Source organism: Mercenaria mercenaria, chromosome 11 (assembly GCF_021730395.1).
Source record: "Mercenaria mercenaria strain notata chromosome 11, MADL_Memer_1, whole genome shotgun sequence".
In the NCBI taxonomy this organism is placed as follows: Eukaryota; Metazoa; Mollusca; class Bivalvia; order Venerida; family Veneridae; genus Mercenaria; species Mercenaria mercenaria.
The window spans coordinates 29,243,137-29,387,315 of NC_069371.1; the positions used below are offsets into that span (position 1 = coordinate 29,243,137).

The 144,179-nt window shown below is 33.8% G+C and overlaps 2 protein-coding genes and 1 long non-coding RNA gene across 3 annotated transcripts; 2 read left to right on the plus strand and 1 right to left on the minus strand.

Annotated features, from left to right (window-relative positions):
* Positions 1–11,245: 11,245 nt before the first annotated feature.
* Positions 11,246–108,331, minus strand: LOC123532298 (calcitonin gene-related peptide type 1 receptor-like). Its single transcript, XM_045313703.2, has 14 exons — positions 108,160–108,331; positions 107,292–107,475; positions 33,888–34,001; positions 33,415–33,515; positions 20,692–20,789; positions 20,244–20,370; positions 17,969–18,122; positions 17,607–17,673; positions 16,079–16,142; positions 15,650–15,729; positions 15,211–15,346; positions 14,442–14,483; positions 12,486–12,629; positions 11,246–12,189 (listed from the first exon to the last, which is right to left on the minus strand). Exons 2-14 carry the CDS (start codon positions 107,446–107,448, stop codon positions 12,148–12,150), a joined length of 1,326 nt encoding a protein of 441 aa, XP_045169638.2. The 5' UTR covers positions 107,449–107,475; positions 108,160–108,331; the 3' UTR covers positions 11,246–12,147.
* Positions 26,300–28,032, plus strand: LOC123526581 (uncharacterized). The gene is made up of 3 exons (XR_008365973.1): positions 26,300–26,420; positions 27,022–27,134; positions 27,684–28,032. It is a non-coding gene; the product is annotated as an uncharacterized LOC123526581 (long non-coding RNA).
* A 6,140-nt stretch (positions 108,332–114,471) lies between the features above and the next one.
* LOC123532244 (zinc finger protein 429-like) lies at positions 114,472–137,025 on the plus strand. The gene is made up of 6 exons (XM_045313634.2): positions 114,472–114,567; positions 125,055–126,082; positions 126,944–127,081; positions 129,765–129,883; positions 131,803–131,900; positions 133,397–137,025. The coding sequence occupies exons 2-6, from the start codon at positions 125,075–125,077 to the stop codon at positions 133,660–133,662; spliced, it is 1,629 nt and encodes a 542-aa protein (XP_045169569.2). The 5' UTR covers positions 114,472–114,567; positions 125,055–125,074; the 3' UTR covers positions 133,663–137,025.
* The last annotated feature ends 7,154 nt before the right edge of the window (positions 137,026–144,179 follow it).

Below are 144,179 nucleotides of genomic sequence, written 5' to 3' on the forward strand. Positions count from 1 at the left end.
GGTATTAAATATCTGCACACTTTTAGTTACCGCACCCTGTACTCAAGAGTATACGAATTATCTGCACCAAATTTGTCAAGAAAAAACACCGAGCTATGATACAATCAGGTGTTGTAGTACATAAAAGGTAGAATTTGTAAACGTATAATTATATTGAGCTGTAGTACCGATGCCTACACTATCTACATGAGATAATTCTCAATTCTGAAAGGACTTTCGGTCTTCCGAGCCACCGAGTTTCTATTGTTGGAATACTTTATGTAGAAGTTAGATAAAACTTCTTTTGAACGTAAAGTTTTTTTCTCTTCTTATTTAAACGCAAATCGTAAACATTTGCTAGTTTTGCTGAGTAAATCTTATATTTACTTTCAAGCTGATGCGGGAGAAAACATATCTACAAGGTATTTCCGAAATATTGGTAAAATCTAAAAGAAGTCCCCGTTTGTAGCAAAACTATGTACACAGCAAATGCATAGTAGTTTCGATTTGACTGATTATTTTATGAGGTGAAAAATGTTTAGCACCCGTAAATTCTCCTCCGCCCAAGGACCAGAGAAAGTAACAAAAACAAATAGAGGGGATTTCTTACAGTCACCACAATCTTAGATATGTAGAGAATGCTGGTGGTCTGCAAGTGTGAATTAGATATTGAAATATAATGCAGAATTTATGTAAACAATAATTTTTCAAAGCATCACGGTACGGGAAGAAATTTGGCCTAGATGATTATAGGATCGTTTGCCTGATTTTTTTTTGTTAAACTGACCTGAAAATGTTTGTTCACTGGTAACGTTTTACAATGGGCTTCTCTTTTGATGACATTATCGCGGATAGAAAAAGTTCAGAAATATAGATTTCATACATATAATTGTAGACGTACCTTTTTTTCTTTTCTTTTCTTTTCTTTTTTTATTTGGTTTAATGTCGCACCAAGAGGCATTTATAGGTCATACGGCAACTTTCCAGCTTTGGTAGAGAAGGGAGACCCCAGGTGCCCCTACATGCATTATTTTACCATTGGCAAACATCTGGGTAAAACCTTCGTAAGCCAGCTTGATGGCTTTCTCACGTGAAAAATTCAACACCCTGAGTGAGGCTCGAACCCACGTCGGTAAGGGGCAAGTCATTTAAAGTCAGCAACCTTAACCACCCGGCCATGGAGACCCCCTTACCTATTTTCAGTCACATGACTATATAATATTATATATAGACCCTTGTGCTTATTAGATATCTGGTGTCCTTACACTGTTGCTTGTTTTATATTATATTATTATTTTGATTTCTTTTACATAAAAGTTATCTACTCTCAAAATTAAGCTTGAAATAAAAGGCTATATTGCTGTGTTACACTTATTACACTTGATATAACAGGTTCCCGGCTACTTTAAATATACGCGTATTACGGATAATTCTTTTCCGGATTATTGATATTTTTTTCCGGATTAATGACGTTGTGCCGTCACTCTCAATTAATCAATCAAGCAGAACTGCCTTAAAATGCTTATGCAACAAGACATGATTCTTATACTTTCTTCATTGTGTGAAGTAAAATATGGACATATATATCAATAGATTTAAATTTCTAATTGATTTCAATCCTTACTTACGGCGGTAATCCGAGGTAACAAGTAGATACATAAATCTAAGTGGTGCAAACATTTTATTATCAGATATAAAATGCGACTCGTTTGGTTTTTATGCAGACTAGAATTTTCACATAGATTTTCACAAACATTTTGACTGCAGTCATTAGTTCAATGAATCCTGAAATATCCAGGAAATCTTCAAACAAGATCTGTTTTACGGAAAATGAACTTATACCGAGATCAATACAACATGTCGTATCGGCGCAATTTGTAAATGGCTGTCTTGGTCAGTATCCAAGTATATGACAATGTTAAATTATTCCAAAGTAAATATCCTGAAATAATACAGGCAAAGCGGCGCCGTACTCTTATTGCGCGTTAAGTGCAATTTTTGAAAATATTATTAATAATAATAAGACATATATGTATACTGCTGAATTCGTCTCCGAGTTTTCTACTGGCGTCTTTGAAATTAAAATTTCACGTCGCGTTATAAACTATTTCAGTCATAATTTGGGCTGCCTTTACATTTTGCAGACATGTTTGAATACAACACTGTGGTTTGTCTTGAAGTTAACACACACAGTAAAGTGATAAATTAATATTTTTGCTAGTATTTTTTAACCTTTTGTTTCATCATATCAGTAAAGAATTAGGAACCACTTCAATCTGTCTTTTTTTAATTCTTCAAAAGGACTATGACCGAAGTAATTGATGTCGAGAATTTGAGGCAGTTTTTCTCGGAATGGAGAAAAGGAAAATAGCTCGCTGTTTTATATATTTTAACTAAATATTTGTTTCTATCTCTATTTATTGCGACGGTGGGTGAACCCCGTGCAGCATGTAGCATCCGAGAGACTACCGTTAGATTGTGCCTGTAACATCTATTTAGTTCTTTTAGGTCACATGAAAGTGCTGTTCAGAAATGGAATGAGCTTTCAGCAATTTCATCAACGAAAGAAGGTTGTCGGAAATGTAACGCTTAAGCAAGTGAACTCATTCGTTTGTAGTCGTGAATATATTTTTTTAAAAGGAGAAAAGAAATTGCTTTAATAAAGAAAAGAACAGCTATAATGTCTATTATATTATCAAAGCTGTTAGTAAGAAACAGAAATGTGCTGCATAATTCACCTTATCATGTCCTGTACTAGCTTTTTATTTTCACACGAATTTAAGGTAGTTATGCACCCTCACACACAGTTAACATGTACTTAACATGGTTTGCTAGTGTAATAATATAATGGTCACGAAACTGTGAAAAGATAAAAAAAATTCTTTAGTATACCCTGATGTCTCATATCAATAACTGCGTTTCTCTTACTTCTCCTAGTTACATCTGCAACAAAACTTTCAGGAAAACAAGTTATTGAACCGACTTTTCTAATGATTTTTCCGGAAGAGAATGCAATTAAAGGACTTTTACATGAATCTTTCATTTGTAGTTTATCGGATATTTAAAGTCAGCTTCTATTCATATTGCCTCAGATCACGCAACAGTAAAATCGCCGAATGGTTGCAATGTTCTAGACTGACAAATTCAAGACCGGTTAATATTTGTTCTTTTATCTATATGATAATATGTAGTCTCACTCGATTACATGCTATTTTATATATCTGCAGAAGTTTTATGCTTAAACATATTTTTGTCTTGGTGTTTTGCTTATCTTTCTTAACTGAATTAGTTTAATACGTTCATAAACTTTTGTAAATTATTCAATAAACGTTTAACTTAAGCTTGTGTTGCACTATTTATCAGCGTGGAATTTTTGACCGCTGCATTGTTGCTGATCTAATATATATATATATATTAGAATACCATTCTAGCATGTAACTGCTGTTCTCGTCACTTTTCGGGGGGTGATTTAACAGGGAAGAAACATGTGTTAACAGAGAGATTCTCGCGCTCACGTGCTGTTGAAACACTCTTTTATATATGCGTGTTCTGTTGCGTAGACGTATTACAGCCTCAAAACGGATAATTCAAAAGGAAAAAACGTCAACGCACTAAATCAACGCAGACATTCCCGAGCATTTCATTGAAATTTAGTGACGTTGAGTGACAAATATATCCATTCATAAGTTTTTACGCGTTTTATGCTAGAAAAGCGTTAGTGCATGTTCAATTCGTGTAATAACATCTTTATACTTACATTAACAATAATATGCTGTTTTATTAGAACTTCCTGTAGCAAGCTACATGACAGATGGTTTCGAAAAACTGGAAGCTCCACAAGTTGCATTATACGACAGATAAGAAAATATTCAACCTCGGTTTGACTGAGCCTGTTCATGAACAGTCTGTGGTGGAAACGCATGCTACCGTCCACGCCCTCCGGCTTCGGGTTGAGCAGAACGCAACACTTGCACATGCTACAAGTATCAAAATACTTTTAAGTGACATCTGTATGTTAAACCCAAAAGTTATCTTAGATCCTCTCTGTGATAATAAATGAAAACTACGGATTGTAATAAAAACGCATGTTCTCTGTTAATTTCGTTTTAAATCAGCACCAAACAATTAAATGCTAAGTTTAAAATATCCTAAAGTGTCTCGAAACATGCAAGATTAAACAAGGGAATTTATGCAAGGGCCACAAAATCTTTATGTCTAACATTAGTTATACCAGGAATCACATGGTCAGATAGCATATAACCATTTTGTTCAGTCTGACAAATAATAAATGGTAAATAATGATTTGTATACCTGTTTGAACAAATTCTTACGTAGTAAGTATTTTATAACCCAAGTTCTATTTAAATGATTTACTTATTATACGCATTTTCCTTTGATCGAAAAATGATAATTATTATAAATACACCAAAAAAATCGTCTTGCATTCATATTCTAAAGAAACAAGGCGATAGGTAACACAGATGGATGCTCTTCGAAAGGGAGATAATAAAAAATGGAACCCCTTGAGTTTTGATACCTAGTAACTGCACTCCCTGTTACTGAACCCTATCAATATGTAAAGTATCAAGTCAATACCTTCAAGTTATGCCCCAGACAAGGTTTTCAAATAAAGGGAGGTAATTCGAAAATGGGATCATTTAGAGTTATGATTCCTTGTCACTATACTTTCTTTCATTGAGCTCAATCGTAGTATAAAGTTATAACATGGTATCTTTTATACTTTTGGAGTTATCCTACGGACAAGAAGTGTTACGGACAGACGGTCGGACGGACAGGCAAGGTGGCGACTATATGCTCCCCACTGCTGAGACCTTAAAAACTATCATAACATTTACACAGTACATTATCTACATGTTTGCAGCGTTGCCTCTTACTAACGGACAACATTTTAAAGACGCCTAAAGTATACAGATGTTGCTTCATACTGACAGAAAAGTAGTGGAAGTATCGTATACTTGTTCTTTTAATATTATATTTTCAAAGAAAACTCCATGCGTTAACAATAAGAGTTAAATGTCTCTGCTCTCATACTATAAAAGGCTTATAATCCCACTTAATTGATATTGAATCAACATTATCCGGACCAATTTTGTTGTACTTTCGAACGAATAAGTCGTGTTAGATTAAAGAAAAACACAAGTAAGTATCTGAAGCTGTATGTTTGCATTTTTAATCCCAAAATAAAATTTAGAATCATGACCATTAACAGTGGAAGTCTGTGCTGCGTTAAGTTTTAACTTTAATTTTTGTTTTTTACTGATATATAAATGCGGCTTTATGGACATTAACAGTCCAAAAACAACTTGCAAGAGTTGTTCTAAAACATAAATAGTAGATATAGATGGACATGATTAAGATAATCGTTTATGTTAATTGAGAAAATGCTCTGTAATTGTTCTTAAGATAACAGTAATTAAACAGTTTTAAAAATGATGTTAAATCTGGGTAAAAATGCATCCAATAAATGAGGTACTTTCTTTTGCCTCAATTTGATTTGTCGAATTTAATTGTTTCATTATTCAGCTTTAAATTTTGTAAAGTTTGAAATAATTTTGGTGAATGACCTTCTGATCACGCCAGGCCTTGGCATATCTAGACTTGTATTTCTTACTGCTGCAGAAACTAAATGTGCCCTAATTCATTAAGTATGTACTTTCTAATTACAAGTCTCTAGTTCTACAGCGTATGGATTATCAATAAATAGATATGTATGAATGGAATAATGAACGAAAATAATGGCATAGAAATTCCTATATGAGGATATTGTGTTTACTTGGCGAATTAATGGCAATAGTAAACTTTTGATCTTGAGAGGCGCGTAATATCCTTTGCCAGACGATATTTATGGTCTGTAAATTCCAATCGTTGTTAGAGATTGTAATTGAACTTGATTATGGTGCATAGCTTCTAATAATTGTCTGTTTTTATTTTAAGACTGCAGACATTTGCAAAGTTGTGTTTTCTCAATAAGACAGCTCTGAATATTTGGATTTATTGCTTTCTCATACGACAGAACTTGATTAAAATCCTTTAACTTTTAATTAAGTTTCAGGGTATGCTAGGAATAATCGGCGAATAAAAATACATATGGCCAGGCGCTAGATTTTTTTCTTGACTGTTTTGAAATATCTGAACTTCCAGCAAGTTTGATGTTTATAAGAAAATCACTATTTCGAGGACATTTTGGAGAATAGAAAACGTTCTACAATGTGCATTTTATTTTATTTTTCACAGTTGTAAACATAGATATGATAGAGATAGATTGAATGCATAGATCCACGTGGATACTTTTAATACATTTGCTTATAAATAAAGGGATCCGAAAATATCATACTGATTTCAAGATTTGTATGTTTGCAAATGCTTAAGGTGACTGTAATATATATGAAAATATACATAAAACTGCATGACATAGCAGGATCAATGGGCCATTCTGTATATGTCAAAAGAAAACAATCTGTGCTAGGTAGGGTCTGGTGTCCCTAAACACAAAACAACAAACGGGTTAGAATTCAAGTCATTATTTTGAATTTGAAATAGGAAATTTCAGTTGATTAGTCAACTGCATCATTATGTCAGAAAGAAGTTTTTTTTTGCTCCTGTCAAACACATATACAGTGCTTTTTCAGATTGTTAAGGTTCGTCCTTCACGCGGAAACACAATTCTTCTCAACTATGATAATAAAGAACAAGCCTAGCCTACCATTTCTGATAAAAACGGTTGCTTCTCTGATGTTTAAATAGGCAATGGCGTCATAAAGAAGTTTATGATCATAAAACCTTCCGTTTATATACTTTATAGGTTCATTTGGAAACCATTAGAGAATTAATCACCTCACTCGTTCCCAACCGGTACTGGAGCGGCAGTAAATATACAATAATGGCAAGAGTTTTTTATGTTACAGCTAAACCTCTTTTTGGCAAACTTTTTTTCTGTTATCCTTTCTTATTACTTTAACACGTTATTTTCTCCTCCCAATATTCATCTCAGTAACAAACTGGGAAGTAGAAGACTAAGTCGTTTAGTCCATTTTAATTTGATGCATAATGGCAAATGGTGTACAGTTTTGTATAGATAATATATGAATGATTTTTTATCTTGTCACGTAATAATTTCCAAATGTTTGCAAATTCGTTTTGACAGAAAAATAATCTTTTTGAATATCATTATATTAACTGTTTAGTATAATCTGTTGTATAATAGTGGTCCATAGCTGAGAATAAAATGGAAAATAATAATACAAAAAAACAACATTTTGCTGTACTGACCATTATATTCTGGTATAACCAGTTTTGTAATGGGATAGAACATCACAATATCGTATATATTACCATAAATCACATGTCAGACATAAACTTGCATTGCTTGCATTGACAAATTTTTATCTGATCAAACATTATGTCTTATTGTAATGTATATTTTTGTCCTGCATTTAAAAGACACAGAACGAATATTTAAATTTAAGACCACAATGTCGTTTTCATTCCTAAACTGACAAAAACAACTTGAATCTGCATTGCTTTTATAATACAATTTATTCACGTGTCGCTCTCGAAAATTTAATTCACATAATGCTCTCTAAAACTCAGACGTCATAATGTAATAATAACATTCATCAGGCAGAACAGAAATAAATAATTAAGTTAATACTTTAAAGTTGTACTTCAAATTGTCTTGATTCAATTCTCAAAACTTTGTTATATTGGTTGTTTGTACGAACCTTTTAAACTTCTTTTCTCCAAGATATCTTCTTTCACAAAAACCAAGTCTACTGGACAGCCTAATATATTTTTTAAATTTTTCAATTATTAAACTGCAATTTGATCATCAAAGTTTTTAAGCTATACCAATATGATGCTACTTGTATGAAGAAATATCAGATAGATACATTTCATATTTTAACATGAAAAAAAGGTATGTTTTTCATTCATCCTTCACCTATGTGTTTACAACCATTTTTCAGCTGCTATACCTATTTGGAAGCATTTTCGTTGACTTTTTGGGGGTATTTTATTGTAAATAAAGTAACACAAAGGACCACCCTCATCAAACGATTTTGAATTTTCGTGAATTTAAGATGCGTGTATTTTTCTAAACAATGTAATAACATTGATAAGAAGATCCTTTAGAAGCATGATAAACACCAAAATGAAATAATAGCAGACTTTGTTAGATCGAGTCTGCTAACTGCGCAACACCTCCATCTGGCACCGACCTAAGCGGAATTTTGTTGTGTTAAAACTACATAATCCCATAGGGCCAGAAATAAACACACAAGTTAAGTGCGAAGAAAAATTTTACACTCGACCACTGGTGTGATAGATACAGTTCCGTTAGAATCACAAATAGGAAATAGTAGTAGACTGGGCCTGATAGGGACTTTTCTTTAGAGGTAATTAAATGTTCAAAACTTTAGAAGTTAACATCATTTTACAATTTACATAATGGTTCACAGATCTTTAAAATTGATTTTCTGTCAAGGACTTTCAATTAAGACTATGTCCGGACAAACGTCACATTTATGACAGGCTTTGAATGCATTCGTGAGTGGAAAGTTATTGATAATAGAATGCTTTACGGGTTTGTTCACAATATAAATATCTTTATTACTTCTTTTCAGTTAATTTTTGGTATGGTTTAGAAGGCTTAATATACAATGCAACGTTTCATACCATCGCAAGTGATAAACTGCTGACATAAGTATATGTCAGTATATAAACAGGCAAAAGTACCAATTCGTCTTCGTGTTGCATATATTTTTGATGCCGAATTACACAACTTTAAAGCAGGTATAGTTCAATTCTACTGCATGTACGATTAATACTTTCTGTTAGTAAACTAGACTCAGTTGTTACTCAAACATTTACCTAAACGTCCACATTTATATCTAACCCATTCTGTTTAGACAGTAGGAATCAAGACATGTTATTAGAGGTCGCAGCTGAAACAACTGGTACCGAATCCGTTATCCGTATTGATTAGTAGCAATCTTACACCTAAACTATTGTACGTATGTACTCGTAAGAAGGTCAACTGTAAGTATTATCAAAAGAAATGTCTGATTCTGGCGGAGTTTTGTTACATATTTCTTTCAGTTTCGTTGGATGAAACGTTTTTTTTTTCGTCATCACAGTCACATATATTTAAAACTACACTTATATTCGCAGTAGTATTATACGTTTAGCTTAGTTATTATCTTCAGCTACATATCAATACTTGTCTTTGTTTCTGTTTCAGTGTTTGGATTCCTGAAACTGTAAACACTTTAGATTAATAATGCATTTGTTTTTCTCTGCATTTCCAAGAAGAGAGTGCAATTGAATATCTTAATCATTGTTCTTGTATATACGTGTCTAGGTTAATTAGGGCAAGTTCCTTTCAATACTTTCCTGATAACGCATAATGTAAAATCGTCAGGCTGTTTCTGTACGTTCTTTGTCGACAAGTTTTTGAGATGTATAAGAGTCGACTTAATATTACTTAATCTCTGCAAGGTCTATATTTTAAACATATTTATTATCCTAATGTTTTGAAAATTGTTGTTTCTCGCATTTTGTTTTAGACATGGTTTTAAGATTACTTGACTGTTTGTTATATGGTCAGTAAGGCCTAGAGGGCGTGGGCAGTGTTGCATTTTACATTACTGCTCATGAACAGACTCAATCAAACCGAGTCTGCAATTTTCACTGTTTGCCTTGTTCTCGGTGCTTCCGAGGGATCTACTTTCCAGATTTTATTTACTTCACAACAGTGGGTGTCAAGTGCTGTGTGGCGGCCGTAAAAAGTCGCCCCGACTTCATCTCAGTGTTGTTATATTTTCTGGCCCTTCCTGATAACGCATAATGTAAAATCGTCAGGCTGTTTCTGTACGTTCTTTGTCGACAGTTTTGAGATGTATAAGGTCGACTTAATATTACTTAATCTCTGCAAGGTCTATATTTTAAACATATTTATTATCTATGTTTTGAAATTGTTGTTTCTCGCATTGTTTTAGACATGTTTTAAGATTACTTGATGTTGTTATATGGTCAGTAAGGCTAGAGGGCGTGGGCAGTGTTGCATTTTACATTACTGCTCATGAACAGACTCAATCAAACCGAGTCTGCAATTTTCACTGTTTGCCTTGTTCTCGGTGCTTCCGAGGGATCTACTTTCCAGATTTTATTTACTTCACAACAGTGGGTGTCAAGTGCTGTGTGGCGGCCGTAAAAGTCGCCCCGACTTCATCTCAGTGTTGTTATATTTTCTGGTCCTTCGGGATCATTGATTTCAACTCATTTAGATTTGAAGATTGAATACTGCTGAAGCCGGTGCTAGAGGGCGTGGGCAGTGTTGCATTTTACATTACTGCTCATGAACAGACTCAATCAAACCGAGTCAGCAATTTTCACTGTTTGCCTTGTTCTCGGTGCTTCCGAAGGATCTACTTTCCAGATTTTATTTACTTCACAACAGCGGGTGTCAAGTGCTGTGTGGCGGCCGTAAAATGTCGCCCCGACTTCATCTGTGTTGTTATATTTTCTGGTCCTTCGGGATCATTGATTTCAACTCATTTAGATTTGAAGATTGAATACTGCTTAAGCCGGTGCTAGAGGGCGTGGGCAGTGTTGCATTTTACATTACTGCTCATGAACAGACTCAATCAAACCGAGTCTGCAAATTTCACTGTTTGCCTTGTTCTAGGTGCTTCTGAGGGATCTACTTTCCAGATTTTAATTAGATCGTGGCAGTATTGGTGTTTGTTGTTCTCAAAAGGTACGTCACTTACAAGTACATATATTGTAGCATACAGTCACAGGTAAATCGTTATTAAGATTGAGCCAATCATTTGCTCTCTAACCTGTTTTAACCGCCTATGAAGTTCAGTGGTAGAACGCCAGCTTTGAGTGTGGGAGGTTGTGGGTTCGTTACATTGCTCAAAAACGTGAAAACTATTACAAGTGGCCTCCTGCCTTGGTAGATAGTTATCTGACTGCTCCTCCCAGTTGCAGTATAAAAGGGCTTGGTGAAGTGTCATGTCACGTGTCTACGGCGTCATATTCCAGTAAGGTCGTACTATAAAGATGGACATCGTGTTCACTGCTACAAGTAGATACCGAACTGCACACACACACACAAGCACGCACGCGCGCATACACAAATATACAACAGCAGGCACGCACGCATGTAAACACACACGTACAAAAACACGCTCCAACGCACGCAAATCTATTCTTTAAGACCGTACGAATAAACAAAACTTTGTATATTGTAAGTCCGCTTTATCGACGATTAGATATTGCTTCCATAAATCAGCTCCTAATAAGACGTTCTATGTATATTATCTTAAATTAGTGTCTTAAAAACGATAGACACAGTGTAAAGTTGGACACCTTGTTTGCCATCTCAGAATTAATTAGGAAGAGAACAGACATGTCACTTAGACCCGAGAAAGGCCAGGAAATGAGAGGCGTTGTAGTTTGCTTCTCATGAGCATTCTCATGTTCGTAATTGAACCTTGTCTGTTTTTAGTTTGCTTGACCTACTTTTAGGCACATTGTTGGAATTTCGAGCTGCTAGTATCCGAAAAGTAAATGACATAATGATATGAACTGTAGAGGAATATTTGTCGGCATGTACCTGAGCCTGTGACTTTGATCTTATAGAGTCAACACAGGTTTAAATAAAAAAATATTTCGCTAGACTTTAACAGAGCTTGCGGGTAAAAATATTTGTACAAGATAACGCACACTAAGTGAATATAATCATTCATAATGTACTTTTGCCACACAAATAATGAACATGTCTGTATGTCTTTTCTTTAATATATCTACTACCGCGCGACTCAGTAAGACACTATTGAGTCCCGACTTAAGCTGTTTGGTTAATGCTTTCGTTTAAGAACTTTCTGATTTTTCTCTGTTGCGCTGTTGTTTGACACAATTATTGATTGCCTTCTTCTTTTATAAACGCTTTCATCTTACATTTGATCATAACAAACATTATACGCTTCTTGGTCATTACTAGACGACTTGCTAAACAATTTAACTTCAGACTGACCATTTTCACATTCTATATGTCACATTTTTCATCATATTTGATATCGCCTCTTCAGTTTACTGACAATTATCTAGGAGGTAGATGGCAGGATAATTTTCTTTAAAATCTCAAACTCTACCGTCAATTTTGGACAGTTCTACTGCAGGTTCCTGCAAATGAAAGAAATAAAACTAAAATTTTGATGCATGTTGTGCCATAAACCGCAAAATTCTTAAGTACCTTACTCTATGCAACACTGAACATGTAAATGCAATTATTCCAAACCTAGATACTGATTGTCTAAAAATGGAACTAACATATAATCATGAAACTTAACGAACGTTTTGAAATAGCTTATGTGGTTTATATTCTGTAATATAATTCCACTATATACATCAAATCATTTCATATACTCGTTATACATGCTATGATATGTGTAAAATCCATGAAGACATCTTGAACTTACATTGAGTTTACCTGTGCTACAGTATGTGGCAGTGGCGTGTGTCGTCGGGTCCATAGTGGTATAAGTTGTTACATGAGTAGACGTCAATTTTCCAGAGTGCATTAATCTATGCTGGTTCCATCTACGTTTTAATAGTTGTAGGACCTAGAAGAAAAAGACAATAACTATTCAGTGAAAGAAAGATATTGTCCAGATTTGAGTTTAAGTATTCGTTGAAATTTCCCGTATCGATATATAGTTTTGAAAGCAGAATACAGTATAATCAAACAATTTCAATATACATCACTGTTAATTAGAGAGTATTTCATTCCGACCCTTTGTTGTAACTTGTAAGCATTATGTGTTTTAACCGTCTCTAGCTACAGTTACCGTCATTTTCATAAACTTGGTAGACACATATACTTATTTTTCATAAAATGTCTTCCAGCTTATTATATACATCTAATACATGTATTTTATACTTTCATCAACAAATTGGACGTGAAATATATTACCAACTTTTATTCGCTCTCGTAGAAAGTACATATTCCATGAGGAAAAGATCTTATGTCAAAAGCTTCGGAGTAGCTTTTACTCGTCAATAAGGACATATATAATGAAATATTTGTGTTTCCTGATTGAATCTATGTCTAAACCTTAAGAAGTAACTAGTAATTGCCACGGAATCTTCAGTAACTGTTTTTCACATTTCATAATTCGTTATCATCTATTATAAACTTTCAACTGAGCACAGACTTCGACAAATATGCTTACTTTCGATAGAAGCGTTCAAGATATTGATAATATGATTATCAATATAAATATTTGTCAGTTATTGGTAGTAATTCGAAGAAATTACAATCTAGAAGTGACATAAAATGCGATTTACTTTAAACGTTTAAGCGTGCTAGAAAAAAACTTAAAGCATTATCAAATGCCAAGAAATGCAACAATAAAGGTAAACTGTAGAGTCTATGTCGCTCAATTGAACACTTGTACACTTTCAAAGCTTACGATTTGAAGTATACACAACGTTACAAGCTGAAAGTTATAGCTCGGGTACTTTTATCGAACATTTTTGTGATTGCGCTGCTATTATATTGATACATTCTGTGTTAACTTCATACGATCACTAATACGTTGAGGGACATGTGAATTGTTCATACAATGTTGCTATAATGTCTATACAATATGAAACGGGCCATTTCGGATATGAAAAGGACCATACCGCGTGGTTACTGAAGAAATCGTACCCATTTCCTAACGCTTATGGGAATTTAAGGTAAAGTATATTCTTTGTATGATACATAAAGATTTCGAAAGAAATGTGACATCTATTCTGTTAATAATGTAAAGTATGTCGATGTTAAGAGCTGTATCGTACGACTTAAGAGCGTAACAGAAACAGAAGAGGAAAGAATTCATGATGAAAAATCCCAAGTGCCTGAGGCGGGATTCGAGCCCAGGTCGCAGGGAATAACGTCCAATGCTCTAACCACTGAGCCAAAGAGTTGACTCCCTGACACAGTTGTCAGAGATTTGTTTTAAACTTACAAGCTATGCGTAAGAGACTCATTAGCTCACCATTGAGTACTTTGATCCAAAACAGATCATTTACGTATACATTGTTCGGGAAAAGCTTGCCTCCTGACCGTTTATGGGTTCAACAGCCACCATGACCTTTTATAAATATTTTATTTGAAAAGTATGCAACATGTAATCAAAGTACATGTAATGGTAAGACATATGCAATGGCATGCTGTTAGCGAGTCATTCTGTCTTTGCCTACAACACCCTGTAAGCATTTGTCTTGCGTTCCAACGGACAACTAAAATCTTCTGATCAATGTAAGTACAATAAAATATTTACAAGGAGCAGTTTCCTTGTTGAACATGATAAGAGTATTTCTGAAAAACTAGCAAAATCGTACTTTTTGCAACAACAAACCCATTAAGTATCAGACGTTATGAAACTTACCTCACTATTACAAAAGCAATACATCATAGACACAAACGCACCCTGTAAAAATATAACACGAATATCACTTTTAAGGTTTAATGCGTTTCTTCAATTCGCAATTACGCGCAAAATTGTGTGTTTTGTTTTGTTCCTTTTAGGTTTAATGCAGTTTTTCAGTATTTCAGTTAATATGTAATGGCGGGCAGTTAACTTAACCAGTGTTCCTGGAATCTGTACCAATACAAACCGGATTTTCGCAAGTTATTCCCAATTTTGCCATGCAAGTTAGAGGTGGAGGACCAATGAGTTCAGACACAATGTCTTTTATCAAATCATCATGGCCCGAGATCATACACCATGCTCGGGAATCGAAATCACGATACCGCGATCCGTAGATCTGCGCTCTCCCTGTTGAGCTAAGCTGGCGGGTTGACGTTATGTTAAAGAGTATAAGAAAAAGAATTGCAATCATAGCATGGTTAACGTCAGCAGGCAGTTTAAAGTTAAAGATTTTTTTCTTTCTACTTTGGTAAATTAATAAATGTTATAGTTAAAAGAAGTAAAAAACTAACCATTTGTGGGAAAACAAATCAAAAACCCTGCATACACTTTCATTATTTGTTGCATTAATTTAGATTAAGTTGAAAAATATTTGGACTATTTCCTCCTTTGAAACTAACAGGATGTTCCTTACTTAAGATATACAAGTGCAGACGACGGGCATTAGATAGGTTGAACGCAAGGAAGTATGTAGTTGTCATTAGTAACATGTAGGTTTTAGAAATACCTGTAGAGAAATTAACAGCGCAGTTGCTATATGGTACACATTTTCAAAAGACGAACCAGCTTCCGGTCGAACGGGAAACAGAAGGTATTGCAAACCTAATAAGGGAATCAGTATAAGTGTTGCGCGTGTAGCTTTTCTAAAAAAGAAACAAAATACTTTTTGTCTTGAAATCATTTAGCAGAAAATGTTGTCATTTTATATATGACAGAAACGTCACGGACGGTGAAGTAATTCAGGTTCAAACTGCACATCTGGTGCATAAGACATCTAGATATTGAACATTGTAGATTGAAGTATATTGAAATAAATGATTATCTGAAACTGAAAATATCTTCATTGTAGAAAATTACTTTAGCAAATAAAACTCATTTTCATATCTGATAATCATCATATCTTCATACTATTTGCGGTAGATTCAGAGCATATTTCATCCGTTTACCTTGTCTGATCGGCATCCGGCATTTGGCGTAATTTGGTTACCAACAGTCGAACTATGTTGGCTAAGAAAATCACGTTGATCTGTGTAAGAAAAAAGTGTGCATGTTATTTGTAAACTACAACCGTTACGCCATTCGTAGAAAAAATACCATTTACTTTGTTGTCATCCATTTGTATGTTGACATAAGTATAAAAGATTTTTTGTATAGCATTATATTATCTTTAAGTTAGTACAATATCGGTTAAGATTTTTGATAAATAACTTCAAGCAATTTCAATTTTTGCCGATATAAATGCATCTGTTTCTAGAGTAGAATTAAATAAAGTCCTATACCCACCAAAAGTTTGACAATATTGTCAATGATTGTACTAATACTTTCCAATTTGCATATTACGTAACTGCTTAAGTGTTTTGTTTAAATAAACTCACAGAAAGTGAAAGAACTATTGGCCCGTACATAATCCATTGTAGATTGCTTTCATTTATCCAACACCTGTAAATGGAAAATATGTATGTATTACTGAGGCTTTATTTGTTTCAAAGGTAATAGGCAAAATTACACATATAAATCGAACATTAAATAATGCATAGAAATTTATATTTCCAAGGCAAAACTTATTAATTTAGAAATAAAACTAGTATTCTCCAATGTTATCTGCACATTGCTTGGCCAATTTCAACATGCTCACTCAAACTCTCAACAGAAAGATATCAATTAAAGTGCATATTCAAAGGATCTTTAATAAATGTTACACATCTGTTGAGGAAATTCAGGAATATCCAACCTACATATACAGTAGCAGTAGTGAGCAGTGCTTCCATTATGATCATGCGTGAATTCCTCGCGCAGATCTTAAATAGCTATGCCTCTAACCTGTTTCGGAGACATCATTTAATTCCATCTACCCAATGCGACAAGAAAGAATTTACATGTTACATAGCATGTCATATGTTTCTACCTCAAAATAATCAAAAACTATCGTTTATCTCCTCTCCTTATAGATACATTTGACAATTTGACAACCCTCTCAAGATATTTAAACTTAGTTGAGGTTTAAACTGGCTAAAATAACAAAGTATAATAGTGCATACCAGCGCATAAAAAAGCTTTATGCATGATAAAAAGCAAGCCCAGCAGTATTTGCTAGAAACAGATTTAAGTCATCTCTTGACACCACATTAAAATTAAAACGTTTATTGCCGTCTTTTATGATTAAATTCTATTATAATTAGTAACTTCCTAAAAGATGTTATTAAGATCAACATCAAATCCGTAAATGCATTACATTTTCATTAGTATTCAATTGTTTTTCAAGTCGTTTTTACATTTGGTTTTAGACGAGTTTAATTGCTTCTGCGGTTGTTGTGTTTGGAGTTTCCTGATAATCATCCGACTTTAAATTAGAAAAAAAACAATAGTGATATAAAATCGTGGGCTTCAAGGCAATTATCAAAATTGAGAAACGATAAAATGTGCATTCTTCATTAAATTACTGTTTTCTCTTTCAATAAAAAAATGCATACTCACTCGCAACATAATTTATTTGATTTTTAAGAGTCGACATACATTGTAGTTATGTCGTTTAACTGGAAAGCAGCAGCAAAACAATGTGTTTGAAACACCGCTAGTATAACCGATGTAACCACTTTTAATCCTTTAGTGTTAAAATAGAATAAATCGGTGACATGCATTTATCAATAGGTAAAATGACAGCAAAATAGCTCAAAACTATATTCAGTCCCTTATGACTGCATCACCAGATTTACTTATATATGACAACTACTGTTTTTCATGTATTACAAAATGTACGAGAGCAATTTAAAGAAAGAGACACACAATAAGTTTTAATGTAAAACCACAAACAAATAGTATGTAACTATGATTAAATAGACTCATTTCGTTGAAACTTTGCTCCCCGATTTTTAATGTAGTGAAATCATTTTAAAAGTGTCTTACTCTACAGCCGATGAATCATCACTACCTCTAATTAGCGCATATACAGTTGCTAACACTGCTGGTACTCCTAAATGTAAAATCAAATTAAGATTAGGTGTCATTTGAAATGTATCATCTTACTCAGAGACAAGGTAACATAATTCCGAAAGCAATTTTCATTTAAGGGAACTGTAAAGCACAGGTAAGAAGTAAAATGATGTCATAAATAACGTGAAAACAAATAATAAAACCTCTTAGATATATTAAGTTGAACAAATATGGCTATACTTTCGCTAAACATACATAAATGTTCATTCATTTTTTTTCTGTTTAGAGGACTGAGCATTGTTTGCTTAATTGTAAGAATGTCGACTTATACTTACCCCATCCTATGAAATAACATGCAATAATTAGCATTTTTCCAGAATTAAAGGCATACACCATAATTGTGTTGAGGTACAAGCCTTCACAAAACATCCAAAGGAAATTACACACTACGAAATACTGACATACGACGTGTAGCACCTGGCACCAAACCTGATAATGAAATTACAGGCAGCAGTATGATTCTGGTTTCTTAAACTATATAAAAAACAAACAAACAAACAAGAGCACACACACATATTAATCAACTGAATATGTGTAGCTAAATCGCAGTGTCTTGTTTAATTACAATAAAACCATATCTGTACAGAAAATCATTCCAAAGTACGAGGGCTGTTCAAAACTAACGTAGACGTTTGCTGTCAAAAGCTGTATAGTGTTAAAGCCATCCACGTATGTCCTTGTTTGATCGTGTCATATAACTCTTTTAGCGTTTAGCGGAAAATGTATTGGCTTAAACCAATCCCGGTTATAATAACGAGTGTGCATGCTAACCAAATAACCAAAAGGAATTAATTAGAGACTCGTCTTGAAATTTTGGCGAATTTCGGACGGATGGGAATGGAAAACGTTTTTTTGCTATGTTTTGAAAAGACTTATGCAAACACTGTCTGAAGTTTATAAATCAATGAAGCGGGTGCTCTTGAAATTTCTGTTGTCTATGCCATAGACTTAAAGTCGTACGAACTGTGTTCGAGAAAATCGAGTGTTACTTACACAGCAGAGGGCGAAAATAAACAATCAATGGCTAGACGTTCAGTTAAACGTAAATGCATGGCCCACTGATAAATCAAACACTGCCTCCTCTGCTTTACATAATTGTTGTGATAGTTTGCAGTATTTTAGACGAACAAAAATGTTTGGTATTGCATACAAAAGTAATAACTTTGAAGATGAATTCATGTAAAGCTAATGAAAGAAATTCGCGACTTCGTTAAAGTCGTTGAAATATATATCACATTTCGCCGGATCCATTTAGTGACTGTGTTCGAGCAAGCATAACTTCTAATACCAGGATGATTACATTCACGTAAAGCATGGAAGCATATCGAAGCTAGGGAAAAAGTCTACTTCATTTTTTAACAACCCAAGTAAGAAGCATTTTCTTCTATATCACTTGGAAGTTTACAGTAGGTCAATAAACCTCTGTGATTTTCTGTACAGTCTGGGTATTGTCAAAATGAATTTTCTGCTGACTCTCTATTAATGAGAGGAGTGTACTTGACAAGGCTTCAAAATCACCTTCGAAAATTAAATTTGGTCACTACATTAATTTTGCCACTAACACAAGCTATAGATTACGCTAATGATGCGTTAGCGTCAATAAAAGCACAGGGGAATATTTTTCTCGCCACACTGCAGATGGCGTTTGCCTGATTTAACTCATTTCGAGATACATTTTTGATCGTGTTCATATTTCTTCAGTAGAGACCTAATGCGCAGATTTTGAGTGATGAAATCATCAAATGACAATTTAATAGCTGAAAAATAACTGTAATTCATAAAAACAATCCTTAAAAACTCTTTATGGATTTTGAATGAAATAAAACAGAAAACAGCAACAGAACAATTAGAAAAAAGCAGCTATTTGAAGAAAAGCAATTTCAGAGACACATAGCAATATACGCTCCAAATATTTTGAATTTGAATGTACCGGTACATTCTTAAAAGCTTTATTTACAATTATATTAACTCTTATTTTATTTACAGAAAAGTAATTTGTTCGCTGAGGTAATTATAAACACAAATTGTTAGCGTCAAAGATTTAACGACACGCGACTCTTTCTCAAAATTACCCAACAAATGAGATATTCAAGTTAAGATGAGAGCATACAAAATATTGCTTTTATAGCACCCGTCAGATCTCATAGTTATTGCCTCTGTTTTCCTTTTGTATCAGAATTATCATTCATATTTTGTAAGGGTAACTTTCTATAGCAATTCGTGAGCTGAAAAAAGACTTGTTTGTAATAAACTAAAAACTTGATTTATCCCTTCTAATTTAACCCTTACCATGATGGACACGATTGGTTCTGCCTTTGCGACCAGTGTAGTTCATGATCAGCCTGCACATCCGTGCAGTTTGATCATGATCTGCACTGTTCGCTATTCAGACATTATCTTTTTGGTAAGCACCCCTTTCAATAGTTATTGGTACTGTCCAAATTGGAAGATGGACAAGTTCATTATAGATATTTAGCAGGGTAAAGGTTAAAGAATTTAATAACTCTGTTGAACCTGAAAGTAGAGATTACTGCTTTTAAATGCTCTTACCGGATTTGACAGCATAACGTTTCCATTTAATGCAGCGAGAACATAATACATGATCCACGAAGTGCCCGTGAATGTATAGGAAAGAAATAGGTTCTTGTGAATTGTAATTCTGTCGCATCGCAATTGTCTACAAATAGAACGAAAAAGTAAAGCTGATTACAATAGGTGATTTAAACAGGTGTCATTAAAATTTGTGAAAATTTACATTGAGAACAAGCAACTGCATCTTCTTTCTAAAATGTAATGACTCGTAAACGACAGCATTTAAAAATGTATCATGGATTCTTGAAGGAACATTATAAATCTATACTTGATAAATCTTCTTTCATGATAAAGCAAATGCCATAATGCTGAATAGCTTCCACCAATCATAATTCTCATAAGAATAAGATATATCAAATGAAATAAATGATAACACGAACTGTTGACTGAAAATGTAAAGACTTACTTGAACCGTAAGAAGATACCGAGGGAGATAATAAGCATGAGTAAAGACAAAGAGAATCCTCCGATGAATATATAGATGTAATTAATGTCATTTGTAATCTACAAGAGAGAACAGATAAATCAAATATAAAAATGATATGAATAAGGGATCGCTTTTTAGTAGAAAGAAAAACTGGTTGTGTATTGATCTTAATCTTAAACAGCGCTGATTCCGTAATGTTGTTTTGTAGTTTATTGTATGTTTTAAGACACTAAACGCAGACTAGAGCATATGGCGACTTTCGAGCATTGAGTAATGAATGAGAAATACACAAAGTGTTCAATATTTTAGGCTAGAACTACACATGAGTAAAGCTGGCTTTCTTCGCAAAGCCATCGTGAATATTTATAAAATCCTATGTATCACTAGCATTGTAATTTATACAACTGCATAGCATTACGTATAAAATTTTGTCTCAACGGTTCACTCATTACTTAAACATAAAAACAGAATTTCATAAAATCGAACTTTGATCTTTAAATGTTGTTAACCACTTGCTTTTCACTACTGTCAATTCGAAACCTCATCTGAGGCGTAGAATTCTTTCATATAACGAGGTCATCAAGGTGACTTACGGAAGGTTGGCGGTTTCACCCATCCATTCTTGCAATGTTACATTAAACTCGAGAAACAAATCTAGTGAGTGAGTTGGGTTTTACGGTGAATCAAAGAAACAAATCTAAGAAAGTTGTGCAGATATTTTCAATATTTCTAATAAGACTCATGGCGTGTTGACAAGCACCTTTGTCAAAGTCATGTAATTTGATGCTACACAAAACTTATTGCGATAAACAACAAATAAATATATACAAGTAGATTGTGTATAAGTAGTGGACTAAATATTGTGTTTCATCATTTTAAATGGTATAAAATATTCTGTTTAGTTTGAATTATAAGAATATTTTTAAACGTGACCATCATCACATCATCTGAATGCCGACTGCCTCAAATAGCACGCCACCTACGGAGACCAACGCTCATCTGTAATTGCTTGAAATAAACAAATGTATACACGCATACACATTTATAATCGGCCACCTATGATTTGCATGTGTTATGTAACAACAGCAGTTTGAATATCAACCCCCACACTTTTCAAATTCACACTTTCTCTTTGTCAAATTAATATCATTTAGGAGTTGCTCAAAAGAAGAATTCAACGTTTGCCACAGCAATTGAATCTACATGACCTTGAAAATGACGCCATTAACAAATGGCAGAATATCGCACAAGGTGTCATTCAGAGATACATCATTTTGATGCGTAGCCGATGTCGGGGAGTTGTGAATATTGATGGTATACTTTATTGTTTTATTTTCAGCGTATTCTTAAGAAATATATGAAAATCATAGGTGACCGATTATAAATGTCTATGAGTGTAGTTCTTGCCTTTCTTCCTCTTCTATTGGCCATGAACAAAAAATAAGTAAAGTGCCATAGCTATTGTGCTTAAGAAAGTGGATATATACAAAAAAAAATAAGAATTACAAATTTCCTATGTATATTAAGGGCCATAATTCTGATAATTTAAAAATACATGTCGGAACGCAAAATAATGATAAACCAGTGTAATAAATTTCCAAACTTTATCTTTATTGTATAAATTAGAAAAAGATGAAACTCCACAAGTCATTCAACACGACAAAAATAAAAATGTTGCAGGCTTGGTTTGATTCAGCCTGTCTATGGGCGTACGCGCTCAAAGTACAATGGACCTAAACCAAAATGTTAATCATGAAATGCCAAGTATTTGTGTACAAAAAGGGTAATAATTATGACTCAAAACAAGCGAGAGTTAAGGTTCTTGACCATCATAACCCCCTCATAATAATAGTTTTCAAGGTTATACTTATAAAAAAATATTGCTTTTATAGTACTCATGATATGTGCAATTAGTATTCGCCTGATGTTATATTTCTCCGTGGTCCACTCAAATGTAGTCTATATTAGCAAATAGCACCATTTTCTAATCTAGTGTTTGCCATTTTCATGCCAGATAAATAGGTGCTTAATTGTAAAGAGGAATATATTTGGATGATTTTTACCAATTTCATACACTTCAAAGTTTGTGCCAAAACTGCTTGGTAAAAAAGGAAGTGAACGTTTTAATATTTTGATATCTTCCTTCGTCATGTTAGCCCTGAGTCACGTGACCAGTGTTTCCGTGCTCAATGTTATTTCAGCTCATATTTTTGTTGTTTTGATTGCCTACAGACAGCCCTTAAGACAAAGGTTGTCTCGCTGGGAGCGAAAGGCTGGAAATGCTGATAAAAATTAAATATTTGTGTTCTAATATAGAAATTTATAGCCGATATATTTATTACCGCCTAACGTATAGCTCTTATAGTTTGCGGGAAAGTTGACCCAAACGAAAAAAACTTACACAACTCCAACGAACAAATTATCGTGTTGTATTTTGGAAGTGTTTCCTATAATTCCGTTGTAAATTATGCGGTTAGCAACTATCACATACAGTGTTTGAAATTTGCTAAAAAACGGTCTGAAATGTACCAGTGTGGTTGGTACTTTAATCAAAATAACTCTGCGTTTATTGCACTATCCATCATTAAACATAATTTTATACTCTTGTTTTAGTATGTCTGCGAAGCCAGAGTTAAAAGCTTTTGATGACATTATATTTTACACTTTCAGAAATTTTCCGATTGTGTATTTAGTCAGTTCAAGGACCTTCAGAAAAATGTTTCAAATTGCATAAACTACACTAAGCACAATTTCCATATATCGTTTTCTATTGTGATAATTTTCCATCTGTCTTTGTCGACATTTACAAATTTTGAAATACGGTCTAAAATTTTGCAGCAAACACAATTTCTTTAAATTATTTGTAAAACGCATTTTCTTAAGATATTTCCAAAATGTATACGACTCTTCTTAGATAAGTCTTCCGCGATATTTTGTATGTCGGCCAATTGCCATTTACACCTGAAAGAATATGTATCGGTCAATCGCTATTTATTCCTGTAAAGATATTTATCAGCCAATCACCAGTCGTATCTTAGGGACCCCATTGGAAATAAGCGACTTGTATCTCGTTAATGGGTCATTCCAGGTCATTAGATAGTGTGCAATATATAACCTTAATATTTAAATAATTTATTTCCTATGTCATAGTTTTTTTAGCTAAAATGTACTTATTTTTACTGCCTATGTTATGTTTTAAAATATGATCTTATGCCATAATAAATTTGACACCTGAAAGAATTATAAGATAACACTCGAGAAGGTTCTCCTATACCGACCTAAATAAATGCATAGCTCTGCTACTTCCAATCAACCATTGATATAAAACACTGTCCGCAGTTTAGCTAAAACATATTAGATCGAATTTTCTCTACAGAACCTAAATGAAAAGAAATTAAAAGGAAATGTATCGAAAAGGTACTAACATCAAGAAAACCCTCCGTTTCATTTCTCTGTTAATCGTAAAGCATCAATAAATATCATTCTTATTTTGTGGAATAAGGTTAATTTACTAGCTATTAACGTTTGCTTACAATTTAGAAAGCTCTTTACGCGTATGTTGTCTAGAGGGACATCGTAAAGTTGTGTAAATTATATGCTAGCTAATTGCGGCATCCCATTACTGCATTGTTTTCATGGTCGTAAAATGAAATTGATACTAGCACTAACGTTCCGTTTTCCTTAGCTCCGCTCATTATCAAAATGATATTGTTTATATTTCTATTAGTTCGAATCATTTCTTAGTCTAGTAAAATATACTTGAACCAGATTAATATTCAACTAAGATAAATGTGTAGCTGGACTGAAATGGTGAACCTCGAAATACCGTTCCAATGCAAGACGACAGAGCTACAAGGCAGTTTGAGAATCAACTTCGAATTTTCAGAGTAAATCTTGATTCGTACTAAAATGTCTTATGGCAGAGAGAATTAAAGTAGTTCATCACAATATTTTGTGCGCAACTATATCGCGCAGCAAGAGATAACCACAGTAAGCAATATTAACGATTCGTCGCCGAAAGTGCATAGTTCTCAGATATGCAACATCCTTGCGCAAAATATATATATTGACAATTTGGGTCGTACAAATGTTGCCTTTTGAAGTTATTGGTATGATAGTGTTTTAAGGGAGTATTTGTAGTGGGATGTGTGTGTTCAAGAAATCATCTTGCACGAATCGAAAACATTTAGGACAGCCAAGTGAAACTATTTCCTCGAGTAATGATTCAGCCGACTTATGGTCACATAAAATTTCGGAAAATCGTATTGTATCACCTTCAAGTTCAAATGTGACCGGCTCAAAATGTCGTTTTATTTTTTGTACCCCGCCCCAACCCCTAAAGTTATTGTGTTTTTTTCTTCATTTTTGTTTTTTTACAGGTGTGGACACTTAGATTTGCCCTTGTCCGTACGAATTTCTGTTATGAATATCTCAAAAAGTATTTGACTTAGAGTCATTAAACGTCACAGGATTTTTAATCAGCATGTGAAGTTGTGCACCTTGGGTTTTATTTTGGATTTCAAGCAGTAAGGCCAGAGTTGTGGCCCTTGACAGTAAAAATGTATATGAACAGTTTAAACATTTGTGTCGAATGTATCTCAAAAAGTGTATGGCTTAGAGCCATGAAACTATACAAGAATATGTGTCCCGCCATGACATTTTTATCCCAAATGACACATTTTTAAGTTTAAACGGTTCAACATTTAGTTATCGCAATACAATGTAGTATTGAAATATCACAAATAATGAGTGAATTAGCGAATTGTTTCCCTTTGAAATCTACACGCCATTAACGGTGTCCTGGTTGGTAACCATTTTCCGGACACATTTTCATATTTCGGCTCCATTATTCCCTAAAAAATATTTGATATAAATGAAACCCACACTGCACAAACTTCAGCTCCTTCCACATCCGATGTTGTAATCAGCATCGCGCTGTGACGTAAAATTTGGGTTTCATGGGGCCTCAAATGGGGTCACTAAAATAAGTTATTTTTCCCGTCAGGTACACCAGTATCCGGACAAATATTTTGACGGTGTTTTGTTGTTAATTTGATATCAAAATAAGGAATTAAACTATTTCTACACATTTCTATATCATTCATCTCTTCAAAATTGCACATGAAAAATAACCCGACGTTCAATAGCAGCTACGAAAGCAAACCTAGGCTGACTACAAAAAACTCGAATTTCGTCTTATAAGAATTCTTGATAATTCCAATAGATATAGAATAAAATTAGTGCAAAAATCGACAGCCCTGCATCTTACGTAACTTTTAGCGTGAAATCAAAAGTAGAACATGTTATCAGCAGACAATCATTATGTAGTTTGATTATTTCTTCCCCACTTGATACCTCGGCATATGTGAACTACTGTGCATGCGCAATGCTATCTTCATGCCCCGTTAAGACAAGAAGTTGTTTTTTAAACGCAGGTGAGTTATCATCAAAAACCCAAACATTATACAGCCTTATAAAATAGTGGTTTGTTGTAGACATGAAGAACAAACATCTAAATGATCTAGATGAAACAATTATGAATAACAACGAAATAAAGCGGATATTACATGTGTCCGGAAACTGGTCCTGTCCGGAAACTGTTTCCCAACCAGTATACATGTGTGAAACTGGGTCAGAGAAAACATGTAGTTATTGCTCTGAATATACGCGGATATTTAAAGTACATGGCGGACTTATTGGTTGTTATGGTAAGTGTTTATTTTCATCATAGATTTATTCGTAAGTTAAGTAAAAAAAGAATGGACAGACCGCTTCTTTTGTTGGTGTATCGAAGATACAACTTGGCAGCGAAAAATGACCGTGTTGACATTTCGATTTGACTGTCTGCTGTCAAATACTTTTAATATTTTTTTCTGTATATTTGTAAATTTTCATGATGGCAGAATATACTTGCAGCCAAGACTGTCAGGCATCTACTATATTAAGTACATTCTGTAGGAAATTTTCTATCCAGAAATTGTAAATAAACAGAAATATTGTACATTTTCTTTAACTGTCACAGATGTGAACTGGTGAATAATTACATGGTCATTAATTATTAATTTATGCACATACAGTAGAATCTATGACAATTAGAAAAGAAAAGTACAATAACACAGGAAAAGTGATTTAAATTGTTTTATTGTCACTTTTTGTTGTAATAGCAACTAAAATAGACCTTGAAAATTTCTTTAAAAAATATACATGCAATTTACAATGCTTTTTTCATTCTCACTACTGTCAGTACTGACAGACAGCATGCTGGTAGGCTACTAAATAAATGAAAATTTCTTTGTTTATATTTTTCAGGACAACCTCCAGCAGTATGAGATATAAAGGTTCACTGCAGTTTTGACTGTGCTCAACAAGTACTGTAGACATACAATGCTCAGCAAGTGGAGTTGCTGTGAGTTCTCATGCAGGTATAATATTTAAAGTTAGTGTTTACATTTCATATCAGTGTCAGTATTGATTTCTCAAATGCATTTTTTTTTCAATATCAATTTTAAATATGAAATTCTATATACTGCAGTATCACTAACTTAAATTCCACAATCTTCAAAACAACCATGGCTCTACAAATAAAAGCTACAAACCTACAGTGCACATTTTACGTTTAAATTTACAGTGACACCTTAATAACAGAAATTTTGTTAAGTGAAATTATCCAAAGGAAGTTGTGTTTTTAAGACTTGATTTTACTATTAATTTCTTTGCTTGTTTTTTTTTTTTTTTTTTTTTCACTGAACTTTTTGTAAATCCCTGAAAGGGGGTTGAAAATACTGCATTGGTTTATAATAAAGATGCTGTATAATAAGCACTGTAAATCAGAATTCAATTAAATTTTGATGAATGCAAGTTTTTGTCAAGCAGTATCTATAAGAAATGATGGACATTTTTGGTCAGTGTTGATTCACCCTATTTTGATCAGGATTTTGATACATTTCTCATAAACTGTTCTTGTTTTTAAGGCTCTCAGATTTTCTACCTAGTGTATGAAAAGTACAGTACTGCTGTTGGAAGAGGAGCATCATGGCTATGGATAAAAGAAGGTTTCATTACATATGGACAATTATATTGGACAAAATAAGAAAAGTGTTCTAATAAGGTAAGAATTTCCAAAAAATAAAGAAATATTTAAAGCTCACAGAACTTGATGTTGAAATATTTAATTTCACAGTGTGATCATACACTTCAGTTTGGAGAGTCACTGGTTTCCAGTTTATATATATAATGTGCATAATTTTATGTAAATGAAACATCATATCTCCACTGATAAACATTGATTTACAATCTGAATATTGCATACTTGCATAACATATTGTATCAAAAAATTCAAATGTGTAGCTGGTATTTAATTGTTGTAATAAGGTGATGCTATGTTATATTCTAAGGACTACACTATTACTACTTAAAAGTTATTGTCTAAGAATTCATTTTTTAAATATACCCTTATTTCAGTTGAATGTGGCTTGTTACGATGGATCTACATGATTGACTTGGAGTACAACCTGATGGATGCCTGGCTTGCAGAATTCAGTCCTGAACTGTTTAGGTATATTTGGCTTGTCACCTTTTTAAGCAGTTTTTTTATAATAATCAGTATTGATAAAACTTGCTGCAGAGTTCATGTCTGTAATAGGCCATTTATATAAGATGCACATTTTCTGTTTCTTTTTTGTTGTTAAAGAGTTTGTAGCTCACTGAAGCCAGTTCAACAGAAATAACATAATTGTAATACAATAACTTTTTTTTTTCTTATCCAGGTTAAAGAACTATTTTTAAAACGAGATCAAAAATAAATCGCCCTTACTTGATGTAAAATATGTGCAGTGGTTGAAAATTTTGATGAAAAGAGGTTGTCATTACATAATAAAATTCTAAAATGTAATTTAATGTAATTATGTGTGAGCATGGACAGCTGTTTTTAAAGGGAAATGAAAAAAAGGTTTTTAGTGTTCTTTGTCTTAATATTTGATACATTTATTATTACAGAATGTCTTCTGCGTGATTTGGTATAGTTTCTTGAAGTTAAACTTCAACAACAGAGACAGAGATTAATATTTTATGCAGGTGTTGGATGACGCAATTCTCCAACCGTATTACCATTCCGGAGCGGGATCCCAGTCGACAGTTGTACCTTATAATGAAATAGCACCCCTTTGCAGCAACAACAATGTATCCCTCAAAATTTGCAGTGCCAAAGCCATTAAAATTGAGAACTCAGTCCATGTAAAACAAAATGAAGGGAAAAAAGTGTTTAAACATTTAAAGTAATACAGAGAAAGGCTTAGCTCATTTGGTACTTTCTGAAATTTTAATTAACTTGAAAGTGTTTTTGAATTTTAAAGGTGTACTAGACCAAAATTCCATATTGGGAATATGAACAAATGCTTACATTATGGTGTCAGCAGTAGTATGCATTGGTTAAATATAGACACATGTATGTATGTAAAGCTGAACACAGTATTAAATGTGAAATTCCTAAAAGACACTGGAAGATTTTCAAATCTACAGTTTAGTACTGCATGACATAAAATTATGAATGGAGCTCTAATACACATGATTTAACATAAGCAAAGTTAATATATTTATTGATCATCTGATGATTTTTACATTTGAAGTAATTACCAAATGTTAAAATTTTTTAGTGAAGATATTTTTTATGCAACTATATAAATTGAAAAAAGCTACCATCCAGGAAGAATATTTTGAAATGATACTTTTACTTGAAAATTTATGTAAAAAAATGAAGGAAATAGATGTTAAAATAAATTCTTTTTTTATAAAAAAATTTTGTTGCCATGGAAACAGAACTTGAGTATTAAGTTTTATCTGCTTTCATACGACTTATATGACTTTTATTATAATAATGTTAACAATTTAATGTTAAAATAATCATCCACTTATCTGATACTTTTGATTTTCAATTTACAGTCATTGAGCAATGATCTAAGTACATCTTAAGTTGAATGACACATTACAAATATTAGATATTGATGGAATGCTTTTAGATATTTTTGATTTAATATAAATCAGAAAAATTTACAAATTCTAGTTTTCTAGAGAACTATATACATTTTATAAATTTACATTTTTAGTATCAAATGTAATAAAATGTCTGTTAAAAATTGACATTTAAAGCAATTTGTATTTTGTTTCCCTGGAAACATGAATTGTGACAGTTTTTTTTATATAAATAGCATATTTATAGGGAAGAAAGGGATTATCAACTGTGCTAATTCATGTTAAATACTTTTGATATTGATGGCCAAAATAGAAATTAAAATATATGATAAAAGCAAATGAATTTATTATTTGTCATTGTCATTATACAGAAAATGCAAGTTTGCAATGGGGAGTTATTGTACAAAAAATGCAATAATTTTGTTATTTTAAAAGATGCAGGTCTAAAATTTTGAATTTATGTTTAAGGACACATGTACAGTTCAGAATATGTGAAAAACTCAGTTTCCATAAAATGTCATTTGGGACCATTTTGTCATGGCTTGTCACTTATAATTAAGCATTTGAAGTTGTGCACCGGATTTATTTGAGTTTTCAATCAGTTTAACCAGATTTATGGCCCTTGACTTTGTCAAAAATATGCGTAAAGGTCCTGAAAGTTTGTGTCGCACGTATCCCAAAATATATTTGATCTAGGGTCATGAATGTTATTCCGCATGTGGAGTTTTGCTCCTAGAGTTTTGTTTGGGAATTTACTCAGTTAGCCAAGAGTAATGGCCCTTGAATTAGTCAAATATGCGTAAAGAGCCTTAAAGTTTCTATCTCCAAAAGTATTTAACCATGAGGCTTGTAGGAGTATTATTCAGCTTATGACAATCATTTATTAATAAGTGTAAGAAAATTAATTACCGTAACGATACTGTTTATTACATAGTGCAATTCGTTGTGTAAGAAAGAAACAATGATCTTAATTTTTTAGGTGGGTGGGATGATGAAAATATTACTTTTGGGGATGGGGTGAACATTTTGTAATTTTTCTTGAAAACAAGCACGGGTTGATATTATTTTATTGATTTAATATTTTCTGTACTAGCGTTATCTCTTATATAATCCAAAATTTAGAAAACTTCCCTAGATTTTTCATATCTTTAGGATGTTTTTTTTTCAGTTTCAGATATTTTTGACATTTCTCAAGAGCACTTTTTCTGTGTTGACTTTTTCTGCATAGTTGTAGTGGTTTCATTAATTGTGATGTAAAAACTATAACATCCCAATGCACTTTTAAGTATTACTAAATAACTGTTTGCACTTGCTTTATTAAAACATGTAAGTTTTGTTTCTAGCACGAGTACCTATTTGTTTTCTTTTCTATCTTAACTTGTGGTACATCAATCTATAAATATGCAAAACTATAGAAAAACCTTTCCGCTAGAATAAATTTGAAAAAAAAAACATTTTTAAATTTACATTGGGCTCCAAATGTCACGGGATGAAAATATGCATAGCATGACCAAGATTTACATCCAGATTTTGAACGCCATTCCAGTACTCTTCCGACAGCACTACCAGGCCGCGTACACATTTCCTGTTAAAACTGAATTAAATCAGAAAGCGCGACAAAAAAAAGGAAAGCGGACGACGTATTGTATTAAATTCCATTACAAAATGCAGTCGCAATGTCATTCTTAATTATTTCTTACAATTCGCTTATTCGTTTATGTCGATATCTAAATCTCAAAATGAGAAATTTACAATCTATTGGGATTTAGAGTCTTTTAGAAATGTAATACAGAAGTGGGAAAATATAATTTCTGATTAATTCAAAATATTAGGCAGCACAATTGTCTGTGCATTCTTGGACCGGTGTTCATTGAAGGGTCTTCGCGATCGAAATATCAAGGTTGCTGACTTCTTGTCATTTACCCTTCGCCCCTGTAGGTTCGAAACCTCGTTAAGGGTGAGGAATTGTTTCATATGAGGAGGCCATTGCATGCCTGAAATAATGCTCAAAGCGATATCTGGGATCTTATTTGGCCATGCAATGCTAGAAAGTCGCCATATGACCTATAATTGCATCGGTGTGATGTTTAGCACAACAACAAAACAAAATTTACTGTTCGCCAGTATTCTGAGAGTGCAATATTATACGAGGAGTGCTCGATATGAATTGCTTATTGTCCTCTAGCTCGATATCCACGATAAAAATCAATACCTACCTGTATAGGGTTATTCAATACCTACACAACGGTGTATAAATGTACATGTTAGACTAAGTATAAGACATAACATTTGCCATTTGAATACACGCAGTCATTGACCACTGTAGTAAAAATGGTTGGTAGAAGCGTCGACAAGAAAGATGAAAAACGGGCTTACATCAAAGCTCGCTCAAAACTTGGTTGTTCTTTGAATCAGCTGATCACTGAACTTTCTACTGCTTATGGACCTTCTTGTGTGTCTTATGACACAGTTCGGCGGTGGAAAAAGAAATCTGAGTCTGGTGTAGAGTCCATCAAAAATGCACCGAAATCAGGTAGGCCAAAATCTGCATCTCGTAAAGAAATCGTTTCAAAAATAAAGAAAATCATTGAAGGAGATGCCAGATTTAGAGTTCGTGATATTGCACGAAAGGTAGGCATATCACTATCAACGGTTCGCCTTATTTTGAAAAAGCATTTGAAAGTCAGAAAGATGTCTGCTAGATGGGTGCCACATCTGTTGACTGATGAGCAAAAGAGGCAACGGGTTAAAGTAACAAAAAAACTGCTTCAAATGTTTCCAAAATATGACAAAAAGCAGTTTGCCAATGTCGTCACAGGTGATGAAACCTGGGTCCATTATTTTGAGCCCGTCAGAAAGGTTAGCAATAAGATCTGGGCCACTTACCACAGCAAACGCCCAATAATTGCCAAACGTTCTTTGAGTGCAAAGAAGGTTTTGTATGCAATCTTCTTCTCTGGTGAAGGAGTCGCAATAAAAGTGCCGGTGTAAAAGGGCAAAAGCATCACCGGAAAGTACTACAAAGACGTAGTACTGAAGAAACTGAAAAAGTATTGTCAGAAACGACGCCCTGCCACTGGTTTTAAACATGTCCGTCTTCTACATGACAATGCCCCCGTTCATACCTCCGCAATAGTTACGGCGTTTTTGAAGAAAGAAAAAGTAACTGTTTTGCCTCACCCCCCGTATTCCCAAGACCTTGCCCCATGTGCTTTCTTTTTGTTTCCGAAATTGAAATCATTCCTTGCTGGGCGGAAATACCAGTCCCGACAGGCAATTGGATCTGCCATTCATCAGTACCTTATTACTGTGCCCAAATCAGCGTACCGTGACGCCTTCAAGAAGTGGATACATCGGCTAAAACTTTGCATTTCTAGCCACGGGTAGTACTTCGAGGGCATGAAATTAGCCCTTTTGGCCTAACTTGAAATTTGAAGTCTCTAGATAGAAATAAGCAATTCATTTCGAACATCCCTCGTACATAGATATTACATTGTTTTGCCACTAGACATAACTACACTCACATTGTCTTTGTGTTGTCATTTTATTCATTTATGGTGTATATATATATATAGGATTAACATTCTCTTAAATAGCATTTACCTTGAATATATGTAAATAATATTCTGCTAAGTAAAAGAAATTCAGATTCATTGTTGACAGCGACAAATACCTACAAAGACAAGTAGAATATATTGTTTGCTATTGTATGAATATGTAGTAGACTTAACTTACTTGTACAGTCCGTGAACACAAAGAATAGTTTGCCCAAGTGTTTCCTGTGTCAGGATTTTTGTACCACGTTCCATTATTCGTACACTCTCTGTAGGCAAAGGCTGTAATTGAGCAGAATTAAAGTTAATATTGTTAGTTAGTATCTATATTGAGGAAAACACCTTGACGTTCTAACAACTAACTCGGAAGTAGAGTATACTGTTGTCACATCATAGATATAAACGCATAGAGATGCACTGAATGACATCTATACAACATAAAACATATTTCTTGAAATGAATATATTTCATCGAAATATAATTCCATGTAAAAAAAGGTATTGCTTTTACTGCACAATACGTATGGCCTAAACATGAGTCAACAATTGCTATTGCAGTCTGTCTCATACTACTCTAAGAATTTGTAATTTGATTAAAGCAACTTTTTACATTTTCCTTAAAATGACTTAAATTTTTTTCAAAAGAATAGTTTACCGTTTTTATCAAAAGTTACTATATCAGGACATTTAATCTTTGCAATCTGTCCTGGAAATGTGTCTGGCCAGCATCCGCCCCAACGGTCAATTGTTCTGTTACAATAAGGGTCATCTGAAATTATTCCAAGAATACTTACATCGTTTAATAACCATGCCGAGTATCAAATCACTATATAATATCAGAATCTATAAGACAGAATAGAAAATCAAATGAAAGAGCATTACTTGGTTATCTTTATAGTAACAACACAACGGCAAGAGAAGCAACTGGAATACAATTTACAAAGCAGTCTTATTTAAACAAGCATAACTCCAAACTTGAATAGGGGACACCAATTGAGAACAAATTTGTTTCCGGCGAGGCGCATAGTGACGAGTGGGGTGTAGGTACGGGTCTCCCCCTGGAAATTTTTGAAACATAGGTATGAAATGGTGGCCTCTAATACATATTTTCGTCTACATTTTGAGGTACGGCATGGCTATATCCCCAGGTATCAGTGGTTTCCCCCAGGAACATTTTGAAATAAAGGCGTGACATGGTGGCCTCTGATGCAGTTTTCTAAATTTTTAGAACGTATTCTTCCTATGCCCAAATATTTGGGTGCAACTTTGATGAGTATAGTAACTTTTCAGCCAACTGGGGCGGATGGGGGTAGGGAACGGGGAGGCACGGCCCCTCGGCCCGGTCCTGGACCCGGGCCTGTTTGTATATAAATTGATTCATGTTTAAAAATGTCTTTTCTTCCATGTAAGCCATATGTATCAGTTGTGTTACGGTTTGGATACAACTAAATTCACATTCATACACGGCAGACCTGCATTAATGCCGATAAAATCAGATAAACCCACTTTAATTTCTGGGATATTACAGGTTACATTTTTTAGACCTTTGATGTTTATAGTTGACATCTGGGGAAAGAAGTAAACTGAAGGCTGTATAACTTAATATCTATGTTAAAAGGAAGGACTGTTTATGAACGATATTAGAATCAACATTATAACTAATTACTTTTGTTACTATGCGTAAAAATGTGTTACGTTTGTAAATTGATTTATTTCGGGTAAAACATTTTTAACATGAAAAATTACATGTCATGATAAGTTGGTCAAAACAACGTATAAACATGCTTGGTACGTTTGACCCTAGGTTTCATCACAAGCTAGTCTACCGTCTTGATGATGATAGTCTTAATTTAGCGTTCTTCAAGTAAGAAAGCCACCAAGCTAGCTTACGGAAGGTCGATAGTTTTACTATAGTATTACAGTGCCTGCCGTGTGGCGCTAATCCCAATCCCTTCATCCCCTCCCTCCCAAATACAATTGCCAAGAATATTCACATGTTGCTACTTCCCAAAATGATCAGAAGTGCGTAAAAATAAAAGTCAGATCTTGACTCTCTAAAATAATTACTTATTTTAAGTAATCAGAAACTCTACATTTAACAGATTTTCTAAATTTCGTGGATGGTATCATATTTATGACACATTCATTGACTAATTGCCGTTGCATGCAATGACGTCGCAATCCTGTCTCTAAAGATATCGAGCGAACAAAGCTAATCAGTCAAGTTTGCATTCTTGACGTCATTTAAAGTGGTGCCACTTTCGGAAATCTTTCAACTCTTATTTTCAACAGAAGTATGAATGAGTATCAAGTAGAAACATTCGATATTCAAGCGCATACGCTTTCAAATAAGAAAATAACGAAACAGGACTTAATGAAATGATTATATTGTTTCTAACCTTACAGTTAAAATGAAGAGGTCTTTGTCAATAATTTCGGATCACATGTACATTAAAAAGCTTTCTAAACTACAAAAACATCTGACAGTCATCTCTTGATAGTATTTCACAAGACGTTACCTCGTCCAAGTACTTGCTAGACAGATTTTCACTGTGGAGAAAGGAAAAGAAGTGAAAACAGTGACGGAACTTATCACTTAATAAGGAAGATATTTATGCTTCTAAGCCCGTCTCGGTCCGTTCCAGTATTTCTACTGAAGCACGAATCCTACACACATGAAAGCTATACGTAGTTCAGAGACTGCGAGTCTTATGTTTACAAAAAAGTGTCTGCTTCAGATCCTTATTGGGTCGGGATTCTCCACTTGAAAGTAGTTGCTAGGTGAATCCAGATTTCGTGTTCAATATTAAACTGTTTCCATACATTAGATAGAGCCCAGATATAGACGGAATATTTTGTTCTCTATGATTTCACTACTGTTAAAACTGTCTGAACGTAGCAATGCCAGAAAATGTGCCAACAGTCATAAATACTCACAAGATCATGTTAATGCTCATACAAAGGGAGACCGTTTTTTCAAAATATGCCAAAATAAGAACAGACTTTCTTTGATTCTGGTTCTACAGCTTACAGCAATGGAACAGGGAAGTTTTGTCACCAATGACTTAACATGTGTTTTTCTCTGGTTGCTTGAATATAGAACTGTGAGCAAAACCATGAAAGGAGCAATTATTGAGCCATAACTACTTTCAGTTTTGATCAGTTTGCGTTTTGTACACGGCATGCAGATCGACCGAAAGGAAAGCATAATGTACATGAAGAGTTTTTGTTATTAAATTTTGTAGCAAAATATAGAAAGTAATAGACAGTACAATCGGCCGAGCACTACATACCATTCTCTAACAATACATAAGAATCTATATAATTATATTTTCTATTTGTTAGCTAAAAAACGTCTGCTAGCATTTTAAGAGTATAGAACAGTATGCATCAGGTTATGCAGATAAATTTTACATGTGTTTGTTAAATGGACATTGTCGCTTATATTTGCCAATATGATATACCTGTAGAATCGCCCTGTTGTTACAGATACCTAATTCGTTCTGACAAAACCCCAAATAAGATTATCTCTAGCACAGTAATAACAGCCATAAGTTTGAAGTTTAACAAGGATTAAGATTGTCCAACACGGTATAACCACTTTTATGCATCTTTAGACACTGGAGTGCAAGATTGTGTCATTAAATTGTGCTTTTCCTACGTCATCGGCAGATTATCATGTCTCTAGTTTATCAGAATTTGCTCCAAGTGCGATAAATTGTCATACTTTCCTGAGTCGTTTGTTTGTTTGTGATTTCTTTCAGTAGAAATACATTAACACAACGCTAGGAAACTCGTTATATATATTACCAGACTGCAAACAGTACATCCCTCTTAGACTAGATATATTACATGTTTTATTTGTTTGATTAAAGATTCCTTATACATTTGTAACTATCTTGAACGCACGAGTAAATATCAGATGAATAAATTACAACCTGCTTTCGTAAGTAAATTTACACTGATTTTAACTGTCTTGCTATCGCTGTACGATACATTCTACACAAAAATACACAATGGCCAGAGATACATTCCAGAAAATAACACCTAGCAGACATTGGAGAAGTTTCAGAGGGTGATGTTTTGCAGAACAGATTTTTTATATGTAACATAAAGACCGGCTAAGTGGCAATACAGAAGTCCACTACCGATGGAAAACTTTGTTAGTGTTCGTTGTTGGCAATACTTTTAGAACTAAAGATGCTTCAAAGCAGTTAGAAGCTAAGGCGCAAAAATTATTTTTACTTAAATAGTGACCTTGACCTACAAGTACTGATCATGTACAAGTCAGACAGTCTCATCATGAGGAACATTTGTGTGCAGTACTAAGATAATCCATCCATGCATATAAAAGTTATGGAGCAGAAACAAATTTCATTGACCTTCAAAAGTGACCTTGACCTTTAACCGACAACCATGGGTCATGTGCGCGACAAAAAGCCTATGTAGTAATAAAAATTCCTTTATTGCAATTTAAAGTTATGAAGTGGAAACAAATGTTTACAACAGAAACAATTTTCATTGACCTTAAATAGTGACCTTGACCTTTACCCGACAATCATTTGTGCTGCACTTAGATAATCAATCAATGCATATAAAACTTATGGAACGGAAGCAATTTTTACTTTACCTTCAATAGTGATCTTGACCTATGACATACAAGCATATGTCATGTACGTGCATAATCTACATATTGCTCTCTCTCATCAGACCAAGTTTTTTAACCTAGCGTTAATACTTTTTGAGTAATTTCAGGATCAAGATTTATGGACGGACAGACGATCGAGCAGACGACAGACGGAGGGCATTCCTATAGTCCCCTTCGAAGTTCCAACGGTTGGGGACTAATAACAGCTCAATTGTTTTCGGTAGAGGTGGGGGGTGTGTGGAAGAGAAGACATTTTATACCAACTGACTATGGTTTTCATAAGGAAGTGTCAGGAATTAATTGTTAATATTAAATAAAGAAGGAACTGAATTGGAATAATGTAGCCTTGACAGCTTTTAAATGTATATTAATTCCTTTTTTTATTTACAGCGCTTCGTAAATTGACAGATTAATTAACATTTTAATATTGTTTGTCCATGTAGAGATATAAAACAATTTAAAAAATAAAAGGCATTAGCTAAGTCTTGATATTGATTTCTAAGTCCTTCAAATAACGAAAAATGATTTTACAAATGTGATATTTATGAGCTCTACAACTCCTATTAACTGTTTTTCAGTGATAAAAATTACCGTTTGAAAAAAGTCATTGTAATTTCATACATTCAAAAACCATTAGATATCTGGAACAACATTACTGCGAAACACAACCACATTTTAAGATAAATTACTAACGCTTGACACTCATAAAACATTTCTGTTTTGGAGATAAAAAACAGTTATTCTGAGATAAAAATGTAACAGTGCTGCTGAATGTAAAAGTAATCGTCCCTCAAGGAATAAATAACTTACGTTAAAAACAGGAAAGATTTTTTCTGTTTGCATTCAGAAATAAATGCACACACTGTGTTTGATTCTTGTAAGCACGCTGTGAAATGAAGCAGACGTCCGGGAAAAGTACAGAGTACTTACAAATCAGCCACCTTAATGAAGGTAATAGACATTTACGCTTCATAAAGCACACAAAACACCAGATTTTGTCATATATATCACGTCGTAACTGCGATTTTATTGGAGACTGCAGATCGTCTTATTTCGTTTCATACACATTGAAACAGATATTTTATGTAGTCTGTTTAATCACGTATGGGATGTGACCTTATTTAAGTTTCACCACCAAGCATACATATGGAATCCTGTCAACAAATAAGCAAGTTCTGCTAAACAGTGCTATTAAAATATATCAAATATTGATGCCTGGTAAGATCATATAATTTCAGAATTACTTGAAAGTGTATTGTCTACGTAAAAAGAATGTATAAATTACATAACAAAATTTGTTGAAATTGTAGAAATTTTGTTTACTTTATAGTTTTCAATGATGCTTCGACAAAAACAGTTATTACAGCGTAAGATTTAACATGACTGCAGTGATTCGTTCATATTATTATGGTCATCCTATTTACTACTTCTTATTCAGCAGACATAACTCTTTCAAATGATACAAAAAAAAACTCCAAAAAACTGGAGTCAGCAGGTATCAAAATGCGATCTATTTGTGGATCGGATATCTTTCGATATTATAAGTTAAAAATAATGCTCTTCTTTGTATAACGATGTTACTTAAATTCAGAACGCGAGACCTAGATGTTGTTTTTCTATGAATGTAGCATTATGAACTGTACTTTGAATATACAGTTAATGCTACTTCTTGAAATGTAACGCTTATTCTCTACCAGTAAATCTAGCTGGAAAATGCACCTAACCTAGAACTAATTGCAAAAGTTTAATTTTCTACATATTATGGTAGGTAAATATTTATAGTTTCTTGTGTAAAATATCTCTATCTCTCAGGTCACTGGAAAATGACTTTCTGTGGGGCTTTATGAGAGTGTATGTGAGAAAATTGAAAATACGCTATAATAACACTAAATAGTAACTGTAATCAGTTTGACTGTGTTTTCTTGTTTATTTTGTATCGGGACGGTTGCTTTCACATAAAACATTACCTGTAATCAGTAACTGGCACATTTTTGTGTCACTTCGAGATATAATTTTGCATATTGTTTTATTTTAGGGGTAAAATTACCCCACCCACTTTCGAACATATAGATATATTTCGGAACAAAGTACAAAACTCGTATGAATTATAAAGACTTAGTATTTATTATGTCCAGAAAATATTTTTGAACATTTCATACAATTGTTTTCAAATCAAATTAATTAGATTTAATTTCATTAATATCAAAACTGCATTGATAACGTTCTTCAATCAATAAAAACAAATTGACAATTTTACCTCTTACAATAATATTTTGAAAATAATCATAATTTTCTTACTTATGACAACAAATATAATTCATCATTATTACGGGAGTTTATCTCTACTTTCTTAGGACATAACATATTTGCACGCATCATTTCAAGCAGGGATGTGCCTAATTATAACTGTAATTTTATTAGTTATAATTAATTACAAATTTTGATCTAATTGAATATAATAAATAATTAAGCACAAACTAAATTAAAGTAATTGCAATTAATTAATTACTGACTTAGATTTGGGTTGTAATTGTCAATTAAATCTAATTACTTTCAATTACTTTGGGTTTTTTACTGATCAATGGGCGTGTGAAATTTTCACAGTGACAGTAAATAGCTGACAGGTATTGTTGTATCAACAATCAGGTGTTAATCCCTATTCAGTTCTGTTAAGTGTGATCGCTGGGTGAACACTTTAGTCACTAAACCTAATAATTAGGAATGTACAGAAAAATTGATATTGAAACTTGTCATTCTGTCGTGGTATTACACATAGTGCACATCATGAATTCAATTTGCTGCTTTTATGCACATTTTGTCAAAAAAGCTTTGAATCGTAAAAAATTATGTTGAATAATAAAAAAAATTGTTTTGCAAATGACTGAATTGTAAGAGATAAAATAATTATTTATAATTTAATTTAATTACTTTTGGCAATATAATTGTAATTAATTAATTACTGTTTGAAAATGACTTGTAATTTAATTTATTTTATATCCACTGCAAAACAATATTGAAAAATACCAGTCCACTAATAAGTTTCATATACTTGCAAACTGGGATACATGTATTTTCCCATGTTGTCGATGAAAGAAATATTCCTGGAATCAAAATACAGTTGTTATGGAAAGACCTAAAGACAGGACTCTATCAGTTATCAAACGGTATTATTAGAATGTATTTGAAGCTCGAAGTCTAGTTAGAAGTCATTGCAAATAGTAAACATGAGACGTAAGCACGTTCTCTATAAATATGTGGAACAAATGTTGACATATATGAAAGAAATATTTTATTGGTTCATAGACTGATGTAAGATTTTGATTGTTTGAAAATTTGAAAGATATCATTTCTTGAGTATACAGATATTTGACATAGTTTAAAATCAGCTTCATTTATATATTTATCAAAAATACTGACCTAAAACAAATAAAAATACTTCAAAATGACTAGGGAGCCAATACGTGATAATTTTATACAACACTGGTCCAATAGTTTCCATATACCTACATTTTGAATCTACAAATACAAACGATGGCGTAAGTAATGTCTTTTAAGAATTACCTCCGTTAACTTCAGTATTTTCGATCAAAATACAAACGTTCAAAACTCGATAGGCAGGCGCAATGTGGGCGCATGAGTAGGGCCGCGGACTATTGACCTGGTGTTCCAGCGTTTGAATCACTGTGACTGCAGCATTCAGGAAGACCCTTAATCATTTAAACAAGGATCTGAATTGAAGTCTAGATAGCACTTGTTGAAAAAAGTTAACATAAAGTATGAATGTTCTATACAATTGATGCTATATATTAAAACTACCTGTCATTAAAATAGCTCTACACGTTCGAGGTAACTTTTTTTCTACAACGATGTTTAAATAAATTATACCATGATTTTCAATACTTCGGAATATACTTAGAGAATACGGCTAATAAAAAGTATTAGGGTCGTTTGCTTGAGTTTTTGCTAGATTGATTTGAGCAAATTGGAGCGCATTCAAATTTTCGCAATGGAAGTCTAAGTGAAAATCTCAATTTTGGTGACAAATTTTGCGAATACCAATATTTCTACAATGTGGATTTTATTGACACTTCTCAAAATTAATTAAATAAGATGTGTAGATCTATGTGCTTGATATCAAGATATTTGCCCATGGTTAAAGTTATCTGCACAATTCAAGCTTATGATTTACTAAATACATTATTTGGAATAATTCAACGTGTCAAGCCTTTTAAATTTATATTTAACCTCTAAATTATAAAATGATTTTCTGAAACTGGAACTGTAACTGTTTTGTAGGGTTATACGCCTATTTTATACATGGTTATATGCAGTAGCTAATAGTACATAGATCTCCCACATATTTAAAGTAATTATGATATTATTCAAAATAGTTCAGACTTTCTCCTCAAACAGTTATACTGCAAAGCTATACTGGGAAGTAAATAAACTGCTATCGAATGTGTATTTAACGCGAAGAATGTGACCATTTTGTTTTTTCTTAGAATGATCTGTATATATCCGTTGCAGTTACCATTTACGTACGAATTACGGTCATACGATACAATTCATACAATGTAAAACTAGTTCAGGAAACGCCTAGAACGATATAAGGTGTTTGTTGCGCAGAGTATATTGTTTCGAATACAAGGATTACTGTTTAGATTCAATAATTGTCTCACATGAGAGCCGGAGAGCCACGGCATGTCTAAAACATAGTTGTAAGTTAATTACTTTAATACCAGTAAATGCAGTCTTTGGAACTCTTCAAGAAATATGCCGCCGACAGTGTGCCGATGTCAGGAAGTGTAAAACGTTAAAGAATGACATAATTCCAACGGTTGCTATAAAGAAACAAAGAACTGAAGCTGTTTTCAAGAACGTGTGCAAATTAGAAAAGGAACGTGGCAACGTTATACCGATATTAAAAGTTAAAGCACGATAAGGCACGTCGAACACCAAACATTCCATTTACTTTTCGCGCAAATTTATACGTTTTTCTGTGATCTTATGTTGGCATAATCTCATCTCATTCTTTTGTCGTTCGTTTCTTCATCATTTTACACAATACAAGCTGTATTAACATATGATATTATGATTACACCTATAACTATCACGTGCCATATTTATTTACTGTTTCATTTCTATAGTAACAATATGAGGATTTAAATGACAAGCATCATTTACAAATGTATTGGCTTGTGATTAACATTCCACTAAAATTTAGCTTTACATTCTGAAAAATAACGTTTAGTCGTTCGGACTGGATCTAATACCGTTATTTCTGCTGACTAGATCTAATATCGTTATTTCTGCTTATCTTTGGTAACTTTTGTGAGAATTAAGTGGTTGGTTCACGATTTCCGCTCTAATTTTAAATTTTAAATCCAAATTCGCTTGGAGTAATAAAACATGTCCTATGCTCTGTTAGAGGAAGACAAGATGGGAGCAGTTGTATATTCTTGAGATAGGTACGTGCTGCCAAACATGATAATAACCTTTTTTTTTAAGATATTTGCCCTAGGTTATACTGTTTGGCGTGATACTCCCGACACCTTACCGCAGTAACTGTGACAGAAATGTTTCCGAAATTCAAACTTCAACCAGTATATTCACAATGATTTTCACGACATTCTTTTGGAAGAAAAAAGTACGTTACTAGATTGTGGTGGGTTTTAAATACCTCTGTTTCTTTTAAGTAACGCACAGTATTACAGCGTTATGAAATATAAAAAAAAGAGAATAACTTAGAATTAAGTTAACATAAAACATATCCGATGCAAACACTTCTGCATCTATTTCACTTAGTATAGGATAAATGACGAAAACGATCTAATATGTAAAATACTGGACTGTCCGAAGCGCGTTAGAGCTAAGGTCTGTCCAGTACTTTACATATTTGATCGTTTGAGGCTTATTATCTTACTTAAAACATTGCTTTTTATGGCAAACTGTTGAAAAGATTGTTTAAACCACTAATGAAAAGCGTTAATAAATTAATTCGGTTTTATTTATTTTACTGCATTTAATAACCAATTTCACTATAATCAAACATTAGTAATGTACTGAATAAAAAGACAAATCAATAAAGCCCGATCGTTGTCTCTTTATTATCACCTCTGCTAGCAATAGTAGTATGTACGAAATTAAGAGTTAAAGAAATTAGATCCATACTTTCTCTCCGTATCTATCCCGTAAGCAAAATCTACCAAGTAATAAAACGTGATCAAATTTGTTTCAGATTGGTTATTCGTAATTGTTTAGAAATCTTATTCCTCCAAAATTACATTAGCTAAATTGTTTTTCAATACAATTTACTAAGTTTGTACGATTATTCCGCTTTCTCAGTCCAAATTTAGCTTCTAATGCAGCAGCATTATCTGTTTATCTGGTGAAAATAGTGTATTAAATAGTTCTCTGTAATACCGAATGAACTGCGCGTCGTAGACGTTATCGTTGCCAAAGTAATAGATCTAATTGTAAAATTCAATTGCTTAGTTGTTTATTATGATGTGTAAAGGAGCGTTTAAAGTTTACTAAATTTGGAACTAAATAAACTGCAATCGTAAACTGTGTCGACGATTGCTGTAGCCAATTGTGGCCTGCCAGACATTATTGAAATTGCATCTTATTTTGCGGCAACTTTGAATGACAGTCAGTCAATGTTATCTTGCCTCAAATTAAGAAAACGCAATTGATATATCCGAACACATGTCGGGTCACAAGGTCCAAACCGCCATTTCTTAAAGATTTGTTTACCATCAAACCTCTTTCTGAGCATACAATTGTGGTTTATACCAGTCGTATACAATATGAGAAACTTAATCCCGACACAAAATAGCATGAAGCTTCCTGTATTGCTTCTAAGGCAACTAAACGTAATAGATTATTCTGCCTTATGCAATAGTTTAAGCAAAGAGGAAAAAGGAATATACGTGGTACATGTCTTTAATCTCCCAACGGTAAAACACTGAAAGTACACAAAGTGTAACAATAATAAGTAAGGTACTATTTCTGTAACATATTACAAAGTAAAGCTAGGTAGCTCTCAAATAATCTCAGTTATATAGAAACTAAACATAAAGTTTAATAATTATGCGAAATATCAAAAGAACGAAACACTCAGAGGGCGAAAGATCGAACTCAAAAATTTAACAATAAAATTTGCATCAAGCGAATAAAATGTGACTCTTATACTTATCAAAATTAATGACTAGATATAGAGTATATATATAGACCATCAACTTACACACTGTGAAGGCTTAAAGACTAGATTTAATTGAAAGTTTTCTAGCGAAAACTAAACGTGACTTTTCCGGAAGTTATCTTTATAAGCGACAGAAAATACGAAAAGCCTTAAAGTAGCGAAAGTATAAGAATTAACGTAAAGTCGAATCCACCACTGTGTGTGAGATGCCATAGAGAACTTCTTTGCGTATCACTGCAATGTCGAAGACAAAACAATAAACTGAATCTACTCTACAATTTGAAGAGCGGCCTAACGTCTGATTAGTATTTGTTTGCATCTGTTTGTCAATGAGAAAACTACCGGTATAACTTACGCAATGCAGATAATATCCCGTCTTTATGTACAAGAACATTTCGTTACGCTTTCCAGCCATCGACTTTGAGAGACTGGAACAAACATTCAAGGAGGCTCCAAAACTCACCCTCCTTGGTCTTCTTCAAAACGCAATTAAAAGTGTCCTAAATGTTTCCACATAAGCGACAGCAGTCCGATATGCTTGGCTCCGTATGAATCTAGCTGTCTAAATCTGTTAAGACATTACCTCTTTGGCATTGCGGTCACAAACAGAGTGGTCATTAGTTCTTTTTTGGATGTCGTCACTTTAGTGACGTCACAGTCCGTCTTCGTGTACCTACTTCCAGCTATTGAACCATAACACACCATACCTTACAGAATGGAGACATGAAACTTAGCTATGATATTAACATGTAAATATTTCATGCAGTTCAATACTACTCTACGTCAAAGTATAAACTAGCACGCGATTTATCAGTTTAGGCGAGATATTTTACAAGATTATGATACAGGACGTAATGGTTGCTGCTGGTCGACGCGGAGATTTATGACAGAAATAAACCAGGACGGTTTCTTTGGTGATTATTCTATCTCATTTTGTTTTTCATTTTCAAGCAGTAAATTGTAATCTTGTTTGTATTTTTATGGCTTGATGTATCAAGAAAAGAGGGTTTGAAAAATGGCAATGAAAAGTTGGACTGATTGTAAATAGAAACATCGGTAAAATTTGGAAGCCCTGGATGGACAATTGATTTCCGTACTTCCCACTTCTGACTTCTAACTTTTGCACTTCTCACTTCCAACTTCTTGACTTCCTACTTCCTACTTCTAACTTCTGCACTTCTCACTTCTAACTTCCACACTTCTGACTTCCAACTTCCTGACTTTCGACTTCTGATTTCCAACTTCCACACTTCTTACTTCCGACTTCTTGTCTTTCTACTTCCTTCTTCTAACTTCCGCACTTCTAACTTCTAACTTCCTGACTTTCGACTTCTGATTTCCAACTTCCACACTTCTTACTTCCGACTTCTTGACTTCTTACTTCCCTCTTCTAACTTCCGCACTTCTGACTTCTAACTTCCTGACTTTCGACTTCTGATTTCCAACTTCCACACTTCTTACTTCCGACTTCTTGACTTCTTACTTCCCTCTTCTAACTTCCGCACTTCTGACTTCTAACTTCCACACTTCTCACTTCCAACTTCTTACTTCCTACTTCTAACTTCCGCACTTCGAACTTCTAACTTCCACACTTCTTACTTCTGACTTCTTACTTCTAACTTCCGCACTTCTGACTTCTAACTTCCGCACTTCTGACTTCCAACTTTCTGACTTTCGACTTCTGATTTCCAACTTCCACACTTCTTACTTCCGACTTTTTGACGTCTTACTTCCCTCTTCTAACTTCCGCACTTCTGACTTCTAAGTACCGGACTTTCGACTTCTGATTTCCAACTTCCACACTTCTTACTTCCGGCTTCTTGACTTCTAACGTCCCTCTTCTAACTTCCACACTTCTGACTTCTAACTTCCACACTTCTGACTTCTAACTTCCTGACTTCCGACTTCCGCACTTCTGACTTCCAACTTCCCCTCTTTGGAAGTCGGAAGTAAGAATTGTGGAAGTCGGAAGTCAGGAAGTTGGAAGTCAGAAGTGCGGAAGTTAGAAGTCAGAAGTGCAGAAGTAAGAAGAAGGAAGTAAGAAGTCGGAAGTAAGAAGTGTGGAAGTTGGAAATCAGAAGTCGAAAGTCAGGAAGTCAGAAGTGTGGAAGTTAGAAGTGCAGAAGTAAGAAGAAGGAAGTAAAAAGTCAATAAGTCGGAAGTAAGAAGTGTGGAAGTTGGAAATCAGAAGTCGAAAGTCAGGAAGTTGGAAGTCAGAAGTGTGGAAGTTAGATGTCAGAAGTGCAGAAATTATAAGTAGGAAGTAGGAAGTCAAGAAGTTGGAAGTGAGAAGTGCAAAAGTTATACGTCAGAAGTGGGAAGTACGGACATCAATTGTCCCTACAGGGCTTCCATAGTAAAAGGGGAAATAGAACAACTGTTTACACAAAGCACTATGGATCGTTGTATGATCGGAAACTGAAGTGTGATTAATCTCGCCTTCTTAAAATAAGATAGAAATTCTCGACAGACGTTGGGTAATTTTTCATTTTTCAAAACGTGAGACGATTTTATCTTCGTTAAGGGTCGTGCAATGTTCGCGCAACAAAATCTTGGCAAAATACCCACGGAAAAAAAGACATTTTCAAAGAACGCAGTCACCTCCACAGCACTCCACATGGAAATACATTGGTACTGAAACTGCTTACACGTACATAGTGGCTGAGCACATGTGCACATTGACACAAACTAATGCAATTATAACACAGACACACAATCATATAAACATGTATAAAAGTCTTTATTGCAAATTAGTTACGAATCCGTTCTATTGACATGCTTGAAATTGTAGTACCGGTAAAAAATTCAAATGTAATTTATAATGTTTGCATTTATCCATACAGATGTCATTCATAATAAGGGCAGATTTTTTTCTTTTGAAGGAAGGGATATGGATGAGGGCTTAACGTCAAACGGACACAATTATATTACGACGGTGTCGATCGAAAATCCAGAAAAATGAAAAGGTGGTTTTCAGGAGCGGCAAAAAACTAATTTTTAGTGTTTTCCCGCCTTTCCTTAATCGAAAAATAAAATACCGAATAATGAATTTTTTAGATCATACAACACAGAACATCCATACTTGCAATGCTAATTGGTATTTGGATGAGCTACATGCTTGAGTATTGAAAAGTATTGAAAAGACATTTGTTACTTAAGAAAATGTTGAAATTCACTATTCGGCTTTTTTTCCAATCAACGAAATCAATCGGCATTTCCTATTTTTCTCATTATTCGGTATTTTATTTCTTCATGTTTCACCCCTCTCCATTGGCTAATTGACCCCAGATTTGGAGAGAATGTACGCGGGATAATGCTGAACATTATTCGGCAAAGAAAATAATAGGCATGTTCGTTATTCGGGATTTTCGATCGACACCGTCGATAAGTCATATGGCGCTTTGTCAGCTTTGTTGACGGCGGAAACCCCTAGATTACTATCTGGCATTATTTTAGGGACTGGAGAGTATCTGCGTAAAACAACAGACCTTCCGTAAGTCAGTAGGATTACTTCCTCATATGAAAGATATTTTATACCGCAAGCTAGGTTTCAAACCGTCAGCGGCGAGGAGCAATTGATTCGAAGTCAGTGACCTTTACCACCCGGTCACAAAAACCCCCTCAAGCAGATTTTAAATTTGCAACTGGTCGAACAAGAAAATGAAGAAGTATTTAGTTAAAGACAAATTCCCAAAGGATCACGAAGCGAAAAATTCTATCAGACAATAATGTCGAAATATCTTCTAACGATGCGTTATCCCTTGTTAATTGATATTCGTGAGAAAAATAATTGATACTATTTTCATTCTATCAGACACATGCAATACATAATGGAGATTGTCCCGTAGCTTTTACATTGATAACACATGTCGTTCAGACATTTTGAAGTTTATTTAACGGGGGTATCATTATAATAGAAATAATCGAATAAGTAAAATGTCAAGGAGTTATACTGGTGGAGTTATGTCCTGACAACAAAACTAGACAGAGCTTGAATGAAGATAAAATTGGTATAATAAAATACGTTAGTTACAATTCCAGGACGAACAAAAAGTTTTGCTTGGAGAAAGAATGGGCGGGGTATTTTATGGGTGTTGGGGGTAAAGGTGTGGGCTGTGACCGTCCGTTATACTTACATCATGTTTGGATGTACCAGCGAGTATCTGAGTACATAATTATATTTGGAAGAAAAGTCATGTCTTGATATCAACTTATGACAAGATTTTTTACATGGTAATAATTGCAGTGTACGGCTGTAAAATTACTAATTCAAATATAGTAATGTCGGTCAACATTATGTACAGTAACACTGTAATTTACGGCCATTGTCTATGATTTTTAAGAACGACTGGCCTTGTCAACCAGCTCTGAGGTTGTTCCGTTTTTAAACAATAATATGATCAACAGGAATGTAATTAAGAGGAAACTATCTAGACTTGACACGACACATAAGGAAATTAATTCGGACTGTGTGAACAGACCACTTTTTTAATTAAGTGTCCAATAAATCTGTTAATTGGCACCTCTTAATGTTCTAACATAAAGAACTGTAGACAAATAACTGTTCAATTCAGAACTTTAGTTTGGTTAAATAGCTGAGCAGTCGGTCCTAATTTAAAGGAATTCATTTCCTCTCTTATTATTAGCCAGTGGCGGCGGCCTTACAAGTAGACCTAAATAGCTAACGGTTCTTGTGGTTCACATATTTCAGATATCGCAGTTCATTTTCTATCTTCTTAAAGGATTTGAAAAACATTCCAAAGTCACGTGCAATATAAACTTTACACGTGGCGACAATTTCAATTTGTTCTGCGGCAGCCAAATATAATACATTTTAAATAAAAGAGTAATTTGCATTTTATTAAACGTGATGAAACGGCACATACGTCTTCTATTTAAGTGTTGTTGAGGATATTCTTTTTGTTCAGAGATGAAACAAACACGCACCATTTCTACGATTTCAAAATATGCTTTTGGATCTCTGTTTACATTTCAGATGTTTGCCCTTCCTTCATTTCTATTTCAATCTATGCAAATGTTTGAAATACTTTAACTATAAATCTATAAATTTAAACGTAAATTCGGTTTCTCGTCATTTTAAAACTTCGTTTAGCACGATATTTGAATTGATTTTTGATTATCCTGCAATTTCCTAACAGGGATTTTATGAGCTTCTTTTCATTAAAGATTGACTGTACAGCGATTCAAGTATAATTATGCAATTTTGGCTCAATTTGATTTCGCATTCTAAAATAGCATCTAGATTTTTTTTAAACTGAATGTTAAAGGAAGGAAAGTTTCACGTGGCAACAATTCATACGATGATTTTCAAACACAACGTAAACAAAGCAAATGCCTGTACTTGCTATTAAATGTACACGTCAAATGTCATAGCTGGAACTCAAATATAGTTTCTAATGCCCTTTTTCGAGATCTTATGGAATGATATCAAATGTATTTCTCTCTTGCTTTTGAATTTGAAATTCAGTTTTAGAGCACTGAGTATAATCAATGACAGTAAAAGCGATGTTTATATTTGTAACATCATAACATTTTAGGGAACTTTCCTTCTTTTTGACTTAGGAAGCCAGTGTATATTAAATAAGGACAATAGGTCCAGATCAACACACAAACTGCCTCGATTATCATCTCAATTGTTGCACAGGAATAGAAATGCTAGTGTCCCGTCAAGGTTTGGAAAGGATTATATAACATTTAAACGACAATTGGGACTGCACCTTTCAAGCATGCGCATTATACATGGTATTTCAATCAGGGAACAGTCTATCTGCTATTGCAAATTAACGTTTGTTGATTAACATATCATTGCACAATTTGCCTATTACATGTGAAAAAAAAAAACAACAACAATTTTGTAATTTGGCTTTAAAACGACAAACCAGTAAGACATTAGTTACGTTTAATTTATTTGATGTTTAAAGTGTGTTAAAATTAAATCTTCAATGTGAAAGCTTGTGATAGCACAGCGTTTAACTTAACTTGTAAATTACCCTAACTATAAGGCATACCGCGTGTAACATCTTGTGGGATATAGTTAAATACATTTTTTAAGAGCGTGCAGTCACAACCTACTTTCGTTGTTACTTTTATCGGATGCTGTTTACATATTTTTTGATGACGGTAATTTCCCAACAGTATTCGGTATACTTATGCAATTGTTAATTAGACGAGTTTATGATGACTATTTTGCGACACACCGCATTTTTTTTGTGTGTGTGTGTGCAGTTCTTTCATACAAGGACGCTACACTTTTCTAATTGATTGTGTTTTCAAGGGAAAAGTAAAAGATCCTACAGAAGGCACAAATGTTAACAAGAATGAGACGACGTAACACGCTGGATGTCAAGTCAACACGGCTTTCTTTCCTTTCTGGGTCATAACTTAACCATCAATCAAGGAATTTTAATTTTACTTGACACAAATGTTCTCTTTAATAAGATCATGCGCAACACTCAGACCCCTAAGCCTAAGGGTCATGGTCATACCCGGAGGTTAAGGATCAATAGGACTTTTTCTGTCCGGTGTGTAATTCGTCTATCCATATAGAGACTTTAATATCACTTAGCACTGTTATTTCCTACGACAAACAGATGTGTCTTACAAAATTAATGTTCTAGTACCCTCCTTTACTCTGCCTTCCATCAAGGCAAGGTATCTTATAAATCAGACATCAATCAAGGGATTTTAATACACTTTGACACAAACGCTACCCATAATAAGACGATGCCACGTTCAAGGCGCTATCCCCTATCTCCAAAGTCAACATCATGTTTTTTTTTGTTCAGCCTGTAACTGTTTGTTCATTCGTTTATGAATATTAAAATAACTTGAACATTCAACATAAAAAGATGATGTGCCATATGATCCAAATGAAAAACACTGGTGTATTTTCTTTTGATTTATTTTCTTTTAGTATTTCAATATATTTTTCCTCTGCTCCCCATCAATGTAACAAAGAACTGTAATCAATTATTTTTTTTATTAAAATTAAAAGTTATTAATAGCTGTAGACTTTCAGATATGCAAATTCAAATCCAATCATTTTGCATTATAACATAATGTATATATAACCTTATACTAGTATTGTCTACACAACATTGACAGATCATTAGGTTATGCTGCAGCTGAGATGTTCAACCACTTTCTGAAATGGGACTGTGTATTGCTTGGCAATACTTCATTCATTTGTTTTCACGTTACTTGAACTATTAATAATATACATATTAAAGGCAAAACTGATGCAAACACAAATCGCATATAGCCTTATCCTTTTCACCAAATCAAAAGATTTTTGTAATTTTAATATGGGTCTAATAATAAACGAAAAAGGCTTTTTTCCCCCCAAAATGGACCAAATATTGAAAGCATTGCCATTACAATATAGAACATTTTAAATTCCGTATCATCAAAAACAATAATATTGTCAAATCGCATGCACGTTTTGCAATTTATTTATCATAGAACAGAATACTAAGTATCTGACGTAAATAAAACGCCCTTTTCTTACAGGACCTGGTATGAGAAACCTTTCAGTTTAAACAGATATTTCAAACACATCTGAAATTTAAAATATGGACCCAGTTGTTGGCCACAATCCGAAATAACCGTGATTTCTTTGAAAGAAGCTGCACCTATGGTCAAATTATTTTATGGTCCTTGATAATGCTTGCGACAAAAAACATTCCCAATTAGGGCAAAAAAAGTCCATTTTCTGATAAATCTGTGATGTCAGCAATATCAAAAGCTATGTTTTAAACAAACAATGATTTTGTTTCTACAAATAAAATCAACACAAAAAACAACATTTTATTTGAACAAGAATTGATAAAGTATCAAGTTATTATCAATTAAAACAATCAAAATTTAATAGTAAATAAAATCTATAAGACTATTATTTCGAAGCAAATCAGTCCCGTCCCTCTTTGATTGAGTCTGTACATGAGAGTAAATATAATGTAATACACGTTTCACGAACTCAGTCATGAAAAACTATTTAATTTTGATTATGGAGTTGAAATTCATTGCTTTGAAAAACGTATTCTTGAATATTACATTGGACCATTGGTGATAATAAACTGAATGAAACGTTCCTTAAAGAAACAACTGTACCACATTTCTGAGTAATTCAATAGATTATTAATACGAAGCGTCTGTGACATTTTGATTAAGTGTTTTGCCGATTTAGCAGCCTGCTAGACATGGCTAATTTATATTTAAATTATCTAAATCTTTTGGGAAATTAAAATTATGTTCTTCAATAGTGTATTGTCGCTACCAATCGACGTTTGCGAACAAACAAATCAAAAATGAAAATCTTGAGGCACTAAACAAATCAAACGCAAACATTACTGGGACAGTTATATAGCTTCGAACTACGTTCGACCGTTAACTTGTTAACCGGTTAACCGTTAGCAACTCCACAGAAAGTGTTAGCTTTAATTCCGATAAAGTGTTACTGTATGACTCATTTTTTATATCCAGTGTTACATTTATTTTGCAACACACGTTTAGTCATTTATTGAAACTTGAATTAAGATTGTATGATGTTTGCAGTGGATGTATGAACATTATTAAAAGTGAAGTCATAACCGTTATGATATTTATGTATTTATTCAAATGTTTGCAATTAATTTGTCGAAAATGAAGCATTTTGTTCGAGGTATTAACTTGATCAAGTTAAAATCATGTAAAGTATATAGTGTAAAATCATGTAACGTATAGTAATGTAATCATTTTAGTGAAACTGGTGAATATCTTAAATACCGTCAACTTAACTTGAGACACCATTGATTACCTCGCCAACATTCCTACTCGGCAAAAACTATCAAGTGCTGAGCCTATATATTTCATATATATATATATAAGTTATCCCCCGATATTGATTCTAATATTAACAAATTGTTGACGAAATGAGTCCGAACATTACATCTAAAGCAGCCTCCAAGCAGGTGTGTTGGTAACAGGATACAGGATAACTGCCTCAGTCAGTGCTGCCGCATATATCGTGTATATGGTCATCGAGGCAAGGCTTCTGTTATAGTATGATATGTTTCAATCTAATTTATATTTGGATACGAATTACCTCTTCTCCAGACTTTATTGCAACATCTTACATCTTTTATTACCCAAATATAAAAGCCGGACTCACTTGAACAAAGGTGCACCAGTTGTTTTTCTTCACTTTTAAATAAACTGAGATTCCCTCTAAGCATGTTATATCATAAAATCGCACTTGTAGATATTTTTCAAACTAAGGAATGTTTCTTACTTTGTAAGAATATGTGATAAATTTGTGTAATGTGATAGGAAAATATGCTGTTTATTCCATGTAGTTTTGATTTTCCTGATACCTTTTGATCCAAAAGTAAACGCAGTGTATAACGAAATAACATTGCCATAGTTTCGACAAATCTTATGTCATATCACGACACGAGAAACATTAATTTCACTACACCAACAAAATGCCAGTCATGAATGATCGTGTGGAAAAATGTATCGTGTGAAAAATGATTACAATGTAATAATACCTCCATCTTGATATAGGCACGATAAGAGCAAGACAGCACCTAAAGGCTTTATATAGTCACTTTATGCATTGTATAGATTATTTGAAGAGCTGAGTCAAGAAAGAAGCATAATGTTAATGTTTAGACACGGATGGATCTTGGCATCTTTATGACATTCATGTACTAAAAAGGCTAATTACGAGATATAGCTGTAAGGCTAGTAAATCTTCTGGGAATCAACTGGAAATGACAATAATGAACCGTACTGTGTGTGTGTTATTGGAGTAATAGCTACAGTTCACAAAGCCATTCTGAAGCCACGTTTGAGATTATGATCATTTCCAATAGTTCTAATTTATGACAATGAGCACTGATGATGTTTCAAACACAGCGATATCGAATCACCACTTGAGAGAGAAGAAAATACAGAAGTTGTATTTCCATGTGTTTTTCATTCAATCATAACCATAAGTTCTGCCATCTTCGTCTGGTTGGAAGACATCGAATTGCCACTCTTTAAAAGCTGTAAATCTAGCTCGAGGTGTCGGGCAATTTTATGTCGTACATATACACTCGGCATTTGCTAAAGGTTGATGTTTTGTGCTACACTGTTTTTTCTTGAAATGGCGGCAAGTAGGTGCTCAACTGTTGGATCCACCTACTCCGTAATAGGGAATTATCTTGATATTTCATAAACTTTAACATACCAACATCAATATTCTATACATCATTCTAAACATCCCCGAGGGTTGTAACTTAGCTTTTTTAAATGTTCAATATATCAATTAGTTTATAATTTTACGCCGAAATGTTTTTATGGATTTTCCATAACAAATTGCAGAAATGTTTGACACTTGGTCTATTCTTTCGTAGATAAAATTTTGTCTTTATTTCTGATTACATTTCTGTTAAAAAGTTCGGGATATCTTAGATAGAATAAATGCAAACATGTAAAATTTCAAACAAAAGTATAATTTCGAAATTCTGTGTTTTTTTTTTTTTTTTGTTTGACTTTACAATGGGAGAATACAATTTTGATCACCAAAGTAACGTTATGAAAGAAAATTTCAAAATTCTGAACGATCCTACTATATGTACCGCTTTTGGTATGAACAATTTATAAGTGGATCTTGCAAAATGATGCAGCAATCCACGAAAAATGCCTGTTGCGGTTTAGGTAGATCAAACATTAGAATAATAATCGTGTTTATTTATTATCTTCAATGTTTACTCAATATGTCGACTCAATGCAATAAAACCTAAAACATTTTATAAATTCTCACGGGCCAGACAAAACAAAAAGGATAAATACTGTTATATTCACTTTCGTATTTTAAAGATAACTTGTTTCTAAATTAGCCCGCCCGCTTAGCTTATCAGGATCCCCCGGCGGGACGTATCTCCTACATGGCGATTTGATAAAAAGCGTTGTGTCTAAAATCATTCGTCCTCTACCGCTGATTTATATGGGGAAGTTGACAGTTACTTGCGGAGAACAGGTTTATACTGGTACAGAACCTAAGAACACTGGTTAGATATACTGCCCGCCGTCACATAACTGAAATAGTGTTGCAAAACGATATTAAACCGAAAACAAACAAAAATCAAATACTTCTAATTATGAATTAGTACTGCATAGTATCTATGTAAATACAAATTTCACAAGTTTGTGGGTATAAGCAGTACTGTGTTTTAGTAGTGTTCACGAAAAACATGTATAGTTTAGCAAAGTGTAAATGAGAATTGTCGCAAAAAATTTAAGATTTTTTAACAAACGACTGTTATACATGAAATTCATAATCTTATCTAATCAGAAAATTCATTATTTGGTAGGTAGGTAAACACATCGGTATATTTAGCTGTGCGAATATTTCGTATTTGTGTTCATTTCTCTTTACACACCCACTCGTTTAAGCACATTACATTTCCTACGTACAATTTTTATTCAAATCATTATATACAATTTCGCCTACTTTTGACATTTCAGATTGCTAATTTCTCATAGTCCTGAATTACATCGCCGTCTATGTTGTCTATATCATTATTTTATGTATTTGTGACCTGTGGCATTGTTTCAATACATTTTCTTGGTTATTATATATATAAGTGTGCAATTTTACCATTTTACACCTGTGACATCATGCAGTAACATAAAGTTGTTCCCTTCATCAACAAACCTATATCTTACTAGTCAAGTTTTTAGCTTTAACCTGTGTATTTTAAATAATAACAAGAGCTGTCTCCATAGGATGACACATGCCCCGATGGCACTTTGAATGAATAGTTATGGCTGATGTTAGAGTTTAAGACCTTTGACCTACGGACCTGGGTCTTGCGCGCGACACGTCGTCTTACTGTGGTACACATTCATGCCCAATAATTTTACAATCCATGCATGAATGACAAAGATATGGACCGGACACGCCCATCAATGCACTATCATGAAATATGACCTTTAACGTCTAAGTGTGACCTTGGCCTTTGAGCTACGGACCTGGGTCTTGCGCGCGACACGTCGTCTTACTGTGGTACACATTCATGCCAAGTTATTTGAAAATACATCCATGGATGACAAAAATATGGACCGGACACGAATGCACTATCATGAAAAATGAGCTTTAACGTCTAAATGTGACCTTGACCTTTGAGCTACGGACCTGGGTCTTGCGCGCGACACGTCGTCTTACTGCGGTACACATTCATGCCAAGTTATTTGAAAATCCATCCATGGATGACAAAAAAATGGACTGGACACGAATGCACTATCATGAAAAATGACCTTTAACGTCTAAGTGTGACCTTGACCTTTGAGCTACGGACATGGGACTTGCGCGCGACACGTCGTCTTACTGCGGTACACATTCATGCCAAGTTATTTGAAAATCCATCCATTGATGACAAAGATATGGACCGGACACGAAAATTGCGGACAGACCGACAGACTGACAGACGGTTCAAAAAATAAAATGCCTCCCTTGGGGGCATAAAAACAAGTTATTATTTTCATTCATTCGTCTGTCAGTATATTTTTGGCATTTATCTGAATTCAGAACAGACTGTTACAGAGGTTTGCTTCAAATGCGTGTCTTTCTTGCACTAATCAAGGGATACATATTTCTCCTTTTCTATTCCATATATCATAGTTTAATAAATCGTTATAGACAGTTAACTACTGAGAAAATATGCTTATTGTGTGTTAACTAGACATTTCTGCAGAAGACGACAGCATTTTCTCCCCGGTGGAAACGAGCAGACGACATAATGCAAGAAAAATAGATGTATACTATCAGATCAATATACATTGTTATAACTTTTAAAAGACTCCGTGGCGCAGACGTAGTCAAATTGCCGCCTGTTCCAACTTTATGGTGCACAAGAGGCAGCCTTTATAGGAATCCTAGTAGATGAGATCACGCTTACGATTTTATATTGATGTCACATCGACGTGATATTTAGCGTCGTGTCGTCTTTCAAATATAACAAAATACTTTATTTAGAAACATGTTTAAAACGAAATTTCGAATAGCGTAACTGAATTAATTAATTTACACCAAAAGAGAATTAGTTATAAGCTGCGAAGAATAATTCGCCATCATTTTCGCCCTAATGGAACTATTCCGCCAGACGTATTAACATTTACTGTCCTGGCGTGTATAATCAAAGGAGCGTGACGACCTACCGTTTGGCACCACATGCGCCAGTAAACAGGTCTGTCATATTTTATCTAAGTTTTACAATAAAAGATATATTAGAATCGAAAACATTTATAACTAAACCGTGTTTGATCACTATTTATGCACTCCGGCTGGCCCTCGTGAAATTATTACGTCTGACGTATAACCGCCCAATGTGTATAAATACACGGTTTTGCTATAAATTAATTCTTAATTCTAATATAAAACTGATGTCCTTATCACTTTTCGGAGGTGTTTAACACGATAGAAAACGTGTGTTAACAGAGCGATTATCACGTTCATGTGCTGATAAAACACTTTTTATATATGCTCGTTCCGTGGCAAAGCGTAAACGGATTATGACCCAAAAACGGATAATTCAAAGGAAATGACGACAACGTGGAAAACAACGCTGACATTCCCGCGCGTTTCAAGGAATTTTAATGACGTTGTGGGATAATCTGATAGTTTATCTTTTTTATGCGTTTCATGATAGAATAGCGTTTAGGTAGTTCTGAACGTTTGATAAACCGGAAGTAACGACGTTACGTCATTTATCCGTAAAACGTAGAGTAAAGCCTGGATTCGGTGTGCGGCAATGAAAAGCATTTTATGAATTAATGGCAATAGGAGAGTAAATTTCTTTCTAAAGTTAAAAATATGATATTATATGTTAAATAATTCCAACAAATGTCTAAAAATCAGCTAGAAATGCTCGGATCTTTTTAATAATTGGCGAATATTTCGAAGACAAGCACACGGATCTACACATTTTATCTCACCATATTATAGACCATATGTTTTATTTACGACTGTGAGAAGTTTCATTAAATCCTACATGGTGGAAAAAAAATCTATTCGCGAAAATGTTATCAAAATTGTGATTTTTCCCATAGACTCCCATTATGAAAACTTACTTTGAGGTCTCTTTTTTTCAAATCAGTGTAGCCAAAAATCGAGCACACGACCCTAAATTTTATTTGTCGAATGTTCTTAGTGTATTGTGAAGTTTTGAAAAAATCAAGGTTTAATCAAATTCTACATTGTAGAAAATATTTTGATCCGAACGCGCAGAACTACCTTAACGTATGTTTTTTTTTTCGGGTTACAACATCTTCAGAATCCCTCGGGAAACGTTGGTACCTTTGCCCTACCGGGCTCGGGCATCAACCAATCCCTCGATTCTGTAGACATTATAACACGAACAAAAACATGCGTTATCCCTACATTCGAACACGACCCGATTTGTTTTCTTACTGAACAAAGAAGACTAAACCTTTTGTGTTATTATGCAACAATTCACTGCTTGTACTTCGCAAATATTACGTCACAGCGTCAAACGTCACAGCGTCAAACGTCATAGCGGAGCGCTATGAAAGAAATTCACACAAAACAGGCAAATATTTGATGGATGTCACAAAGGATGTACACAACAATTCTCGATAACCTGTTAGAATCGAAACAATATATCTAACAAAAGTGATTTCTAGTCTTGAAATAAATCGGTGTTTGTCGTTTAGATGTGCAGCCCTTGTGATGTAATTTCTTCGCATCTGAGTTCCTAACAATGATTTTATTCAACGACAAATCACAGTTTGGGATATATTATTACTTTAGTAGCTATGGATTTTATGTCTGGCTAAAAGTCTTTGAATAAGACATTAGTTATATGCAGGAAGACGCGAAGCATAATTTAAACTTCGGATTTTGATAGAATGAATACCAATGCACTACCAAACTAGACACGTAACATTTTTGTATTTCCTGTTATTGTCAGGCAAGTGCAACATGGTAAAATTGGGAAATTCTCTATTTTCTATAAGCAAAGCAGTTCAATGTTACACTAGTAAGCTTATACAAAATAAAGTCAAACTAACGCTATCATCAAATGTGATCATTACTCAAACAATACCACTTTGCAAGAGAAATAATCATTTTGTCTTAGCCCAAAGGCACATACGATGTGTCCATTGACCCGTAATTTTACACTTTATGGTGATCACATGAAAATAGTTTAAATGAAATCCGTATGAAAGTATGAAAGTCGTTCGCGCCAAAAATATGTTCCAATAATTGGTTATGACTTGGCGTACATATTCCATTAGCTATGGCTATGCGTACTTATTGGCTATGACTATGTATACATACTGGCTATGACTTTGTGTATACATTTGCTATGACTATGTGTAAATATTCGACTGCCTAACTACGTCTTTATCTACAATAAGATAATAACGTCAATATCAGTTCTTGTTGTTGTTGTTTTTTTCAACAGAAATGCGTAGGTCCTTTATTTCAAAAGAGCATAATTAATAGTTGGGACAATCCTGATTATAAAACACTTGTACTGATTCTCAACTCGTCTAAAACATTGCATTAACAATTATAAAAGAAAGAACCATTGTTTAAATGTGTACAGTAATTACTCATTTTTGGGAAGAAATACAATCAGCCATCTTTTGTAATGATATTAATAAGAACACAGAATACCCAACAAACAATATACGTAATATATAGTACTTTGCAGTTATCAACCATATCAAACACCCGGGCGAGTTTAACATCTATACATAAAACATTTGCGAATTTGACTTACGAAGTGGACTGTTACACCCAGTCCTAGGAAGGTCGATATTACAAAGAGACCATCGCAATATAATTTAATTATATTATGTGCAGCCCATAAGGATGATAAGAGGTCTGACTTATTAAGCCAGCACATACTGGTGGGGGATATAGATTTGGCCTTGTATATCCGTCCGTCCGTCTATCAGTCAGAAAATAATTTGAGTTATACATATCGCCAAACGTTTGTGACTTTACTGAAACGTTCTTCATTATAATTACAAGTTATGCATCTAAGAAAAAGATGCGTTTTTGGAACGTGACATTCCCTGTTTGATATATATATATATATATATATATATATATATATATACATATATTAGAAAATATTAAAAGTTCCTCCTGGACAAGTATATAATAAATAAAAAAGAAAGAAATATCCAATGGGTTTCCTCCATATATATATCATTGTCTTTTACAACTAGTTATAAGCATTATGTCTCTTCCATTAAACAGAAATACAGTATGGATGAATAAACTGTATTCGGCACAAATCTTTAAATTCTTGCCGACGACGAATTTTTGGCGATGTTCAAAATTTGTTGTTTGTTTAATTTAACATGGTGCTGTTTACTTGCAACAGTCTTTACTAAAATGACCAAACATCCCATTCACAGCTGACATGATACTTTATTTTGAATACAATACGCGTCTTTTTTTTTGTCATTTTCTAAATTAGTACAATTTCTCTTGAGAACGTCATCGACTAAGCCTTCCGTGTAACAGATTTCTGACATCTATTCAATATTTCTTATTGAATGCTATGTTAATGACATTTGTGGTAGAGTAGAAGTAACTTTTTCACCATACGCGATTCCACAAAGCATCATGTAGAAGTAAACCAATCACTGTATGTGAACCCACCCGCGTTCGCTTTGGAGAAGCATTTTCACTATTTCTGAAGCAACCTGACATCACATTGGGGTAGTGATTTCAATACATTTGAAAGCATTCGAATTCGCTTGAAAGTAGCTTTTTTACTATTTGTTATACCACATTGAAATAGCTATTTTGCTTTATATGAATCCACTCGATGGCGTGCTTGAGTAGATAGTTAACTATTATATAAATAATGTGAAACTGCTTGAAGCGTGAGAGTAGTTGATTTTTTACATGTGAAACAACTCGAAATCAGCATGGGAGTAATTGTTTCTGCATATGTGAAATCACTCTATATACCGTGTAGGTAACTATTTCACTGAAATATTGTTTTTGTTCATCAACTTGCTTTAGGTGTCTAACTTTCTTTTTAAGCAATTCCGTATGAGGTATTTGTGTACATCATATGTCTACCACTCTTGTTAAATAATGATTATGAAAGTAACGGACATATTTCATAGAAATTAATTTAATACTATGGGTTAGCTATACATTTAAATGGAGAAAGCATTTTCTTTCTTGATGACTAAGGAATATAAGATTTGAGGATAAAAAAATGCATAGATCATAAGATAGTGAAATAGTTCATTTGCGTATACTCTGATACATGTTTACGTCATAAGCTCTCGGAGGCCTCCGTGGCCGAGTGGTTAAAGTCGCCGACATCAAATCGCTTGCTCCTCGCCGATGTTGTTTTCAGCCTCACTCGAGGCGTTGAATTCTTCATGTGAGGATGCCATTCAGCCGGCTTACGGAAGGTCGGTGGTTCTACCCAGGTGCCCGCTCGTGATGAAATAATACAAGGAGGGGCACCTGGGATCTTCATCCACTATCAAAGCTTGAAAGTCGCCATACGACCTATAATTGTGTCGTTACGACGTTAAACAAACAAACAAACAAACGTCATAAGCTCAGTATATCCACGGTTAGATACTATGGCTTTTTATGCAAGTCTTAATTAAAAATGTCTTGGTTCTTATAATTCGAAAGACAAGGTGCCATTACCGGCGGAAAATAATCTATTTCGAGACAAACTAGCACATGCCTTTAAGAACAAGGCCCAAACCATGATTTCCTGAACTTGTCAAACAAGTGCAATGAAGTCAAATTGAGAAAAAAGTTACATCTCGAAAAAAAGTTCGTAAATGTTCTGAATTTGTTTAAACTTATAAAAGAAAAAAACTCAAAACATTTATTATTGTACTAGTATGGTTTTAACTAATGAAACTTGTTCTCCGAAGCAATTAGATGTGATACTAATGGGGAGACTTTTACAGCAAAATCTATTATTTATTCCTTAAGAGTGCAAACAATATTGTTATTTTTTTGTAGGGTAAATATTTTCCCTTTCAGTTACAGAATCTGCATGGTTTAGAGTCCATTTCCTGAAATAATCCTCATCAAGGAGTATTATCCCCGTGAAGAGCCAAGATTCAAATGAACTATATAATGCATTTTTATAGCATAGAACACGCAAAAATAGATGCACGGTTACATCTAGAGTCTTGAATGGCCTGAGTTGATTAACTAATGAGAACCAACTACTCGCGTATTCTTGTAAAGTATCCGGTGTCTACCAGTTTGACTGCTGGCCAGGAGCAATATTTCTCACGTGTTATGGACATGCTTAATTAAAAAAGATACTTATTTTGGTGACTATGGTGAGCAATTGTCATTAACTTGCTAATGTTCCCTACGTATGAACGTATGTCAGGTCAGGGTTATACCTAAAACGTTGGCATAACATATTCCACTTTCATGATGTTTATACAGTTTTGTCACGCACAGTATAAGATAATTACATTTTTAATCTGACAATGTTTTCGATATTTGTCGACTTCACAAATTGACATATATTAACACGATCTTCTTTCCGCATTCTTTGATTAGATGATTAAAATAGGTTCAATAAAACTTGGATATATTTCTTATGACATTTACATGAGTATCCCATTCAAAATGTAAGCTGACAGTATGTCAAAACAACTCAGTCCAAAACTTTTCCAAAACAACTAATGAATCTCAGAGGTAAATGTCACAATTTCTACAAATATTGTCATTGTAACGTATCATAAGGAATGTGTGAAAGGGAAACAATGACGTATCATTCAAAATCATTTTGCAATTCATTTAGTCAACGATAATAGTTTTAGTCACGCTAACTGTCTGAGTTTGCTTCCGTGTAAACATATTATTTTATACGAAAACATAACACCGACAATACTTTCTAATAGACATTGTCGGTTTATGTGAAGTCTGACTGTGAACATCGAATGCGGACTGTCTAGGGAGCGTTTCAAAACACATTTATTCATTTGTTGGTTTGTTTTGGTAAGCGCCGTTTTTTACAGTATTTCTGTTATGTAACGGCAGGCAGTTGGCCTAGCCAGTATTCCTGGATTGTTTACCGGTACAAGTTAACCTGTTCTCAGCAAGTAACTGTTGCTGTTTTTTTCATGGAAAATGTTAAAATGTAACAAGCAAACTATTTTTAAGTTGCTTTAACACAGTGACAAATCGCACCCATTAACTGTGCATACTGAAATTAGACTGATCGGAGACCATGTTATTACAATTTGGTGATCATCTGAAGTTCACTTTAAGCTAGTGTTGAAATTTTTAAACTCTCACATTTTATAAATGTGTATCCATAGTTGATGAAACTGGTAGAAGCCGTGCATTTCATTTTCATGTGCTTAAAGTGCGCAATCCTAAACAAATTATCCTCTTTTTTACATTATTTTCTCGATAGTCTCTTATACATGAAAGTGCTCTTCCATATATAATCATGCTTGAGAGATATTTCATAAACGATTTTTCTCTCTTGCTGAGAAAATAAAACGGGGAAGTTAATGTTAACTTACAACTAAGAAACATATACTGTAAGGGCGTAGCCAGCGGTGGGAAGGGAGGGGTGCGACGGGTGCGATCGCACTCCTTTTTCGGCAAAGCTTCCATTTTTCATTATATCAAAATATCCTTGGATGTCCATTCTTTTTTATTCGGCTCGCTACGCTCGCCAACTTGCCTATATTTACTATTATTGACGCTGTAACCTTTATATAAAGTCTGATGATGATTCTTTATATTATAGAATATGATTTTTAGAAAGGTCAGAGCATTACTTTTATGCGAAACTGATTAATATGTATAACTATTTACCTTTTCACAATAGCTGAATGAAATGTATATAAATGACAGTTTACATTTACATTAAGTTTCTAAAAAACGATGTAAAATAAATAATGTAAACTTTGTAACTGAATACTATGAAATTTTTAACGGTGTTATGTGAACTTTAGTTCATATATCAGTGAAAAATTGTTTAGCGGCAGGACCCATACCTAGGTTTGCTACTCATTTTATTCAGAAATTATTTTAAGAGAAATAACTCCGCAAACAATATTTCGAGCGGACGTGCCAATGATATGCTCAACAAGGCTTTATACCAAGCACTTCCTACTATCATTGAAAACTGGACTAGAATTTTGAAATGAAGCGTTGACAAAAATTTCTAGCAGGGCTTTTTCCCCTATAAATCTACCTCCAGTAAAAGGAGGTAATCCCAAAGCAAAGAAAGTATTTTTTTCCACAATTCTGAATTTAGTATACCCAAATTAGTGTTCTGCTCAACCTGGGGCTAGAGGGCGTGGACGGTAGCATGCATTTCCACTACACATGAACAGGCTCAATCAAACCGAGCCTGCAACATTTTTCGTTTTTGTCGTGTTGAGCGACCTGTGAAGTTTCCACTTTTCTCTATTTTACCTTTCTGAAATGCAGTCCATTAATATTTTACACAAAAATATCTTTACATAGATTTTGTTTATTTGCAAATTTTCTCAAATAAAACAATTTTCAAGAGGATTTTCCTAATTCCACTGGTGTTGATGACGTTCCCAAAATGATGAAAAAGGACCTGTCTACATAATTTTTATCTCTAATAATGAATTAATATTAATTCGTCAAATCATTCAACGTACAATCCATAACTGATGAATAATATAGACCTGCAACTATCATTCCTAAGACGTTTCAGTCAAATCACACAAACAGTATAATAGGAGTAGTCCGAACATTTTTTTTCCAGTAAAATGAATAATGGACATAAGTCCGAGAAAATATTTAGAGCAGTATGTACCAACGATATGCACATCTTATTTCAATAAATCCCTTAGGCTTCAATGAAATTTGGAAATGAATTACAGAAAAAATCTCTTCATAGGCTTTATGTATGATAATAAAATGGCCATTACTCAGTATAAGATCATTTAAATATGAACCTCGTGATACATGCTCAGCTAGAATTTGTACGGATCATTCCTATGAAATTTATTTCAAATCCTGCTAATTATAAAGCAGTTTGGACAAATTTCATTCAAAATCTACTTTTAAGGGACCCTTACTCCACAAAAAAACCGAGGATACGCACAACAAGGCTTCATAATATCATTTCTGTGAAGTTTAAATCCTAGCAGAGGATTTTGAGAAGCTAGATCAGGCTATATGAAGACGGACAGACGGACTTACATATGACGAAGGCAGAAATAAAATGTATCAAATGAAATGAGAAACACAGTGTATGGAACTTTTGTAGAATTATTATCTTTTTTTTAAAGAAATTTTATTCTAAGTACATGTACATTTTGGAGAGCTCTTGATAAAACACTTTACTCATGCTTGGTTAAAGCAACTCTTCTAATGTCTTATGGGAACATTCCTTTACTAACATTCATTTATATTGTCCCAAATTTAATTACTTCCTATACAAACATAGAACATAACCAAGACTCAGTTCCATTCAGTCTGTTTATATAATACTTGAAGACGTTCTGTCATGAACAATGTCAGCTAATGTAAGTTACTAACAGTGAATGAAATATTAGTATGCCTTGAGAAGACCCCCAGTATTTACAGCACATTCACAGTTCATTGTCCACATCAACTTAAGCCGACAATGTCTAGTAAATTCTGAGAAGACGTAATTTTTGATAAATCTCATCGCACTGAACTAAATACGTGACAAAAACAGAAATATCGCTTTTAAGTTTTATCACATGTTTTCAACAAAACATTCGAAGTATGAGATATAAGACTGATATTTGATCCGTATTTTCTAATATGTCTGGTGTTATAGTTTGGAGGAAAAATAAAAAAACGTTTCGAGTCTACATTTCCTTTGAGAATCTCCCCATACCCTTGCGACATGTGTTTTTCTTTTTCAAGGAAATTCGCCGTTATTTATGTTTAAAGTAAGTGAACGTGAAAAAGATTTTTCGAACTTTAGGTTATATTCAACGTAGATAGTTACCTTATTTAATCTTTATATGTATATTGAAGAATAGCATTTATTTTTGAACATTACTGGATATATGAATTTTATTCTTATTTGAGCAATTTACTGATTTGATCAACTTTGAGCAATGGGTTCTATGTGCAAAACTGAATTAAAGCTACACTAGAAATGCCAATGGATTTAAATATTCAAAATATAATCATGTAATTTTATAATCCTGGCTTATAAACGAAAACTCTCTTCGTGTGACATAAAGGAAACATTTATTCTTAGTTTGTTTCATCGAATAAATGTACGCAGTTTACAAACTAATATGCGATTAGGCCATAACATTTTCTTAAGATTAACCTTAGTAAAATCAATAGTGTAAAATCGGTAAAAACAGAGATTTCCGCAAACCTTATCATAATAATTCAGAATAGTGTTTTTTGTTGTTGTTGTTGTTGTTTTTTTTTTTTTTTTGTTTACTTTGATTAAAGTTGCATTTTTAATTTGCTAAGATTTTCAAAGTGTTTTTTTCCCTCATATTTATTATGCAATTTTTTTGGAAAGATATATTTTAAATCTCTTCAAGGATAAAACAAAACTAATAAATATGACTACGAAAAGAGAGCGTTCACTGAATGAGATGAAAATTTGAAAATAATGAATAATTACAGCAAAGTTTCACATATTTGTGGGTTTAAACAGTAGTATGTTTTAGTTTTAAGATAGTACCCACCTAAAACATGTATAGTGTAGCTTAGTGCAAATGAAAACTGCCACTAAAAATAAATCAAACGACTGCATAATCCACATCTAATCAGAGTATTCTTTGTTTGGGTGGAAGGTAAAAATTGGTATTCTATTATTTAAAATTTAGCTGTACGAATATTTCTTATTTCTCTTCCTTTCTCTTCATACACAATAGCACCCACTCGTTAAAGCACATTACTATATCCACAACTTTTTATTCAGTTTATACAATTTTGCCCTACTGCTATAAAATGGGATAATTGTGACATTTTATATTGCTAATTTCTAATAGTCCAGAACTATTATTACATTGCCGTCTATGCTGTCTATATCACAATTTCGGTGGATAGTTTCTTAGTATTACATATAGGTAAGAAATTACACCTATGAAATCATACAAGTAACATAAAATTGTTCCTTTCATCCACAAACCTATGTCTTACTAGGTAAATTTTTTTCGTTAACAATATTCATGTGCAAACTGTGTATTTTAAACTGTAAAAATCAGTTAATATTTTAATTCGTTCGTCAGTCTTATGTTTCATGTTTATTTGAATTCAGAACAGAAGGTTTTCTCTCTTGCACTGAGGATACATATTTCTCCTTTATCCGTTCCATATATGTTATTTTCACAAATCTTGTTAAGATAATGCGTAGTTAACTATTTAGACAATATATGCGTTTAAAGTGTTAACTAGACGTTTCTGCAGAAGACGATAGCATTTCCTCCCTGGCGGCGAACAATGCTAGAACAAAATAGATGTTAAATCAAATCCATGTGCTTTTGTGCTAACTTTTCAAAGACATCATGACCCTGGAGTTGCTAAATTGCCACCGGTTTCAACTTTATTACACACACGAGGTCGGCTATATCGGAATCCAATTAGCTGAGAACACGCAAACGACTTTAGACTGTTTTATATTTATTTTTATAATGGTAAAGTATGGATTTTACAGAGCATACTATACAAAGTACTAAAATATTGAAATCCCCTACATTAGAAATTTATTTTACAATAAATTTGATAAGAGGCTGCTTTTATTGAAGGTAAAATTCTGAGGCCAAATGGGTGGTTTACAGATGAAAGTGTACGAGTATGTATGAACACAATGCGAACATAACATGTTCATTTTACAGTTTTTAAAAGTCTCGCTTATATGGCGAATGCTTGACTGAGAAAAACAGCTTTAAATGTGTCAATTTTTACTTTGAAAAAAATATAGAGAATGTATCATAAAAATGTGCAGAAACCATATAAAGGCCATCAGTTTATTATCCCCAACTTGCTGAATTTTCAAAAAAGTAGGGGTGCATGCCTATTTTGTTATCTGGAAAGTACTAGAAAGTGTCCTTTATTTTCGTACTTGGAAATTTTATAGGCAAATGAACAAGGTTTCATACCAAACTAATATTTCCAAATATTTATTTGATTCTTGTATGACTTTTATCTGCAAGAAAAAATATATTTATGGAGCAAAACATATGTTTATATTGTGCTCTACATCTTGAAAAGTGCACAGGTCTCAGCAGAAAAGTATATTTGTTTGTATAAAGGGAAGATGATATTTCAAAAAGAAACATAAATCGTAGTGGGTCATTCAGACACATTCTTGTAGATTTGGGCCAAAGTTTATGATTTGGGGCATTTTTCCTATTTTTATCACCTCCCCTTGATGCTCTTCATTTAGGAAATCACAAACAGCTTATCTAAGTTTACTTCCTGGATTATGCAGAATTCAGATTTCTACACGGATTTTGCAAATTTTCAGTATATAGATACAATGACAGTCAGAGATTTTATGCTAAATGGGCATGTGATGCTTGGATGTGTCCCTTCAAACCAAGTCCACGTTTAAAATTTGCTGAATAGCGACATTGTTTGGGGAAAATACTCTGGCAGAAAAGAGTCTAAACTGTGGATAGACATCAGTCTGACATCTGTCTGTTTATTTCCATAAGTGAAGTTTGTATCAACTGACTGAAGGATCAGTGTTAAAGGATAACACTACAATGGAAACAGGTAAGTCTCATAATATTTTATGTTTTAATATGACATGTAAAAATTCCAAGCTATGCAAGATATGTGCTCACTTCCTTCAACAGATTCAAAGACCATACAGAGCACAGGTACATGACACATACCGAAATTTTTTACTCTTTATATATACTATAGGTGGAATTTTTGTATGTGTCATGAACCTGTGATACAGAGGTTATTTTCTTAAATATTGGACAGACATTTCTTATTATTTTACCAAGATAAAACTTACAGGCATTTTGCCATCATTTTGGGAATACCATGCACCAACACCAGTGGAATTGGGAAAATGCTCTCAGAAATTGTCTAATGTGGAAATTTCCAAATTACCAAAATCTATGTAAAGATATTTTTTGTGTAAATTAAGCAACACTATAAATGTTGTTTAAATAACCTAAATATAGATATATACAAAATTTCAAAACCATTTTAAAACATCAAACACCCATATAAGGTAACACATTTGGGAATTTCATATTCAGACTTGGGAAGAAACATACTGCTTTGGGATTACCTCCTTTTATTGGAGGTAGATTTATAATGGAAAAAGCCCTGATTTTAGTTGTAAATGACCATTAGCATGCTTTTTATTTTATTTGTAAAAAGCAGATAAAGACATATTTTCATTTCAAAATGTATATATTTTTGTAAATTTATTTGTTTTGTTTTTTTTCAGCTGTGAGTTGTTTCTTTTGAAAATGACTGATTGATGATCAAGTTTCAAACAACTATAAAGTAGTGGATGTTCTAGAGAGGTAATCATAATTCAGTCATTCGCAACAGTGTATGTGTTTGCCAAAGTACCTGCAGAAATATAGACTTACTGAAGTAAAAACTCACTGAATGCTGAAAAATGAAAACATTTAATTGCATCCATTGCTACACATACCTCAGCATGTTTTAATCTGCACATGCCTGTTTTACAAGTACATATTGAATGTAAATGGTTTGTGTCAAAGTTAATATGTTTTTTTTATATATATATTTACACATCAGAGGCCTACATGTATTTAAATAAAGAATAAAGTCCCCCACATGCCCATATTCATACAAGTATGAAATCTTGACCTCTCAATCTATGATACAAGAATAGCTAGTAGGACTTCATATAACTTGAATTGAATTGACATACATTTGTATTGTGACTATAAATATTGATAAGTTTTTGAAATTTTAAAATATACCCTTTTTCAGAAAAGGACCCTCAGCACATGTATGAGAAACAGATTTTACTTTTAAAGTGGCCCATGTAATGTTGAAAAGGATGAAATCCTGTATCTGTCAAAATGTAACAACAATTTTAGTTTGATGTGTGTTTATTCCAGACTAATTCTTCAAAAAATGAATGATCATCATCATGCTTATATTGGAATAAAAGGAAGGAAGGTATCTACATTTTATTTATAGTTTGTCTTAGTGTCTGATCAGGTCTGATTTCAGATCTTTATAAATGCTTGATTGAATGTTATTTTTTGACAGAATATTTATGAACTTTGTTTAGAATTTCATGTATCTTAAATTTAACCAAAGTGTAGCAAAGTCAAAAGTATTTAATGTATTTCATACAATTGTTCCTTTTAAAATCATTTCAAGGAGGGGGAGGTCTATGTGATTAATTATTTTCATTAAAAGAATAAAAGAAAGATATATATATTATACATTTACTTATACAAAATTTATTAAATGATTGAAAGTGTATGTAATTTTTATTCATTTACAAATTTGTGAAAGGAAACCCTCCAGCTGGCTTGTAGAAGATCAGTAGTTCTACCCAGTAACATGAGGTCACAAATATTTTAGCTGGAGAGCCCATCCCCATCCCACCACCACCCATAGTCAAATGAAAGACATTCAGATTGTTACTTTCTCACATCTCTATTTTTCAGTGACAGCTACAGTCAGGTTAAAAGTAAATGCAGTCAGAAGACCTCTGATATCACCTGAAGAGCCAGCCTTCTCAAGATTCTGTATCAAATAAAAATAACAAGGACTGCTAAAAATACTTTTTATAACTTGCAAATGTGCAGTCTGTGACATAACTGTCTGATCCAGGTAGTTTAGTGTTGACAAGATGACATTTCATCTCTATAGTAGAGGACACAAGTTTGAAATGCAGTATGTCATTGTGAAGGCAAAATGTTTATGAAAATAGTGTGTGTGTGTGTTTCCCAAATAGAGAGGCTGAAAGTGTGGAATCATCAATTAGTGTTTTTGGAATAAGTTATGGACATCTGAATAGTAAAGATCTGTTCCTTTTTTGGATTGCCACAGACCAAAATAATGATTGGTGCCTTTGACATAAATACAAGAACTCACACTGGACACCCGGAAGATGGAATTACAAGAATGTATATTGTTTGCATTAATGTTTCTTTTTCAGATTTATGGAAAAAAAATTAGAATGTCATTTCTTAAAAATGTTGATAGTTGTTTAACCAAAGGCCCTGTAATTGAAAAATATCTTTATTCTTGACTTTATATTAAAATAAAAAAAATCTGATACTGTTTGATTACTTTTGCATGTATAACATTTGTTATACAACTGTATTTAAATTTGATAAAGTTTAATGTATTTTGAAAAAGATGCACTTGAACATATTTAAATGGAGTAAACACATGACAGTCTTTGAATATCTTTACAAAAAGCACATGTTTTGCAGTTCTCATCAGATTTGGTTACCAATTTACAGCATAATTATACATGAAGGCTTATTACTTAAACATATGCAGATCTAATTGTATATTTTCTACCATATATAATTTTTATTTCAAATAGATTTTTTAAATCTTTAAAAAATACTGAGAAAATATAGCAAAACAGTGGTTGAATTAGTATACTTGATTTTGAGAGACTGTTGAAATATTACAGTTCTTTTTCCCTCTTAAGCCTGTATCATAAAATCATATTTTCTGATGAAATTTATTTTTTAAGAATGTTGCAATGCAGATTTTAATGAAAATTCATACATTTATAAAGTTACCTATATTGTGTTAGGTAATAACTTAAGCCCATATATACTAATTGGCCAATGATTAAAGAGAACATCTGAGTTTCTAGCTGACTTTCTGACTAATTTAAGACCTCATTCATGTAACAACATCTATTAATCTTCAGAAATCCAGTAAAATTGTCATCTGTAAAACAGGTTTTATTCTAAGATATACAAGGCATATAACATCCTATTTTACCAGCATGTATTGACTTTAATAAATAAAGTAGATTTAGTTGTGTATTTTGATAAATTTTGGAAAAAGCATTAGGAGATATTTCTGCAACTGCAGTTTGTATTAACTGAGTATTTACTGGCACTGGAATGTGCATGATCAGGGTTTTTCTGAATAAACTTAGTAAAGTCTTAAATCTACATTATCTACAGTTATCCGTAAAAAGTCTAGCCATTGTCTTGATAGTTTGAAAGAATTAAATACATTTGAGCCGCACCATGAGAAAACCAACATAGTGGCTGTGCGACCAGCATAGATCCAGAGCAGCCAGCGCAGTCTGGTCAGGATCCATCCTGTTCGCTTTCCATATTGCAATTAGAGAAACTGTTAGTGAACAGCATGGATCCTGACCAGACTGCACTGATGCACAGGCTGGTATGGATCCATTCTGGTCGCAAACGCACTATGTTGGTTTTCTCATGGCGCGGCTCATTTAAAGTTGTATCTAGCAAAATATTGACTAAACTGTTCTGTAGATAATTTGATTTAATTTGATTGTTAAAGGAAGAATGTGCATCATGATTGTTATTACATGAACATACTGTATTATTTTTAAATATCATGATATTTTTCAGTCTTGGATTACACTGTTATTTGTTCATAATTTTGAATTGTATTTAAAATGTATATATTAAATCAAATGGCGAAGTAGACATGATTTTGCTTTTACTATTATTTGTTTCCATGGCAACAAAATGATTTCCAAAGGTGAAAGGACACTGTCTTTACACAAACACACATAGATATTTTTATGCCGATTCTTCTCCTTAAATTCCTCGATTTCTCCCTAAATTATGTGGACTTCTCCCTAAAATTTTGACCTAGGATGATCCCTGTTTTTTAATGCAAAATGATTGTTGTAACCATGGCAACTTGAAAAAAAAATTGGACAGTCATGATTAGTAACCATACAATACCTTAAAGCCCAGTGTCAGTTGGTTATGAGTATTTCCAACTGCTTTGAAACTCAAAATTAGTTTACCCAAAAGAAAGAAAAGTGCATACAAGGTTGTCGAGAACTGACCTTGTGACAATGCTTTAAGTTTCATAGATCATGATTATGGTTGTATCCTTCTTAATTCTGCCCAGAATGTGCTTCAGGTGCGTTAGATGCATTGACAGTTTGCAGATGAACTTTTCTTGTTTCATAGAATACAAAATTGATATAGAAAGTGCTTTAAAAAGATCTGAATTATAATTTTCTTGTCGGTTGCCATGGTAACGAAACATTCTCCTTAATTTCTAGACAAAGTGTTGGACAGTATAACTTTGTAAAATGATTTTACATGAAATACTTATGTTTTGCTACAATTCTGTATCTGGCAATGTAATATTATTTCAGGTTATTCTGTAATTTAGGCATAAATGAGTTTGCTGAAAACTCATTTTTTTGTCAATTTTCAAATTTCTGTAAAAAGCTCAAATATTAATGACCCACTAAAATTCCTCCTTAAACTGAAATGGGTATCATAGCTCTGCTGAATCCATACAAGTATTATATTCAGATGCGTGCACTTTTTTTTCTATTAGAAGTTGAAAAATATACATGCAGACCAATTTTTAAAGATAATGTTAAATCTTAAAAGGGGGTATTTATAAAATTGTTGCTTCTAAAACTGTGAAAATGTTGAAAGACAATATTTGTTTTCAATAATTACTTCAGGTATGTATTTCAGGCAAATATGAAAATTAGTGCTCTATTACAGACATAGAGACCACTATGTGTAAAGAAAATTGTAATATTTTAGTAAAATTTGACTCTCAGAAATTGCCATTTTTCGCAAAAAGTATAATGTTCCCGTTTCCATGGTAACCAGAGCTGATTCATATCTTTTCACCCTTGATTCTTCATATATGGCTTGAATACTAAAAATGGTGCAAATATGAAGTAATTCTGAGACTATGAGTTTCCGACCCCTTCTTTAATTTTTTGGTTCTTACAGAGAATTGGTCTTAAGTCTTGTTCATTAACGTGCCCGAAGTCGTTTTTCAAGAACAAATATTGGCTTCCTGGTAAGGTGGAAGACACTCAAACGTACCTAGGAAACAAAGTACTTGGGCTGAGATTCGAACCCCGTACTTCTGGATTGACTGTCAAGCGTGACCACTAGACCACCAGGACATCTAAAATATACCATTAGCCGAGGATTATGATCTAAACTTTGGATTTTGACGGAATGACCACCTGCATCCCAAAATAGACAGGTATAATAGTTTTTTTCTGTTATTGTCAGGTACGTGCAACATTATGAAACTAAGACATACTCATAGATCTCAATAGTTCAATGCTACACCAGTAAGCTTATAAAAGCGTGTTAATTGGGTCATGCGTAGTGCGTATTTTAAAAACTAAGATAATTTCATCACTCTTGTATTGTTTCTGTTTGGTACATGTATAAAGACCCACCGACCGCAGCTTTTTAGGTGAAAAATGCTCATGTAATGCTTGGTCGTGAACTTGGACAGGAACATCGACCTAGAGTAAACCAACGAGACGCCTCTCTTAAATGTAATAAATTACATAACTAGTGGGTCGAAAGTAGTTATCAGTCAGTCGGATTTTTTTTTAACTAGTTGACGACGTTTATATTACAATAAATATGGTCACTACAAAGTGAGTGATATAAAACAAGGTCAAACTAGAGCTATCACCAGATGTTATTATTACTCGCACAATACCACTTTGCAAGGGGGATAATCATTCGGTTTAAGCCCAAAAAGGCACACCTTATGCGTCCACTGACCAATAAATGTACACTTCATGGTGATCACGTGTAAATTGATTAACTGGAATCCGTCTGAAACCGTGGAAGATGTTCTCGCCGAAAAACTAGCATGTTCCCATACTTGGCCATGACTGTGCGTACATATTCGATTGGCTATAACTAAGGGTACATGTTGGCTACGACTATGCATACATATTTGACTGGCTCTCACTAAATATTTGTTTGGCTACAATAACATAATAATGTAATTATCAGGTTTTGGTGGTGTTTTTCTTTTTTCTTTTTTCCAACAGAATTACTCAATTCGGGAAGAAATTAAGAAATTTTAACACTGGCATCAATCAGCAAGATTGAGTTATCTTAAATAACCCTCTTCCCAAGTATTACGATACTAGTATATACTAGAACCTAGACTACTGCCCAAAATACAATAGATAAAACTTACCTTTGCAAACATTGACCTAAAATCTTATACTGGGCGATTTTCATAACCATAAGTAACAGGTAAAAGCATCATGTCTCTTCCACCGATTATGGAAAAGCAGTACAGTATGGATGAGAAAACAATCCTGCACAAAGCTTTGAATTAGAGCCTTTTAAGCATTTTGTTATCATAATATTTTGTGCTCCGTTGCATGATTTAACTTGGTGCGTTTTATTTGCAATTGTCCTAACTAAAATGCCAAAGCATCGCGTTCACAGTTGACATGATATTTTGTTTCGAATGTAAGATACGTCTTATGTTGTCATTTTCTAAACATTACAATTTCATACGTACGTCGTTGGCTATATATCAAATTTCTGACATATTTTCAATATAGTTTCTTTTTTACTGCAACCATTATGACATATCTAGTCCAGTGGGAGTACGTTTACTATTATATGTGAATCCGCCGCCTAGCGTCGCGTGGAATTAGATATTTCACTGTATGTGAATCTGCCCGAAATCGTATGGGAGTAGTTTTTTCCTATTTTTGAATCGGCGTGACATCGCATGAACGTACATGTTGTATATGAAGCAACCTGACCTGCATAGGAAGTAGTTTTTTTAATATATGTGAAAACACCCACATTCGCGAGGAAGTAGCTTTTTAACTATTTGTGATACCACATGGAATACCTTTTTCGCTTCGTGTGAAACCACTCGACCACTACCGTCCACGAACAGGCTCAGTCAAACCGAGCCTCCAATATAATGTTTATTTATGTCATGTAGGGCGACCTGTGTTTTTCCACTTTTTTCTATCGTGAGTGAACGTAACTGTTATTCTATACGTGAAACAACTCGATGTCACATGGAAGTAACTATTTCAGTATATGTGAGTCACTGGACAAAGTGTTTAAACTTACTTGTTATACGTTATTACGGCTTAGTTATTTGTTACGTCATACCTTTAAAAAACTTATTATGAAAAAATGACAAATTTCCTGGAAATAAATTTAGTAAATATATATTATGTTATAGCTAATCATTTCAATGCAGAAAACGTTCAACTTGTCTTTTTTGCGAATAGTGAAAGAAGTAATTGAGGACAAAAGTGCATAGATCATAATACAGCTATAGAAGTAATTTACGTATACTCACACTCTGTTACATGTATACGTCATTAAATTAGTCTGTCCACGGTAAGATACTATAGATTGATTTTTATGCAAGTCTTAATTAAAAATATCTTGGTTTGTATAGTTCGAAAGACAAAATGCCATTAGCGGCGGAAAATAATCTATTTTGAGACAATCGCCTTCAAACACCTGCCTTTAAGAACAAGACACAGAACATGATTTCCCGATTTCAAACAAATACAATGACGACAAATTGAGAAAAAAGGTTAGATCTTTAAAAATAGTTCATGTATGTTCGTAAATGTTTCAAACTTACAAAAGAAAAGCTCAAAACATTTATTACTTATACTAGTATGGTCTCAACTAATGAGGCGTGTTATCCAAAGCATTTAGATGTGATACTTATGGGGAGATTTTTACAGCAAAAATAATTATTTTTTCCTTAAGAGTGCAATCAGTATTGTTTTTGTTATTTTTATAGAGAAACTATTGTTACTTTCAGTTACAGAATCTGTATGATTTAGAATATGTTTCCAGAAATAATCTTCTTTGAAGAGTATTATCCCCGGTCAAAGCTACATATAAACTATATATTGCAATTTTACAGTAATGAATAGGCAACTACCTCTGGAGTCTTGAATGACCTGAAGTGGTTAAGTAACTACAAGTTTGGCTGCTTGTCAGGAGCGTCCTTACAGGTTAATAAATGAAAGCGACACATTTGAATAATCTATTTTGCATCATTTTCCCTGTTTAAGTGATCAAATTGTTTGCCCAAACAAACACTTTTGTCACGAAATGGTCGAGTAGTATAGAAAGCAAGCTAATCTATTATAATATAACCATATGATTGTGCATTTTGTTCAACCACTTTATGTTTATTCATTTTCATAGTGTAACGTATACACTATTATAGTGGCATTTATGGATATAAGGATATATTAGTAGAATTTTAGACGATCAGTTCAAATGCTTTCGGCATTATCTCTCACGTGTTATTGGCATGCTTATTTAAAAAGATTCTTCTTTTGTTGACGAGAGTGAGCAATTCTCATTTTTTCGGTAATTGTCCTTATGTATGTACGGTAAGGATATTACCTAAAATAATATGACACAACATATTTCACTCTTCTATGGTATTAACACATTTTTATCACGCACAGTATAAGATAATTACATTTTTTGGATTGACAGTTCTTTTTACATATCTGTCGACTTCACAAATTGTCATATATTAAATCAATGTAATTCAATAAAACAGCCCCTGTCTGCTTTCTTTGATTAGATCAATACAACTTGGATATATGTCTAATGAAATATGCATCAGTATTCCTTTAACCGTCAGCTGAAACTCTGACAAAACATTTTATTTTGAGAAAAATTAATAAATCTTACTGGAACGTGTCATAATTTCTAGACAAATATTGTCTTGATAACGTGTCAACTGGTGACAATGAGGTATCGTTCAAAGTTATTAACGATAATCGTTATTGACATGCTAACTGTCTGAGTTTGCTTCCTTGTAAACATTTTATTTTGCACGAAAACATCACTCCGGCAAAGGTATTTTAAACAACATAAATATCAGTCCCGAACAGACATCAGTTTTGATTAATTACATTGCAATTATAGAAGCGCTAAATCATGAAAATACTTGTTACTAGGGTTCTTCGCAGTTTTCCAAACAAAATATTCAAAGTATGATAGATGGTTTATTATTATTATTATTATTATTATTATTATTGGGTTTAATGTAAAACCGACACATATATAGGTCATGTGGCGAGTTTCCAGCTTTAATGGCGGAGGAAGACCCCGGGTGCCCCTTCGTGCGTTATTTCATCACAAGCGGGCACCAAGGTAGAACCACCGACCTTCCGTAAGCCAGCTGAATGGCTTCCTCATATGAAGAATTCCACGCCCCAAGTGAGGCTCGAACCCACATCGGTGAGGTGCAAGTGATTTGAAGTCAACGACCTTAACCACTCGGCCACGGAGGCCCCCTAATGATAGATGTAAGACTTGTAGTAGATCCGTATGTACTAATATGTCAGATCTTCAATTTGGAGGGAAAATATACCACATTTCCTTTGAAAATCGTCCCACCCCATGGCGACATATTCTTTTCTTTTCAAAGAAATTCGCCGTTTTTTTTTTTTTGTCATAAGCATGTCGTAAGTAAGGTGAAAAACAGTTTGCAAACTTTATGTTATATGTTAGAATAGCATATATATTTAAACGTTAATGGATATGTGAATATTATTCTTATTTCAGCAATTTACTTATTTGAGCAAGTTTAATCAAAGGCTTCTATGTGCAACACGAAAAGAAAGTCAAACAAGAAATATTTAAGGATCTTATTAATTTTAAAATACAAAGTAACAATCACATTTTCATTTTCTAATCCAGGCTTATAAACAAAAATTCTCTTCGTGTAACACAAAGAAAACGTTTATTGCTAAACTGTATCATAATAATTCAGAATAGAGTTGTGTTTTTTTGTTTGTTTGTTGTTTTTTCTTTCTTTTTGTCACTTCGATTAAACTGACATTTTTAATTCGCTAAGATCTTCAAGGATAAAATTTTCTCCGATTAAGGTTAACTTCAGTAAAATCGATAGTGTGGAATCAACTAAAACAGAGGCTGGGGCAAATAGTTCAAATGAGTGGGGATTTTTTGTGTTTTGTTTTTTGTGGTTTTTTTTTTTCACTTCCATTAAGGTGAAACACATCGCTTTATTTTTAATTCACTAAGATTTTCAAAGGTTTGTATTTATTTCTCATATTTATTAAGTATACAAACATATACATTTTTGAAAAGATCTTTTTAGTCTCTGCAAGAATAAAACAAAACTAATCATACAGCTTATGACTACGAGAAGAGAGAGTTCACTTAATGAAATGAATATAGAAATGGCTTAACTATCGTCAATTTTAAACAAGAACTTGCTATGGGTATTCCAATTACAAAACGTTTAATTGTCTTTTAAATGAGAGAACCGTGTCACATAATTCTGAACAAAAATATTTATTTCAATTTTTAAACGTTTTGTACAGCTCATATCACTGCGCAAAATATAGGCATATCTAAATGAATTTGAAGACAAATATCAAAATTAATTTACGAATTTGAATTATCTTGATAAGGTTACTCCAAGATACATTTCTGTGAAATTATTTCATAATCGAACCACAGGTTAAAGGAAATGTCTTTTGAAGACTGTTCTAGACTGATGACCATTTTTTTCCAAAAGAAGGGATCAATATGTTCAATTAACAAACATTTGTGTGGCATTGTATCAGAACTATTATCATGACATTTTCTATCTTTGTTAGTCCTGGCGACCATTTTTAATGAATTGAAACAATTTCAACAATATTGGTATATATTCAATCAACAAACATTTGTGTGGCATTATATCAAATTTGTATAATAATCACATCAGCACAGTTAGCTTAATTATGCTGAAATGAAAACGAATTGGTTTAGCCTTAGTAATTTACAGCCATAATGCCAAGATACCAGGCTTATAGTGTTGTTATATTTTTGGTCCTTTGGAATCATGGAGTCCATTCAATAGAAGTGTAATAGAATTCCGCTTAAGCTGGTGCTAGGGGGCGTGAGAGGTGTTGCACATTTCATAACCTCTCATGAATAGACTCAATCAAACCGAATCTGCTATTATTCGTTTTTGGTTGCATTCTATGCTTCCAAGGGTCCTTTTACAGATTTTATTATCATAAATGATAATTTATTGACAATAACGCCCTGTTCAAATATTGAAATTAGACGAATTTCGCATTTGGTTATTTCTATATTTTAGTCTGGCAGACACAGGCTACAAGCAAGCTTTTTAATGGTGGTAGAAAACTTCTGTTCCCTTCCGGGCAAGAGTTCAGGTTCGAAATTCATCTAGCTTGAACCACTGAACTTTCGCTAGCCAGCCAGATGGCTTCTTCGTATTACAATAGGAGAAAGCTCAACATTTCGTTTTAAAAGCCAGCATTTTACGCTAACGCTGACTCAATGTCTTTTAAATACTAAAACATGCATTTGTTGCTTCATAAAATGATTTGTTTATACATGAGACTCTTACGCTTTTATTTAAGCAAATCAAATTCCATCATACCAGTATAACCAAGAGGCGTGATCACTAAGACACATATTTCTGCTTAAATTCTGGTGCATCTCGATAAAAAACACTGATTATTTCCTAAACAAGAAAAGTCATCTAAAGTAATACTACTTCGATACTAATTTCAACATATTTATCACATAAATTTTAGTGAACAGATGATTTACATCATACTTGCTCGGGAAACATCTATTATTATTTTTATCACTGATTTATTCTTTAGCGACAGCAAAATATAGAGATTGTTAAGTAAGCGCAGATGTAAGCCTTTCTGAATACAAATTATCACGATAGTTTTATGGCACTTAAGTCGTGTTCTGAGACAAGACTGTCCTATGGGAAATATATCAAGATCGAAGCAAATGCATGCGTATGATTTCAATAAACAGTTTCTTGTTAGAGATAAATAAATATATGTATGACATTTCAAGACCCAAAGACATCCATCAAAATTAAAAGAGTTGCCAAGTCATACAAACTTACAGAAATACAGTTTTCTGTCATCAAACACACAAGCCAAGACAAATACCGCAAGCCAAACAAACACACAGCATTGCAGCATTTTGTCATCGGTCAACGAGGCAAAGTTGAATATTTCAAACCAAGCAAACTTCATACAAAAGCTAAGACAGACATCGCAGTTCAAACTTACCTACAGTTTTCCGTCATTGAATACAAAAGCAAAGACAAATACTGCAATCCAAACTAACCTATACCATTACAGTTTTCCGTCACTGAATACAACAGCAAAGACAAATACTTCTATCAAACTAACCAACTTCATTACAGAGTTCTATCATTGAATATTGAAAGCAAGAGGACAAAAACTACAAGACAAAATAATTAGCAGTTTTGTCATTTTTTGGCTATCAAATCAAAAGTTTAACGTAGTTTTTAAATTGATCCGACAGTATTACTGCGAAAAGTCTCCATTTTATGTCTTCTCTAGTCAAATTATCTATATCAATTATTTTAGGGGATGTAAAACTGAAATCAAATATTTGGCAAATTTCAACTCGTGGAAGAGTGAAAAAGGTCCCCATAGTAGACTTATTTATTTACATGTTATACGTCATCAGCTCAGTCGCCATGCTATTTAAACTTTTGTGAGATACTATAGATTCTTCATGTTAGTCAGATTATAATCAGAAAAAAAGTATGCCATTTTCGGCAGAAATGCTGTTTTAAGACAAGTAAATATCTTCCTTAAGAATAGGACGCGTAACGTCATTCACTGTGTGGCAAAACTGAAAAACAATATGATATGTCATATACTGTAGCGAATAGTCTTATAAATATTTTACAATGTTATTCTGTAACGTACCTCATTGTTAAACGACTTAACTCACTTTACATGATTGTTTTTCTGCTCTTTTCTTTGCATTGGTTAGACATTTTTTACAAAATCTTGGCCTATACCAGTTGGTGAAATTAACAAATTCTGTAAGAATAATCTTTTGAAGCAAAAAGCGCAGGACAAATAAGAAAAATGATAAAAGAATTAATCCTTATTGCAATATCTGAAAAATAAATATTGCCTGACTATAAAAGCCTAATGTACTTGAGCAAATGTGCACCGGGTTTTCTTCGTTTTTAAATATACTGAGATAACTTTAAATTTGTTTTAAATGCCAATGATTATTTTGGACCAACATAGTGTATAACGAAGCATATTTGTGACAAATCTTACATGATATTACGACATGAGAAAAACACATTTGTCTATACCAACAAAATATTAGTCACAAAAGATGAATTTGTAGAAAACATAATTAATGATACTCCATCTTAATAAAGGCACGGTAAGAGCAAGGCAGCACCTAAAGGCTGTATATAGTCACTTTATGCGTTGTGTTAAACATAATTACTAATACCTCCATCTTAAGATAGGCACGATAAGAGCAAGGCAGCAGATACAGGCTATGTATAGTCGCTTTATAAAACGCATTGTATAGATTGTTTGAAGAGCTTTAAATTAAAGAAGCATAATGTTAACACACGGATAGAATCTTGGCATCTTTATAATATTCGTACTGAAAAGCAGAAAAAGCTAATTACGATCTGGCAGTAAGGCTAGTAAACTGTCTGGGGATCAACTGGAAATTACAATAATAAACCGTACATTCTGGGTTATTGGTCTGACAGTTACATTTCCCAAATTAATTCGGAAGAAAGGTTTTATATTATAATCATTTTTTATGGGTTGTAATTTATAACAATATCCACTGATGATGTTTCAAAGAAAGGTTATCGAATCACGCATTTGAAGAAACAAAAACAGAATTTGTACTTCCATGTGTATATCATCACAACATACCAATTTTATTCAATGTCATTCATATACACTCGGCATTGTTAAAGGTTGATGTTTTGTGCTACATTGTGTTTTCTTGAAATGGCTGCAAGTACGTGCGCTCCAGCTTCTCCACATTTTTCGTAACAATGATTTATCTTGCTTTCTCATTTAATGTAGGAAAATACCATCATTGTTTAACATCATTCTAAAAGTCCACGAAATAGGTTATAAGACATATTATATTATTTTTAAAACGTTACCGATTAGTTTTGAAATTAACGACAAAAATGACTTTGATGGATTTGATTCATTTTCGACACCATTTGTTCAGAAATTAAAATGTGCCTTTTATATGATCAAATTTTGTTTGCATTAAGAACAACGTTTCTATGCACAAAATGTAAAATCTCTAATATTTCTTTTCGAAATTAATAGCCGCCGGTTTCTTTTTGCCACGCCGGTATTTGGCAAATTCAGCCCATATTTATACGCGCTTTACAAAAATGAAAATTGCCTTAAATTGTTACATTAACCCACCTATTTTAAAGTTAGTATGTTTTGATATGATTTCATTACTAGTTTTTTGTTAATCAGTACGAGAAAATTACATTTGCCATGGCAAAAGCGGTTTTGCCATGGCAAGAAAATTTGTGATTTTGCCATGGCAAAATTGCCATGGCAATTTTTTTTTCATTTTTCTTAAAAAGTGATTTTAACTATTTCCAAACGAATGTATTGGTAGAAATATGTTGTTTCATATTGATAACTCAGTTTTTTTTATTTTGCCATGGCAAAAACTGGCCATGGCAATTTTGCCATAGCAAGATTCTGCCATGGCAATTTTGCCATGGCAAGGTTCTGCCATGGCAAGTTTCTGCCATGGCAAAATTTTACCATGGCAATAAAAAAAAATTGCAATATCTTAAAGGAAGTTTGATAATTTTAGTGATTATGAAATACAATACTGACAGAAACAGAGAAGATTTTAGATTTCTTGGCACATTTGTATCAGCAAGAACAGAATCTTGCTAGATAGATTGTTTCACCATTACTGGGGTAAATGCTGATTGATTTTCAGCGGCAAGAAGTATTTTTTTACTTCCTTGTTTTAATGAATGAGAATGTATGAAATGTATTTGTAATGTTACATAACAGTGACCGTGTGCCATATATTTTTCTATTTAGAACAATACAAATATTACTTAAATTACAGAACATATCTATTCATCAAATAAGTAAGTTTCTTTCGTTTATGAAATATAATATTAGTTATTATCATAGTATCCTGGTCTTTGATGTTATATATGACTCGAGAATTTTAGCAGGCTTGGATAATCTAAGCCGCACAAAAATAGAAAAATAAATATTCCAACAAAAATGTTTAGCGCTTTAAAGTTTTTTTTTATATTCTTGATCTGCATTCAGGTACATATGTCAAATAACGTAAAGAGTAAGCATGTTTAAATAAAATATTTTTATTTTCATACTGACTGTATCTGACAACATCTGTATTTAATTAAAAATATTCGGGAATTTGGCTGTTAACATAGACGCAGTGCTTCCGCTGTAATAAATTACGGCTGTCTCAGGCGCTCCGAAAACAATTTACTTAAAATGTTGCATTATATCAATTCTTTATTGCATATGGCTAAAAATTATTATATTAATATATAATTGTGTGAGTCTTCAAAATACGAGACAGTGGTTATATCGTATTTTTATTTAAGAAGAAACAGATATAATCTATAATGGATATAACAGACTAGTTTGGCTATACGGAAAGAAACAGATATTATAATTCACAATGTGTAGCAAAGCTGATTATCAAGTAACTATCTACTTGCAAAGTACATTATATGTTATGAAATATAGTCATTTTTATTTATTAACATGATACGTCAGCAGTGTAATTTTCAAATAGAAAAGACCGATAAAACGTTTTCCGTATACAGTACAAACGTATTTTCAATATTTTAGTAATGCTAACTTAAAGTAAATAGCTTGTATTGCGTATATATTTTTTTGAAAAGTAGTACTACAAATATTTTACAACGGAAAATATTTTGTCCAAACGATTCTCAGGCGAAAATAGAAGACTACTAAATAAGCATTTATAGCCAAAGTGTTATCTATGACGAATTTAAAGTATCTTTACAAATCCTCGCGCGATATAGTGTAAACTTAATGAATTTGCGAGTCGAATGTTAAAATATTATCCAGAGGTACCTACATTCAATCCAACAAGAAGCTGCGTTTAAGTGGCAGGGGCCAGTTTCGCATTTGGCCCCGGGTACGTTTTTAAATAAAATAGACATATGCACTTTACAGGCATATATAGTCAACTGGTTATTTATGATGTGTATAGAACTAAGGATTCCTGCGTACGAGTGATTATTGTGTAAAATAAATATGTGCATGTATCGATTTTCCTAGCTCCATGTAGACGGCCGGGTCTAAAACTTTACCAGAGGTAACGGAAGTCAGACGAATTGGAAACAGTCATCCATCCATCCAGCTTCAGCTCAAAGTTGCGGAAAAAGTAAACGGTCACGAGACACTTTTCTTCCCACTATTATTTTCGTCTGGACACATGCTTTAAAAGTATGCATGTGTTTCAGGTCAGTCATTTGCAGATAATACGGTACAGGTCGCGCAAGGTGTGCATTTTGGGCCATTTTTGTGTAAAAATTTAGTGTCCTGAAACCTGCATTTTACTCGTTTTTATCACAGAAGCAACAGAATCGGCAGACTGAAAATGTCACATAATGAAGTGCTATGTGTATGCAAGACATTCGCTTAATAACTGCCTTGAATTTGTCGAAATTGAATTTTTTATGATTTTTTTCGCACTGGTATCAGCGCAGAGTTGTGGAGTTTTCAAATTTACTGTCCCTTGCCCCCATAATAAAAAGCAAAACATGCCCCGGGGTTATGATAAAAGGTGTTGAGGTATTTAGATTAGGGTGAAGATCATAATATGAAGGTCAGTGACATCTATATATAGATTACTTTGTATGTCTGCCACACGGTTTGTTGCGTGTAACTATGAACTAGATTTCGGCTGCTCTTTCTGATCTCTCTGTTGACCCTTTAGCCGCGTAAAAGAAAAAATAGCCACATTAAAGCTTACGGAATGAATGACATCAAATAAAAAGTACGGTTACAGCTTGTCCTTCTAGCCATATAAGTATGCAATGTAAGCACAGAGGAACAAACGAAGAGTTGAAGGAAAATGAAAATTTAGGCAGAACTTTGCGAAATAAGTACAAAGTTATGACACAGTTATTTACAACATATGATTTCGTTTAACTATTAACTTGTGATCTTTTTAAATAGAAGACAGACCAACAGATAGACAGACAAACAGTTTTTATTTACATTCAGGTTCTACAGTATGTATACATGAGAACAATATGATTTATTTTTGTTGGATTTAACGTCGCACCGGCCCATGATAGGTCATATGGGGACTTTCCAGCTTTAATGGTGAAGGAAGACCCCAGGTGCCCCTCCGTGCATTATTTCATCACGAGCGGGCACCTAGGTAAAACCATCGACCTTCCGTAAGCAAGCTGGAAGTTCCTCACAAGACACCACTTAATCCGGCTGTTCTTTATTTTATATAAAAGTCACTCACTTTAAATCGGGTTTTCGACATTTTCTAGCATATCAGATTTTCAGAGACTTACATTTCCATAAAGAACTATATCGCTACTTTAGAAAAACAAAAAGAAAAGGGGGTGTTAACTTTTATATAAGAAAACTACAGTTCGCTAAATACAATCCGCTAAATTTACTCCTTTTCGCTTCTTTCAATTTCTCTTTCCAAAACATTAGATTCTTACGCCGCCATTTTTACATAGAATTCGGTAGGACTATGCCGATGTCCAGTATGGTAAAAGTAAACACGTTGCAGTTGAGAAAAGGCACTAGGAAAGGAAAAAAAAGATTAGTACTATTTATATGTGGACTACTTACATTCTATTTAGTTGTGATAAGCCTTAAACACTTTGCATTGTACTATTCGTACACGTTACACGTTTGGTTAATCGTGCAGCAAATCATATTAGTGAGATTGTTGCATTATACGCATGCGCAGCTGATACATTGGAAATGGTAAGGCGCGTGCGCAGCGTGCGTCGTCTGCATGATGTCATGTGGAATTGTTTTAAACATTGCTTTTCATTTCAAAAGTTTAAATGGAATCAGAACATAACTTATTTATCTTGATTAACTACCGTTTGTAAGAGCAAACATAGAACAAATTTTCTTTTTATTTCGTATCATTTCGTTCTTAAGATCTACATTTTAAAAAACATTCCAGTGAATTTCTATGTTATTTTGAAGTTATTCCTTTAGCCACGTAAAAGAAAAATAGCCACATTAAAGCTTACGGAATGAATGACATCAAAGAAAAAGTACGGTTTGCGAAAATGGAAATCTGTGCCAAAATTGTAGAAAAAGTCATTGCTTGTAACTTTGGAAGTCACATCACTGTATACAAATATACCACATGTTGATGGAATAGACGCGTGTCAACACTACCTAGATAAAGAAAATAATAATAGTAAACTATCGACGGATGAAATATGTAGCCTCATAAAGTTAACTCTCGAAAACAATCATTTTCAATTTAGTGGTGAAAACTATGTCCAAACTTTAGGAACGGCCATTGGTAGTTCCATGGCACCTGCGTATGCCTCCTTATTTATGGATAAATTAGAAACTGATTTTCTTGAAAGTTATCATCTGAAACCTACTGCTTGGCTCCGCTTCTTAGATGACATTTTCATGATATGGGATCATTCTCTCGCAGACTTAAAGGATTTCATAAAAAAGCTGAATGCATATCATCCAACAATAAAAGTTACTTACAACGTATCTGAAAACAATGTGTCATTCCTAGATGTAACAGTGCTGAAAAATAAAAGCAATAACATATCTACGGGCATTTACATCAAGTCTACAGATGTTCATCAATACCTGGAATACAGTTCATGTCATCCAAATAAATGTAAAGAAGGCATACCATTCAGTCAGGCGAAGCGATATCGACGCATCATATCAGACGACGGTAAATTTCAAGAATCTCTTGACAACTTAGAACAGTATTTTAAGAACCGGAATTATCCCGACAACGTTATTAAGACCGCATTTGAAAAAGTGTCGAGTTCTACACAAGATGAGGCTTTGATCAACAAAAATACAGACATAAACAGTAGCCAATTAATTCCATTTGTGATCCCATATTACCCGTCCCTTCCGCATCTTGGACTTACAATAAACAAATACTGGGATCTTTTGAAACTGTCCAACAATAACAGTGTACAACAATTATACAACTATAAACCTGTTCTAGCTTACAAACGACCCAAAACCTACAGGATTATCTTACTCATTCGTCGCTAAACAAAAAATCTTTGGATTGTAAAACAAGTAGATGTAACAGACGCAGATGTACACATTGTGACAGTATTATTGAAAGTGATGCATTTACGAGTACAAATACAGGGAAAACTTTTAAAATATTTTCGGTGGAAACTGCACGTCTAGTGACGTTATTTATTTAACCACATGTAAAAGGTGTAAAGTACAATATGTCGGTCAAACGCATCAACTTGTGTCGAAACGATGAACAGTCATACATTTGATACCAGAAGTATATGTGACCCAAGTTTTTCATCAAATGTTGCTCTTCATTTCAATTCTACTGAACATTCTATGGAAGACTTTACTTTTATGCCGATTGACTTAGTGCGTGATAACATGGATAGACTGCTCAAGAATACGTATTGGATTCATAAATTAGATACGTTATATCCGAACGGTATGAATGCAAAGTCACTGTATGAATTCTCACAGTAACTTTTATGAAAACTGAAACGATGTTGATGTTAAGTTTTGCACTATTATATACTATCTGTTTTATATAGTTACGTAACCTTTCTATATAATCTTAACACTACCAAAATTGTTCAGTTTTAATTTTTAACATGTTTGTATTCTCAATTTATTGTAAATATAAATATTTTTATGACAACATTTTACGAAAACAACAAAATGCATCTTAATTATTACCTCCCTTTATTATATATAAAATTTTGATAAAGACAGTACCGTCTGCAAGTTTTGTTTGGAACGTAATTTGATTAATTCTGGCATATATATTGTATTTGCTAAATAAATTAGTGCATAATATTATAAACAATTAGATTATTTTTTTAAATGTTCAATTATCTTGTTAATAATTTAATGTCTTTCCTTCATATATATATAACAAAGTGTGCCTTTATCGTGGCTTTATGAATTTTAAAATGAATCTCTGCTGGATTCTACCTTTAAAACTTTTGTATTTGAATCTTCAATAATTAACTGTTATTTCCACTTTTTTGAATATTATTTACTGGCCGAGTCTCTGTGGAAATTCATGTATCATTTGATCCAGTTAATTAATGATGAGTTTATGTGTATTATCTAAATTATAACGTCTACAACTATTACATTGAAAAATAGAATAATAATGTATATTATTTAACATCCATATACGTATTATTTCATGATGTACTTTTATAAACCATTTATGGTGTCTAATTTGGCGCGTCAATGTCATTTCCGTATTTCACGTATCATTGTGTATATTATTGTCAACTGAAGAAGCTTACTAAAGCGAAACATGTTTTGACAAAACTGTGTTGGTTTATGAATTTTTAACATTAAATGTTATTTTTAAAGGTCCAATACTAAGGAAAGTGAACATTTTAATTTCTTTTAAAAAGCACAGAAACTATTTCATTTTATTGGAAAATGAAAGTTAGTATGTAAAAATTCGAAATAAATCGCAGTATATGTACACTTATTTTTCTATGAAGTATGAAGAAAGTTAAAAAGACCTGGGGGGTCATTCTGTCGATTAATTGAAATTTCAACATAAAACACATACATTTCTTTGAGTTTGTGATTTGCCCTGAATTTTAAAATGAGCAAGTGCAACTTTGAATATCAAATTAAAGTTAATTATATATTCTGATTTTTTTAAATCCTACAACATGTACCAACTTCGAACACCTTTAGAATGATGTATAATTAATCTTGATCTTGCAAAATAAAGCAGCTGTTCTTTGTTGTTGATTAGGTGGACCAAACTGTAGTAAAAATTGAATTTACTTATTTATTTTAATGTTCAGTCGATATTTCGTTTCAAACTTGCACGCATTACAACGTTAGACATTTTATAAATTCTTATGGGCCAGAGAAAAATGATAAATATTGTTATATTATTACATCGCCGTCTATGTTTTCTATATCACTATTTCTGTCACACAACATTGTTTCAATACATTCATATAAATGTGCAATGCTACTGACACACATTTTCCACCCGTGAAATCAAGTAAGTTTTAGTTGTTCCCTTCATCAACAATCCTATATCTTACCAATTACTTAATGGCTTTAACAATATTGATGTACAAACTGTATTTTTAAAATATTAAAAATCAGTTAATATTTTCATTCATTCGTCCGTGTACTTTTCATGTTTATTTGAATTCAGAAGAGATGTTTGCCTTACATCTGCCATAAAAACCTTTGAATATGATATATGTAATATGCCATAAGACGCGAAATATAATCTAAACTTTGGATTTTGTTGGAATGAACACCTGCACTTCCAAACTAGACACGTAACATTTTTGTATTTCCTGTTGTTGTCTGGCAAGTGCAACATGGTAAAATGGAGAAATACTCTATAAGGAGTTCAGTGTAACACTAGTAATTTTATACAAAGTGTAATAAAGCTAGAAGTGTAATCAAATATAATTATCGCTCGCCCAATACCATTTTGCAAGTGGAAGAAACATTTTGTCTAAGCCCAAAAGACACATATTATGCGTCCATTGAGCGATACATTTACACTTTGTGGTGATCACGTGAAAATAGATTAACTGGAATCCGTATGAAAGTCGTTCGCGCCATAAAAACATGTTTCAATAATTGTCTATGACTAGCGTACATGTTCCATTAGCTCTGACTAGGCGCACATAATGGCTATGACAATGCGTACATATTGGCAATGACTGCGTACATATATGTTATGACTATATGTACATATTCGACTGGCTCTTACTACGCGTTTGCCTACAATAAGATAATGATGTAAATATCAGTTTTTTTTTTTTCATTCACAATTTTTGAATACAACACGGCTCTTACTTTGTCATTTTCTAAATGATTACAATCTCGCTTGAGTATGTCATCGACTAAGCATTACATATAACTGATTTCTGACATCTGTTCAATATCTATTCAATATTTTTTATTTAATGCTATGTTAATGAAATCTGTATTAGAGTAGGAGTAGCTTTTTCGCTATATGTGAAACCGCCAAATGGGGCAGCATTTTCACTATTTTTAAAGAAACCTGACATCAAGTGGGTGATATTTGAAAGCACCCGAATTCGCTTGGAAGTAGCTTTTTCACTATTTGTTATGCATTGGAATGGCCAATTCGCTTCTTGTGAAGCCATTGGACGTTGTGCTTGAGTAGCTAGTTCACTATATTAAAAAAATAATGTGAAACTGCTTGAGGCAATGTGAAAGTAGCTGTTTGTCCATATGTGAAACATTTTGACGTCGCATGAGAGTATTTTCTGTATACAGTATGTGAAATCACTCGATATAGCGTTTAGGTAGCTTTTTCACTATTTTCAGCTTTATTCATCAATTTGCTTTAGGTGTCTAACGTTTTTTCCTAATCCTACTCATAAAATCATTTTTATTCACAAGTACTTTGATTCATATGAGAAAAAAATCAAACCGTTCATACAAATTTCTATGAATGAAATTGACTTTGAATTCGATTATATAAAAGCAATTTCCTTTCCCGATACATCACCATAGACCGTTACTCCCCCTACAGTTCTTTTTGATATGAAAACTGCTTTTAAAGTCTGAAACTAACTCTGAAATATTCAAATCCAAATATAATGAAATCAAGTCAACTTACAAGGATTATTTCCCAATTTACACAGACGGTTCGAAAGATGATTTAAAGGTTGGCTGTGCTGCTGTCAGCCGTCTTCATCGACCAAAATTACGTTTACCAAATAACGCAACCATAATATTATTTTCAGCCGATACAAAAGCTATTGATTTAGCTGTAAATTTCGGAACAAAATGTATTTAAGAAAGGCTTATTACATTTACCAACTCACTTTCTGTTTTACTGTCAATTCGTAACCGAAATATTGAAAATCCTTTCATTCAAAATATTCTTCTCAGGGTTCAAGCACTATGTTTCAAAAATTCAATCATAATTTGCTGGATTCCAAAAATAAAAGATAAAAGGTAAGGGTAGATTTCCCGGAAGCACAGCCATAGAGCCATGCATCGCAAAGTAGGTCCATAACAAAAAGATGTTGTAACGGAAAAATATTGTGGATGGGTTTCTCAATAAAACTGTTTGGGGCACCAACCGACACACACACACACACACACACACACACACACACAAACAAGCAGGAAAAATGAACAGTCGGTAGCCGCATAAGGACGGTCGGCAGCCAACATTATGGTGGGCACGATAACTCAATCATAGTAAAAGGAGAGGGGGTGCAAATGCAAGGGAGCGTAAATGCAAGGGGAAAGGATGGGAGGGGGTGGTGGGGGTAGTGAGGAGAAAGAGAAAAGTAAAGCCAATAACAAAGAAGACAACATACGCAACACAAAATACGAGACAGACAGAAAACAAGTTGAAAATAGGGGCTTCGCCTTGGAACGGACAGTAACCTATATAAAGGAAACTGGGGGTTTAAACGCGTTTAAGGCATGCCAACACCGCACGAACCCTATTTTCAACAAGTTAGACAAGACAATGTAAATAAAATCATTCTCCGCTCAGAAAGGCTCTAACATTAATGACAAAATACCAGATCATATCAAGTAATACATAAAATTAGGGTCAATCTAAGGCATAATTACACCAATGTACTTAACAACTTGTCTGAAGTCAGAGCACCAAGAGCCTAACTTTTATGGGCACGACTAAGCAATCTGCAAGACAAAATGCCACTCCCTCCCTCCGCTTTTTTGTAAATTTATGAGAAAAGCATCAAGGAGTCTTACACTTTATTAGTCATCGCACAATCAATTTAAAAAGGAAAGCATAGCGATTAATTGTAGAGGTGTCAATCACCAAACATGCACTGTGCTTATCGATTTTTGCATTGTATCCTCTTGATAAATTTTTAACACGTTTTACAAACACTGATTAAAATAAGCATTATGTTTAATTTCTCGAATTTTATAAACTACATCTCCATAGTATACTGGGTGTGTAAGACCAAGTTTCAAAATTGTTTTAATGTTAATATTATATTTCTTTATAGTTTGGACGATCTGTCATAAAATTTAGTGAAAGCCTTCCGTAGCTTATGATATCGGTAACCCTGTTGTAATAATGTTATGGTGATATGAAGATTTCTATCATTAAAGTCCCCTAATTTTGAGCAAGCTCTTGCAAAACGAATAAGTTGCGAAATATAGACGCCGTATGATGTCACTCGAGGGCCATCTCCATCAAGGTGGGGGAAGTTGACAATTTCAAAGTTGAAATCGTCTCTGTTATCAAATATTTTTGATATTGATGGAAACAAGTATTGTTGAAACGAGGATGCTGATGCTGCAGCAAGAAATCCCTTTAAATAATAAAAATAAGTACATCTTATCTAAATGGTAGTCGTCATGGAACAATGCTTCGTTCAATAAACTTCGTGATATAAAACCTACTTTAGGTGATTGGCACCAAGGAAACAGATCTGTTCGCAGGGAGGAAATTGTTCTTTCTCGTTGTCGAGTAGGTCATACCCGTTTAACTTATTCCTATCTCCTGAACAAAGAAGATACCTGAATGTGTCCCATATCAAACACCGCTTACTATTAAACAGGTTTTAATCGACTGTGTGGACTTCGCTCCACAGCGCAGTACATACTATTACGTTCAATCTTTGAAGATTTGTTTGAAAAAGTTTCAATCCAATATTTTATCCTTTCTAAAGTAGATAGGTATTTATCACAAAATCTGAACATCATATATACTTTAGTTGCATATTGTGCAATATTATTGTTTGCCACTGATATTTTAAACAATTTATATTACATATATATTTTAAGAAATACTTCACAATTTACGTTTTCAATACAACTTCTTCTCGGCGATATATGACATTTTTGTGTCGATTCGCCGTAAAATCCAACTCACTCACTCACTCTGAAGCATTTGTGTACGTCATATTTCTACAACTCTTGTTAGATAATGATTATGAAAGTAATGGGCATATTTCATGGAAATAAATTCAGTACTATGTGTTAGCAGAGAGAGCATTTTCTTTTTTGATGACTAAGAATAGAACATTTGAGGATAAAAAGTGTATAGATCATAAGACAGTGATAGAGTTCATTAGCGTATACTCTGACACATGTTTACGTCCTTAGCTCAGTTTGTCCACGATAAGATAGTATGGATTTTTATGCAAGTCTTAATTAAAGATGTCTTAGTTTTAATTTATAATCCTAAAGAGAAAATGTGCGAAATTTAACGGCGGAAAATAATCTATTTCGAGACAAACAAACACCTGTCTTTAAAAACAAGACATATAACATGAAATTTCCAAACAAGTGCAATGAAGTCAAATTAAGAAATAATGTTATATCTGAAAAAGTTTAGTTCGTACATGTTCGTATTTTAAAACTTATAACAGAAAAGCTGAAGACATTCATTTACTTACACTAGTATTGCCTCAACTAATGAGGCGTGGTTTCTGAATGTGACTATAGGGAGATTTTGACGACAAAATTATTTATATATTCCTTAAAAGTATAATCAGTATTGTTATTTTAGGGGAGTAATTATTTTCAATTTCAGTTAGAGATTTGCACGGTTTATCATCCGTTTCCTGAAATAATCGTCATTGAAGAGTAGTATCCGCATGGAGACCAAAGATACATATGAATTACATAATGCATATTAAAGTATAGAGCACGCAATAGTAGATGCACGATTACATCGGGATCGGGTCTCGAATGACCTGAATTGATTACTTAATGACAACCATCCGGTCAGGAATTCCTAAAGTATCCAGCGCTACCAGTTTGACTGCCGGCCAAGAGCTTCCGTACAGTTAAATAAGTGAAATTGTAGATGAACTTTCAGCATCATTTCTCACATATTATGGGCATGCTTATTTAAAAAAGAGATTCTTATTTTGGTGACGAGGGTTAGCAATTGTCAAGATCTCGCTAATCTCCCCTACGTTTGAACGTATGTCAGGTCAGGGTTTACCTAAAACCTTATGACATGACATTTTCCACTTTCCTGATTTTTATACATTTTTATCACGCACAGTATAAGATAATTAAATTTTTTTATCTGACAATTTTTTCGATATATGTCGACTTCATAAATTGACATATATTAACAGGATCTAATTTGATAAAACTTCTTTCCGCTTTTTTAGACTAGATGAGTAAAAAATGTTCAGTAAAACTTGGATATATTTCTTATGAAATTTACATGAGGATCCCTTTCAAAATGTTAGCTGATACTATGTCGAAACAACTCATGTTGAAACTTTTCCTAAACAACTGGTGAATCTCAAAGGAATATGTCACAATTTCGACAAATATTGTCTTGGTAAAGTATCATAAGGAATGTGTGAAATGGTGACAATGAGGTATTATTTAAAATCATTTTGCAATTCATTTAAAGATAATCGTTTTAGTCATGCTAACTGTCTGAGTTTACTTCCGTGTAAACATTATATTTGGTATGAAAACATCACACCGACAACAGTTTTAAATAAAACAAATGTAAATTCTGCGAGGGCGTCATTTTTTTGATAAATTTCATCGCATAGAATTGAATCGCTAAATACGTGACAAAAATAGAAATATTGCTTTTAAGTTTTATCACAGGTTTTCAACAAAACATTCAAAGTAAGAGATATAAGACTGATATTTGATCCGTATTTTCTAATATGTCTGGTCTTCAATTTGGAGGAAAAATGAAAAACGTTTCGAGTCCACATTTCCTTTCAAATAGCCCTATCCCTTGCGACATATGCTTTATTCAAGGAATTTCGCTGTTATTCCGTCATAATTATGTTTAAAATAATGTGAAAAAAAACATTTTTCAAACTTAAGGTTATATGTAAGAATAGCATTAATGTTTAAACATTACTGGATATGTGAATTTTTTTCTTATGTTAGAAAGGACTTCGGACACTATCATATGCTTCTAGCCTACATTTTGAAGGCAAAATTCCCATTAAATATTTAAACAATACCCAAATCGTTTCGAGTCAATGATGAACCAATGTGTTAGTTAACTAATTACAGCAGAAACTGGTTTGTATCTGTTCCTATCAAGATGTTTTTCTTTTTGTTATCTAGGCCAGAGTATATTTTCTTGAAAAAATAAAATGTTTAATTTCCGTAAAAATATAATGTCATCATTTTACGGAAGTTTTAAATAGATGAATTCGGCTCGAATAAAGTGATAAAATCCTTTTATTTAAGGAAAAAATAACATTTTAAGATTAAAATCCTATAAATAAATAAAAAATAGAACGATATTTTTGCAAACAACCTGTACTTGATTTATCTATACACTGTTCGTAAAGTTATTGATGCATTACATGTGTGAATATGTATACATGTATAAGTGACCGGTCAGTTTTATTACAGTGGTTCAGGTAGTTACGTACATGTACATGTCTGTATAGTTCTGTTATAAGTGAGGGCAGATAGTTGTGTGCTGCATAACAATACTAAGAAAAGGCAGTCATCTGATCAAGGCTGTAGGGTTGGTTCTTGTTTGGGATAAGTACCAGTGGCACAGATAACATTTGAGCCGTGCCATGATAAAACCAACAGATGGCATATATAAATATGACTAGACACGAAAACGAACTAAAAGGTCCAGCCGAGTTTCAGGTGGATTTTTTATGCAGCGACCTGGATACATTTTTATTACATGTTTAAGCCAAATGAGCCGTGCCATGAGAAAACCAACATAGTGCAATTGCGACCAGCATGGATCCAGACCAGCCTGCGCATCTGCGCAGACTAGTCAGGATCCATGCTGTTCGCTAACGGTTGGTCTAATTCCGATAGGCTTTGAAAGCGAACAGCATGGATCCTGAGCAGATGCGCAGGCTAGTCTGGAACCATGCTGGTGGTTTTGCCACTATGTTGGTTTTCTCATGGCATGGCTCATTAATTTGGCCTAAACATGTAATAAAAATGTATACAGGTCGCTGCATAAAATATTCACCTGAAAATCGGCTGGATCTTTCAGTTCGTTTTCGCTTCTTTCACTACTTTACATGTAAAAACATGCCTATGTTTACCCTTTTAAACATTTGTATAGTATTTGAGTTACAAACAGACGTAAAATATGTGACTATCAATTTATTCAAAATGAATATAAAAATATTGGTTACTTTACATTTGGGAACACCCTGTAGTTATATTTTTTGTTTAAAAGTACTATTCCACCCCTTGCATCAACACAATAGTCACAGAAAATGTGTATAATTAATATCTACATATGCTGGCCAAATATGGTTTTGATGCACGGGTGGGAACAATGTTGTATAAAGCAAAACACGTTTTATATCTATATAACAGGGTACGTTATTCTATTTGGAACAAAAATCAATGTTCTATGAAACAAATATTGAAAATTTGACTTTAAGAAAACTTATTTCTTAGTAGTTTATTTTTTACTCTTAGAGTAGGCAAATTCATATAGAAAGTGTCCGAAGTCCTTTACTTATTTGAGCAATTTTGATCAAAGGATACTATGTGCAAAACGAAATGAAAGCTACAGAAATATTAATGGATCTTATTCAAACTACAATGTAATTTTATAATATCGGCTTATAAACGAAAATTCTCTTCGTGTGACACAAAGGAAACATTTATTGCTTATTTCCAAGATTAAATTTTTATCAGTTTACCATAAAATATCTCTGAAATTAACTAAGATTAACTTTAGTAAAATCGAAAGTGTAGAAACAATTAAAACAGAGACTTGCACAAACTGTATCATAAAATTCAAAATAGTGTGTGTTTTTGTTGTTGTTTTATTTTAACTGCGATTAAGGCGGCATTTTTAATTTGTTAAGATCTTTCCATTTTTGTGTATTTCTTTCTCATATTTGTTACATATACAAACATAATTGTTTGGAAAGATCTTTTAAATCTCTTCAATGATAACACTAATTATGTAGCGAATGACTACGAAAAGAGAGAGTTCACTGAATGAGATGAATTCAGAAATGTTTTTCCAATCGTCAATTTTTAACAAGAACGTCAGCTATGGGTAACCGTTATACCAATTGTTTAACTGACTTTCATTGAGGGAACCATGTCACATAACTCTGAACAACAATATCTAATTTAAGACTTTAACCTTTTTGGTATGATTAATTGTGTACGGCTCATATCTTTGCGCATAATAAGTGCTCAAAGAAATACTTCATTGAAATTATTTCAAAATCGGAGCAATGGCTACAGGAGATGTCGTTTGAAGAATGTTCTATTTTAGCCCTGGCGACAATGTTTTTTTCAACAAAAGGTAACAATTTGAACAATGCTGGTGGAAGGTCTATCAACAAACATGTGCGCGGCATTGTATGAGAATTCATGTCATAATCAAATAAGCTCTGCTGAAACAATTTGTCACGGTTGTCACGGTAGTTTTATGACACTTAAGTTGTGTTCTAATACAAGACTTCCCTAGGGGAACTATGTTCAGATTTATCAAAAGCATGCTTTTGATATCAGTAAACAGCTTCTTGTTATTCTTGTTAGACAAAATAAATATACGGATGATCTTTCAAGATCCAAAGACGTCCATCAGAATAAAAAGAGTAACCAAGTCACACAAACTTATAGAAATAAGGTTTTCTGTCATCGAACGCACAGGCCCAGACAATTAGCGCTAGCCAAACAAACTCAGAGCATAGTAGTTATTTTGTCATCGTGCTGTTAAAACTAACCTACAACAAAAGATATCTGTCACTGAATACAAAAGTAAAGACAACTAGATCTATCACAATCCATACTAACCAAATGCATCAAAGTTTTTAGTCATAAAATATTAACGCAAAGGCATCATTCCAAACTAATCTGCAACCTTACAGTATTTTGTTACAGAATACACAAGCAAAGACAAATACAGCAATCCAAACTAATATGCATGATTGCAGTTTTGTCATTGGATATATTTGATATGAATTTGTTGGGTTTAACGTCACAATGAAACAGTTATGTCATATGGTGACCTTTCCAGCTTTTGCCGGGGTAGGATGATCCTAGGTGTGCCTTCCTTCCATAAGCTAGATGGATGGATTCCTTACATTCCTTACAAGCATTCAATGCCCCGAGCAGAACTTGATCCCACACCCGTGAGAGGCAAGTGATTCGAAGTCGGCGACATTTACCACCCGGCCATGTAAGTCCCTATCATTGAACATAAACGCAAAGGTAAATACAGCAATATAAACTAACCTGTATTATAACAGTTTTCTCTAATTGAATATGAATACAAGACAAATATAGCAATCCAAACTAAACTGCATCATTGCAGTTTGCTTTCATTGAATATAAACCCAACGATAAGTACAGTAACCCAAACCAACCTACATCATTGCAGTGTTCTGTCATTGAATACAAAAGCAACGACCAATATCGCGATCAAACTAGCCAACATCGTTACAGTTTTCTTTCATTGAACACAAAACCAAAAACAAGTACCGCAATCAAAACTAACCTACAACTGTGCAGTTTTCTGTCAATGAATACTAAATAAAAGTAGCAACAGAATACTTACATATATTTACATGTTATACGTCATCAGCTCAGTCATCATGCTACTTAAACATGTCATGTTAGTCAAAAAAAAATGCTGCGTTTTATAATCCGAAAGAAAGAATGAGATTTTCGGCAGAAAGTCTATTTTGAGACGAAAGAACACATGAACACCTTCTTTGAGAACAGGACGCGTAACGTTATTCGCAGTGTGGCAAAACTGACAAACAGCATGACATAGCGAATATTCTTATATATATTTTCCAATGTTATAACATTTCTCATTAATAGACGACTTAACTCAATTTACATGAATGTTTTGCTGTTTTTTGCGTTGGTAAGAGATGTTTTTACAAAATAGTGGCTAACAACAGTTGATGAAGTTAACAATTTCTGTAAGAAAACATTTTGAAGCGTAAAGCGCATAAAAAGAAACAAGCAAAATGATAAAAGACTTTGTTTTGTCTGTTCAAGGGAGGTATTTAAGTACATGTAGTAAGTACACAGAACAAATAATAATAAAGTGCTCATAAACTTTATTTTCTATAAAAATCAAACGATATCAACGCCTGCATCCTAGGCAACACTGCAATACTATAAAACTGAATTGATTTTATTATCAGAAATACCTATAACACCAAGCTCAATTACTAAGACAACTTTGTAAAGCCGCTACATAGCACCAAAAGACTGTTTGTAGTGATATTTAACAAAATATTCGTTTATGTAGTCTATTTAGTACATCCAAAACCGTTCAAGTCATATGGGAACCTTGTAGCTTTTCAATGGCAAGAGATTCTGCAAATATCCCTCTGGGCAAATGTTTAGGCCTAGGGATGTACGGACATCCGATTTGAACCACTCACCTCCCGTAGGTCAACTGAATGGCTTCCTTATACAAATGTGAGCATTATATTGCTTTTCATATTTAAAAAACCGACATTGCTCCAGTGTTAGATTACATTAACGTACTCCTGATATCATTAGATACAACCGGATGCAAAAAAAAGCTTTCGATTCGGTGATCATGAATTTTGAAACAAGTTAAAACAAAGCACTGATCAAACTGTGTTTGGAATACCAACACTTTTGTTGTTCATCTAACACTCCAGCTAATAAAAACTGGAAAGTAGATCCATCGAAAGCACCGAGAACAAGGCAAACAGTGAAAATTGCAGACTCGGTTTGATTGAGTCTGTTCATGAGCAGTAATGGAAAATGCAACACTGCCCACGCCCCCTAGCACCGGCTTAAGCAGTATTCTTCAAATCTAAATGAGTTGAAATCAATGATCCCGTAGGACCAGGAAATATAACAACACTGAGCTAAGTCTAATACCGCAAGGTAACCTGCTTTACATCATTGCAATTTCCTGTAATCAAACACTCTAGCCATGACGAAAATTACATGCTAAATTAGCGTTCAACATTACACGTTTCTGTAATCGAACACTCAAGCCATGGCGAATACTGCAATGGTTACCTTAATTACCATTTTACATTGCACGTTTCTGTAATCGGACAAATATTGTTAGCAAATTTACCATATGACATTGCATGTTTCCTGTCATAGAACACTCTAGCCAAGACGAAACCCGCAAGTTAAATTCCTATACGGCAGTGCTTAGTTCTGTTATAGAATGTTCTAGCCAAGGATAATAGTGTAAACCAAGCACCAATGGCATTGTAGTTATCTGACTTCAAACGTTTCAGCAAAGACTAATACCGCAAGTAAAACTAACATATGGTTTTGCACTTTTCTTTCATCGAACCATTGGACTTCTCTGTCATGGAACATACAACCAAAGGTCAATACCACAAAAGAACTCCGCCACCAGCATTGCAGTTTCCTGTCACTAAATGCTTAAGTCTTTAATTTCACCACATGGTAAACTACCATACAATTGGAATTGTAAGTCGTGGAACACTCAGTCAAAGACTAATAAAACAAGCCAAACGAACCTAAAGCATTGAAGTTTTCTGTCTTAGAGCACTCAAGCCATAATAATGCCGAAAATCAAACTACCACACAGCACATCAGCGCTCTAGAATATTCAATCCAAGACTAATACCGTCAGCCAAACTTCCCTTCAGAATTGTAACTTTCTGTCACAGAACGCCCAGTACATGATGAATACTGCAAGTAAAACTAGCCTTAAAATTGTGCATGTTTGCTGTCATATGAGATTCATATTTGTAACGTCAGTACTACTAAGACGTCTACGCTAGGTATAACCATGTTTCTGTCGTCATTATATCTGTACTGAATACGTACAAGATATAAAATTGACATTTGAATGATGAACTGGTACATTTGTATCGTCACTCGCGAAAGAGATTACCAATATATATTCCATTTTAGATTATGATTTACGTCATTAGATCAGTCTTTGTGATGTTCAGATCGTGATAAGATCAAATGAATTTTTCATGTAATTTTACAACGCTCTCGCTTAATATAAACAGAAAGACAACATTCCATTAGCGGCGGAACATCATCTGTTTTGAGACGAACAAACATCTGCCTTCAACGCACAAGACACGCAACACGATTTCCTGATACTGTGGTAAAACTTCTCATATGACACCAGTGCTGGTTTTTTCTAGGAAGCGGACTCGAGAGTGGTTCCAATAAGCTTTAAGCTTTCATCATAATCGAGCTAAAACAAATTAGTATACACTAAACTAAAACTGAGAAATGTTGTTATATCTAGTAAAGTATGACAACATTGTCGTAAATGCTTATGCAAATATCATAATGTGATAAATACAACCTCATTCAGACGTACAATATGTTATCAAATGCATAACGACATTATAGAGCAAACAATGATATATTCACAAAAAGATCCGAAAAAATGAATTTCTTGAAGTAATAACCACGCCCAATCAATCAATCAATCAGCCCTCAATCAATAGGTCAAAATCAATGCTGTTGCTAAGTGACGACCTTAGAGTGTAGCGGTGTGTGTGTGGTTGGGGGGGGGGGGGGGGGCAGTTGTTGGGTGCTGGCGCTCGTCTTCAAGTGCTTGGCGTAAGGCAATATGCAAGAAAACGGAGAGAATAGTTGACCTCCAGACTCACTTATTGACAAAACTATGTGTAGTTTCAAAGTTAAAAAAGTTATCCCAATATACCCCAAAATACAAATTTCAAGTTCAAATTGCTACAATTCTGACAAAATGCAAGAGAGAGTGTTATGATTGTGTACAACGTTTCCAAGCTAATGCCATTATGATTTTCGTGAAAACAGACCTAAAATATTCAGCCAAGAAAGTCCAAATTTCTAAGGACATATAAGGTCATAATTCTGATAAAACATATATATTAGAGTTATGGTTATTGTTCTACATTCGCATGTAATAATAATAAACAAGTCTGTAAAAGCCACTGTTCTTAATAAAGTAATCAAGAAAAGAGGACCTAAACAAAAAATTAATCAAGTTATTCATTTTTTTAAATTTCATAAAGGGGAAAAATTGTGAAAATAATGCAAGTAAGAACTATGGCGCTCGGCCTACTTACTCATCTAATGTTGATAAAAAGGTGTGCAAAGTTTCAAATTTCAGCTTTTATAGTTTTTGAGAAAAAGTAGACCTACACAAATAACTAACGCCGACGTCGACTCTTACACCGACAACGACGCCGTGATTTATAATTATATCTCGTAGATTTTTTTGTAAAAAATCAGCTAAAAAGGAAAGCGATTTATTAAGTGGGGCTTTTAACATGATCAGCTTGAATTTATAGATATCATCAAACCAGGAAAGTTTTAATTACTTTATTATGTATGCTATGAGAATGTGGAAAAATCAAAAGAACTTTAGATTTTAATACAAGATCTGGCTCTAAAAATTTGTTCCGGTACATTTATGCATGAACAAGCTTTAAAATCAAACTAAATTAAAATCGTACTGAGTGATAAGCAATTTCTAAATGTTTGGAATTTACCAAAATTACGGAATTAAAGGCAGGTACTGATAAGCTGGAAATATACCTGTTCTGACGTATTGTCAAGTTATATGAATATTAATCAAAAGCTGTAGACCTAAAGATTTTTTGACTTCTAAAGATAACCTTGACCTGTAAGTTTGACGTCTAACGCCAGGTCTTGCAAACAAAATATTTTCTAGTAATGTTGAATGTTTGTGTCTAGTTACTTGAATATCCATCTATTCTGGACTGGACACAAAAAATGATGTAAGCTATTTTACTTCTTCTAAGTGTGACTTTAATCTTTAAAGTACAGATATGGGTCTTGAATGAGTAACTTATTATGCCTGTGTCAAGATATCTGAATTATCACGCATGCATAAAAACTATGAAGCAGAATAGAAAATTTTCACCTCTAAGTGCGACCTTGACCTTCCAGGTAGGGGTATGAACGGGACATATTGCTTTTTTATGGTGAATGTTTGTGCCAAAATATTTGAATAGTCCATGCGCGAATTAAAAATTAAAGAGCGAACAAGAAAAATAATTGATCTTTTACCTGTGTGACCTCGACCTTCAAGGTTGGAGTATGTAAGTCTTGATCACGATCTTGTTATGGCGAAAATTTTTGCCAGATTATTTGAATATCAATATCTGCATAAACATATTACATAGTGGACAAATCTATCTTTGACCTTGATCTTTAATGTAGTGGTAAAGGTCCTAAATGCGACACGTCATCTTGTGAATATATGTGCCAACTTATTTGAATATCCATGCATACACAAAATATATATGGACCAGACAAGAAAAATGACCTTTGATCTTCGCCTTCTAACTGTAACTTTGACCTTTTTGGTAGTAGCCTGGATATTGCACGTGACACGTCGTCTTCATGTGGTAGTTTATTCCTGCCAACGTATTTCAAAACGCAACACAAAAAGTTATCGTCAGAACAAGATGCTTTGCATGCACATTTGACGCACGCACGCACATACACACATGGATAAGTGTAACACTATATGCCCCAACCCTCCAATTTTAAATGGCGGGGGCATAAAAATAAATCTGTCAAAAACGGTCATGCTCAATAAAACGATTCTTTCGCAGAGAAAAAGAGAAAAAAAGCTTTATTAACTTTCATCTTGAACGTTATAAAAATCAGCCTTTAGATAAAAAAAAATCAATAAAGTAATTCCGTTATTTTTGTCGTGCTGTACTAGTGTATTATACTTAATATTTCGAAAGTATTTTCATAAGTGGATACATTTCTGTCCCTGTTTCGGCAATCTCGATCTAAAGAATAAATGAATGTTCTATGCATAATAACAAAAATGATAATACACTTAAAATAAAAGTCATAACATACACATGCATGCTTTTTAACATACAGAAACAATCTTTCTTATTGCTTTCGTTTACGAGTGATTAATGTACGGCAGTTCATACACCTTAGCTTGAAATTGGTCTGAACTGATGTCTACTAAATTAACTTTCACAGAATCAATAGCGCAGGGTCAATTAAAACAGTGCCTTTTGCAAACTGTGCCATTCAGAATGATGTTTTTGGAATATTTTAAGCTTCAATTAAATAAAGATTTTAAAGCATTTGCATATCAAGCAGTTTTGAATTGGCGAGGGAATCTTCATGGAAAATAATCGTTTTTATTGTTCGTGTAATATTACATCGTGAGTAATCTGCATAATGTCTCGTCCAATAAAAAAAGCACAGCTTTACAGATAAAAAAGAAACATGCAATGTCTGATGAAGTTTAAGAATCAAACTTTCCTTGTTTTAGAAACTTAAAATGATGCAATATTCCACTCGTTTGTATACATTACCGTAACATCAAAAGCAATTTAAGTATACAGGAACGTCTTGCTTTCTTGAAAATCACTGGATTTTGTTTAAAATGCATCCGAAACATAACGGAGTCATAGTTAATTCTTTTGCTCCAAAGTGCAAGAAAATAAGTCTTATTTTCAAAAACATGATATCAGCATACCAAATGTTTAATCAAATTAATTCATTAGGAGCAGCAGCATTTTTTTATGATACGGTTTGATACTACGATCAACATACCTTAAAACAATACAAAATGTGTTTGATTATAGTTGTTTACAACCTGTATGCCGTTATATTATTATTTTTCACTACAGTACTGTACAAGTCCTTTAACTTTTAACATTTTGGTTGTTTGATTTCTCTTCTTCTTTTAGTGGAGGGGGAAGAGGGTAATTCACAGAGACACTGCTTAGGCTACATGGCAACTTTATTGACGGGAGACACCAGATGCCAGTCATGTGAATATCTTAGGTAAGGGCGGGCACCTGGCTAGACCAAAAAGATCTTCCGCCGGCCAACCGAAAAGCTTCCACATATGAAATCATGGGCAAGGCTCGGATCCGTAGCGATGAGGGACAAATGAGTTTAAAATTTGATTTCCATTACTAAAACTGCGTTTATTAGTTGAAAATTAATCACATGCTGTTTAGATAGACATATATGTCGCTAAGCATGGTATAATATAAGATGTGCGTCATATGGTATAGACGTTTACCTGGCTTTGTTTTAAGAAGCATGCTAGCATGTCAAATTGACTTGAAGTTACGATACCGATGTTTAGGAATAAAAAAGAGGAAAACGAAAAGGTAGATAAAATGCAAGAGATGACTTAAAGATTACCTGATGAAAGCGTTGGTTCTTTGGAATGTTTTTCAATGCATTCGTCTCGTAGTGCATTAAACACAACTTGCAGCTGATGTGGGTACGATCTCCGAGCTGGAGCCTCTGTCGTTTTCCTGATAATAGTATATCCGCTGTTGTCTGTATTCATTTTCATTTTGTGAAAAAAATCTTGTTACATGTACTAAAATAAAAAAAATAAATATTATCGCATGGTTTGGTTTCTAATAACGCAAATCTGTCTTAATGCCTCAAGCGGTTAGTCAGAGGAGAGACTCAATCTGATTGATTTAGGCAGGTGATTGCTTAAGTAAACTTCAATTAAGAACAAGAAGTATGTTTGTGTGTGTGTACAAATTGACATTGTTTGCAGAAATGTCAAAAACTCAAATCTATCCAAGCACAAATAAAATAACCGTTTTCGAACCTTATATAACAACAAGAATTTGCATAAAATCTGGTATTTTATACATAAAACGAATGTTTTGTTTTTTTGATATTCAGTTAGATTCATTTACATTCTGTTGAAGCATCGTCCTTTTCTGTACACGAATAATTTAGAAAAAAAAACACGTTTGTCAATACGTTGATTTAACAAACGGCGCTTTCCAAAAAAATACTACTGATACACAATTGTTAATCCTTTTCAGACGTTTTTTTGTTGCAAAATATCTGAGAATATTTCGATTTAACATAATCATTATACAAAACAATTATTCAAAGCCAGATGAGACGCATTAATAAGATTCAGAAGCCTGATATTTTTTGTATAATCAAATACAATATCACAAGTTGAAACATTGTGCTATGACCTAAACAAATCAATCATTCATAGAATAACCAATATTGAAGAAAAAAGTTCACAAACCTGAGCTGATATTATTAATAATCTCTTGTACCGCTCAAGAATCACCGATAGAACCAGATGTCTGGAGAAGTGTTTGATAACTGCAGAGCATGCTTCATGAAGTCGCTAAATACCGATAATACTGTAAGATGGGGAGAGACAACATGGATAAGCAGTATGTTTTAAAACAATATTTCACCCAGCAAGCATGCCCATATTGGATATTAGTAGATGTTGGTAAGTGATTGGAATATTTGCAGATGTTTCCGAAAAAGGACTGCCCGATATAAAAATATTAACAATATTAATTTAGTTTTGGAATATTAATTTAGCTTTGAGATATTATATTTATGTGTGCAAAAGGGAAAATTTGATTGCATTCAGTCACCACCTAACGTGTTATATGAGTGTTTTCAAAACAAAGGCGGTCCAATATTGGCCAGATGTCGATATACAAGTGTTTGTAGGGAAGTAATATTACAGCAGTCGGGTTACTTTGTTCTTGAAATCCGTACCATTATTGCATGGATCTTTGTAAATCCAGAAGATGGCAAATTCTCAAAAAATATTCGGAGGTGGGGGCGAATAACATACGGGCTGGCCAATAAAAAACAAAAAAACATTTGCCCTGCTGCATTATTATATGCGGAATCGTACTCGGGACCTTTTGAGTTCCTCTCTGTGGAACATCTGGGGCATATAAATAATAACACAATGGAGTAAATATGTCATGTTATCCAAAATGAAATGAAGTGTTGCATTGGAAATGAATTTCGTTTTCTTTTTATTATTATTAAAAATATACTTAAATCCAGTATAATAATTTGTCGTAAGAATAAACTGTTACATATATCACAATTACATTTTTCACTCAATAGCCATCAGAATAAAAGTCATTAAGTCGGTCAATCATGTGTTTTAAAAAAATCCTATTCCTATTTTTTTCCCCAAATTTGTGCATTTTCGCGTAGAGCGCGTGATTTATTCAAAAAAACTGCAGAAAATGAGACGGCTTTTTTGTAATAGATTTCGGTGTAATGAGAGGAAACAAACAAGGATGTGTCTCAATTTTCAACACAGGCTATCACTGACTGGCGCTTAACAGAGAATTGATACATAATTTGTCAAAATTTGACAGCACTTTAGCGAAAAGCAGATGTATGAGTAGATAATTTCATAACATATAACCTAAGTATACATGTTGATCGTTTCGCTATAAATATAGGCATGAATTTAGGCAGGAATTTACAATATAAATGCAGTAATATGACCTCTAAACCATACAGTGTGTTTGATTTTCATGAATATATCTACATCTCGATGATAAAGCAAATTAAACAAAAAGCTACTCAAAAAATATCATGAATACTATGATGGTTTTAACATAGCATTATCTTGTTTTGGGAGCTGTGCAAATGATTAATATTTTGCACATACTAATATTAATTTATTGATTTCTTCGTATTCGTGTTTCGTTTCTTTGTTAAAAACCTTTAACGCTTTAAAGTAATTAACCTTTCACAGAATGTTTCAGCATAAACAAAATATAACCAATTCTTTTCATTCTGATGGATGTTTTTGACCTTTAACTATTTCAAGCTTGTGCATAAAAGAAAACCGACCATTTAATAAATTGTTCTTTGCTGAAAAGAATGGAAGTATTCCCCATGGGTAATTCCTCCAGTATCATAAATATCATTGTCAACAGTTTATCTTGTGATTATCTAACACTCACCATATTTTTCTGTCACGAAACTTCTGTTTACACTTACTTTCTTTGACTTATCTCGTTTACATTTTGCCAGAAATAACGTTTGAGGCATGGTGGGCAGTTGAACTACATACTCTAAAGGATTTACTTGTTTAACTTCCGAAATTCCCTAATGGTTTTCCTGTTATTTAAAGATAATTGTTATCGTTATGAACAATTATAATCATTTACCCTGCGGTCGGTTAAAAAGTTATTTATAGCCGCTCAAATTGTATTTAACTTATACGTAGCAACTTTTTTGCCGAAGCTCTTAAGTGTAAATCCTTTCTAACAAATATATTTTTCTTTTATAAATATCTAAAGCGAAATAGAAAGGATTTCTGAAATGTTTGTTTATCATATGAAGAAAATTGTTTCGGTTATGAGCATTAATGTTCTCCGAAAATAAAGTTTGTAGTTGTTTAAAACGTCCTTTATATTCATATTATCTTCGCAAATATCTTTACAGGGAGTATTCTTGTGCTGTAGATAATGAGCTAACCCTACTGAACGCAGTTAGCGTGAGTAGGTGATTTATATGATTTACTGCTACAACGTCCATTGATAAATATCTTTAAGTGCTTGTTTAATATGTTTCTGTCGTGACAACAAACAGAAATCGTTTAGTTATCATACAAATAAGCTATTCTGAATAAAATTTGTCATGTTTTTTTCAACGACACTGAAGTTTACCTCTTAAAAAATAAGCACATCCACTAGAATTGACAGTCAGAACGGGTTTACCTTGTTTGTCGTGGCTGTTTTTTTCTTTTTTTTTTTTTTTTTTTTTTTGTTGAAAATGTACAGAGCGTCTCGCTGATATTTGTATGAAAAGACGCTTCTTAATTTTATCTCTGGAGAAGTTGATTAGAATATTTAGAGGAGAGCACTGGCTAAGCCTAGTTCTGGAGAATTTGATTAGATTTTTATTGTCATTATTTGTTTTTTATGATGGCTGATTAGTGTCATTTCTTCTTTTCCCCCTGCGATACCAACTAGCGAAATTAAAAGATTGAAGAAGATTGCTTGTCATGGACTCGTAACGAAACCCCAGTATACAACGGGACCACGGAATGAAAACCTGCTAATCAGCGGTGCAGCGGGACAAAAGATGAGATTTTGCAACTCAAACGCAAAAACTTGACGTACACAGAACGCTAATTAGCGCATTTTCTTTTTTAAATTTCGTCTTTTATTCCGCGCTCGCACCGAATAACGTGTTTTCGTTCCGCGCGCCCCCGTAGTTAATTAAGCGTGTATTCATCCCTTTCACGCCTGAAATTTCAACTCTCTGACCAGAGAGAACTTGAATAATATCAACAATAGCTATATAAAGAGGGTTTTCTCTGTTTTTTTTTTTTCTCTTTTTTTTATTTCTTCTTTTATATTTTATTTTATTTCTTAATAGTTCATACTTGTCTAGTATTAGTTAACAAAAATAAGTAATTGTTGCGACACCCAATAAGCTATTTTATGTTATACAGTGTACCTGGGCAGCTAAACACTCGAGTTCCAAATTAAGCATACAATACCGTGTCACCTTAATAAAAACGCATGTAAGCCGCTTTTTTTCTGGAGACCATACTGACAAAATCAGTGTTTGGCTAAATCAAAATGACCGCTTGTATAATGCAATGTACACGTATATTTACAGCATTTCTTTTTAACTTGAACTACAACAAAATTAATTTTCACTCCTTATCATACGTCACAGATATTGTGTTGGGCTAAAATTTCAGACCGAAAAAAAAGGTGTTCCTTTTTCGTTAGAAATTGAAATTGTTACAATGATATATAGTACAGTTTTACCCGAAATTCCAAAGAGTTTTTATAACATAAAAAGCCGCAACGCATGTAAATGTTTAGGTCTTGTCAAGAGTTAAGAAACTATATACCCGTATGTACAATTATAGATGTTTCTGTAAAATGTATTTAGGTTTCGGCAAATTATTGCAAGTACACTTGTAAGCTCATTGGCAACTTGTTTTCCAATTCCATAAATTTCCATTATTCATACACAGTAAACTGCACAAACTGCATCCTCTGTTGACTATTGAAGACTGTCGATAAGTTATGACAGACCTGTACATTTTGGTTAATTTATCTGGAGATGACAACAGACATTTCTGGTCTACGTGGGACTTTACACTGTACCAATAATGAAAATTTATCACAAATCTGTCTTTATAACGAGGTTACACTCGTAACAGTAGTTCAATTCATATATAAACAGTTTCAAAAGCTTATCTTGAATCATTCTCGAGCCTGCTTCCTGGAAAAGTAAACAGAACTGGTGTTATATGACAGGGTAATGATAATTTTATTTCGGCATATACACATGTATGCAGATGTACATGCATGGTCTATCACAGAAATTAGGTAAAACTAACAATAAAAAAAGAATAATATTCAATTTTGTTGAGAAACACAATGTTTTTAAGAAAAAATAAACAACAAAAAACAGTCACAAATATAAATAGGTCATATCAATAGATTTAGATAAAAAAAAAAGAGGAATCATGTCTAACGCACTCAAACCAAGGATAACACAAAAAAAGTGGAACCCTCTTATTTCCATTGTGGTCCTTTTTGATAAGTGACTGACATAGAGAGGCATGAAATTAGTACACCTAAAAAGCTGAAAAAATGTTTCTTGATGAGATAAAAATACTAGGTCTACATGACACCAAACAAGTAGAGTTTCAACAGAGTTTTGAATGTAGTTAGACATGATATGTTCTTGAGACATGTAGAAAGGTCGTTCCAAAGGCTGCATCCTACATAAGAAAAGTATTTTTTGCCAAAGGATCCAATTTTAAAGGCAACAAAACATCCGTCATTACTAAATCTTGTGCTGTACGAATGTCCAGAGTGTTCTCATATATTCAGGTGCTAGACCATTCTTGGTTTTTAAAAACATGACAAAGGGATATTTGTTCCCCTTATTAATGAACTGGTAACCAGTAAAGTGACTTTAAGTGTTCAAGAGTAAAAAGAAACCTTATTATTTATTTGGGTAACCTTAAGTTTACTTTTCAGCTGTTCTGTTAACACATGGTACCAGAAAGAACAAGCATAATCAAAGTGACACTGAATAAGAGAATGATGTTACTACTGGTATTTTAGTCTGTTCTGTGAGAAAGTTGAGTTTTCTATAAAGAAATTTTAGTCGGGCATTGCCTTTTTTGACAGCATCGCTTGCCATATTTTGACAAGACAAGGTTTGATCAAGAGTAGCACCAAGGTACTTGACTGAAGATGTTGACTGAATAGCTGTTCCATTACAGGATACATTTAGATGGGAGGTAGCTTTCTCCTTAGGTTTGGAGCAAAAGATTATAGATTCTGTTTTTCCAAGATGTAACGAAAGTTGGTAATCAACAAGTCACGACCTTACTAACTGAAAATCTTCACTTAATTCCTTTTCAACAGTTGACCTATTTTTGTGTGCAACTAGAACTGCTGAGTCGTCAGCATATAAAAGTAGCTTGTTCTTTAAGACAGCCGACATATAATTAATGTAGATAAAAAATAATAAAGGACCCAATATATATCCTTGTGGCACGCCACAGATAACCAAAGGTGAGAAGGATTGAACCCCAGAAACATTAACCAGTTGCTGCCTATTAGAGAGATAAGATATAAATTAATTCAATAAATGATGTCTTTTCCAAGACCAATTGCTTCAAGTTTTAATGCAAATATGGAATGTTCCACAGTATCGAATGCCTTCTGAAGGTCAAGTAACACCATTCCAACAATGTTACCTTTATCCGTTTGAAATCGTATGTAATCTGATATATGTAAGTGTATAAGCCATGTATCAGTCGAAACACCTTTTCTGAATGCAGATTGAAAATTTTACAGTAAATTGTTAGTTTTAAGGTAAAATTCAACTTTATCATAAACTACCCTTTCAAATATTTTGAAGAGAACACTTAGAATAGATACTGGGTGTGTGACATTATGCCTAAAAATTGTTTGTCACGTACTATAATACCATGCTGACCTCTTAATGCGAGCAACAACATTCTTTTCTGTTGATAATATGAGAAGGGAGGATAGTCTGATTGTAAAAAGTTATTTCTCGATACTTAGTCGACTCCCTTGTCATAATAGCCTATATATTTAATATGAATCATTTTTCTTGTTTTATAGAAAATTTATCTTTATTTTCGGTAATACCGTCACACACTTCTTTCAGATTTCATTATAAATTTTGACTTTATTTATAGACAGAGAATGCCCTGCGTGGAAAAATACAGTTTAAATTTACATAGCGTCAGACCAGTTCCATGCCATGTCATGTCACATTTGATTTAGCATAAAAAAGGGCATCTGCTATATGAAAATAAGTTCTTTGATTTGAAGTTTATTTCCTGTAATATTGATTTTGGTTGAATATTTTAAACTCCCGCGTTGTGTATATAGATCTATATGCAGTTTTAAAATTTCATATTTTTGTTCACTTTTATCGAGTCAGCTTTAAATATAAAAGTAAAGCCAGACTAAGACCATGCTATGTTACGGAATGGTACGGTACGCCAATTACTTTGGAAAATTTCAGAGTTCTTTCCCTTGGTTTAAGATACACCATTTGTAATTAATATATTGTAAACATTGTGTAAAAAAAAATAGATGTGCATTCCACTACCAGTAGCACGACTGAAAAAAATCTGGTAATTACTAATATTGTTATTATAAATAAGAAATTAAAGGACCAAAATCGCTATGTTTTGCCAGTAACTTTCAAACAAAACATTGTAGAAACATAAAATTTTCACAGACAAAAAGCTACGTTCTTCTTAAACACCATGCAGAATTCGTATAACACTTGCGTCCATTAACACAAATGTAGATGAGGTCCCAAAAGGGGCAATTAATTCCAGTAATATCTCAGTTATTCCGAGTAGTTTTCGGACCTTTCATTGTAACAGTTTTAACCTTTCTGTAAAAGCAAACATTTCCGATTTCGTTATAAATATTCAAAATTAAAACATAATTCTAAGGCGTGATGATGTTTTGAAAAGTGTATTTCAAGAATTTAACAAAAACAAAAATTTTAATACGCTCATTAAAGTTACGTCTAATTACGTTTGAATGACGTTTGCAACGTCACGCTAAAAATGACGGAACGTATTGAGCGGACTGGTAATATTACAAAAAAGAAATTAAGAACATTTAATATAATTAACAACTTTAAAAAAAAAGAATAAGACTGGTCTCACAATTGGTAGTCTAACACCCTGACCTCTCGGACATGGACACTGCTGCTAAACATTTAATTGATGTATGCTGTCGTAGGTAAATACCCATCTATTTTGGTTCCTATTTTTAATCGATAATTTAATGCCGTAGTATAGTGAATAGGTCGATTTTTCTGGTTTTCTTTGTTTTATTTTATTACTGTCGGAATGTTTTACTGTATCACCTGCAAATGGGGGCATCAAATGACTGATGTTTACCTCCAAGGGGCCTCAATTTCTGCGCATGCGCACTTTAACTGGACTTCCCCTGCAGTTGACAATCGCTTGTGTAAACAATTACATCAAAGTAAGTTAAAACAACCGGAATATTCAAATTATAAATAAGTTGGTAATGCTAGGTTTTCGCTGCTATGTAAAGGCAACAAAGGTCTAGATGATATGATATTGTTACCCAGATGCTTTACGACGGCGTAAAGTCTATTCAGTACGAAACGTTAAAGGTCCGGAAACTACTGGGAAACCAGTAGGTAGCCGGCTCAATATATACATACATGTGATACGTCCTGGATTGTCCGGGATTGTCCCGGAAATTACATACTCGTCCCGGTGTCCCGGACAGTCTTAAAATGTCCCGGAAAAATAAAAATACAGGAACAAATAAAAACAATCCCCCAAAAAACTTGTTTTTGTCTATAATTTGTTAAATTTTACACAATAAACAGTCCCCGTTGTCACATTGTTTATTCCTAATCACTTTCATGCCCTCGAGCGGGCGAGCAGGACACGTGTTGATTAAGCCAGCTTTGATCACGCAACGATCTTTTGATGACACTGATTAAGTTACAGTCAGTTATTATGATGACCCTGATTAAGAACTGACAGGATTATGCAATCAATAACTGTTTTATGATAGTTAAATTACGAACAATAGTCGTAAATCTCTTTGTTTTTAGCACGTTGGCGGTAAAGCTACATGTAGCCTTTATGGAAGAGATTATTGAAAACGGTCAATTAAACGATAATTATTTTAAAAGGTTGTAATTATTTAAGATCTAGATCGATTGTCACACATATTTTAAATTAAAATGCTGAATGCCTTTGCCGACCGACCCATGAAAATTGACCCGACTCCAAATATTTTATATTGTCGATTTTATCTACAAGATTTATTTTATTCCTTTAAGGATTCATTTAATTATTAGATAAATGTTTAAGCCTTAGAATGATACCAAATTAGCTAGAATCTAAAATGACGATGACCAGGTTGATTCTTCGTATATAGTAAGTCTCCTAATTCTGTTCACCTCGGGAACGCAATAAATTCACGTGCCGAACTACAGATGTATTACCCGTATACATGTATTTACCTCCCTTAGAAAGCTAGACGACATTTGCCGCAAATTAATACAAGCGAGTGAACAATGTTTAGTCTCGGGAAACTACATGTATATTATGATATTTTTGCATGAAACAGATGAATACCAATGTCACGGTGTATGTCCCGGACAAAAGGTAAAAATCCCGGAAATTTTAACACAGAATCCCGGAAACGGTCTGAAAGATTATGGCATGTATGATATATACATATCGTATATAAACATGTAAGTAAATGTAGCCGGCTTTGATAAACTGTATCTATAAAGGATTAGAAGGATCATTATATTAGTTAAATAAATTACATTTCTTGTGATTTATTATTTGTGTTTTACCAGTTTATTTCACCGTATTTACGCGCTCATATCATATCGGCCGACATTTTGTTATGTTAAGTGATCATCACTTTCGCACCTCTATGTGCATCTTTAATTAATTAACTAATTATTATTATTATATTATTATACCAGATTTGTTGAGCACCCTTTTCATATGGAATATACATTCAAGGGCGCTTTACAATTAAACATGTGACATATTGCAGATAATGATATGTAGGAAAATAACAAGACATGACATAATATTATGCAATCATAAAACTGAAACTGAATAATTTGATTAAACGCCTTTTTTTTTATAAATGATATATTCAATGGCGTTGTACATAATAATAAAAATAATAGTTATTACAACAATATCAATAACGAAAATGGTAACAATTACAGCCTTATTGTAACTAACAGCCATGACCACACCTCTCCCCGAGGTCGCTTTACCCCTATTGCCAATACCAGTGCTTAAAGCACCTGGTACGCCCAGACGGGCTGCATATAGAGGTTCAACCCCTCGGTTAATGGTGCCATCATATACTGTATTACTATTAGATAGAAATACCACACACTTCAAGTGAAACTCAAGTCTTGCAAAAAACACACACATAATTACTAAATAATTACTCCGCCGATTTGTCTATGACTATAAGTCAATGATCTCAGGGGCGTAGGAGCTAGGGCGGCAGGGGCGGCCCCCGCCGCCCCAGTATTTCGAGAAGCGGCGATCAAAATGCCGAACTCGTAAATTTTTGAAAAGGCTAGAAAATATAATTGAAAATAAATACAGCGGTCTTCCATTTATCATGAAGTGAGATGTACACAGAATCTTGTCATATCGCTGACACCTTGCTAGACCACCTTGGTGACAGGGTATTGTACAAATCGATAATCCGCAATGACCAAGGTCGCTGTATTTTCACGCACCGCAGACTCAGATTATAGGCAATACATTAATTTAATTAATGAAAGTTAATCGTATTTAATTGCTTACTTCCAAAATTGCAATTAATGTTGTGTCTCAAATTCTGCCGACAAAGGAGAGTATCTTGAGTAAAACACAAACGCAGATCGGGATCTTTAGATGTCTTTACCTAAAATATATTAAATATTTTTGACACTTAAACATATTGTTTGAAAATCAAAGGCACCAATCATAATGATTAAATGAAACGCATAAAATGTAGAAAAATCCTCATAGATTTTACAGATCTAGTTAAATTAACAAGTATTACAGATTCTACATAAAAATATAAAGGGCCAATCAGCCTCGCAATTTTGCATTTCCAAATCCATGATTTGGTAAAAAGAACTCTGAACTCGGGGTTCATTCAACCTTAAACAGTGAACCGCGTTTTACCTTTATAATGCCATTTAATGACTCAAATGCCACAAGGATTTGATTACCCCTTTAAGTCACGGTCTTGTGCTAGATCCCCTACTTAGGACATTACTGGTTTTACCCTGACAAGACATTGTACTATCTAACATCGTACTGCCATTACAGTGTTTAAACATAGTAAACTGTAAATAGGGTTGAAAACTCGAAAAAAAAAACACGAGTATGTTCAACAAATACTGAGCAGTCCAACAAGTCGCCAGATTGCACCATTTACTCTAACTATATGCAAAATGTTCCCGGGGCCACCCTGGACCCCGTTCATAGGAGGGGGACCCCAACCCCCCCCCCCCCCCGCCCATCCGCTGCCCCAATGCTCAAATCGTCCCTACGCCACTGGATCTTGATTGGTTCTAATTGTTTGTTTGAACATAATGAGCTCTTTATTCTAAGGTAGCGTGATAAATGTGAAATGTAAAAGATAATTACATGTACATATCAAAAGACCTAATTCTAAAGGACCGCCGACAATTGACATCATCTATCAAAAATGCTTTTTTTCTTTCTTTTTTTTTTAACAAACTACAAAAATTCATTAAAAATTTTACTTTTAATTTATAAACACGCCATTTAAACATGCCGATGACAATAATGACACTTTGATCATTTGTTGATAACATAACAAAATATCGGCGGATATGATACGAGTGCATAAATACGGCAAAATAAACGGGTAAATCACAAATAGTAAACAATAAATCACAAGAAATGTAATTTATTTAACAAATTTAATGATCCTTTATAACAAAGTTTATTAAAGCCGGCTACCTTGACTTACGTGTTTATATATGATATGTATATATATGGAGAGCCGGCTACCTAGCCACTGCCTTAACTTTAAAGTTGCTAGGGGTTCGGTAAACGGACCTCTAGACAACCCGTACAGGGCACGCTAGAGGTCCCGTAATCAATACGAAAACTGATATTTACAAAGAGCTAGCTAGGAGACTATATTTTATCTCTAAAAACGGGAGATGATTTCAAAAATTTGTTTTCGTATTTTTCTGGTTGTTTTAATACATGGTAAGTCACAAGAAACAAGTATTTATGTTTAATCTCGGGAAAAATACCATCGCAAATTCGACAAATAATTACTAGCAATTTGTACACCGTAATAGGAAGCTTTTATTGTTTTAAAAATTCTTGTTTTTCTCGGGACTGATGAATAAAAATAATAAGCTTACTGTAATGTTTTCTTTAGTATTAAAGGCATAGATTTTGCTCATGAATTATTGAATTCGTTTTACTGCTGGAGTAAATAAATAACGGTGACTACCGGAAATCGCTTTTAAAAATTCATTTTCAATATGCATCGAACCCGAGTGAGCAAATTATAAATAAAATATTTACAAAAATAAACGTAATAAAGGCAGCTTTATGACAACTAAATCTTAACTTTTACCAGCAATTACCTTATACACTGGTATTACAGTTCATAATAGTACATGTTTAATGATTGCTGGACCTCTAGACTCCGGGTCTAGAGGTCCGGTTACCGTTGTCTATTTACTCAAGCAGTAAAACGATTTCAACAATTTATGAGCATTTATTATTCTGACTCATCAGTCCCAAGAAAAAACAAGAAAAACAATATAAAGTCTTCCGATTACGGCGTATACATTTCTATTAATTACTTGTCGAAATTGCGATCGTGTTTTTCCCGGGATTAAAGAATTATAAATACTTCTGTTTCCTGTATTTAAAACTACAAAAAAAAATGCGAAAACAAATTTTTTGAAATCCACGGCTACTAAACGCTAGCGCCACCACCAAATTGTGGTGATAAGGAAAAGAGCTATCGAAATTTCCGTGGTGCAGCTATCGCCCGTTTCTACATGTAAACACGCGAGTAAAATATATATTTTATCTTATATTCTTATTGATAGAACTTTTTTCAAAATTCGGAGAATGTAGTTCCGTGTAACAACACTTTAACTAGCGGTTGGCTGTGATTTCATTAAAATAATATGCAAATTGTGGTGTCAGGAGCTTTTCTCCCGAATCTGACAGTGGCACATTTTCATATAGGCCAGTATTCGAACACCATTCCGATGAATGGACTCACTGTAAGAACATACCTGCGCATGCAAATGGTGTAGAAATGATAAATAACTATATATGCACACACCATGAATAATAGAATCTCGGGTTAGAAGAAATATTCCAGGATTTTTAAAAGTGGTGGCGCTATAACTCTAGTGATGGCGCTATACAGTAGTGGTGGCGCTGTTACGGCATTCAGTAATACGAACTGCTGACGCATCCGGAACAAAACAAACACTAACATTCTCTAACTGATAATTTTCCTGCAAGGAATTATGTTATTAAAGAAAGAAAAACACGATCATAGTTTATTTACCTTTATGAAACATTCTCTATCCAAGAAAAAAATACTCACAAACCCTTGGAACTCTTGTAGTCAAAGCAGATATTTTCCTTTGTTTAAAATGTTAATGTAGAATTATTTCTAACCTTTAAATATTCTACCTAAATACAAACGTAAGTGTACTTTAAATTCAGGTCATGAAAAATAGTAGCAATACTTTTATTTCAAACAAAGATTTGTGTAGAATTTATTTGTTATATTAAGATTTTGAAAGTTACTTGCCTTTGTTTTTATACGTCGTTTGCATGCATTGTAAACAAAAGACCTTACTTTCACAATTCTTTCTGAAAAGTGAGTACAGTACATTTTCAGCATTTTCAGTTCCAATCGATTAAATGTGATTAATCAATAGAGCTTAGATGTACAGTCTGAATCCACATACATGTAGATTATTTTGCGATCATGTAGAGGTTACTACATGTATTTTGTTGAGTAACGTAATTTGGGTTTAGTATGGGATAGATTGATAACATCAATTATTGTAGAAATTTCCGTGGCTTGCAGTCAGACATTTTCATATATTAAAATTGAATATATCAGCCACTAATCATATACAATAGCGCAACCACTACTGTATAGCGCCACAACTTGAGTGATAGCGCCACCATTTTCAAAAATAGTTGTGTTTTAGCTTTTTACTGTGTTTTTCGTAATTCTTTTGTGTATGGGAATACGTGTAATTCAATTCTACACCATTTGCATGCGCAGGTATGTTCTTACAGTGAGTCCATTCATAGGAATGGTGTTCGAATACTAGCCGATATGAAAATATGCCACTGTCAAATTCGGGAGAAAAGCTCCTGGCACCACAATTTGCATAATATTTTAATGAAATTACAGCCAATCTCTAGTAAAAGTGTTGTTACACGGAACTACATTCTCCGATTTTCGAAAAAAAAAGTTCTATCAACAAAAATATAAGATAAAATATAAATTTTACTCACGTGTTTACAAATAGAAACGGGCGATAGCTGCACCACGGAAATGTCGATAGCTCTTTCCCTTATCACCACAATTTGGTGGTGGCGCTAGCGTTTAGTAGCCGTGAAATCATCTCCTATTTTTAAAGAGAAAATATAGCCTCCTAGCTAGCTCTTTGTAAATACCGTTCTCAGTATTCATATTGATTACTGGTCTGCCCTGTACGGGTTGTCTAGAGGTCTTGTAACCGGACCCCTAGACTCCGGGTATAGAGGTCCGGTTACCGGACCCCTAGCCACTTCCTAAAATCTACTGTCACTTTGAGAATTCATATTATCCAATATTTAGCAGTTTAGTTATCTATATTGTCGGTAAACATAATAACATTACAGAAATAAAACATAGAAATCAAATCAGTAGGATACAATCTAGAAACAAAAAGTGCGTACTAAATGCTTCTTGGTAAGTAAATTCTATTTGTTTGAATAATAATCAGGGCTCAGATTTACCTTTTTGACCACTTGAAAATTTTAGCTAGAAGCTTTCTTTCTTACTTGCTAAATATGAAAATCTACTTGCAAATTTGATTTTTACCAAACTTGCACACAACTTGTATCACCATAAGATCTCGGTTCCTTTCTTGAACTGGCCAGATCCCGTTATGGGTTCCAGAGTTATGGCCCCTGAAAGGGTCAGAATTAGCTATTTTGACCTTGTCTGCACAATAGCAGCTTCATTTATGATTTGAATTTAATCAAACTTGCACACAACTTGTATCACCACAAGATCTTGGTTCCTTTCTTGAACTGGCCAGATTCCTTTATCGGTTCCAGAGTAACGGCCTCTGATAGGGCCAGAATAAGCTATTTTGACCTTGTCTGCACAATAGCAGCTTCATTTATGATTTGAATTTAATCAAACTTGCACAAAACTTGTGTCATGATAAGATCTTGGTTCCTTTGTTGAACCGGCCAGATCCAATAATGCGTTCCAGAGTTATGGCCCCTGAAAGGGCCAGAATTAGCTATTTTGACCTTGTCTGCACAATAGCAGCTTCTTTTATGATTTGATTTTAACCAAACTTGCACACAACTTGTATCACCATAAGATCTTGATTCCTTTTTATACTCCCAAAGGGAGGACAAATATTATGTTATCACATCGGTGTCCATCTGTCTCTCTGTCTGTCTGTTGGTTAGCAATTTCCCTTCCGCTCTGTAGGTAACTCTTGAACCCCTTGAAGGATTTCAAAGAAACCTGACACAAATATTCACCTCATTGAAACAACGTGCAGAGTGCATGTTTCAGATGGCTCACTTCAAGGTCAAGGTCACACTTAGGGGTCAAAGGTCATATGACTTTGTTTTGTGTGTATATTGCTCTGCATTTGCATTGCATTGCAGTGCTCTTGTTTTTATTAGGCAGATCCTTCTTTTGTTCACTTACAATATATTTTTTTAATAACTTCCCTTTTAGGTTACTATAAATAGCTTATTTAGTAACTTTTTTATTATTGGCCGTAGGGAAAATCCGAGACCACTTTTCTGTGGTATAACATGGATGGTGCCTCCAATTTTTAGGTGTATTTTGACATACACATGTATCTGTTCATTGGGAGAATTTTTTTTCTTTTTGGTTAAATTTCTTCCCTTTGTTCTTTGGACTTATCATATAATATGGCTATATAGAAAACTGATTTCAAAACAATTTTACACAAGACTAGTGTTCCTTGGGTGACCCTCTACTATATTCCTTCAAATAATTTTTATTCAGCGAAAAACATGGCCCCCAAGGGGTTTTGCTTATTTTCCCTATGCCTATATAAAACTTTGAAAATCTTTTTGTCAGAAACTGCTGGTCCGTTTTCAACATAATTTTACACAAATATTTCTTGGGTGACCCTCTACCAAATTCCTTCAAATAATTTTGATTCATTGAAAAAGTGGCCGCCTCGGGGAGGGGCTCATTTTCCCATATGGCTATACAGAAAACTTCTTGTATGAAACTACTGGCCTGATTTGAAAATAATTTTATTTGAAGTCACTTTAAGAAAATTTCAACTATATTTTCTCATAATTCTTTTGATTGATCTTGATTATGATTTTTTGACCTTCTTGTCCTTAAGTGCAATGATAACAGGTGAGCGATGTAGGGCCATTATGGCCCTCTTGTTTTTATTCGCGCACTGACTGGAAATTACTCACTAAAATTAAATTAAATCCATACGTAACGCCAGTAATTTTCCATTTCGGGCGCACTTTCTACTTAATTTCAGTTGCGGGGAATTCCATTTACACGGATGTTGTCACTGCGCGTGTTGCTGTTTTAATTTTAGCAATTTTAATAATTAAAGAAATAAATTGAAAACAAAACAAACTTAAAGATATGGTATACTAATAAAGGCCTTGCATAAGTATTAATTTCTCGGTCGAAATTTACAACTTTAAGAAGAAAATGCATTTTCCTGACATATAGGTCTGAAAGATAGCCTGATACATCAATTAGATATAAAGATCGCGCTTTAACGTTTCTTTAACAGTTTGAGTTCAGATTTTATAGGAGCCCACACAACTAGACATTTTCAGTTTCTCACGGTCATGTTACTCACCAACAAAAGATGGCATGTTATCTGTCTTCTGCACGCGAGGAAAACCCTGTCACTGCCTCGTCCTCAAACGGAATCTACAAACATTTTAAAACAAAAATCATGGCAATATCGACTATTATTTGTACTCGCAAAAAAGTTTGCGTGACCTTTTTATCTACTCACATTCCATGAAAACTACTCGCATTTTGCGAGTTAGCGCGTGCAAAATTTGAGCCCTGATAATTCAAAGCAAGTGCAAAATTTGAGCCCTGATAATTCAAAGTTTGATATGTATAAAAATTACTGCCAAGGAGATGGAACCCTGGCTCTGCACCAGGCCAGTTAATGCTTATGAAACATGATAGTACATCTCTGGCCCATTAATCAGGTCGACATGTTGTCACTTCCGTACTAACAGATAATGCGACATATTCAAGGGCATATTCAGAGGGGGTGCGATGGGTGCGAACGCATCTCCCATTTTCACTTAATATTTACATTAATATTTTACTTTTTAAGCCATTTCTATGTATTTTGAAATTTTTCTGCATTTTTTACCGCTCAACTGGCATACTGTATACTTATTTTAAGAGTTGTCACATAAAGCAAATAGTCTGTAACTATGCACAATAGTTTTTACATTTTGTACTTTACAAAGACTAGCCGTATAGAAGTTTGCAAATCATGTGCACTCATGTGACAGTTCTAGTTACATTTTTTATAGAAAGATAAAACATTTATTTCTAAGGGATCAAACACTGTCATGGGCCTTTTTTCCGCGAATAATTATCTAAGAGAATATTCAAAATTGGTAAATGTCATAAATGTGATTGACCATCGTTAATTTGAGTGATAATATAATATTAATTTTTGAGGGTTTTTTAAGTTGTAGTAAATTACATTGTGTAATAAGATTTAGTTTAATTGAAATGCTGTTTTGTTGAAGTTTTTATTTATTTTCAGAAATGATATGCTTTTAAAGCATGAGATATTGGAGCAGCATGGAGCCATCTCAGAATACTGCTGAAATAATATCATCTTTTGAAGTAAACAGACAAGTTAATGAGACAAGTAATGTATCAGGCATTAGTACAAACATAGAAATGCCCTCAGAAGATGCTGGTAATATTCCTTTTGAAATAAATGAAAACAGTGATGTAAGTGAAAGTGAAACCACCAATTCTTCAGATACAGAAGACTATCCTGTTAATACTGATCTGATTAAAGACAACTTTGCTCACTTAGATGAACCAGACTTATTAACAGAAGATTTTGATGGTCAAAACAACATTGCTGTTAAAACAGAAATAGATACAGAATACAGCATTGTGGAATCAAATGCAGACCATGTGCTTGAAATATTTCCTTTTGTGTGTGGTGTATGTTGTTTGAAATTTAACAATATTTCTACCTATCTTAGACACTTTCAGGTGCATGACCATGTAGACAAATATCTGCATGTTTGCCTTGAAAAGGATATGGGACAAGAAATGGAAAATTCTGATTTGTTTTATTGTGGGGTATGTAGGTTAAGATATCCATCTCTTTGTACTTTGTATAAACATTTAATGGAAGATGAGAGTGTTCAGGACTTTTGGTTTAATGGAAGTACAAGGACAGCATATTTCTATTTCGATCAGTCAAAGTCAGAACAAAGTTCTCCTGATGTAGAAAACACTAATAAATTGGTTAATAAATGTTCAAAAGAGTGTAGGCATAATACTGTTGGCAGTCAGGGTACAGTGCTAGTCTGTCATAACAAAGAAGTTGATAGAGTTGTTGAAACCAAACATTTACTTGTGCGAGAAAGAACCACCAGTAGACGTATGATGTCAAAAATAAAACAGTACAAACACAGAGAGTCAAACAAGAGTAAAGAGGACAGGGATATATTTAGGGAAGCTGAAGAGGCCATCAGAAATACAGGAGGAGATAAACAAAAAACTTTGAAATGTTATTCTAAAGATGAAACAAGAGAGAAAGTTAGTAAGGTAATTATAAGTGAATTAAAATTTATGTCTGTCAGCGTGTTGCGTATTGCGTAATTGGCTATTTCCATCTGATTGTACTACTAATAATGGATGATAATTGTAATTAAAGTTCCCTTTATTTAATTTGAGTGATATCTTTCAATTAACAATGATTCAGAAAACAATGTTTGATTTCCCATACCCATGTGGGCTTGATTGGAGATATGCTAGTGTGTCTGTTGCTCTATCCGTCGGTATTTCATGTCTGCTCCCTTTCTGTGTGTGTTCTCCGTGACTATTTGATAAACGACATTGTGTCTGAAATCATTAGTCCTCCACCTCTGATTCATGTGGGGAAGTTGGCAGTTACTTGCGGAGAACAGGTTTGTACTGGTACAGAATCCAGGAACACTGGTTAGGTTAACTGCCCGCCGTTACATAACTGAAATACTGTTGAAAAACGGCGTAAAACCCAAAACAAACAAATCTTCTGAACCAGTGAAAATTTTTTCATATAACTTGCATCAATTATTAACCTTATTAAAGGGACTGGCCTCCAGATCATTTGACAACAAAAAAATTATTTTTTTTATATATATCTGGAAATAATTGCTATATTTCTTAAGAAGGCTTTAAAACTTAATTACTGACAAACTATATGTTACGGAAAAACATGAGAATTTGCTGTTTTTACTACTTTTTACAATGAAAATCGTAAAAAAAGGTAAACTGTCTTGATTATAAATATCTATATTTTGAAGTCATAATTCACTAATTCTGCTACAGCGCTATTGGTTATGATGACCAAAGGTTTGGGGTACATTTTTGTACCACAAAAGGTTTGTTTTCCATTAACTCTAATACAAAATACTTATCTATTAGAATAGGCAAAAAGGACGTTTAACAGGAACAGATTTTCCATGTGAGACTTGTGGTAAAATGTTGAAGTACGGGTCACTACAAGGGCACAGAGCAACTCATGAGAAACACATCTTTCCATGTGATTTGTGTGATTTAAAGGTAAGTAACCCCTCAAATGATTTTCACTGAAATTTTCTGACAAGTTACTCCTCTTTAATATTTGGTAACTACTGTAGTATATGAAAAATATATGATGTCAGATAGGCACTGTTCTATTCATTTAATATTTTTATCACTTGGATCAAAGTATTTCTTTAAATGAGCAGTTCTTCTGACAACAATCACTCACTTTTTGAAGTGCATTTTCCGAACTTCTAAACCCTAGAGTAGTATGAATGTTCCAATTTGTTGTTGATTTTTTCAGCTGTGTCAGTCCATCAAATCCCAAAAAATCTAAAATTCCCATGATTCATTTCATCTTTGAATATTAAAATCCACTAATTTATATCCCCATGAAATAGTCACTTCTTTGCTAAATCTAAGACATTTCTTGCCGAAGAAATAAAAGTGTTTTCACAGAAGAACTGTATAATTTTTATATGAACAAAACTTTGGTCCTGCAATTTCATAGCCATTCTCCCTCTCACATCCCCACTAACCCCCAGTCACCACCCCTCTCACCTCCCCGCTAACCCCCAGTCATTCTCCCTCTCACCTCCCCTCTAACCCCCAGTCATTCTCCCTCTCACCTCCACTCTAACCCCCAGTCATTCTCCCTATCACCTCCCCTCTAACCCCTAGTCATTCTCCCTCTCACCTTCCCTCTAACCCCTAGTCATTCTCCCCTCCCCTCTAACCCCCAGACATTCTCCCTCTCACCTTCCCTCTAACCCCCAGCCATTCTCCCTCTCACCTCCCCTCTAACCTCTAGTCATTCTCCCTCTCACCTCCCCTCTAACACCCAGCCATTCTCCCTCTCACCTCCACTCTAACCCCCAGTCATTCTCTCTCTAAACTCCCCTCTAACCCCCAGTCATTCTCCCTCTCACCTCCCCTCTAACCCCCAGTCATTCTCCCTCTCACCTCCCCTCTAACACTCAGTCATCACCATAAGATCTTGGCTCCTTTCTTTAACTGGCCAGATTCCATCATGGGTTCCAGAGTGATGGCCCCTGAAAGGGCCAGAATGAGCTATTTTGACCTTGTCTGCACAATAGCAGCTTCATTTATAATTTGAATTTTATCAAACTTGCACAAAACTTGTGTCACCATAAGATCTCGGTACCTTTCTTGAACTGGCCAGATCCCAGTATTGGTTCCAGAGTTATGGCCCCTGAAAGGGCCAGAATTAGCTATTTTGACCTAGTCTGCACAATAGCAGCTTCATTTATGATTTGATTTTAACCAAACTTGCGCACAACTTGTATCACCACAAGATCTTGGTTTCTTTCTTGAACTGGCCAGATTCCATCATGGGTTCCAGAGTTATGGCCCCTTAAAGGTAAAACATTTGCTATTTTGGCTTTTGCAGCCATATAGAGACTTCATTTATGGTTTGATTTGATACAAACTTCCAAAATATCTTCAACAACAATAAATCTTGGATTCCATGACGAAGCTGTCAGATCCAGTCGTACGTTCCAGAGTTATTTCATATCTGATTACCTCCCCTGATTGTAATCAAAATAGATTTATATCACTAAGTCCTTATAGGACTTATTTGAAATTTCATTATTGTCATTAGTTGTACTGAGACAATCAGGGTAGATAACTATGGACTGATTTTATGTCAAATTACCTCCCTTTATTTCAAATTAAAATGGGTATATCTCCGTAACTAATGAAGATACCAATCTGAAATTTCATTTATGTCAGCAGATGGACTTGGACAATCAGTGAAGATACATATTGACTGAATTTATGACAAATTATTTCCCTTTATTTTTTATCTAAATGAATACACCTTAGCAGCTTCTAATGAGATTGGTTTGAAACGTTATTTATGTCTTCCATGGTAAGAAATAGTCATATTAGATAACTCTTGTTTGAACATTTATCGATATGAATACTTTACAAATACATTGTTGTATAGGCTTGTACTTTGTATCTTCTACATGCATATACCAATGCATGATTACCTCCCCTGATTTCAATAAAGATGGATTTATCTTGGTAAATATTCATAGAACTCATTTGAAATTTCATTATTGTCTTTAGTTGGACTGAGGCAATCAGGGTAGATAGCTATGGACTGATTTTATGTCAAATTAACTCTCTTTGTTTCAAATTAAAATGGGTGCATCTCAGTAACAAATGAAGGTACTGATTTAAAATGTCTTTTGTGCCATCAAATGGACTCGGACAATTAGGGTAGATAACTTTGGACTGAATTTATGACAAATTACCTCCCTTTATTTTATGTAAACGAATATATATCAGCAGCATCTAATGAGATTGGTTTTAAATGTTATTTAAGTCTTCCAGGGTAAGGAATAGTCATGTTAGTACAAAAATACAGCATTTGAGCCTAGGACCATCAAACTTGGTATGGAAATTGGTCCTGACTAGATCAAAAGGGACTGTTACAAGAAAATGTTTATCCTGATGGTATTTAATGTGTATGCCTATGTGCTCTATGTCAAAACTTGATCATATCATTTTGAGCAATGGTACTCAGGTGAGCGATACAGGGACCTCTTGGCCCTCTTGTTTTACATTTATTAAAGCTAGAATCAAGGAAAATATTATTACTGAAACAGTGTACCAGACAGTAAATGCTCCACATATTCTCATACAGATGTCTGTATTATTTATTTTGAATCACAAAAAAGGATGATTACAGTTTCAGAGCAAAGCATGGATGCAAACGCATAGATCACAAGTGCACGCCACAGATAAAAAATTTACATGTGATGAGTGTGGGAAAAGTTTCAAAGCTTTATCTTATTTAAGGCAACACAGGTTTGTAATAATTGTACTAATTTTAACCCTTACCCTGCTAAATTTCTATAATGAACTGGTCCATCTTCCAATTTCGACAGTATAATAATAATAACTGTTAAAAGGGGTGCTTACCAAAAAGATACTGACTGAATGGTGAACAGTGCAGATCATGATTAGACTGCATGAATGTGCAGGCTGATCATGATTTAAAGTTGGTCGCAAAGGCAGAATCAGTGGTGTCCAGGTTGGTATGGGTTAGTACTAGTAATGGCATTAAAATTAAACTTTTGCTTTTCTAAGATCTTCACTATAAATGCACTGCTAATGATAAACATATTACAATAGGGTATTACTGTAATTAATGGTGTTTTTAGAATTGTTTTTCACTAACCTTTTGAAAGTTAGCAGAATAGTTGGCATTGTGCCTTTTTTTATTCAAAAGGTGTTTGGAATTAACTTATAACATAATTTTCATTATAGTCAACACATTGAATGACATTTTTAGCCTGGTTGGTCAAAGAATACGGAGGGCTGTCATACTTGTTCCAGCCTCAACGTCAGTATTGATTTTAGATGAAAGTTTATTGCAAGCTTCTTAATTTCACTATATCTTATCTACTGTCCCTGATTCCATATCTTTGTTCAGGTAATAAATTTGATAAGATTAACTGCACATATCCTCACCTCGGCCAGAATTAGATAAGTGCTTTGATGTAACGAAGCATATACTTGCAAACATATTCTGTGGCTTCCTTTGACTATCAAACATTTAATCACATTCATAATACAGGAATTATAGTAAATGGATAAGAGAACACATCTGAAAATGAAAAAAAAAACATTCAAATAGTTCTTATCAATTTTGTTTACTGTTGGTAGATTTTCTTCACAGAAGAAATCTGATACAAGAATTTTAAATTTATTATTTATTATTGTTTTCAAAATGGACTTGTAATAAATTAGTATTTGGACTATGACCCTGTTAAATTTTTATAATGAACTTGTCCATCTTTCAATTTGGACAGTACCGTTGACAATTAAAAGGGGTGCTTACCAAAATGATATTGACTGTATGGCGAACAATGCAGATCTTGATCAGACTGCATGGATGTACAGGCTGATCAAGATCTACACTGGTCGCAAAGGCAGAATAAATCGTGTCCAGCATGGTAAGGGTTAAAGATCGTTATAAACATAAAATAATCCTATGTTTAGGCTGTTTTAGCAGAACAGTTACTAACATTACATTCAATAAAAATATTTGCCATGATATCGGAGAACTTTAAAAATGTACTTTAATTAGAAATGAGCCGCACCATGAGAAAACCAACATAGCGCAATTGCGACCATCCGCGCAGTCTGCTCAGGATCCGTGCTGTTCCCTTTCAAAGCCTATTGCAACTAGAGAAACCTTTAGTGAACAGTATTATCCTGACCAGACTGCGCCGATCCATGCTGGTCGCAAATGCACTATGTTGGTATTCTCATGGTGCGGCTCAAATAATAATTAACATACCTCTGTGTAGTTGTCTGACTTCACAGGATGATTTTCTGAGGTCAGTAAATGATCTGTATTGTCAAGAGGGCTAAAGTTACCTCATAACAAAATAATTTTCAATCTGTATCTAGCAAAGACTTGCTCATAGTCAAAATCATAATAGCCACAAGCTTTATAGGATATTGTTTTGACGAGAAAATGCTTGGACCTAAAGCAGTTAACATGATACTATGTTATGGATTGTAGATGACCAGTTCTATATTTAGGACAGAAATCCTAGCAGCAGCATTCTTGTGACTGAAAATTACAAACCATGCTTCCTGTGGAAAGCTTTCTTAGGTTGCATATGCATTTTACAGGTAGCTGATGCTTTGAAATAATTTCTTGGCCTGAAAGACAATGATGTATGATAAATAATTACTGTTCTGTTATTTTTCAGCCAAACACACAGAAAAGAAAGGAACATTCAATGTCCAGTATGTGCCAAAACATTTCTTTATAAGAATGTTCTGCGTATTCATCTACTTACACATTCAGGTATATTATATTTTGTTATGGAATGTCTAGCCTTTACCGGATGCCTAGTCTGTGTTCTAGCCATCTGGTAGCTAGATGCCGGATAGCTCAGTAGTTTTGCACACTGGCCTTCCAATTCCGAGGTCTGGGGTTCGATCCCCGGCAGCTACTCGGGAATTTTCAGAAACGCTTTTCAGTGTTTCCCACCTAACTAGAGGTGTACTGGTCAGGAACCAAGGCAATCCTTGCGTGTATCAGTGCTATACACAGGGCACGTTAAAGAACCAGGCTGTCCATTCGCAGCGAGCTAGGCTAAGTTAGCTGGACAAGCCTGTATCTGATTTCTGATCTCTCTATCGTGGGGGCTTTGTCTCACTCTGTCCCTCTGGTCAGATCGCTCTGTGTCTGTACTAGTAGAGGATGAATTATGCGCCCTGTATGGCTGCATTTGAACTATGTAAAGCGCCTTTGACCGTGAAATTGATCATGAAAAGGGCGCTATATAAATCTGGTATAATATAATAATAATAATAATGCCAAACCAGTCCTCTGTAGGATTTGGAGGCACCCAGTAATCATTTTGTTTATATAAGTATATATGTAAATGAAAGTAATATACAGTTATAACTCAATATCTCAAACTTGCTTACCTCAAAACTCCTTCTATCTCGAGGACTTTTTCAAGTCCCATCCCGAAAACACGTGCGCAAAATATTATTTTAAGTTGAATTTCAGTCATCTTGAAGTAAAATGCTTGATCCCTTAGAAATTGAGATACCGAGTTTCAACTGTAATTCATGATAATATATGATAATAGTGCTTGACTATATATCTGACCAATATTTGAGTAAAAAGTGCTGCAATTTCTTATTCATCTTCATGAGATATGGTCAGAATGTTTATATATAATTTATTAAATATGTCATTGTTAAAAGGTAATTAAATGGGCTCATAATGTATGTCACTATGTCAAATAGTGCAAAAATCTCCTTTACACGTATTTTTGCTCAGAGTTCTCTCAGATTTGTTAAAATTGTTCATATCCAAACTTAGTTTGAACCTTTCAAGGTCAAGATCAGGTTAGCAAGCCATGTCCTTCATGGCCCTCTTGTTCACAGTTGTGACTTTTCATGATATATACTCTAGGTCAGACACTCTAGTCTAGGTTAGGTGAGCCATTAGGTGGTTCTTCTTTCTCTGTAACAGTTGGGATTTCACAAATTGTCATGAAGTTGCAGTTTGACATAAAATCTTTCAAAATACCTAACAAATTCAGAAAAAGTGTTAGTTTAGATATATTACTTATCCATTAACGTTCTGAAAATGGAAAAAATACTGTTCACAGTTTTGAATTCAAATACAGGCTGTACACATCTGTATGACTTCAGTCTCTGACATTGTGTTGTTAATGTTCCTTATATATCTCAAGCATAGGTATTTTCACTGTTACATGTAAAAAAGTAGTTAAATAATTTAATATTTTACTTAAAATGATACTTCAGTGCATCTCATTTCAGAAAATAGACCCCATCATTGCAATATATGTGGAAAGGGATTTAAGCGGCAGCATGATATTCTTGTGCACAAGGAAGGCGTGCATGAGGCAGTGGAAAAATATCCATGCACTGACTGTGATAAAAAGTTTACAACTAAAGACCGATTGAGGAAGCACAGATTAATCCATCTGCCACCAAAGTTCTTCTGTCAATTTTGCGAGAAGTCTTTTGTAAGGAAATCCTACTTGAGGATTCACTTGAAGGTACATGGACAAACTGCAGTATGAACTACATGTAAAACCACGCACGAATTCAAATTCAGTCAACCAACATGTTCAAACTAATAATGGTTAAGTTTATATTATCATTGTTTTTGCATTATTTGTTTTGTTTTTGAAAATGATTTTATTGGATATCATTTTAGTAATTATGCTTAAAATTTATCCTGATTGAGGATTTTTTTCTGTTTCGTATTTTGACCTAATAGTATTTTTTTTTTACTGTTTGCTTTCTTAGTGTCTCACATGTGAGCTGTTGTTACTCTGCTGTGTTCTTGATCGGTCCATTGTTGTAAAAATTTAGATGTTCCTTTTCCATTCGTTCCTATGCAGTTTTATTATAATATAATAATCATTATTATTTATTTATTTATTTATTTGTTTTAGTGTTTATGTATTTTTTTTAATGATTGAAATTCTATTTCTTCACGCATTTGCTTCACGTGTTTAGTGTAAAGTTTGGCATGTAGATAGGCTCGGTTTTATTAGTCCACTGCTGGTTAAAACCAGTTTTGGGGAAAATGGGATTGCACTTTCCAGTCTGTTCGTCGTTCTGTCATTCAGTCCGTCTGCAATTGCATGCTCACTGTCATTTGTCAAGGGATTTTAATATTATTTTGCAAAGATGTTCTGCATAATAAGAAGATGCGACATGCGCAAAGCACGGACCCCTGTTTCGAATGGCAAGGTCACACTTGGAGGTCAAAGTTCAACCTGGATTTTTGCTGTACAGTCTTTAACTTATCCATGAAGGGATTTTAATATAACTTGGCCTAAATGTTCCCCATCTAATCAGACGACATTTCATGACCCCTCAATGGTCGAGGTCACACTTGCAGGACTAAGGTCAATAGGATTATTTTCCTTTACGGTCAATAACTTTGTCATCCATTAAGGGATTTTTAGCTCGACTATACAAAGTATGGAGAGCTGGCCTACTCGACCCGGCTTCGGCGTCCTTCCGCGTCCGCACCTTGGTTAGTTTTGATGCACTTTATCTTTATCTCTGTAATTACTTAATGGATTTGTTTCAAGCTTAAAATAGTTATTCCTCATCATCACCCACATCATATGGCGCAAGGGCCATAACTCTCGCACCAGTTTTTCATGAATTATCCCCCCTTTTTACTTAGAATTTCAGGTTAAAGTTTTGATGCACTTCACTCTATCTCAATGATTACTAAATGGATTTGATTCAAACTGGAAGTAGTTGTTCGACATCATCTCCCACATCATATGACACAAGGCACATAACTCTAGTACCAGTATTTCATTAATTATCCCCCCTTTTTACTTAGAATTTCAGGTTAAAGGTTTGATGCACTTTCACTCTTATCTCAGTTATTACCAAACAGATTTGATTCAAACTTTAAAAATTGTTCTACATCATCACCAGCATCAAATGACACAAGGACAATAACTCTCACACCAATATTTTATGAATTACCCACCTTTTCACTTAAATTTCAGGTTAAAATATTTATGCACTTTAACTGTATCTCGGTTATTACCAAACAGATTTGATTCAAACTTAAAATAGTTGTACCATATCATCACCCATATCATATGATTTAAGGGCCATAACTCTTGCACAAATGTTATGAATTATGCCCCATTTTTACTTAGAATTTCAGGTTTATTGTGGTGCACTTTCACTATAACTTTGATAATTATTACTTAGGGGCGTCTGTGGCCGAGTGGTTAAGGTCGCTGACTTTAAATCACTTGCTCCTCATCGATGTGGGTTCGAGCCTCACATCGGGCGTTGAGAATTCTTCATGTTAGGAAGCCATACAGCTGGCTTACGGAAGGTCGGTGGTTCTACCAAGGCGCTTGTTTGTGATGAAATAATGCATGGTGGGGCACCTGGGGTCTTCCCCCACCATCAAAGATGGACAATCGTATGACCTATAATTATGTCGGTTCGAGGTGAAACCCAACAAAATAAATAATAAATTGTTATTACTTAATGAATTTGATTAAATCTTAAATAACTCATTCCGCATCATCCTTCTTATAATATGGCACAATGAAATACTGCTGAAAAACGGCGTTAAACTCAAAACAAACAAACAAGGTCAGTGACTCTGGTGCAAATATTTCATGAATTATATCCCCTTTTCAGGTAGAATTTCAGTTTAATGTTGATGCTTTTTTAACATATCTCTTTTGTTACTAAATGGATTTAACTACAGGTAAAATAATTGTTCCACATCTTCATCCACATAATATAGCACAAGATGTTATGAGTTATGCCCCCTTTTTACTAATGGATTTTCAGGTTCGAGTTTTAATGCACTTTTGCTTTGAGTCAGTTATTACTTAATAGATTTGATTCAAACTAAAATTAGTTGTTCCACACTATTAACCACATTATATGATACATGGTGTATTACTTTTGCAGATTTTTTTCTATAAATTATGTCCTTTTTATACTTATTTATTTTATGTTTTTCAGTGGTTTATCGAAATATAACGGTGAATTATATCCTGATAAACTCACTGGCCACTCAGTGAAAATTATCAAATCTGATACCCGGATTAACGTCAAAAAGTTTACCGAGCGTACTGAAAGCCGGAAACAATATGACGATGACGTCGTTAAAATGACGTCATCTTTGCGATGCTTCCTGATAAAATTTCCCGCAAATTTCGACATTTTATTGAAATAAACACAACAAAAGTAGAGTTTTAGACATAAAATAAACAGAAAAATTGTTGGTATCGATGTAATATCACGGTAATTTCACTCGTGAACACCAAAAGTTGTTATTTTCACTCGTGGCTGCGCCACTCGTGAAAATATCACTTTTGGTGCCCACTCGGTGAAATTATAACGTGATATTACACCGAAACCAACAATTATCCTCTATTTAATGTTTTGATACCCTTTATCTCTGTTGTTACTAATTCCATTTGACACAGACTTAAGCTATTGCCCAATATCTGCATCCGCAGTGACAGCTCCAGCTTCCTCAGATGTCCCTAATTTCACTATACAATAATAATACATGTTCATGATTTGCGCTTTTTGTCAGGTTGACGTTAGAGTTGTAACAGGCATAACATTCTATGTTTGTAGTTATTTCTGATGAAGACATAAAAACTGAAACTTGCAAAGAAAGTGTATTGTTGGTTATTTTTAACCCATTTAGATTCAAATACCTGTAACTTGAACTTTGAATGTGCTACTGATTATCATCATACATTTTGCAGCGAAAACGTCTTAATACTGAGATCTACAAGCAGTCATTGTAGCAGACAGTAGTCTTGTTTTGAAGTATCAGACATTTCCAAAATTCAAACCTAAGACAATGGCACCTAACCAGAATAATATGCGTTTAGATAGAGTATTAAATGTACAAGCTTTAATGGCATGTTCTTTCTTGTCTGTGTGCGAGTTGGCTTATACGTAACACATTTTGCATATGCTATTTTCTAAATGCACTAATCAGGTTTGTTTAAACCGATTCCTAAGTGTCACAAGATGTTAGTGCTTACAAACGTGCAAGGTTTTGACATCAGAAGTTTAGTGCTTGTATTAGCTAGTGTTCGCCTACCATGTTTTCTTTGGCCGGGTCCATTTGATCAGACTGACTACATGTAGATTGAATTTATATGTGGCATCAGTGTACTAAACCAAGTTTCATAAGTAAAAATGTCTTAAGAGCCCGGTCTGTATGTAGAACGTAATACTATGGACAGAGATGTCAGTATTACATGTGGCATCAGTGTACTAAACCAAGTTTCATAAGTAAAAATATCTTAAGAGCCCGGTCTGTAAGTAGAACGTAATACTAAGGGCAGAGATGTCAGTATTACATGTGGCATCAGTGTACTAAACAAAGTTTCATAAGTAAAAATGTCTTAAGAGCCCGGTCTGTATGTAGAACGTAATACTATGGACAGAGATGTCAGTTTTAAGAACCATGTGGGACATTAAATCGAACTTTTTACTACTACAAAAAAAGATGCAACTACGTGGAGAGGATCCTCTGCGGCTTAGTTGTTAAGGTCGCTGACTTCAAATCATTTGCCCCGCACCGATGTGAGTTTGAGCCTCACCCGGGGCGTTGAATTTTTCATTTGAGGAAGTCATCCAACTGGCTTAAGGAAGGTTAGTGGTTCTACCTAGGTGCTTGCCTGTGATGAAATAAGGCACTAGGGGCGCCTGGGGTCTTTCTCTACCATCAAAACTGGAAAGTCACTATATGACCTAAAACTGAATCGGTGTGACGTTGAAATCAACAAAAGAGTAAAGCAACTACAGAGGGCACTATATTTCACAGTGCCGAATGTATGCAAAATTAGTGTGTACATGTAGTATTTGCTAATGGTTGTCAGGAACAAAATTTGCGGCTGTCTGTTATACGTCGCAAAAACATAAGAAATATTTTAAGGGGTTCAGCTAGGATATGTTCTGGATACCAGGACCTGGTGACCTTCGCCTATTGTGAACGATTTGGTCCCATTTTGACCTTTGTTCAAACCGGGGAATTTTCAAACTCGGTGCCGAATTCATGTCTATATCACATTCCGTGTTTTACACCAGCACGTGTCACTTAAGAACACTGACGTAACTTATAAAAAGTTTCATAATTATATAGATTTGAAAGAAATTTTACCAGGGATATTTCGTAAGGTGAATATACATTAAAATTGCAATATAGATTCGTGTGTCGAGGTGGTACTTTGTCTCTGCTACATAAAGCTAAAGTGCCTCTCCTGGAGCTTGAAATTAGATTAGTTTTATTCGGCTATTCGTCGTTTTAGAATATCCATAAATCTCGCGACACCCTTAACATTCTGCAAAACCCATACTAACGTTCTAAATTACGTTGACATAAGTGAAAATGTTGGCGTACTGTTGTCGCATGCGGAGTCCAAAATGTCAGCCTGTGCTGAAAAGTTTCAACGTATGTGAACAACTATTTGTTCCTCAGCAAAATAAATTTCGGATTCACGTACTTATGACAAGAATTAGTCTTAGAGTCGATAGCTTTTTAAATAAACACGTTAATTTTCAAAAACGAGTGGGACAGTTTTGAAGAAAAATGGTGTTTGTGATATGGTATCGACTTAAACATGTGACAAGTTAAAGCATAGCAAAAGTTCCTCCTCGGGCACATCTGTATAAATATATAATGATCATCTTGTAAAATTTTGGTTGCAATGTCTGTTTTAAATATTGGTCATCAGTGTGTGGAACCCCAGGATTGGACGCAAGGACACCATTCTACCTTATTGACATATACTAGTATCCGCTTTGTCTTGTCCCTGTTTAACATCCTGATGTAGTGGTTTGATGCGCTAACAGTCTACGTCTTCGCACACAACAAACTCAGTGGTCATTGATCATGTAATTCATGGCTATAATTTAGTAGTATCTGTCCTAAATCTCGTGAGGGTGACATCCGGACATCCGATGCGTGAATTTGCTGCGCATAATGAGAGGGTTGCAATGGGGTTTGTTTTCACATATTGACCATGCATTTGAAGGTAGCGACATATATTAACCTTTGTGGCAAATAGAATGTTTGGCATGTTTTAACAAGGCCACTTTTCCATCCTCGGGTTTAGTAATATGTAATCCGCGGATCTCGTTCAGCCAGAGAATCGCCTCAATTAGGAAAGAATAATTTTAACGTCAAAGGTTATTTCTAAGGTCATGGTGTTTGCTGGCCAGCTTGTAATGACAACAGTTTTCGAGGTAAATTGCTTAGTCAAGTGTGACTTACCAATTCCAAGTGTTCCTGGAACAATAACAGTTGATGCGAATGTACAGTGTAAATTTCATATGACACGAAGTACAGCACAAGTTTCACGTTCAATGCTCATGCTTCAAGTTGAACAAAAAGGGATTTATAGCCACAAATTTCTAGACTTTACTTAATGTAATCCCTACTATATACATTAATAGAAATATATGAAATTTTCAGTGATCGTTTATCAGCAGATACAAGAAATTACTTGAGGAAAATGCCAAACGATGCCTTTTATAATATACGTTTTTGTCTTATGTTAATTTACTAACCACTCAACACATATAGTTGTAAATTCCCGTGCAGGGAGCTCTGGTTGGCCGGTTTTAAATTATCAGCATTTAGAAAACCACGTCAATAGACGCTTTTTAAAAACACTTTATTTTCACAAGAGGATATGTACGTCAGCCTGTCAAAATTCATCAAGAGGGACCATCATTGGCCGTGTGGATCAATTGGCGCCTCGAAACCTCGCTGGCAGTGTATAAGTCTTTCATCTGGGTAGTTCTACCCAGATGTTCGGCCATTCCTAAAAATCCCGGAGAAGTGTAAAACGCTGTTAACAACAAAAATCACCAGGAAAGTGAGCATGCGCTTAAAAGTTTAAGTAATATTGTTTATAGTTTAACTCATACCAGACCGAGAATAATATTGGAGGAGACAACTCTTCCAAACATCTTTGCGCTATAAAATGCAATTAAATTTAAAGGCTTAGTGTAATGTCTGGATATTTGAGCGTTGGCGTTTACTCGTTTTTCTCTTGTTGGATCTCCTGAAATAAAACAATAGACATTAGAAGTCTCTCGCCGCATGCTAATGTCTCATTTATCCACAAAATATTTCTACTAATGAAGAATAATTCATAAAGAGTTGTCTTCAAAATCTCGTACATCAGTAACTCGTCTATCACTTAGCGACTGCTTGTGCAGTCTTACTATCTAGATAATCCCGTCGTTCTATTTTTGCATGATATTTATTACGTACGTTAGTTTATAGATGTATGACATAAAGGCAGTTAAATGCCAGTCTATTACACATATATTCATCCTTGTAATGGCCTAGAAATCACAGTGCTGCTAACTGTCAAGAATATTTTGCACGCCTTGGTGCCAATAAAACCGTACAAAATGTCGTCACTTTTTTATTGTTGACTGCTTTTTCATTTGTACGTAATACATGTGTTATGGCAAGCTGGTACACGTATGTAGGAGGTGCTGCATTCTTGAAATGATAAATAACAATTTATATTAATGGGAGTAAGAAAAGCTCTATTAATTACTCTGTCTGTTAAACTTTCTAAAAAGTTTAATTAATACAAGTTCTGGTGCCATATGCAGCGGAGTGCGACCGACGCCTTTATGACCTCTGAACCCCCATTTCTCTTAAATGCACTCAACGTTGCCTTTTTCCTTGTTGTATGAAATATCGAAGGGTTCTTAACAGAAAATGTTCAAGTGCTCGTCCTGTTTAGGTGGTAGATAGAACACACCACCGTTCATTAGAAGCTCGCTCTTTCGTCCACTCGTGAAGCGCATAGTCTTCCAGCCCATATTACAGAAGGGACTGGAAGTAGGCATGTTAGTTAGAGCTGGTATAATGTAGAACACATCTTTAACTTTCACGACTGAAATGTAGTTAGTTAGTACCAACATAATATAGAACACAGGAACACTTGAGTTAACTTACCATCGTTAACTATTCACGACGAGCAGTTTAGTTAGAACCAATAAAATGCCGAACACATGGACATTGAGTTAACTTACCATCTTACCATCTTTAACTTTCACGACTGACAGGTTAATTGGTATCAGTAAAATGCAGAACACATGGACATTAAATTAACTTACCATCTTTAACTTTCACGACTGACAGCTGAGGTTACTTAGTACCCATAAAATAAAGAACATAGAAACTTACCATCGTTAACTGTTATATAACATAGAACACAGGAACATGCAGCTTATCATCACAGTGCTGCTAACTGTCAAGAATATTTTGCACGCCTTGGTGCCAATAAAACCGTACAAAATGTCGTCACTTTTTTATTGTTGACTGCTTTTTCATTTGTACGTAATACATGTGTTATGGCAAGCTGGTACACGTATGTAGGAGGTGCTGCATTCTTGAAATGATAAATAACAATTTATATTAATGGGAGTAAGAAAAGCTCTATTAATTACTCTGTCTGTTAAGCGCATAGTCTTCCAGCCCATATTACAGAAGGGACTGGAAGTAGGCATGTTAGTTAGAGCTGGTATAATGTAGAACACATCTTTAACTTTCACGACTGAAATGTAGTTAGTTAGTACCAACATAATATAGAACACAGGAACACTTGAGTTAACTTACCATCGTTAACTATTCACGACGAGCAGTTTAGTTAGAACCAATAAAATGCCGAACACATGGACATTGAGTTAACTTACCATCTTACCATCTTTAACTTTCACGACTGACAGGTTAATTGGTATCAGTAAAATGCAGAACACATGGACATTAAATTAACTTACCATCTTTAACTTTCACGACTGACAGCTGAGGTTACTTAGTACCCATAAAATAAAGAACATAGAAACTTACCATCGTTAACTGTTATATAACATAGAACACAGGAACATGCAGCTTATCATCACAGTGCTGCTAACTGTCAAGAATATTTTGCACGCCTTGGTGCCAATAAAACCGTACAAAATGTCGTCACTTTTTTATTGTTGACTGCTTTTTCATTTGTACGTAATACATGTGTTATGGCAAGCTGGTACACGTATGTAGGAGGTGCTGCATTCTTGAAATGATAAATAACAATTTATATTAATGGGAGTAAGAAAAGCTCTATTAATTACTCTGTCTGTTAAGCGCATAGTCTTCCAGCCCATATTACAGAAGGGACTGGAAGTAGGCATGTTAGTTAGAGCTGGTATAATGTAGAACACATCTTTAACTTTCACGACTGAAATGTAGTTAGTTAGTACCAACATAATATAGAACACAGGAACACTTGAGTTAACTTACCATCGTTAACTATTCACGACGAGCAGTTTAGTTAGAACCAATAAAATGCCGAACACATGGACATTGAGTTAACTTACCATCTTACCATCTTTAACTTTCACGACTGACAGGTTAATTGGTATCAGTAAAATGCAGAACACATGGACATTAAATTAACTTACCATCTTTAACTTTCACGACTGACAGCTGAGGTTAGTTAGTACCCATAAAATATAGAACACAGAAACTTACCATCGTTAACTGTTATATAACATAGAACACAGGAACATGCAGCTTATCATCCTTATCTTCGTGAATTAGAACTGGTATAACACAGCACACAGAAACAAGTTAACTAACCGTCGTTAATTTTCACGAGTGACAGGCCAGTTAGTATCTGGTCTAGTAAAATGCAGAACACATGGACATTGTGTTAACTTACCATCATTAACTACACAAGTCAGACAAGTTGGTTCTAAGTTAACAGATAGGATTGTTAGTACCGGTTTATAACAGAATACCACCATTATCTTATCACGACAGACAGGTTAGTTAGTACTGGTATATTGCAGAACACATGAACACTAACCTGAAATGATCCATTTTTAATGCGAGAAAATGATCTCATTTTTTCTTTTCCCAAAGTGACATTGAGAGACGAACACATGCAATGTGTATGTAATATATCAAATAGTGTATTAGATGTAAAGAGAATTAGACATAAAATCAAATTCTATTTTCTTCCAGACACAAAACCATTAGTGATTAATTTTCTACCACGTCAGAAACTATTTTTGCAGTTAATTTTCTCCAGTCTGCGGTCGCATGGGATATCTGTCACGAGGTTGTTGTCAAAAAGATTATCATCCCAGTATGTGTTTTTATTTTAATGTTTGTGTTTGAGAATGAATATTTGATTTACAGTTATGGTGTTAATACGGTTTCCTGTTCATAGAAAATGAGAAGGTTCACTTTTGCCCAAAATGTTCTAACAACTGAAAGTCTTTAAATGGACTAAATTCTGTGTTGTTTTTTTGTGTTGTTTTTTTTTTTTATCAAGAAGTACTGTTTTATCAATCTGCGATGCCATGCAATAGTTTACATTTTTTTTTATTATTGAAGAAAATATCTAATATAAATGAAAACATGTTTAACACCACGGGTATGGGAAACATTCAGTTTTTAACCAAATTTTCGAACAAATCTGAAAATATCAATATGGGCAAAGCTGTCAACCACAACCGAAAAATGACCATAAATTCTGTGAAAAAAAAAAAGCTAAACATATGGACAAAACATTTTGTGGACCCTGACCGTGCTTACTACTAAATCATTCCTATGTGGCCTAAATATGGCATCTCAAAAATCTGTGATTTTAGCAATAATCAGTGAAATGTTCTGAACAAAATAGTAAGTCTGTTTCAAAAACTAAATCTAAACTCAGCATAGAAGATAAACATTCTGTTAGCAAACGATGAATATATTTTTCAGTTATTAACAATTCAATAATTTTGTAAATAGTGTAGGTCATAATTATAGGCTTTAGTGAACCTTGTCTTTTTACGAAGGACCGAAGGACAATAGCTTTAAATAAGTGTTAAAACTTTTATTACTTGACATTAGAGATCCTTTTTCAAGAACAATTTTTACATTTTTGACAGGAAACATGTTTTGAGTATATACCAGACATAAAGCATAGACTAAGGACCGGAGATCTGTGTAAGTAGTCGTGTAATAAAGGGCTGTGTTCTCTTAGCCGTCAATGTTTTGTAT

Bases quoted from the DNA above. Each gene is read 5' to 3' on its own strand.
- LOC123532244 (XM_045313634.2), top strand. From the start codon at position 125,075: ATGAGATATTGGAGCAGCATGGAGCCATCTCAGAATACTGCTGAAATA. The intron at 127,082-129,764 runs GTAAGTAACCCC...GGATGATTACAG, and splicing joins GTGATTTGTGTGATTTAAAG to TTTCAGAGCAAAGCATGGAT. The intron at 131,901-133,396 runs GTATATTATATT...ATCTCATTTCAG, and splicing joins TCATCTACTTACACATTCAG to AAAATAGACCCCATCATTGC.
- LOC123532298 (XM_045313703.2), bottom strand. From the start codon at position 107,448: ATGAAAATGAATACAGACAACAGCGGATATACTATTATCAGGAAAACG. The intron at 15,347-15,649 runs GTAAACGGATGA...TTTCTTTTTTAG, and splicing joins CCGGATGCCGATCAGACAAG to AAAAGCTACACGCGCAACAC. The intron at 12,190-12,485 runs GTAAGTTCAAGA...TTTCATTTGCAG, and splicing joins GTAGCACAGGTAAACTCAAT to GAACCTGCAGTAGAACTGTC.